The sequence below is a fragment of the Pteronotus mesoamericanus genome, unplaced genomic scaffold, assembly GCF_021234165.1.
Source record: "Pteronotus mesoamericanus isolate MK-2021 breed Mesoamerican mustached bat unplaced genomic scaffold, CSHL_Meso_final contig_20, whole genome shotgun sequence".
NCBI classification, from domain to species: domain Eukaryota; kingdom Metazoa; phylum Chordata; class Mammalia; order Chiroptera; family Mormoopidae; genus Pteronotus; species Pteronotus mesoamericanus.
This window is the reverse complement of record NW_026555085.1, coordinates 57,015,346-57,159,524: the sequence shown is the minus strand read 5'-3', so window position 1 is coordinate 57,159,524 and position 144,179 is coordinate 57,015,346.

The window sequence follows — 144,179 nt, the reverse complement described above, 5'->3', positions numbered from 1 at the left end:
TTGACCAAGAGAGTGATCAAAATTACACTGAAAAGGAGTACTAAAATGATGGTGAAAAAATAATCAGAGCTTGAGGAAACAATTGCCAAAATGTAAGGGAGTGATAATTAAGAGGTTATATAAAGTTAGATATCAAGTCTAAGACACCACTAATTGTAAGATGCAACATTATTTTCTGTATAATTATGAAAGCACTGCTAATTAAACTACAGCAATCCTAATACACCATTCATTGCGTGACATGTATCAGTTTCAGAGATCTTAACATGAACAAATATTCATGTTAGAACTGATGAAATATAATTGTTGTGATGAAAAACAAAGAAGAGATTAGAAGTTTTGACAGAATCTGATAACTGAATTACTGAAAATAGAGTGAGAAAAAAAGAATCAATCATGGAGCTGAGATTTTTTTGTTTTATTTCTTAATGTTAGTATTAAAAAATGGGAATGATTTTATTGTGGTATCAATGGAACTTTTCGGGTCTTGTCAAAACAAAGACTTGGAAATGCAAAATAAAACTTGAAAACATGGTTGTTGTGTAAGAGTGATATTTGAAAATCATCTATTTAGGAATAATTGTTGAATTCATGAGGATATGCGAGCTTGCTAAGGAACAGAGGACATAGAAGAGCATAGAATTAAGGACAGAAACTACAGTGTGGAAAAGGAAAAAAGAACAAAAAATAGACAAATAAAGAATTCAAAAATAGAAAAACAGTCATCCTAAGACAGGGAATCCAGGTTAGAGAAGAAATTTTCCAAAAGAATGGGTTGGTTATTAGTGTTAGTATTTGTGGGTGTAGCATAGAGAAGGAAGCCAACTATTGGAGGAAAAAAAAAAAAACGAAACAGGTTGTTTTAACCAAAGTTAATTAACATTTTATGTGCTAAAATTTTTTCCCAAAGAAGCATGCTGAACAGATTTTATGTTCTTTTCTTTCTTGAGAATTTTCCAGCATTTAATAGGGACACAATTTGTTTAAAAAGCTGGTATATAGGTGTTTAGAATCTGCCCCAAATTTTTAAAAGCTAATGCATGCATTTTACCAGTAATCTTAACCAAATCTGAAATATAGCTGTCATAATAACTTCTCTAGTTCTCGCTACTGCAGATGGTCGTTAGTTTTCAAAGAGAAAAAATAAATGTAGCATCCAGAAATATAAAAACAAAGAGCAAAACATTTCATCAAATAAATATATATTAATATGAATCTTTTTTCCCTTTGTATTGAATTTATTGGGGTGACATTGGTTAATAAAATTATATAGGCTTCAGGTGTACAGGTCTATAATACCTATCATCTGAATATTATATTGTGGGTTCACCATCCCAAGTCAAGTCTCCTTCCATCACCATATATCCCCTCTTTACCTTCTTCTACCTCCCCCAACACTTCTCTCCCCACCCCTTTCCCTTTGGTAATCACCATATTCTTGTCTGTGCCTATGAGGATTGATTTTTTTTTTTTGCTTAATCCCCTCACCATTTTCACCCAGCCCCTCAGCTCCCCATGCTGCAACAGCTGTCTGTTTTCTATACTTATGAGTCTGTTTCTATTTTGTTTGTTCGACTATTGTGCTCATTAGAGCTCACCTATGAGTAAAATCATATAATACTTTCTTTCACTGACTTGCTTATTTCATTTAACATAATTCCTTCCAGGTCCATCCATGTTGTTACAAGCTAAGAAGTTCTTTTTTACTGCTGTGTAGTACTCCACTGTGTAAATGTACCACAGCTTTTTTTATCCACTTATCTACTGATGGGCACTTGGGTGGCCTCCAAATCTTGGCTATTGTAAATAATGGTGCAATGAACATTGGGTACATATATTCTTTTGAATTATTGTTTTGGGTTTCTTCATATATATATATATTGACTATACTCCAAGAAACAGAATCACTGGGTCATAAGGCTGTTCCAGTTTTAATTCTTTAAGGTAACTCCATCCTGCTTTCCACAGTGCCTCACCAATCTGCATTCCCACCAACAGTGCAAAAGAGTTCCCTTTTCTCCACGTTCTTGCCAGCACTTGTTGCTTGATTTATTGATGACAGCCATTCTGACATGTATGAAGTGACACAATGAGGGGGTTTTAATTTGCATTTCTCTGATGATTAGTGAAATTGAGTATCTTTTCACATGTCTGTTGGCCATCTGAATCATATTAATATGATTAATAGGTGTTTAGAATCTGCCCCAAATTTTTACCAGTAATTTTTAACAGGATAAGGATATCTTTATATTCTCTTAAAGCTGTAATCTTCACCTATTCACACCTTCTTATAGGAAACACACTTTTGTTGGGGAAAAGCACGTGCCCACCTCTGCACTCATTCAGATAATTTTCTTATATCATGTGAGGAAGAATTAGATCCCCACGTATGCATGGAGCTAGTTCCTGCCAGTTTTTCCCTAGCTTCTATTGTGTTTTTCACTGAGAACAACCCAGTATCCCAATTCATCTTTTGCTAGACATTATGACTTCTGAGGAAATTGTAAAGCTAAACCCATACATGGGAAAAAGAAAGGAGGCAAGGTATAAACAAGGCATTTTATTCAACTACCTGCACCCCTGCCATTTCTATACTGGCAAATTCATAGTAAAAAGAACATCAGGGGAAGACTTGATGTGGAAAATATAGGCTCAAAAAGTAGAGACAGAAACTAACATTTGTCGAGCATTTAATTATGAGCCAAAATTCCCTGCTAGATGCTCTTGAGATATTTTATTCTCAAAACTACACTGTGAGAGGTGTATTATTGGTTTCATTTTATAGGTTCCAATACTGATGACACAAGTAGTTATTTGCATATAGATACTGCATGAAAAATCTGGATTCAAATTCAATTCTGACCCTTGAATTCATGACTTTTTCCCAACACCCTACTTGAATATTGGGTATAAGTGAGGCAGAGAGCCAAAGCTGTTTGGAGCATATTAATAGGCAGTTTGCATGGGCTGATTGTGTTTGTGAGGGCTCTGTCTTCTGTTCTGCTATCAACTTAAAGAGATGTCATCTTCCCATCACGTGCTTCCCTGTGCCAGCGCTTACCTGATGGCAGCACAGAGACACCAAAAGTAGCCCACCTGGAATTTAAAGCCAACCCACACCTTTATATACTATATAAAACACTTCTCCTATAAACTAAATAAATGTAGTTTATTATTAGCTGTTTCTGTCTGCATGTAAATACTACCTTAAGATCTTTTCAAATTATATTTCTAATGAGACAAATGTGCCCTACCACACAATTTTTCTTACTTAGAAAGCCTCTCCCTTCTTATTCTAATATGCTATATATTAACTTTTGACAAAGAACTGTAGAAATATAGCTACTGTATCTCAAATCCTCACCCAAAACTGTTGATTTGGGAAGGTGTCTTCCTAATCTGTGACACAGGTATAACAATATGTACCTTTTAATGTTGCTGTGCTTATTAGAAATGACTTATTCATTCAAAAATTATTTGTTGAGTACCTGTTATGTGCCAAGAACAATTCTATTTATGTAAATTACCCAGGTGCTGAATAGCTGGTGCAGAATAAATAAGGGCATGGACCTCTTCTGATAAGACTACAAGGGAACAGAGAAGCAACTACGAAAGAGACTGCTCATGACTTCTGAGAGATGTCCTTTTTCCTGTGTCCCCTGGCAGCACAGTGATCACTGAGGAGCGATCACTGAGGAACAATCACTGTCTTACCAGTAGATGCTTTGCCCTGTCCTCTTTCCCTATAGCTGCACACTGGTAACACGTTGTTACATGAATGGGCCAAAGATGGCCCCTGTATAGTGGCCTCTATATTGTTTACTTCTTCACAGAAGGCTGGGACTATTATGCCAAAGTCTGCCAAACACAAATTCTTACAATACAATAGCTTTAAGTATAGCCCAAATAAGCATATTTTTTAGTTATTTAGAGCTGCTTGCTTTACCCACCCCTTAAAACTACACCCAACATCTACTAATAAGGCAAACTAAGTATGCACAAATAAAACAAAACAAAACAAAACAAAATTTGTAAAAACTTGGGAGTGGCTCTTCAATGGCTATAAAATTTCAATTGTACAAGATGAATAAGTTCTAGAGATCTGCTATATAACATTGATCCAGCAGTTACCAATGCTGTATAGTGCACTTAAAAATTTGTTAAGAGGGTACACCTTAAGTGTTACCAGAAGAAAAGAAATAGATAACTTAAGAAACTTTGCATAATGGGAAAAAATGCACATTTCCAAAAGCTAAATTATACTGTCCCTCAAACAAACACAAAATCTCTAATAAAAGACCATAAGCAAAATTTAAGTTTAAGACTAAAACAAAATAAATTGAAAGAATTAGTACTTATGTTACAACTTTATATGCTAAATTAACTCTACCTTCTTAATAAGCTAACTGTAGGCATTTTGAGATACAGTAGCCATACTTCCATAGTTCTTTGTCAAAAGTTGATATGTAGCATATTATAATAGGAAAATTAGAGGTTTTCTAGCAAGAAAAATTATATGTTGGGGCACATTTAACCCATTAAAATATAATTTTAAAATGTGTTATGGTATTATTTACATGCAAAGAGAAAAAGCTAATCATGAACTGCATTATCTAGTTTATAGAAGCAGTGTTTTACATACTATTTAAGAGTGTGAGCTGAGTTTAAATTCCAGGTTGACCACTTATTGGCTGTGAACCTGGGCAACTTATTTGTCTTCTCTAGGCCTCAGTGTTTTTATTTAGGAAATAGAATAATGTTTAAGATGACCCATATAAAATTGCTGGTATTTGGCAGTTTTTGAACCTATAAAGAGGGCAACTTCATGTGGTTTAATCTAATAACTAACAGGCAGGCTGAGGGGATTGTAGAGATAGTATGTAAAGAGCATCTGGCACGACCCTGGAATACGTTGAAGCCACAATAATGTTCTCTCATATTCTCCTCAATTATCCATGGATGGTGTTGACCTTTACATGTTATCTGTTCTCAATTTTCTGTGTCAGTGAAAATAGCCAGGGGATCTAAAAATCCAACACTGCAAATGATAATCATATACTCTAGATCTGCATTGAAACTTAGGTATAAATAACTCCAGCCTACTAATTTTTGAGGTGAGGCAGCTGAAAAATTAGTCACTCATAGAGAATGCCTTCACCAACCTAGGTTAGGGTCAAGGACTATGAACCTGAAACTTTTCTTATAGAACCAGTCTATCTGGATGTCACAGAGTAGCTCTCAACCTAAACTTTAAATGCCAAAACATATCAGAAGGCTTTTTGGTGATTATTTTAAAGTTCAAAATATAAAACAGAGCCAATACATTAAATTAACTCCAGTTAAACAATGTAAATCTTAACGTATCTTCCATGTTACTTTCCCTAAATTCTTTCCCTTTTTCCTCTGTTTATACCCTGTCAGTGTATTATTATATTGCCTATATAATTCAAAGTGCAAAGCAAGCATTCTTTGAGAATGTTGTACTGCACCAAGTAGGCCAAAAACTCAGAAATATAAAACTACAAGTACAGCCCAATTTTAATAAAGTAGGAGATAACTGGCTAGATTTTTATTCTGAGTGGTAGTATTGCTGTCCATAGACAAGGGGATAAGTAATGTGAAACAAATTAACACAAAAAATGTAAAAGGTGGTCTCAGAGATGACTAAAGTTAACAGGTCAACCAAAGAGTCAGGATTATAGCACTCATTTTTTGTTATTTGTTTTCTCAAAGTGTTTTCCAAGGTTGTTTCTAGCTTTCGAATAAGACCCTAAGCAATCCTGGCAGTACTTATCCCTGCATCAACTACGCTGTGCTCACTCTCTAGTCCAGCTGGATATCAGTTCATATTTTTTTTTCTGTTTAAATTTATAAGAATAATGCAAAAACAATTGCACTGTGAATTTTGCCTCTGCTACCCCAAACAACGAAATATAAAAGTGACATATGGCACAAAAGCAAGCAGCAGATGGCCCAACAGCAGCCGTGCACATCTGGCACATAGCTGTTTGATTCTGTATTTGCCAACTAGCCAGATGACTCTTTCTGGAGAGAAGCCCAATAAAAGAAATTCACTCATCTTCCTTCTTCTATAGGCTAAATGCTTTAGCCATTCTTCTCAACCTCATTAGTGCAACTTGAAACAAGCATGGATTCTCAGGCATTATAAAAGAAAAAAAAATCTGTTCAGTTTGGCGATAAATGGTACCCAGGTTTCTCTAATTTTACAACCTCTGCAACCACTTCAGAGTTTTAACTTTGGGAGCTAGTTAGATAGCCTCTAAAACAGAAGCATTTGGTATAATGATTATGCCGTGGTAAGAATACATTGATAGAAATTCAGAAATATCAATCTCCCTCCAAAAGCTTTGCAGCTAGTTACTGGAATCCAGCTGTCATGATGTTTTAAATCTCACCCAATTTGACACCAGAAGTCCAATTAGAGTAGAATAGGAAGAAATCACTCTTTCATTACAGAAGTTATTTTATATGGTAGATAACTTATATGTTCTACGGAAAGATTGCATTCTTTATTTAAGTACAAACTATCTGCATAAGGTATCTGGTAGTCATTTTTGCTTATCTCATGTTTCCAACTTCACCAAACAATTGGTACTTACCTAAATATACCATAAGCTGTCATGTCTTCCTTCATCTGCACATGCTTTTCACAGTACCTCAAATATTCTTCTCCCACTTTTCCATTTAATACTGTCTCATTCATCAATCAAAATAAAAGTTACCATTTCTATAAAGATTTATCTTCTTCCTTCTTTCCCCCAACTCCTAAACATACCTCCTTTGTGTGTTATAGTGCTTTGAGTATGACTTCTAAAAAATGCACCCAGAATCCTCATACACCAGTTCAAAAGAATTTATGTACCCTTATGTTCATAGCAGCACTATTTACAATAGCCAAGAGCTGGAAACAGCCTAAGTGCCCATCAGAGATGAATGTATTAAAAAACTGTGGTACATTTACACAATGGAATACTAAGAAGTGGAAAAAAATAAGAAATTCCTACCTTTTGCAACAGCATGGATGGAACTGGAAACTATTACACGAAGTGAAATAAGCCAGGTGGTGTAAGATAAATACCACATGACCTCACTCGTAAGAGGAATTTAAAGAACAAAACAAACTAATGAGCAACATAGAACCAGAGGCATAGAATCATCAAATAGACTGACAGCATTAAGAGGAGAGGAAGGAGGCGGGAGGTGGGGACTCTTTGAAATAGGGTAAAGTGATTAGTCAAAGAACATATATGAAAAACTCATGGACAAAAAAATTGGGACAACTGTAACATAATAAACAATAATAATAATAAAATGCACTCATCCTAATTTATCTCCTTGATTTATTGTATTGGCTTGCTGAGGCTACCATAACAAAATCCCACAGACTGGGTGATTTATACAACTAAGATTCTTTTCCCATAGTTCTTGAGGCTAGAATTCAGAGATCAAAATATCAGCAGGGTTGATTTCTTCTAAGGTCTCTCCTCTTGGCTTTTTTAGGTAGTTATCTTTTCCCTATATTTTCATGTTGTTTTCTTCCAGTGCATGTCTGTGTCCTAATTTCTTTTTCTTATAAATATACCAGTCAATTGGATTAGGGTCCACCATAATGAGCTTATTTTAATTTAATTAATTCTTTAGAGACCCTATCCCCAAATAGAGTCTCATTCTAAATTAGTGAGGGTTAGGAATTTAACATCTGAATTTAAGGATGTTACGATTAGACACGTAACATCTAGATTATAAATACTTTGAGAGTAAAGCCTGTCTTAGTCACATATACTCGTATGTTTCCAGTTTCTAGCACTGCCTTCAATACATAACTTATGAGCAAGATCTCAAATCATTTCTTCTGTAAATAATCACACAGAGATGGAAGTTGAAGGTAAATCCAAATCCATACGGAGAGATGATAGAAAGGACATGTGAATAGCATTAGCACACCAGATGCAATCAATGACCCAGGGGGTCTATTCAATCATGCTGATGTTCACTCAGGTAAAGGGTAATCATAAAAGGTAAAGGTGAATAAGTTATTGTAACTGGGGTTTGGGTGGGTTCAGCCACAAATATTTGGACACCAGAACACAAACCAGCAAATGTAGTTCCTGAGAGGAAAAAAAAAGTCAGGAATTCTAACACTGAAATGTAGGACTATCCCTGGTACTAAATTTTTAATAGGTTGATGTTATGTGACAAACCACCCAAAATTCAGTGGCTTAAAACAGCAATTATTTATTCTTACACAGGTGTCTGTGGTTTGACTATGGGCTTGCTGATGTATTCCAGCTAAACTAGACACCTCTGCTTTAAGGTTTCATAGTGTCTAGGTTTACCGCCTCATTGTGGGTTGGATCAGGTCAGCTCTGTGCATGTTCATTCTGGGTTCCTGGCTAAATAGGCAGCATTTACCTAGGGGAAGTTCTTCTCATGGTGATAGCAAAAGTGCAAGAAGACAAGCTCAATCATTCAAAGACCATTCCAAGCTTTTGTTTGCCTATCTGCTAACATTCCTTTGGCCCCAGCAAGTTCCATAGTTGAGCACAAAGTCCAGGTGGAGATTTCACTCTACCTTCAGTGAGAGGGAGAGCAAAGTCACATGGCAAAAGCCATGGATAAAGGGAGTAGTGAACAATCAGGGCCAAGGATGCAATCTACCATGAGCCCCTTGAAATATTAAAGGTAACTTTACAGAAAGCAAAAAAGAAGTTGACTCTCAGTCACTTCACAGATTGTTTTCTCTTTATTCAATAACCCTCATAACACCACAACATAATTCCTTAAATCATAAACAGGGAGATTTAAGTAGTCATTAACACGGAATTATACAATTTCAATTTCAGTTCCTTCCGAGTACTATACCTTACACGTAGTTCAATCTTACTCTTCACGCAGATGTCGGTATAGCTCATAGTGCTGGCTGGATGTGGTACGCTGTACTCTCTCGGCACACTGAACTCTCCTGCTTTTGGAAAATTCCCTGCTTCCTTCATTAAAGGTGTGACCAGATCTATGAGTATATTGTGAACTGCTATAGCCTGAATTTCTAACACAGTATCTTGTGTGTATCATATAGCAAGTAAATTTTTTGTTGAATGAGAAAGAACAGCATCCTTGGCTTAGAGACAGGGTTCTTCGAGGTCAGGGATAAATCTAATCCTGGAGGCTCAATGTGAATAACCTGAAGCCGGATTCAAAAATTTTGATGAGAAAGAGTATTACTGGATTTTAGGGATTTTAGGGATCTTAGAAGGGCCCGAGACCAGGTCTTGAATCTCAGTCGACAAGATTCCTGAAAAATGGGCCCCAAGGTCTTTTGATACTAAGGGAATTCTAAGTTCATTTTTGTGTTCTTCTGGTCTGCAGAGTAGTGTGTGTGTGTGTGTGTGTGTGTGTGTGTGTGTGTGTGTGTGTGTGTGTGTGTTTATCATTATACTGCTTTACTAAAGCATGTGAATGTTCCTTTAGAATGATCTTTTGGATTTGGATCCTCAGAATTAAAATATGTAGACTAAACTCACTTTGGGGAGGTCAGTGGAATGTCTTGAACTAAATGCAAGTATCTTGTTAAAAACAGAAATCCTTCTGGCATTAGGAGTTAACTTGGGTCATGTCTGTAGCTTGACTGATAACCCCAGATGACCTGTGTGCCTAAGGCACCAACAGAGGCAGCAGTAGACAGCTTCTGTTACCCAGGAGAAAGGTGCTGATAGTGCAGGCATCATGGCTAGGCCAGGTGCAAGTGGCTCAGAGGCAAGAGGCTGAGGCATTGGGACCTTAGGCAAGATTAACAGGGGTTCTGGAAAACTTGTAATGCTTCTAAATTTACTGCCTTCTAATACAGCAGGTTATTGAAAGCACTGAAGTAATGAAGGTCGCACATGAAAACAACACTGGTTGGTATTCCTGTTTTCACACACACCCAAATACTGTCAAAGGCTCTTAAAGATAATGCTGGGTTTGAGTTGCTTTTCAGGTGACCAAGCAGCAGGGTTAAGTAGGCAGGTGAATATAAGTCAGCCTTCAGGGCCTTGGTGATCTGTCTTCCCAGCCTTCCCAGACCCCGCTCTCTTCTTGGAATCCTCTTTTTCCCCCTGTGATAATGATACACAGGCATTAATTCCAAACCTTTGAAACTCAAGTATACAAAGCTCTTTTTTATTTCTCTGTTTTCATTTCTATTATTTCTTCTACTTGGAATGTTTTTCTAAAATATCTTCCAATGATGTCTCCATCTCCTCATCCAGTTCCCTGTTCAAGTACCATCTGCTGAGGAAGGCCTTCCCTGACCACACTGTCTGGCACTGCCTCCCCACCCCAGATACCCTTGGTTCCTTCACCTGATTTCTCTTTACAGTACTTATCATTCTCCAGTTTCCTTGTTTGTTGATATATGAGTATTTCTTGTTTATCATAATATTCCCTACTAGAGCAGAAGTCCCTCAAGGGCAGAGAGTCAATAAATATCCATTGAATGAATATATGCATGAATGAACAAAATAATTCAGGCAGAACATGCAGTAAGTCTGATGCTAAATTTGAGGCTATTGATAGAGAGTCACATATCAGATTGCTGCCATACCTTGTTATAGGAGTAATCCCAAAGTTTGATGTGGGATTGAATTAGAATAATAATTATTAATAAATATTAATTCACATATATAAAACATTTACATGGACCAGATACCATTTAGGTACTTTATGTGTATTAACATTTAATCTTCAACTAACCCTATGAACTAAGGCACCAATTTTACCTTTACAGATAAAGAGACTGATGATTCCAGGGGCTCAGCCACTTGTTAAAGGATTTTGGGTAACTAGAGGGCACAGAGATAGTATACAGAGATGCATTTTACTTATAAGTGCAGTGCCAAGCTGCCTCACTGCACACATGTGACCCTTTTTGGTCCTTTGATTTTCTAGCAATTATTCCACTAAGATATGGATGTAATTACCTCATATCTTTTCATTTTGACTCCTCTCACTCCTCCTTTTCCTCATGACACAGAGGACTTGAAATCAAGAATAAATCTTATTTCAGCTTTCCCTTTCTATCTTGGGTAATTATGACCTTAGTAACCATTAGGATTCTGCAGATCTCTCCTATAGGTTCCTCAGTCCTTACAACATATGCATTTCCTTCATTGTCTATCTATTCTGGTTACTTCTTTGCAAGCATGCTTTCTTTTCCCATTACTCATCTGCAGCTCTCTGTCAGTGACTGCTGCATTTAATAGAAATTCTAACTAAATTTATAATCTCTTTAGTATATAAAATTGGATTGTCTGTATACAAATTGGAAATTCTGATTTACTAGTGGGTTTATTTTCTGTTTTTTAGGGCTTTAATATTCCCATTAAAGTTAAAGCTGGGCAAATAGAAAGAAACATCCCTTAGTTAACCTCCAAGATTCTAATGTTTTGTTTTGCTTTCTATGCCTGGTATATACCCAGGCATTTAAATTTCTAGAGTCTATGTAAGACAAACATGTTTGTGATTATAGATGTTGGTCCTATACAGTTTCTTCTTTTCAGCATGCCCACAAAAACAGAATGATGAGCAAAGAAATAACTGACACATCAATTATGCAACTAGAGATAATCTTTAGATTAGAGTGGAGAGCTCCAGAGGTAAGACCAACATTAGAAAACTAAGCTGGGGGTAGTCAAAACCAGGCTAAGTTCCCAGGAATTATGAATTCTGGCTTTGGAACAGGACATCATGGGACAGGGTTTTGTTTCAAAAGTTCACTTTCCAATACAGTATTCTTTATATTGTTAACATATCTTAATTTATACAATAAAAATGTTTGGGGTTTTTTTGGTCAGGCAATACAATTGATATTCAAGCCAATGTTAGTGGGCTGGCAATTTGGTACAAGTTCAAATAAATACTAGCTCCAATCTATTTTTCCTTTCTTCTAATTCACAGCTCTAAATGTGAGCCTGTCCATTTACTTTTGGCATATTTTCACTTACATTTTTACATATGACTGGTTAAATATAAAGTGGCAGGAAAATCAAAGTCAAGTAAATAATAATCAAAAGGGCAAAACAAAAACAGTCTACATCAATAAGGCTTTGTAAGGAGGAGGCATAGTAATAATTGAGACATGTATTTGAGAACTGCTTTTATAATCAATATTTCTGAAGAAACATCTATGTTCTAATCAGATTCAATCTTGACAGAAAATGTCATACAGGAAATACTGGTGTATAAGAAGGTCTACGGCCATGGCTCTGGAATTAGTCCTATACTAAATCCACACATCAAACTTCATGATCTTTAACTGAAGTTGGGAAAGACAATTTCAGAACCTGGCTGAAGGTGGATAATTTATGATATAGTGTGAAATAAATGACTTTCTACACCCGAGCAACACAAAAGACCAAATTTACTGTTGTCAATTACTTTTATACAACAGCAGGGTCATCTTCTGCCCCCAATCACTCATGTGAAGAAACAGGACAGGTAGCAAGAAAATCAACAGATCCTCAGAGGCTGTAAAAGAAACCTGAGAGTGAACTAAGCAGAAAACACCAGTCTGAGCACCAGGAAAGCTCTGCAACAGGAGGTGAGGGGAGTGTGGGAGGGATGGGGATTGAATGGGGGTGGGTAGGAGAGGGGAGAGCAAGGGGGAAAAATGGGGACAACTGTAATTGAATAACAATAAAAAAGAAAATCAATAAAGAAAATGAAATATGACAAGCCCCTGCCCCCCCCCAAAAAAGAAAGAAACTCACAGTCAGGTTTCTTGAAATTCTGATTCTAAAAGAATGCCTTGAGTTTGGTTCTCCTTATAACATGCAAGAGGGGAGGACCTGGAGCCTACCTGAGTATCTCACACCTCTCTTTTCCTTTCCACCAATGACTGAAGCAGGCCAGAAGTTCAGCCTAGATACCAGTGAAGCCCTTGAATGAAGAAACTCTATGCAGAAGGAAAAGGATTTACCCACCAGCACAACAGGGCTTAGCTTCTCCTTATGTATGGCACATGTCAATTCTACCAAAATGAATAAGACAAAAAATAATCATGGAGCTGCCAAAGCTCCATCTCTGTAACCCATTGTCTACCCACATGTTAGGAATATAGGCCTGGGCAAGAAAATATTGGCCACAACTCCTAACCTCCAAGTTGATTGTTCCAACAGTGTTCCAATGTCTAGAGTATTTCCTGCTCCTTGACTTAATGAGAAACCCTCTGAATTTATTACATTTATATAAATAAAATCCCAGAAAAAGTTTTAAAACAATAAAGGGTTATGTAGCTAATTATTTTGTAAATCATTGCAGAAGTGGGAACTTAAATTTTTCTTTACTTCTCATTTTCACTCCTGAACTCCTCTAAAAGAGATGGACAAAAAATAGTGCTAAGGAGACAATTAGGCCAAATTTTGTGGTAGTGCAGCTTTTGGTAAGTGCCTTTATACATTGAACTTGAATGGAACCACTGTTTTTGAGGACTTTTTTTTTTCAGACCTCTCTCTACGCACTCCCATTTAAGGTGGAGTTGAGGGGGTTAAAGAGGATGGGATAATGATACCTTCTAATGACAAAGCCTTGTGAGACCAGGGTGGGGTTAAATGTAGAAAACAGAGTAGGGCATTTTGATCTATGGGATATGAAGTTCCCCTTGTCGTCTTAATTTTTTCCCCTGATTTTAGATTGGAAACTAAGGGCAAAACCATACGCATGTCTAGGGAAAAAAGAAAGAATTGTTCTGCTTTCGGTCTGGGCCATTATATAATGGGGGTGAAAGTGTTCTTGCGGTTCACTTATGGTTTAGTCCATCTTCCCTTCAATAAAAGATCATGTGGAGGTTGGAATAAGTAGTGATAATATGTACACATTGCTTGGAGTGTCTTCTGAGGATACATCTCATGAGTGGCAGCAGCTATAAGAAGTTCAAGATTCCAACTGCAGTTTCACAGCCCTAGGGATCCTTCTTTAGAAGAAGCCTGAGTAATAGAGTGGTCTAAAGAGCAGAGATCAGGAATTTACAGAAGTGAGTTACACTATTTTGAAATGCCCGCAGTGGGCAGAGACCTATCTGAGGAGGACTAACACGAGAGAGCAGTCCCCAAGCAAACATAAATGTTCAGGGAAGATCTATATCTAAGTACTTTTTCTTGCCTTCAGCAATTACTTCTGCACCCAGTAAAAGATTTAAATTTAACTGGCTATGAAGCAAAGATAGAAAGGCCTGGAATTTTGCAGGGATTAAAGAGTACAGTCAACCTCTACCACATCCACATTTTATATTGGGCTTTAGGGATGTTGGCTCAGGACAAGTGGAACATGACAGATATCGCCTGCCTTAGTCTGCTAGGGCTGCCATAACAAAATGCCATTCTGGGTCGCTTAAACAGCAGAAATTTATTTTCTTACAGTTCTGGAGGCTAGAAGTCTGAGATCAGTGTGTCAGAAGTGTTGGGTGCTGGTGAGAGCTTTCATCCTGGCTTCAGTCACCTTCTCATTGTGTCTTCACACATCAGAGAGACAGAGAGTGAGAGAGGGAGGGAGAGAGGGAGAGAGATGCAGAGAGAGAGAGAAGGAGGGGGGATCTCTCTTGCTTTCTAATAAGGACACTAATCTCATCATGAAAACCCTACCCTCATGACCTCATTAAAACCTAATTAACTCCCAAAGGCCCCATCTTTAAATACCATCACATTTGGGGGTTATGGCTTCAACACATAAATTTTGGGGCAACACAATTGAGTCCATAGCATAGTGTTTCTAAACACTTATATTGCTTTATATTTATAAGCCAACAAAATACCACATTTATTGTGATGAAACATTAAGAAAGTGCCCACAGGAACAGGATTAAACCCTTAAGAGATGCAGCATGGTTTAGTGAAATGAACCAGACAGATTTGTCTTAAAACCTTACCCCATCATTTGCAATTTCAGTGACAGGAGATTTCTGGACAAGGATAATATTATTTCCTGTCTAATAATATTGTTGTGAAGATTAGTGAACTAAAGCACAAAACACCCAGCTCCATGGCTAGTACTTAGTAACTACTCAAAAATATTAACTTACCCTTTTGCCTTATATCAGTTAGGAATCTTGGAGCACAAATTATTGTAGCTTTGTTACTACATACATTTAATTGTCTCCCAAAATTAACTAGAAGTCTGTAAGTATAAGGAACTAAGCTTGGAATAGTAGCTCAAGGACTTTTTATATTTTTCCCCAGTCACCTTAGTATTGTTTTCATCAAATAAGAATATTTTCAATTGCCCCAAGAGAAATGTTCACATGCTTATGCCCAGGTGGCTTACTATAAATGTTTGTCACCTCATGGTTACCAGATGATCCATTAATCTCTAAACAGTATACCTACATTCTATACAGGAAGAAAAAAATATCCGAAGTACTTGTTATTTTATCAGGAAAGCAAACGTTTCTCAGTAACCTTCCTCTGCATTTCCTCTTAATGCTTCCTTGACAGCTCAGTTAGTCACCCTACCTGGAAAGGAGGCTGAAAAAGAGAGTATGCAGTTTTCCAATTTCTATACTAAGTATGATGTCAGAGAAGGGAATTAGAATTGGCTGATAAGCTAGTCATCTGTGGCAGGCAAAATTCTAAGAAGGACCCCCAAGTCTAAGTCTCTAATATACACACAACTTCTCTCAGTTATACAAACTCTAATATAAGTATTTCTGTGAAGGAATTTTTGCAGATGTAATAAGGATCCAAATCAGTTGACTTTCACGAAGGAAACTTATCTGGATGGTTTTGACCTAACCACATAGCCCTTTAAACAGAGGCCTAGATATGAGAGACAGAAAGCCCAGGAGAATTCAAGGCACCTTTGCTGGCTGGATGATGGAGGAGGTCCGTGGAAGGGACTGTGGCAACCTCCAGGAGCTTAGAGTCTCCTCAGCTTACAGCAAGCAAGGGAAGACCTTAGACTATAACCTCAAGAAACTGAATGCTGCCACAAGAATGTGCTTGGAAGAAGATTTTTTCCCCAGAACATCCAGGCAAAAAACTCATTTCATTTGATGTATTGATTCCCGCTTTGTGAGATCCTCAGTACAGATAGCCATGCTGTGCTGGAGTTCTGACCGACAGAACAGTGAGTCAGTAAATGGGTGCTGTTCTGAAGCCACTGCATTTGTGTCAATTTGTTACACAGCATTAGAAAACAAACATGCCATCCAACACTGCATACCCTATCCCCTGATTTTACTATTAAAATATTCTTATGAAAAGTATATGTCATATTTATATCATTCAAGTATAGGAAAATAGTGTGGAATGGAGAGGCACAAAATACTTTGAGGGAAAAATGTTTTATTAAATTCAACCTAATGAAAAGAGTCAGATGCAAGAACAATATTAAGTTGTGACTAAAGTCTCTAGACTGAAACAATTTGAGCTTTAAACTTGAAAATTTCAGAAATAATTAGGTATTTAGCAAGTAAATCAAATTTTCCCAATAATAAAGAAGAATGAAAAAAAAAAAACTAGCATTGTTTTATAAAGCATGACACTATCATTTGTCCCAAGAGAAACTTAGACATTAAACTGAGTTATGAAGTTGGCTGTATTCTGTATTCACTAAAATAGGCCTACCCTATGCCTGAAACTTGAAAGACACTTTTACGAATTAAATTCACTTACATTCTGAATAAAAAGGTACTTCAAAAGCCATAACATATAACCTGGAAAAAATATGCATTTAACATAATTACATGAACATCACTTCCCTTATATTTATATAAACTAAAATATTGAGAAAACAGTTGAAAATCTACCAAGATAAACAAGAAGTATATATAGCAATGTCAGAGAAGTTGATCATTATGTAAGTCTTTGACATTTATTCAAAAGTAGAGAATCACCCATTGATTCCATAGAGCCAGCAAGAACACTGACCCCATACCACCTGAGGCAGGTGAGAGTGTACCAAGATTCCCCTTTTCTGGACAAAAGATAATAAGCCAGATGTGCCCATGATCCACCCTGACATCTTGCAGAAGACATGGTCATTTGTCAGAATGACACCGGGATGCTTTGAGGAGAATGTGAAGCTTAAATATCATCTAGCACATTATGATTCTGGAAAAGTAAAAATCACCCTGTCACTTGGTGGAACTGAAAGCTGGAAAAATTAGACTTTTTCATGATTAATGTTAGTACCTTCAGCTTCCACTCTGTCACCAATGGAATCCGGGTTTCTATCATGGGCAGGAAGAAGCAGTTAAAGCACGCATCAAGGCAAAAACAGAACCAGTTTTCAGAGAAAGATGGCTTTAACTCTTCAAAGAACCTCCCCTTTCACATACATCATGTCTCTTTCTGTGGCTGGCTTGATCAGCGAGTATAATTAGACTGAATCTCTGGTGGCAGGGCAGGTGGCAGCTGAATGGCTAGAAAATTACACACTTTGCTTTTATGCTGCCAGAAGCTTCTGTTTTTCTGTTTCTGATTTTGTTCTTTGAGAAAAAGTTTTTTTTGTAAAGAACAAATTTAAGTAGAGCTACATTCAAAATTGTTACAAAATAGCTAATATTTTGGGAAGAGAGTCCACAAATATAAAGTCTTGCTGAATATAATCAGTAAGTCAATTAAATGTGATATTAACACCAACCAGACAGTCGAAGGAAGAAAGGTAATGATGTCAATTATACACAAATTGTTTCAAATTCATATAAAAATCTGTTTGTAGTTCATTCTTGCATAATTTGAATGTAAGATCTTGAGCCTTAAATGCATAAATGTGTTTATTTTCATCTTGAGGACCTTTAAGAATTAGCTAAACTTTTGAGTCCTCTCCACAAGAAAATGTGCACACATGCTATACTACTGGGACCTATAAAATTCTGGAAATATTGGTTTCATTTTTGTGAAATAGAATCTTATTCATTATAGATAAAGACTTTAAAAATCCAAAGATAAAAGAAAGATATATGAATATAAAAGAATAAACTCTTCCTTCAAGAAAGAGACAAACATCCCAAGCTGGAAAAATGCTCAAATGTGGCAGTTCCTTTCTCAGAAATACTAAGGTTGATAAGGGTGCGCTATGAGATAAATTAAGGAAAAGGTTCTTTTAAATCAAACTTTAAATTTAAAAAGGGGTTGAGAGACATCAGTAAATTATTTAAGAAAAGAGGATAGTGGAAGGGGGTTAAACAAGGCTTTACTAGATAAAACAAGCAAATAAAGAAGATGTTTATTTGGATGAAGTCAAGGGAAAGGACAAAGACTATATAAAGATATACAAAAGGACATTGAAAGAATGCTCTGAAACCAGGAAAGGAGTCTGTTGCAAAGAGCAACAGATGGGCATGTGGAAACTATAAAGGGTGCAGATCATTTTTAAAGAAGTGTCAAAAGAAAACAGCAGAGGAGTTAGAAGCAATGAAGTTGATGGAAAAGAAAGTTTATTACTAGACTAAAGAAATTAAAAAACACACAAGGCATAGAATTAAAAAATAAATGGCAAAGTTTAGAAACTAAAAAAAAATGGGAGTCAGAGCCTTGAGGTTATGATGGACTAGTAACTTGTGACAATTTTAACAACTGAAGTCATCATACCACTTGACTTATGGGTGCAAGACGCTAGTTCAGCCAAAGTATGGGGGTTAAAGGGGTTGGAGGGTCAAGAACCCTTTTACTGTTTGTTCTCACTTTCCTGGAAAGCTTACCTTTCAACAGGAGACTTCCAGAAAATCTCAGAAAATCTGCTATGCATAGATGTTCCCTAATATCTATCAGATATCCTTAGGTCTCCCAATTCATTCCCAAACAACGGTCCATACACCAGACCAAGGGAAGCATTCTTGTTTTCCCTGAACCTCTTGTCTTTTTAATCTACTTGCTATCTCCAGTTGAAGTCAATTCTCTGGAGTCTCTATGAGACTCCAAACCCATGTCTCCAGCTCTGTCTGTCTCCCAAGCTCTAGCCCTATATATACAATTGCTTCTCTCTGCCTATAGGAAGAAGTTGAGATTCCTCATTAGTGTAGAAACAATCCTTTAGAGTCACCTGTTGATATCCCCAGCTTCATCACTTCATCACTTGCTCTGAATTCCACTTACAAGCAAAACTCAACATCTCCAAACACATGAACAGTGTTCTTCTTCAACCTGACCAGGAAAAGCCTACTCACTTTTCACAAATCTCAAATATTACTCTTGTGGAAGGCCCAGTCCTCCCTATGGACAGGTACATAGCTACCTCCCTCATGATACTTTGAGTGCCTGGAGAAAAATGTAATGACATGCTCATCTCTGCTTCTAGTACAGTGTCAGCTATGTCTTCTTTAAAAAATATATATTTTATAAATTACTAAAAATACCATACAGATTGCTGCACTTTTCCTTAAGTACGTTGAGTATTTTCTCCAATATACAGAAATACCCATGCCAGCAGAAGAAAAAAAAATGTTGGACTATAATAGGAAAGGATATTTGCCAGGTGGTAGGAGAGCTAGGAAAAGAATTGGAAGCATACATATTGTTTGGCCATATTCTTTTCAGGACTAGATATTCAAATGTAAAAGTCCAGATATAGCATGACATGCATTAAAATACAAATCCATATGTAATCAAATGGATAATTATCAAAGTAATCAAAGAACATGGGGAAAATAAGGACAGTTAAATTTTTCCTAATAATTAAACTAAAAAAGTAAACATAGATATGAAGATACAGTCTTTGGTTAGCAACAATAGACCATAACTTAATCAATATTATTGATATAATTCAGCTAAGAATAAGTCATTACAAAGAAAGATTGTGTGACTATAAGAGTGCAAGAAGATTGTCACAAAACAAATATCAATAATGATAATGCGAACACTAACCAGGAGAGAGAGAGTTCCCAGGCAGGCACAGGCAGAGACATGATCTGACTGGAATATTTCTGTTTTGTAGTTGGATGTGATATGCTATTAAAAATGGTTGCTATTACACATTAAGTCTATTTAACCATGTCCCTTGTTCTAATTATATCATCATTAATCCCAAGTAGTTTGTCTCTAGTGAAAGGCAGGTCAGGCAGAGAGACATATCTGGTTTTTCTAATAGTTATATTTCTCATTTTGAATTAGTAAACCACATTCTGTTTTTATATACTGGTCTCTTGTGAGGTCTGTTTGCATGATTCAACATGCCAGCATCTTATCACGTTGGAATACAGATGAGACTGGATTCCTGACTTTATAGGGCTGAATGCTAGATTCACCAGTCATCCCTAAGACTTACCCTCTATAATTGCATGTTGTCTCCCAACACAAACTCCCCAATAAAAAGAGGGAAATATAGAGCAATCAGTACCTGCCTTAAGAAAACAATTTTCCAGAAAATGATGGCAATTGAGATAAGTAAAAGTATAAAACTTTAAACAAAGGTTGAAAGATTCATCTAAAATAAAGAACAAGAATAAGGGGGAAAAATATATCTCTGGATCCTGAAGTGTGATTTTAAGGAGGAAAAAAAGAAACAAACACAAAGACAATCATGAACTCCAAAAGAATTAGTAATGAAATCACGCAGTTAGAATTAATAATAAGGGTGTGATTTTAACAGACAAGAAACTAGACTGCTGAGAGTCAAGGAGAAAACAAGAGAAAGCAAAGCAAAGGCAATAATATAAATCTTGTAAAGCACAAGGAAAACTGACATGGTAAAATTTATACCTGCATAAATCTGAGAGCTTTCCAGTTTTGCTCTCAGATCTAGAGCAAACTATACTGTCCATGTGATTAAAGAAGTGACTGTAAGCAGATTTTAGAAAGGTAGCCACCAAAAAAAAAAAATTGTGGTCAATGGTCATTATATAAAATAAGAGTGAAAAATCTCTATGCGACCCTTGCTTATCATAGAAAAGCAGCCCCAAGAGGAAAAGATCAAAGTTTAGGTAGCAACCAGTAAGATGCTGCATCCAATGTGGATACCAAGATTTGGTTCCTGCTATTTCATCACAACAAAATTAAGACCATCATGGCCAATTTTGGTCTCAAATATTGATTTTGCTACCAATTACAGGCAACTGAAAGAAGACTCGCAAGCCCAATTTTATAAAGTTAAGATGCTTTTCTTTTACTGTAAATACATGTGGATCCTTCTTACATAGAGGGATAAACATTCACTATTTTTTTAAATAGAAACTTGAAAAGTAAGATCAGCAACACATACATGGCAAAAATAGTCTGAACCATGGCTATTTTTTCAAGAGGATGTGAAGAACTGGTATTTGTAATCAACTCAACAAAAAAGTTTTTTGGGGTGCCTGTGTGTGTTTTTTTAAATAAAAATTTTGATCACTTAAAAAAAAAATTAGTCTAGTCTTTAGTGTTTAGAATGCTTTATATTATAATTTAAATATAGCACTGGGATAAGACCAAGTGGTTATTTGTTCTCTGAATGGTCTCCTAAAACAAGTAGTTTAAGTTAAGTAATTTAAAATTTCTAAGGTTAAACTGAAAATTATACATATTGAGAAAGGAATCACTTGTTGGCACAGGACCAAGTTGCCAATGGGTCTTTTCCATCTTTTATGTCTGTATGGAGAGTAAAATTTCTAAGAGCTTTCAACTCATGGGATTACACAAACAGTAAACTTCCTAAAAGTTGATGAAAACCCCACTTAAAATAAGGCTCTATTTTCTAACACAGCAGCCAATCAAAGCTCAAGCTTTGGAACAAATTTTATGACGTTAACCAGAGGCAGTGTTTTTATTTAGTTCTGCAGGGAGAAGGAGCGAGAATGATGAGAAGGAAAAAGAATTAAATGCATAACAAATATAAATTATGTACATAAAAATTCTTGAAAATATTAATCAATAAAGTACTTATTTAATGTTAAATATATATGTAGGAAAAATTGGAAACAATATCCCCAAGCATCATTTATCTACTTAACTATTCATTCCTAAAAATGATAAATCACTTTTTGACTTTTACGACTCTCTCTAGTAAAAATCTCTCTTTCTCTCTCTCTCTCTCACACACACACACACACACACACACACACACACACAAGGGCTGACACACCTCACAATACTGCAAAAAATTTCACAGGTTTCACAGAGCCTTTGAACCAAGAAAGACTGTGTCTGTCCATTCTCACTTTCTCCAGACCCCCTCCCACAATAAAATTTTTCTCTCTGCTCTCATGATGTGTCAAACTAAGTGGTAATGGCAGCTCATCAAAGGCTTCCAAAACGTAATGCAATTGTATTAAAGCTTGTAGAGGTCAAAATTCTGCCTGAGGTTTTTGAAAATTTATTAAAACAGTTTCACTTAGTAAAAACTAATGTTATACCACAATGAGCTACCACTTCACACTTACTGTAATAAATAACATTGAAAAGACTACCAATACAAAATTTTAGTAAGCATATGGAAGAGGAATTCTTCTACATTGCTGGTAAAACACTACAGCTTTGGAAAACTCTCAGACAGTTTCTTATGAAGTTAAACATACACTAAACCCAGTAATTCCAATCCTTGGTATTAACTCAAGAGAAATAAAAATGTGTCCACACAACAGCTTGTTTTAAAAATATTCATACAAGCTTTATTTTCAATAACCATAAAGTATAAAATAACGCAAATATTCATCAATGTAATAGATAAAATAGATGTGCTATAGTCATAAAATGTAATGTTTTAATAAGAGACCAATACAAAAAAAGAACTCAAAGAAACTGGCATTTACCTAACATTAGGGAATGAAGACAAGGGATGGCTTAAAGAATATCCCCTTGATTTTTGAATTTAAGAATATAAAAATGGGAAGATTGCTAAAGGGCTTGGTTTAGTGAAAGCTGAGTTTTGTCTGTAACATGTTAATTTTGACATGGTGGCAGAATACTAACAGAAATACAGATAGGAAGTTCAAAATGTGAGACGTGATCTCAGGGTTGTAGCCAAAGCCATAGATCTGAATCCAGAAATAAGTATAGTGTGGGACGTTGGGGACACAGGAAATGCACAAGCTACCTAGCCTGTGGAGATGAAAGAAGTGTCCACAAAGACATAATCAGCTAGTTGAAGTGCCTCATACCTTTCGATTTTCTAACAAGCTTCCCATTCAAATGGAACCTCCTCAAGGGCAGAAAATACTATGTCTATTTATCCTCATATGCCAGTGTCTAATTCAAAGCCTGGTCCATCATAGATATTAAACAGGGCTTATTAAACTTAAATCAGCAGAAATGGTGGGATTCAGGGTTGTTGTATTCTGTTTCATCTCACAAAGTTTCTTTTTATGGTTCAGTCCTCATCTTAGCACACAGAATCCTCGTCTCTGGCTTCATCTGCCATTCACTGTTCCAGGGCTCATGTTTCGCTATAGGAAATGTAATGATTTAAGTTCATACAAACATATCACTATGTTTGGACACTGCACATCATCTACATGTTGTTTCTGTTAACAAATCAATTTCCGTGTCCCCCCCCCATCTCTTTATGTAGATATCTCCTTCCATCCATCAATTTCATCCCAAATGTTTATTCCTTCAGGAAGTCTTCCTTACTGCATCCCTAGTTTAACTTCAAAATAATGGTAAGCTGGAGCTGGTTCCTACAGGCTATGAAAGCCATTTGTACCTGTCTCTTCCCAGCTGTGTGCTCCGTGCCATCACATTGATAGCCTGAAGTTATCCATGGTGGCGGTATTTCCATCATGGAAGTCAGTAACGGCTACAAGTTGTATGGAGGGATGTTTTTTCCTCCTCAGAACTAACTGTTAAACATTTACCAGTACATACCACTTAAAAGTTCCCTTTCTGTATTCCTTTAACTCTCCATAAGTCATCTTATCATAAATTTACTTCACTGTCCCAAAATGATTTGTTTACTTCTCTCCCTTTATATCCATAAATCCTATTTCTCTTAAATTTTTTATCCTTAGCTTCCATCACATGTACTAAATACTCCATAACTGTTTATTAATTGAATAAATGAGAATACAGTTAGGTCCCTTTTATTGACACCTTGGAATTTTTTTAGCCCTGAGTTGTATCCTAACTCTGATTAAGCCTGCTATATAGAGAGCCTCAGGAAAAAGAGACCAAGTGACTAGGTTCATTTCTCTAAAGGTAAGAGTTACAATTCTGGGAATGAATGAGTTATCAAAAAAAAAAAAAGAACATACACTGGGAACTTCAAAATTCCTAGGAATGAGATTGTTAGGGGCCTCTTGCCCTGTGGCTTCCTGTTGGTTTAGCCAATGGGAGGTACCAGCAGGAGAGGAGAGATCAAGGTAGACCAAGGTGGCCCTCACAAGGAAAACGTAATAAGTCCGTTAACCCTCATTCCTAGTTTAAGGAGACAGACACAATGAGTATTCACATAGCTGAATATACCCAGTTTGAATGTATAAATTAGGAGAATGATACCTTACAACATCATCTTTAGGAATATATGCTAAAATACAAATAGGTAAGATGGGCTGCGAATTTGCCAAGGCAAATGCATAGTAGTTTTTATTTTTACTTAACAAGTAGAACAAAAAAATAAGAATAATCAAATATTTACAATAGGAATATTAAATGACTTACACAAGATCAACAACAGATCATGGAATTGTAGGTGAACTTGAAGCTCCTCCTTCCTACATTATTTCACTGTACAAAGTTAGTATCATCAAAAAATCACAGCGCAGTCAGTCCTGTGAAGTTTCCCAACCCCAGGTTGTAAGAGTCCCCAGGCTGAGGCCACTTCAGTGCAGCTACAGACGCAGGTTAGTGTAAGCCTGAGGCACTTTGCAGTATGTCCTTTTTCTCTCCCTGTGAAATTCAAAACCAGAAATTCAAAGAAATATTTTTTTTAAGTCTAGAAAGGGCTGATTTTTCTGATTTAAAAAAATGCTATATTATGGTAAAATTGATGTAAAATAAATTTTTGAAACTGCACATATTTAAAGTGTACAATCTGATAAGTTTTGACATATGTGTAAGACCGTGAACCCAACACCACAACCGAGATAATGAGTATATACACAAAAGCTTCTTGTACGTTTTTATAATCTCTCCCTCCTACCCACCCCAATCCCTCTGCCTGTCTACTATTTCCAGCAAACACTGATCTGCTTGTTGGAACTGTTGTTTTAAATTAATTGGCATTTTCTAGAATTTTATGTAAATAGAACTATCCAGTATGTTTTGTTTTGTTTGTTGTTTTTGTTTTGTTTTTGGTTTTTCATTCAGTACAATTTTTTATATTCACCCATGTACATTTCAATAGTGCATTTCTTTTTATTATTATTTTTCTTTTTATTGAATTGATTGGGGTGATACTGGTTAACAAAATTACATAGGTTTCAGGTGCACAATTCTATAACATATCATCTGTTCACTGCACTGTGTATTCACCACCACAAGATAATTCTCTGTCCATCACCATTTATCCCCGCTATACTCTCCTCCACCTCTCCCAGCCCCCTTCCTCAGGCAATCACCACACTGTTCTTTTTATTGGTGACTGGCACTTAGCTGTGTGGCTATATCACAATTGTTTGTCCATTGGCTCGTGATGAACATTTGTATTGTGTCCCATTTGGGGCTACGAGCATTTATGTACAAATTTTAGATGGACATGGTTGGGAAACAATGCTCCATCAATATGAAGTCTATCCAGAAGATATCCAGCCATGTAATATAAAAAATAAAGACATTTATTGAAGAAGATACAAGACAGTAGAAACATTGAACATAGGACAATGATGCCTCAGTCTCTTTCAAAGTAGCCACCCTGGGACCTCACACAATTCCTCCAATCGCCATCAACTACCCCATCATATTTTTCTGAATCTCGACAGTCTGAAGTCTCTTCCCTTGCAAAGGTGATTTTAGTTTACGGGAAGGCCAGAAGTTGCAGGGTGCCCAATCTGGGCTATAGGGAGGTTGAGTCACCTGGGTGATTTGATGTTTTGCCAAAAGACTGTGCATGAGGCATGGTATGATGTAAGAGTGAGTGCATGGTAATGATGAAGCTGCCAATCACCAGTTGCCCATAGCTGTGGTCTTCTGAATCATCAAGGTAGTTTCCATGGAGGAATATCCAAGCTTATGCTAAATTTGATGCAGATTCGTTGTCCTACTCACATAGTCATTTTGAATGCGACAACCACACAGTACACATGCTCACTCACTGGTGTCTACTGCCCCCACTGACTAGTACAGTGAAATTGTCATTGTTCAAGCATGCAGATTCCAGTCCACTATCCTTAGCTGGCAGGTACATCGATGTCGTGCAAACCATTGTCATTATATTAACAATGGCTGGACTTTTTCCAGACAAACCTCATTGTATTATCACTTTCCTGCATGGTCAGGGCTTTCTAGAAGGGAGCACTAATATTTGGATTACAATAAAATTGAATAGCAACCCTAAAAAATAGAGAGACCACCAGGGACATATAAAATCTTGTGTGCTGCATGCTCTTGAGTCCATTCTGACTCAATGCCCTATCCTCAACAGCCCTGTTCAGCTCTTGCAGACTCATGCCAATGGCTTCTTTTATGGAATCAATCCATCTCATATGTGGTCTTCCTCCTTTCCTGCTGCCTTCTGTTTTTCCCAGCATTATTGTCTTTTCAAAAGAACCCTGACTTTTCATAATGTGCCCACAGTAGGACAGCTCTGACCTCTCCCTAAAGCCATAATTTATTTTGATTTCAAAGAGTAGTAGACCTAGAGACCTCTCTTCCCCTACCATCCCCAGAAAACATTTGCTTTCATTTTATAAGCTCCAGAGCAAAACTTGCTCTCTCTTTCTCTCTTTGGAGGGAAAAGGGGATATATTTGCCAGCTGCTCTGTGTAAAATCTGAGATTCATAATTTTGGAGTTTCTCTCCTGTGGTACAAATCTGTCTCCACGCACAACAACACTGAGCACTCGCTCACCTGTCAGCCCATGGAGTACCAAGGCATGGAGAAAGGGCACTCAGATGCTCTCTGCGTGCATAATCGATTCGTTCCCTGATCCAGCAGCTTCGTAAGTCCTGCCAAGATAAGGAAATAAGTACAGATATAAAAACTAAACTGACTTGTTTTCATTTGGATAAATACCTAGGAGTGGAATAGCTAGATCAGATGGCATGGATATATTAAACTTTTTAAGAACCATTTTACAAAATGAATGTAACATTTTTACATTCTCACCAGCAGTGTATGAAGGATCTTATTTTTTCTCATCCTCTCCAACACTTAGTATTGCCACTCTCTCTCTCTGTCTCTCTCTTAATTTGAGATTTCCTTTCTCCTTTATATTAAATGTATTGGGGAAACATTGTTTAAAAAGATTATATAGGTTTCAAGAGTATAATCCTATGATGCATGGTCTTCATATTGCATTGTGTGCCCACCACCCAAAGTCAAATCATCTGTCACCATATATTTGACCCCCTTTATTCTTTACTACCTACTCATCCCTCCTCTTTCAGGTAACCGCCATACAAAATCACTATGGAAAACGGTATGGGGGTTCCTCAAAAAATTAACAATAGAGTCACCATATAACCCAGCAACCCTTCTTATGGATATCTACCCAAAACAGTTGAAAACATTTATTCACAAAGACATTTGCACCTCTATGTTCATTGCCAATCTCTTTTTACTTTAACTATTCTAGTAGATGCATATAGTCATTTTATTGTGGTTTTAAATTGCGTTTCCCTAATGATTAATGACATAAAGTATCTTTTTATGTGCTTATTTGCTATCTATAAATCTTCTTCAGTGATGTGTCTAATTAAGTTTTTAACCCTGTTCAAAAATTTTTATTATTGAGTTGGAAGATTTTTTTGTACATACTCTAGATGCAAGTGCTTTGTAAGATATGTTTCTGTAAGTATATTCTCATGAAGGGGCTTCTCTTTTCATGTTCACAATTTCTTTGGAACAGTAAAAAGTTTTAATTTTGATTCCAACTTTTAACTTTCTTTTTATACTTCATGATTTTTTTCATAAACTATAAAAAATGTTTTCCAAACCAAAGATCACTATTTTGTACTATATTTTCTTCTAGAAGTTTTATATATTTATATTTTAAGTTTATGATCAATTATGAGTTAGTTTTTAAATATAGTATAACATATTAATCCAGGGTTCTTCTGTTTTGTTTTTGGCAAATAGATATCCAAATAGTCCAGCATCATTTATTGAAACAACTATCTTTCTTTTGTTACATTTTTATTAAAAAATAAGTTGTCCATGTATGTGTGTTCTATTTCTCAACTCTCTGCTCTCTTCCAGTAATCTAGTAGTCTGTCTTTATTTCAATGCCATACCATTTTGATAATTGTAGTTTTACAAAAGTCTTGAAATTAGGTAGTGTAAGCCCTCTAATTTTCATTTTCATTATCAAACTTGTTTTGCTTATTCTAGGTCCTTTGCAATTTAATATGAATTTTAGAATCAGCTTGTCATTTTTTTTTAAAAAAAAGGCTACTGGTAATTTGGATCTGCATTCAATCTATAAACCAATTTGTGGAGAACTGACGTTTTTTTCAACTTTTCAATTTAATGTCAGTAAGACTGTCTCACAATAATATTTTTTCTAATTGTTTTTTTAAATTAAATTTATTGGGGTGCCATTGGTTAAAAAAATTATATAGGTTTCAACTGTACAATTCTATAATACATCATCTGTATATTGCATTGCATACCTACCACCCTAAATCAAATAATCTTCCATCACCATATGTTTGAACCCTTTTTTCCATTTAATACTCCCTATATCCCTTCCTCTGGTAACCATCATATTGTTGCCTGTGTCTATGAATTTTTGTTTGTTTTTCTTGTTTGTTAATTTATTGCTTTCAGTTTTACATCTTAATCTTCAGTCTTCTGACTCATTAGCACACTACATCTCTACATTTCTTAGGTATTTAATTTCTCTTCCCAGTGCCTTCAGTTTTCTGTGTATAGGCCAGCACAACTTTTATTAGATTTATCTCTAAGTATTTGGTATTTTTTGGTGTAGTATATTGTTTTTCAATTCAGTTTTGGTGGTTTGCTGCTAGTATATAGAAATACAATTGATGTTTGTATATCAATCACATATTCTGTAATCTTGATAAACACAGCAATTTGTTTAACTAGTTACTTTTTCTGTAACTTTTTTTTGTAGAATCTTTAGCTCACTGCTGTCCTTTTTATTTTTTCTTATTTTTGTCTAGGTTTCATCTTAGTTTCTATTTGTGAAGCCTTTAAGTTCATTTATCTCATCATCTTTAATGTCTAAGCTGTGTATTTTTATCTCAGTTTATTATTGTCACTTCAGACATTGTAGTTTTCATCTCTAGAATTTCAATTTGGGTCCTTTTTTAATATCTTCATATTTCTACCTAAACTTTCAAAGATGAGGTAAACAGTTATAATTATTCAGTGTCCTTGTCTGTTAATTCTAACATCTGTGTCATTTCTGAGCCAGTTTCTATTTTTCTGCTCATTATAGGTTGTGTTTTCCTGCTTCTTTGCATGCTCAGTAATTTTTAATGGTGAATTTTACGTTGTTGGGTACAGGGTGTTTTCATGCTCATATAAGTATTCTTGAGTTTTTTTCTGGGATGCAGTTAATTTGCTGGGCAACAGTTTGGTTCTTTCAGGTCCTGTTTCTTAAGATTTCTATGGCAAGGCCAATGCAATATTTAGTTTAGAGCTAACAGTTTCCCTCTACTGAGTCAAGACTCTTTTGTGTACTTTATCCACTGTTCTGTGAATTATGAGGTTTTCTAGTGTTGTTTGTATGTCTATTCCCAATCCTGTGGTGAGCATTGGGTACAATTTCCTCCAATAATTTTGGGTAGTTTTTTTCCATAGTTGTAAGGGCTTTCCTTGCATCCATGCACTCATCACTATACTGCTGAATATTCAAGGGAATGCTGACACTCTCTGGAATTATCTGTACAGATTTCCTACCTGTGGTATTCTCTCATAAAACTCAAACTTTCTTGGTTTCCCTCAAAGAGGAGCCTGCTAGCTTCCAATTTTATTCCCAGCTCCCTGAGTACTGCCTAGAATTCATTTAAGACAATACCCTAGGATGATTTTAGGACACAACTTATCTGTTTCCTGTATCACGAGGATAACTGAACTTCACTGCATGATGCCTACAATCTTGAAAATCACTATTTTCACATATGGCATCAGTTATTTTGTTACGATTATTTCTAAGAAAAGGATAAATCTTGTCTCTGTCCCTTGTCACAAAAGTCCTTTCTGTTCTGTTCTTTTCTGGGAGGTGTACATTGCCAGAAGAGTTGCTTCCTTGTAAATTTTATGAGAATTTCCGGCATTTCCAGACTATAGCTTCATAACTGCAGATCCAGGAGGAAAGCTCTCAACTCCTCTCCTAGTTAGTGAAGTAAAGGTCTCCAGGTTGATTAAACTTGAGTGGCATGGCATCAGTCAAGTGACTCCCCTGAAGCAAATATTGTGGCTTGGAGGATATTATGTTCTGCTTCGGAGAGTTTGTGTCCCTGTTGACCCAGAGACCGGGGGGCACTCAACAGTGCCAACTACATGGGCTGAGCGTCAGGCAGAAATGCTTCCCCAGAAGATAATCAGTGTGCATTGCAAGAAGGGCAGATGGACGGCTAAGGGAAGAAAAACAAAACACAACCAAAAACTGTGTATATTGTATGCTTATTATGAAAATTATGACAAGAAATTTACTTTAGTAATTCAATTAAAAAGTTGTAGGTCTTTTTGTTCTGTTTTGTCTGTTTTGCTTCTGAGTCATTTTGTTTACAGTTATAGCTTCATAATAATTCATCTGAGCTAAATTAATCCTCTGGTTCAGTATTACATATGCTCTCTGTTCAAATCACAAATGAAATACTCTTTTAGCCTCATGGAAGAAAAATAATGTTGAAAATAACAAAAGCCTTGCTTTTAACTTTAATCTATATTAAATGTTTGCATCTTTTTCTTTCCAATTATTTAACTTCTCAAGATGTTTTCTTTTAATTGCATAAGATACAGATTTTCATAATTTAGTTTATATTAAAAACCAGGAATGTGCAAACATGGTTAATAAGAATTCTGAAAATTTACCTTGTCCTAAATTAGTTTTGATAAGGTGACCTATCTCTTGGGGACCAATGAATTTCATACTGCCTCTTGTGGGTAGACCCAGTGAGGTGAAAGTGCCCATTTCCTCCCCCTTCATTCGTATTTCTAAATGACTTAATAGGTATATAGAGCACAGGGAAGATAACAACATTATCATCAAAATATATATTACTTATTTCTCAATGATCCTTTCCACATTTTCTAGAGTTTCCTTAAAAATAGGATCACCATTATACCCAAAAAGTGTTATTCCATGCATCTTTCATTTTATACCGTGAATGAGTAATAAGTAATCAAAAAACATGCTAGAATCCTTTTCATTTTCAAAATCCAGCTCTTTAAAGTGTCATGAAATTCATTTTAAAATTTTCAGAAGTATTGGATTAAGTTCAAATTTTGTAACATAAATAAAGTTATATCTGCCTAGCCTTTGGGACAATACAATGCCCACAGGGAAGTGCTAGCCAAGAGTCACCTCATCGGATGCATTTAATTTACACCTGGCTCACTTCTCCTCACAAACTATCCTTAATTGCAGGCAGATATAATTATATAAAGTTCAAATGTATTTTTTTTGCATACGTCATTGTATCATTTCAGATATGCTTAAGCTTTCCATTTGTCCTCTATTATTTCCCTAAGGTGTTAGTGCTATGAAAAACAAAAAAGATATAGCAGCTCATCAAGTTAAATTGAATAATCCTTTAATCCTGAAGACTAAATCAATGCAGTCTATATGCTTTTATTATATTTTTCTCATCCAATTGAATAGTGTTGATTTTCCTCTACTTAAAATAAAAAACAACCTAAAACTCTTTCAAAGTTAAAAAAGAGTTTATAATTCTAGGATTCTTCCTGCCTAAATTTACAAAAACAATGAATCAGAATGATAGTTGGTGAAACACCAATTCTTTCCTTGTTTTTCTTAGCTAGCTACATAATGTGATTTTATTTTTCAAAATATTTTTACAAACTTTCCATATCACTAGTGCCAATGGAGCTCAGTAGCTGTTACTCAGGAAATAACACATAAACTTAAAAAAGAGTATATAGATTTGTGATACACACTCATTATCTAGCAGGTTCTTAAGTGATCAGCTATTCAAATGTTAATAAATGATTATTTAATAAATCTATTTAGAATTAAAGAGTAAGTATTGAGTTAACATCAGAGATCCCAACACTTCTTCAATGAGTTAAACCTATATTTAGTTAAAAAGCAACCATAACTTTTATCAAGAATTTCATAAATATGGAAAAGTGTGTTTCTATATACCAGCAATAAAAAAAGTCAAAAGTTAAAATTGGAAAGGATACAAGAAACAATTTCTTCACCCAGAAAAGGTACAAGCTTTTCCCTGTAACTTGCATTTTAAACTAATAAATGTAGTTATTTTTTATAGTTTGTATTAAAAAAGAATTTTTAGAAAAATCTGAAGCTGCAAAACAATATCATAGCATCAAAAACATGAAATAATTAGGGATAAATCTAACAAAAGATGTATAAAACCTACACACAGAAAACAAAATACGGTGTTAAGAGAAATCAAACAAGACTAAAGTTACACACCATGTTGATAGAGCAGAAGACTCAATATTGATGAGATGTCAGTTCTCTACCAATTGGCAGGTATATTTGAAGTTATCCCAATCAGAATCCCAGTAGGCTTAGTTTTAGAAATTGACAAGATAATTTTAAAATCACATGGAAATACAAAGGACCTAGAATAAACCCAACTCCAATAAAGAAAACAAAGCTTGGGGACAAATAATACAAAATTTCAAGACATTTTAAAGTTATAATAATCAAGACAGTGTGATTTAGTATAAAGATAGAAACACAGGTGGATTGAACAGAATAAAGAGTACAGAAATAGGTCCAGTCATATATAGACAACTGATTTTGGACAAACTTTAAAAGGCAAGTTTTTAGAGAAATGACGGTGATTTCAACAAATGGTGTTTTTGGAAAAATTGGATATCTGTGTGCAAAAAAATGAACTTTAATCTGTTCCTTGCACTCTATACAGAAGTTAGCTTAAAATGAATCATAAACTGAAATATAATAAATTTAAACTACAAACCTCTAAAATAAAACAGAAGAGAATACTTTTGTTACCTTGGATTAGACAAACGTCTTAGAGATAACGTCAAAAACATGATCCATTAAAAAAATTGATACACTGGAGTTCCTCAAAATTAACTATTCTCTCAGAGACACTATTAGAATGCCAAAACAAACCTAAGCCAAGAGAAAACACTTAAAAATCATGTATCTGATAAAAGACTTAAAGTTATAATATATAAAGACCTCAGGCAAGGGAAAAAAAGAAAAAGAAATGGAACTAAGTGTATGTTAAACTAAAAGTCTTTTGCACAACAAAGGAAACCATCAACAAAATGAAAACACAACCCACCAAATGGGAGAATGCTCACCAATGATACAGCTGATAAAAGGTTAATATACAAAATTTATAAAGAACTTATAAAACTCAACACCAAAAAAGCCCAAACAATCCGAATAAAAAATGGTCCAAGAATCTGAATAGACACTTCTCCAAAGTGGACATACAAATGACAAATAGACATATGAAAAGATACTCAACATCACTAATCATGAGAGAAATGCAAATTAAAACCACGATGAGATATCACCTCACATCTGTCAGAATGTCCATCATTAATTAAGTCAACAAACAATAAGTGCTGGCTAGGATGTGGAGAAAAGGGAAACTTCATGCAGATCAGTGAAGCCACTGTTGAAAGAAGTACGGAGGTACCTCAAAATATTAAAAATGGTACTGCCTCTGACCCAGAGATTCCAATTTTGTAATTATATCTGAAAAAAAAAACAAAACACTAATGTGAAGGAATATATGGGCCCTTATGTTCATTGCATTGTTATTTACAATAGCCAAGATTTGGAGGCAGCCCAAGTGCTCATGAGTAGATGAGTGGATAAAAAAGCTGTGGTACATTTATACAATGGAATACCACACAGCAGTAAAAAAAAGAATTTCTTACCTTTTGTGATAGCATTAGGGAGAGCATTATGCTAAGGGAAATAAGCTAGTCAGAGAAAGATAAGTACCACGTGATTTCACTCATATGTGGGATCTAATGAATAAAATAAACTAACAAACAAAATAGAATTACAGCCATAGATAGAGAACAGACTGACAGCTGTCAGAGAGAGGAGGATTGCAGGGCTGAAGTTAAGCAACACAAACAAACAAACAAAAAACAAAAAAACAACAACCTCATAGACAAAGACAACTAACAACTGTATGGTGCTTACCAGAGAGGAAGGGAAGGGAGGAAAGTAGGGGAAAATAAAGTGGAAATAAATGGTGATGGAAGGAGACCTGACTTGGGGTGGTGAACACACAATACCATATACAGATAATGTGTTATATAATTGTACACCTGAAACCTATATAGTTTTATTGGTCAGTATCACCCCAATAAATTTAATAAGAAAGAAAAAGTACATTAAACCAAAAATTAAAGGATAATAAGAGAAAAAAAGACCTCTCAGTCATCAATGATAAGAAAGCAAACAACCAATTTGTAAAAAATAGTTTAAAATTTTGAACATCTTACCAAAGGAGATATACCAATGGCAGATAGGCATATGAAAATATGACCAATTCATTAGGGAAATAAAAACTCATGGGAAGGAAATACTAAAATTAAAATTACCATACAAAATATGGTAACTACATTGCTGATAAAAATGTAAAAGACACAAGAGCTTTGGAAAGGAGTTTGGCAGCTTATTAAGAAGTTTAAAATATACCTGTTCATGAACCAGCCATTCCACTAATAAGTATTTACCTAAGAGAAATAAAAGCGCGTGTCCATTCAAAGTCTTGTACACGCACGCGGACGTGAAAGAGTCTGACTGCACATCTAGTACTCCGGCTTTTAAGGCTGCCGCTCAGGAGATGGGCCCTAAATCACAGAGCTCGGAAAGTCAGTCTGCCTTGCGTTCATGGATCTGTAGGACTGTAGCAAACGAAGAAGCAGCTGTTAATGGCTACACAAACATACTCTCTGACTATCCCTCCAGGTCTCAGTGCAGAGGGAGTAGGCAAAAATACCTATTGCCCAGTCTTTCTTTGAAAGGGCTTTTTTCTTTTTTTAATTTAATTTATTTATTTTTTGGTTCAAATACATTTGTCTCCGCTCTCCCACCACTTTCCCCTGCCCCCTCTCCCATCTCCTTCCCTCAGTCCTTCCCTGCTTCACATGTAAAATGATAGAGTTGAATTTTATGAACTCTAAAGGTCTTTTCAGGTTTAGTATTCTATTCCATGTTAATAACTCCCATATCCAGACAGACAACTTCATATTATTTAATGAGCTTGGCTCAGCACACACATAGTATGGACCTGTGTTTTCTAAATGCTCTCTGCTTCATTCTTCAGGAAGGCCAGAAAAATGCTAGCTCATCTTTTGGTTATTCATTGTCTTGCCTTTCTAATTCACCTTTATCTTTCTACCCGTACTTAAATATTGAATAGTTTCTTTCAGTCCATTCGTTACTAAAGAGATGCCTGTGCTTTTACTAAATATATTTCAAGCTGTTGCCTGAATGTCCAGCTTCTAATTAGCATGCATCTAAGTGATGAATAAATGACTGTGATGGATCCTCTTAGGGCCTGCAAGAACAGTGGGCACTTCTCCACCCTCTTCCTTCAACAATAAAACCAAGTCACTTGTATCTCTCTGGAAGGAGCTTGTCTATAAATCTAGTTACGCAGTTACTACCACTGTCTTCCAAGAAATGGGCCCCCATATCACTTAGCTCTGATAGCCAACAGTGCTTGCACTGGAATCACATGACACTAAAGCAAACAAAGCAATATTATTTAAATGCAATCCCTGAGGTTATACACCTTAATATTGTTCAAATGTTCATACTAGCCAAAGCAATCTACAGATTCATTGCAATTCTACCTAAATTCCAATGGCATTTTTAACAGAAATTGAAAAAAAAATCCTAAAATTCATATGGAACCACAAAAACCCCAGAATAGTTAAATCAATGTTTAAAAAGAAAAGCAGAGCTAGAGGCATCACACTGCCTGATTTCATAGTACAGTACATTACAAAGCTATTGTAATCAAAACAGTATGGTATTGACATAAAACTAGGCATATAGATCAATGAAACAGAATTGAGAGCCCAGAAATAAACCTACGCATAAATGGTGAACTTTTGAAAAAAAGAACTATTAACATACACAGGGAAAGAACAGTCTCTTTAATAGGTGGTGTTGAGAAAAATAAATAGCACATGAAAAAGAATGAAACTAGACCCCTTATCTTTCATCACATAAGAAAGATCAACTCAAAATGGGTTAGACTTGAACCATTTAAGACCTAAAGCAATAAAACTCCTAGGGCAGAAAAAAACAAAAAACAAACAAACAAAAAATCACAAGGATAAGCTCCTTGGAAGAGGTCTTCTTAGTGATATGTTTTTTGGATTTGACACAAAAACAAAGGCAATGAAAGCAGAAATAAACAGGTTGGGACAACATCAAACTAAAAAGCTTCTTCTCACCAAAGGAAACCAGTAACAAAATCAAAAGCAACTTATAGGATGGAAGAAAATATCTGCAAAGATTATATTTGATAGAGACTTAATACCCAAAATAGACAAGGAACTCAGTAGTCAAAAACAACTCGGTTAAAAAATGGGCCAATGCTCTGACCAGGCCGCTCAGTTGATTGGAATGTCCTTCCATGCACCAAAAGGTTTCACATTCAATTCCCGGTCAGGGCATGTGCAAAAAGCAACCATTTGATGTTTCTCTCTCACATCAGTATTCTTCTCTCCCTCTCTCCCCCTCTTATCTCGCTAAAACCAATAAACATATCCATGGGTGAGGATTAATTTTTTTAAAAGGCCAAGGACATGAATAGATATTTTTGTCCCCCAAAACATATAAAAATCTAACATACACATGAAAATGTGTTCAACATCACCTATCATCACAAAACACATATTAAAACCACAATGATATGTCACCTCACACATGTTGGGATATCTATTATTAAAAATCAAGAGTGGTGATTTTGGGAGTAAGGGGGGTGGGTGGAGGTGCAAGAAGGTATGGCAGAATAAATTGTAATGGATAAAAATACATAAAAAATTTTAAAAAATTACTTCTGCAATTTATTTACTATATTCAGTTTCTATTTTTGTGTCAGTTTGTGTTTTAATCTTTCAATATTTTTTTTCTGTTTTAAAACATGTTGGCATAAAGTTTTTCAGGTTATTCTTTTTTAATTTTTACTTACTTTTTTATCATTGTTGAGTTACAGTTGTCCCACCCTTTTCCCCCTTGTTATCCCTTATCGCAGCCCCCCAACTCCTACAGTCAGTCCTCCCCCTTGTCCATACCAATGAGTCCTCTATTCGTTTTCCTTTGCTTGCCCCTTCCATTTCTTTCCCCCGTTATTCCCCTCTGGTCACTGTCAGTTTGTTCTTTATTTCTATGTCTCTGGTTCTTTTTTGCTCATTTGTTTGTTTTGTTGATTAGGTTCCACTTACAGGTGAGATCATATGGTATTTGTCTTTTACCTCCTGGCTTATTTCACTTAGCATAATGCTCTCCTGTTCCATCCATGCTGTTGCAAAGTGTAGAAGTTCCTCCTTTCTTTCTGCTGCATAGTATTCTATTGTGTAAATGTACCACAGTTTTTTGATACACTCATTTTTTGATTGGCACTTCTGTTGCTTCCAGCACTTGGCTATTGTAAATAATGCTGCTGTGAACACTGGGGTGCGTAGGTTCTTTTGAACTGGTGTTTTGGGATTCTTGGGGTATAATCCCAGCAGTGGAATTGAAGGATCAAAAGGCATTTCCATCTTTAGCTTTTTGAGGAAATTCCAAGCCATTTTCCTCAGTGGCTGCACCAGTCTGCATTCTCAACAACGGTGTACTAGGGTCCCCTTTTCTTCATATCCTCACCAGCACTTGCTGTTTGGTGATTTATTAATGGTGGCCATTTTGACCAGTGTCAAGTGGTATCTCATAGTGGTTTTAATTTGCATCTCTCTAATGACTAGTGATGTTGAGCATTTTTTCATGTGCCTATACACGGGCTTCTTGTTATTCTTTTAGATGTTGGTAAAGTATGTAGTGATATCCCCTGTCCTATTCCTGATACTGTTCATTTGTGTTCTACTGTTTTTTCTTCATCAAACTTCATATTTATAAATTATATTAATTTTTTGAAAGTTAAAAAACTAAGAGATAACAAATGCTGGTGAAAATGTGCATAAAAGAGAAACTTTGTGCATTGTTGGTGGGAATGTGAACTGCTAGAGACTCTGGGAAACAGTATGCAGGCTCCACAAGAAATTAAAATTAGAACCACCATATGACCCAGCAACCCCACTTCTGTATGTATGTCCAAAGGAAACAAAATCATTATTTTGAAGAGATATCTGTATGCTCATATTCATTGAAGGATTATTCACAATAGTTAAAGTACAGAAACAATCTAATTGTCCATCGACAGATAAATGGATAAAGAAAATGTGGATTATTCTTCAGCTTTAAAAAAAAGAAGAAAATCCTGCCATTTTCAATAGTATGGATGAAACATGGATGGCATTATGCAAAAAAGAAAAGTTGAACTCATGGAAACAGAGTAAAATGACTGTTGTCAGAGGCTAAGAGGTTAAGGGAAAAAGGGAGAAGTTGGTAAAAGGGCACAAAATTTCAGTTAGAAGATGAATAAGGTGTGATGATCTAATGTAAAACATGGTGACTATAGTTGAAAGTAGTGTATTTTACATTAGAAATTTGCTAATAGAATAAGATTTAAGTGATTTTACAAAAAAATAAAATAAACATGTGAGGTGATGGATGTATTCATGAACCCAATGAGGGAAGGAAGCCTTTCACAACACACACACACACACACACACACACACACACACACACACACATATATATAATAATCATGTTGTATGCTTTAGATATCTTATAATTTTATTTATCAGTTATACCTAGATAAAGCTGAAAAAAGAGTGCATACTGCATGAGTCAATTTATATTAATCAATTTAATCTAAGGTGATGGAATTCAGAAGTATGGTTATCTCTGAAGTTGGAAGGTATTGACTAACATGTGACATGAAAGAAACTTTTTGGGAACTGAAAATGTTGTGTGTATCAGGGAGCTGGTTAGATAGATAGATACATATGTAAATAGTCATCAAGATGCAAATTTAATATTAGTACACTTTATAGTACATATGCCACATTTTAATGAAAAGGTTTTCAAAAAGTCATGTTTGCTGAACCTCAAATATCTGTTTACCACTACTGAAGGAAAAGCAATATTCCTTACCTTCTAACTGAAGGAAGAGCGATATTCCTTACCTTCCTTAACACCTTCCAAATTTCACTGTGTCTCTCATCGGTGGAAACTGGAACCATACCAGCAAGAAATTTTAGGGAATTCAGTTACCAGGATTCTGGCACCCTCAAAACAGGGAGCAGTATACAGAGGAGTAGGGATAAATGCTGAGTATCGTTTACCATGTTTTTATCTTATGGAAAGTTAATGAAAAGCAAGGAATGCAAAGTGTTCTAGAATATGGTACTAGAGATGATATTTTTAAAATGCTCCTCTTGGAATATCCCAGGATCTATCACTGAAACCCAAGAGATTCTGTGTGTGTTTGTGTGTGTGTGTGTGTGTGTGTGTGTGTGTGTGTGAACCAGGATAGTCAGGATAGTAGTATAAGAGAAGCATTATAACACATGGTTAGCCAGGAACTAAAATATTAAAATTATGAATCCCCATACAATTGCATGATTAAAATTTAAATATTTTTAAAATGTAGTAGGTACAACAATTTTAATTAGGCTATTCATTAACAGAACAAAAGCATTGGTTCTCTAACAAAAGAATTTTTATTGAAATGGCAGAAAATGCAGCAAAATAAAAATAACACATTTCAATAACATCATAACATGATATAAAATATATATTATATTCATGTTTTTATTTTCCTTGTTTTATTTGCTTTGCTTAAGAACTAAATCTTTGAATGCACTATGTCTAGCTTTGAGCTTATCAATCACATTTTATGACTTTTTTAATTAGCACATTTTACTACAGAGAGTTACTACTTTATAACATGTTTGCCTGTAATAAAGTGAATTGCCATTAATGGTGTACTTTCCAGGTTTTCAGAATATATGTGCCTCAAGCCAATAGTTCAATGTTTTATCACACAGTATTACAACTACAAAATATATTCTGTTACAGAGTGTTGTAAAGCTTACAAAGTACAGTATCTTTATAAAGATTTGTCACCTACTTCTCTTCTAATTTTCATCTTTAATACTATCCCTATTACTACAATTTATCATGTGTTCTCTTTCATGTTCCTGTTACTGCCCACATGATATCATCTGACAAGCAAAGCCAATCTAACTCTTTTCCAATGGGAAGGCTCCAATTTGAGTCTTAATTTAGTATGAATTTGGCATGTCTCCTCATGAGGAGGAACACGGCTTATCCACATAATAGAGATACTTTGCTTCATTGCACCCATCATTTATTCTGTCCCACCACTACTGAGTGTGGGCACCCTCGGTTTATTTGAACGCGGTGCTCTCACATATCTCAGCATGGTCCTGAAGAGAAAAACGCAGTCTGTGTAATCTAAACTCAGACACTCTCTCTACCTTCCTCCCATAGCATATTTTGTAATTTCAAGTTCACTGGTCATTTCCTTCTGATTTATGGTATACCACTGTGCTGCATGTGTCATTCAATAAACTATTCATGAGAACATTTGCAGCAGGATTACTGGGAAAGAAAAAAGAAAACTTGAAAACCACATTCACTGAGGCCAATGTCCTCTCTCTTCCCATTTTATGCTTAAAGACATCATCAGCCCCATATTTCAATAGTGTGGTCATTGGACATTTTCCATACATCACTGAAGACTTTTACTGAATTTGATGAGAACATTTCAAACATCTAGAACTCTGCACTACGGCTCTCAGGCCCTCCGTTATCTGTAATTTTTCTACATAAGCTTTTGTTTCATCTCTTCGTAGACTACCAGGTGCTATTGGGCATTCTTTCCCTACTTCTGTTTCAATTCTTCCCCTTTTCTTTATTACACTCATCTGAATCTGAGCACAGTTCTCTTTCAACATTCAATACACTGTGCTTGAATGTTTTAGTATATGTAAGTTGTACCTACTTTGTTTTTTTCCTTTTCTCCTTGTCTTAACCATATTCCTATTTTGTTCACTTAGCTATTAATGTTTAAATTTCCACTCTCACTTCTTTCTATCTGTGTTTACAAGATGCCCCATGATACAGTGGGAAAGTATTAAAGAGACAAGAAATCTGGGGTTAACCCTGGCATGTTAATTCTCTCTTCAACTTTGGGGGAAAACATTGACCCTCTTTTGACCTCACTTTGCTCGCCTCTAAATGAGAAAGCTAGTTGGAATTCTCTATGAAGATACTGTTAATGCTAGAAATTCCGTCACTCTAAAAATCAGCAACTACCTTTATATCTACATTTCTTTATCTATTTCCCTGTTGCAATCAATCTATTTCTTGGACTTAAATATAATCAAACTTTTTTCTTTGTTGCCAGTCCTAAGCTCTTCAGTATCATATTACAATATTCATTTTGCTTAACCTTATTTTAACCTGTACTTTACTTTTTTAAAATCTATTTCCTTCTCGATTTTGGTCTGAACTCTACAGAAATCAGGCTGCAAAATGCGCCTATAGTCCTCTCGGTAAGCCTCGCACCTGGCAGCACTTGCGCAGCCGCGCAGATAATGAGCGCAAGCGCACACGCACCCGTGTGCTTGGACGTATGCACCGCGCACACACACTTTGTTGCCTGTGGAATCATACTGGTCTCAGTTGAAGCCTTAGCTATATACTTCCTTCTCTAAGTCATAGTTTATTTTTTTCAAATGTGACAAGAAGGTAATATCCCTACTTTAGGGCTCTCTTGTGAGGACTAAATAAATATATATAGTGTACAATACAGTACCAGCACATAGTAGGTCTTAAGTTGTTCTCCTTCTCATTATTTTAATAGTACTGCGAATGTAATATGTAACCGAGCTTCTTGAGGCAAGCGAACTTCCTTTGCTCTCCGCGCGGAGCACCAGAACTGTGACTCCGGTGGAAAAGCGAAGTCCCTCAAACCCCTGGATCTATTTTTAATAACACCTAGAAGGGTTCTTTATTTGAAGATTTCCTGGCAATGAAAAGAGGATTTGTTGGCAATATCTAAAACTACCCTCTGTAAAGAAAACTACATAAAGTTTATTAGATGGTGTGAATGTCAGCTTCGGTTCTCCCCGTCGTCCGTGAGGACGTGACATACCACTTAGCCCGCGTCCAGGGGGTGGTATTTGTTTGGGGCCTGCGTGGAACCTTTCCTGGACTGCTGCCTGCAGATGCCTCCTTTCTTGCCCAGATAGGAGCTCCTTTGTCCTTTCACCACAAAAGCGGTGAGGCTCGCTGTATCTTTACGCTTATTCTTTGCCTTCTCTTCTGTCATAGGGGCAGGCATGCCCCGCCACCCTCCACTTACGCTCCAGATCCGGTTCCCAGTCACCGGCTTTGAGGCTCTGATTCTGCAAGTCATCTCTCTCTCTCCTGTAGTTTGCTATCTTCTTGACCATGACATTCCCATCTGCCACTGACATGTTTATGTTCTAGGGAATAGTCTCTTTAAAATATACACCTTCATCCTCAATCCTAAATGCTATTGTAGCTAATATTCCACCTCTGATCTCCTTCACACAAAATTCCTCAACACTTTACTCTCATGATCTTCACTTTCTCACCTTCCATTCATTCTTCAATCACTCTGGCTTCCTATATTTCCAAATCTTCGCTGTTCATCCTATGGAAGTTAATAAACTGCCATCTGGTCAAAGCCATACGCACTTTGTTGGTCTTCCCTGCCTTGGTCTCTCAGTAGCATTCACAGAGCACTCAATTTTTTAAAAACGTATTTTGTTCTTCTATGATGCCACACATTCTTGGTTTTCCTTTTTTCCTATCCTCTATTTCTTTGCTAGATCATCCTCCTCTCTGACTTCTAAGTATGGGCAAACCTAAGGGCTCAGTCCTGAGAAGTTTATTCTTAATCTTTCTCTACTTAATCTCTCTGTCTCTAATCTCTTCCAGGTCCATGGATATAGATGTTGTTACAGAACTGACTTCCAAAATCTTATTTCTCCCCTGTTGTCAGGGGAAAGGTCAAGTAAAGGAACATGTATAAAAGCCCCATGGACAAGGACAATGGGGATGGGGGTGGAGGATCAAATGCAGGGGGTTGGGGGACAGGGGAGAGCAATAAGAGAAAAATGGGGACAACTGTAATTGAACAATATAAATAAATATTTAAAAACTTTAAAAAAATCTTATTTCTAGCACCAAGCTCCACTCTTAGGTTTTCTGTATCTCAAGTTACATATCCATAAGCATCTTCTACTTGACATGTCCTATATAAATTTCTTATTATAATCTCCTCAGCTCTCCCACTATTCCCCAGGTCATTAAATGACATCATTGTCTTTCCTGTTTTACAAGGCAAAAGCATAGCCTTACCCTTGACTCTCCTCCTTTCTTTTTTTTCCCACCGAAGTTAACCTAGGCAAGCCCTGCCTGTTATTTCTACCCATGAAATATATCTCAAAATAATCCATTTCTCTCTACCTCAGATACCACTAGGCTCATCTGAGCCATCATCACCCCTTCATGTTATCTGAGCAAGAATCCTGGAGGGATGGGCGATTAAACCATAATGCTGATATATTTACATGGCAAGGTGTTCCTTCTTCTTCAGGCCAAACTGTTCAAGAAGGATAAAGATTAGATAAGATGTTTTGCACTTAACTCTATTATAAGAAAGACTGGAGTGAGGATGAAATATCGTTATAAATAAAAAGAGCACATAGCCCAAATAGATATGTAGTCCTTTTTTTGGAAGGTCCCTAAAGATTTACCAGGAGAAAAGCATAATGATAATATTTTTAAAAAGAGATTATAAATGAATCATTTTTTGAATGTGTTAATCCAAAATAACTCCAAAATGCATCAGCTCAATTTTTAATTTTTTGATCTTTAAAAAATATGCAACTTTTTTAAAGATCAGCATCTTTGTGTTTTCAGCATGCTGTGGCAATAAATACCCTGTGATAAAAAATATCTTTTCATGTGTAAAGCTGAAACTTAAAATAATTCTCATTTATTCCTCTTTTATCCCCACATCTCCAACTTCTACATAGCCCAAGGAAGAGTCCTTTGGGACATTACTATGTAATCCCTTCATGCTCTAAAGTAATACATTAGTGGCATATCAACACATAATTTACTTTTATTTAGCAACACATCAGTCACTTTTATTGTGGGATCTAGCAAATACTTCTTTCTATTTGAGTTAACCTTCCAATTCTCCTGTAGTCACCTCATGTCAGGGAGCAGCCTTCTAAGTTTACTGTTTGTTTTGTTTAGATCCATAACTCTCCACCGTCTTTCTGAAGCCTAGCATATAATAGATGATGCAACATAATGATGGAAAATCTGCCACCGTCTTGGAATCCTCTGCTGTGTTTATGAACTCTGGGTACCTCTGTTTGGTTTTCCCCGTTCTCTAATGCACACCAAGTCTCTGCTGTAGTCTTCTCAAACCATCTTTACTTTCAACTTCTATCAACCAATAATTTGTCTTGTGTCTTCCACCTTCCAAGATGACTTTATTTGCCTCAGCTATTCCTTCAATATTTCTTTGCTAATCAGAATTATAACACTACCTTACTCTATATTATGTTCGCACTGCACTTTTGTTAAATCTACTTGTGTTATTTTACTCTCTCAAGACCTCCTTCGAATCCTCTCTTGCTATATTATCATTCTGACTGTATTATGCAATTGTATTCCCCTCCTAATCTGTATTTTCACTTCTGTTATAGTTTTATATGTTTACCTCTATCAAAATCACAGTGTCTTTTAGCCACACCTTTTCTGACCTTGATTTTGTTGTGATATTCTTTATTTCTAGTTTATTTTGAGGAATCACTAAAATAATTTCAGAAGTCCTGGCCTCTTTTTTCTTCACTCATTCTCCAAAAACTCCTCCATGTTTTCCCTACCTATTTAGAAGCTCATAGCAAATTTATAATTAACAAGGATACTAATTATCTTCAATATGACTCTTGTGTTCAATTTGACTGAGTTTTTAATCAGTGTTCCCTGGTTGAACAACTCTTCTCACACCTCTGTGGTGATTCTTTACTGTGTTTCTTCCCTTGAAGTCATTACCAGCGACCTTGATATCCTCTTAAAGAGTGACCAATTTCTTTCAAGCTTACTCTTAAGCTCCTCCCAACATTAGTTCTTATTTAAAAAAATAAATAACTAATCCACTAAGGTAAGTTTGCTTTCCTTTTCCTTCCCCTTCTTTTTGTTCTGTTTTCTACACTAACCCAGCTTCTCATTATCACTCCTCTCTTTCAAAGTCCACATTCGCAGGTGGCCTGCATGCTGACAGTGAGCTTGGCCCCCGTTGCTGAAGGAGCCGAGGAAGTCCTCTGAGAGCCCATCACAGGCAAACTCCACCTGCTGACCTCCTGCTGTGGTTTTCTTTCTTCACTGGGACCACAGTAGCCTGAGCATATTCTGAACTGTTGCTTTCCCCTAACTTTTCCAGGACCTTAACTACCTGACCTCTTTAGCTCTAGACTAAAAACTAGAAGTATTGAAGTAGGAGCCTCCTGATATATTTGTGAATTGTGTGCTTTGCTTTCCTCACTCTCTTCTTCCTTTACCCCTCATTTCAGGAGCAGACATGATGCCTCATCAGAAATATAAGTTTCTTACACAGGTATAAGAAGCTGTACAAACTAAAATTAGTAGGAACTCTATTTGAGTTCTCTTTGTCTTGTACATGGTAATTTTTCTGACCTGGAAGTTATAGGGGTCTGCTGCGATCTAGTCTGGAATGGTATCATGATCAAAGGAACATAGTTTAAAAAAGTAAATAAAAAATATTTCAGATCTTCATTCATCTCTTAAGAAAGCCCAAAAGCAGAGTGAAATATCTTTAAAATCTTTTCTAGTGATCACTGCCACCCTCAATATTCTCCACACAGATGGAGATCCTCAGAAAAACAACCCACATGGCTCTTCCTTCCGTATTTTCTCTCTTATGTCAATGGCTAAAAATCACTCCTTCATTAGCTCATCAGTGCAGCTCCCTTTGTCTACACACTACTTTCCAATTTCCTTTCCTGCCTGCGCATGTTATCACTTCATCAGACCATGCCTTCCCCAGAGGCCCAAGCTCCCAGTTCTTGGAACAGCCCACAGTGCAGGGGAAGGAGGTGGACTGAACCCACTTCTCTCACAGGAGGCAGCACAGGTCCCAAACTCTGTACAACAAAGAAGAGCCAATGAACTGATTTAACAGTGAATCCTCCCTCTTTTGAAGGGACACAAGAGTGAGAAAACATATGGATATAGTAAAAATGTTATTACATTTTCTTTTTACAAAATCCAAATCCACATACCACTCTCTCATACACAAAAAAAAACCTGGGAGAAATATTTTCTGACTGTACTCCTACCTCCATGACGTGGTTAATGTCACCCTTCTCCATAAAGGTCTGGAATTAATCTACTTTATCTAGGTCTAGTGTACACAGAACGCTGAAATGTGATGGTGAAAAAAGCACTAGTCTAAGAGTTACAAGACCTGGACTCAAACGCTCCACTATCACTGGCTGGATGACATTTAACAAGTCACTATCCTAGTTTAGGTCCCCCAGAAGCAGACCTTAAGATTAATATTTAGGGGGTGCAGGGTAGGGGAAAGTGGTGGCGGAAAGGTGGAGACAAATGTATTTGAACAATAAAAAATAAATGAATATAAAAAATTTTTTTAAAAATTTAAAAAAGACTAATATTTAAGTATAAGTAGTTAAGATGACTGGTAAGATGACTCCAAGAAACATGGTAGTTGTGTGGAAAAACGAGACAGAAAAAGAAAAGAATTCATTAACAGATGTATTATATTATGAATCAAGTTACCACTGTGAGCAACTGAAGCTTAATCCTGCTGGGGAAATCTGAGAGATCACACAGGAGATCCCCTCAAAGTTCTCCCACTGCAGGATGAGAAAGAGCAATTCTTATCAGACATTGCTTGAGAGCTTTATTTTGTAGGGGAGAGGAGGTCTTAATTCTAACCTGTCCTTAGAACAGACAGAGAAGGATCTATTGATCAGAGGACTCACTTAGTCAAAGAAATCCTATCAGAAGTTGGGTCAGGGGGCATAAAAATAGTAAACATCAAGGGATTGTGGTAGGACACACTGTATCTTACTTTCCTCTCCTTGTGCTATTCAGATTCTCATACCTCACATGCACATTGCTGTGTCCTCTCACTGGTTCACAATTTCTTTTGTAAAATTACATTAGGAGTGTTAGTGGAATAAGATATACTCCCCATTGCTTCAGTTGATTCCAAGACCGTAATTGATATTCGTTATCTCCTTTCTTTAATGCTCAACTACTGATTTGGCTTCTCCAAGTTGCTTGCCTGGTAGAGTGATTCAGACTCTCGTTCCTGAGAGGTCTGAGTACCTGGTTACTGTATCCCTGTCAGGTATGGATGCTGCAGTGCCCACTCAGAGTTATCAGGCAGGGAGGCACCAAGAGGCACCTCACTGAATTCCTGGGGCTCCAGGCATGCATTTTTTTCCCAAAATTTGGTAGTAGCAACTCTATCTCCTCCAAATAATCAGGGTCATTATCCTGCCAGTATGGTAACTTCTTTCTTTCCCCACTTGTCTACTATTATGAAAAGAACCAAATTACCAGGTGATAGCCTTAGAGAAAGTTGAATGAAACATTTACCAAGTCCCTTCACAGAAGACTGACTTCTCATTCCTGGGAACCAAGACCTCTAATCCAGCAGAGTTTAAAGTTGTGGGATCAGGTTCACAAATTCTCCAAGCAAACTGATATTAAGCTGGGTCAGTTCCATCCCTTGGTTCTTTTTCTATCAGGGACATAGCCCTATAATGGCAAGCAATTCAAAGTATATGATACCTCTAAAAGCAGCACCCTACCTCCTCAGAGCTTCATCTTCCAGCTGGCTTCAAACCCATGCCTTTAAGTTACAGAGCATTCCATCAGGCGAGCAGCTTCTGGGTGATGCACGTAATGGGAAGACTAAAGGATGCCAAGGTCATGTGTCCATTGTTGAACCTCCATTCTCGTAAGAGTTCTCCTTGGTCCAGGCAATGTCACGTGGAATACCGTTATGATAAATCAGTCACTTTGTGGACCCTCTGGTTGTGGTGCTGGATGGGCAAAAGGTCAGCTCCTGGCAGTCTGAAAGGCAGCTGGCACACACAGGGATGATAAATGCCAAAGGGAAATGGGCAGGGTGCTACCATTATCTGCGAATGGCCGGAATCTGTTGCTTTCTGTATAAATTACACCCAAAAATAAAAATCGTAAAGATTTTCAATGGGAACTTGCTTTTGAAGTAAATATTATAGGAATGGTAGCCATAATCAGTTTTCTGATAAAAACTACCAAAGAAATCAACACTCTAACCTCCAGAAAGTCAAAACCTATCTTGGGTTGTTTTCTTTTACCTTCTATTTCATACTTAGCCACCTGTGGTTAATATGTGACTTTAAATTGAACATATAACAATAAGTCAACTAAAAGAGAACTATCTTAACTTATAAATTAAAAACAAAAAAATAAGATTTCCATTTCCAAAAGACTGTTGCTATTAAGACCACCTAGAAAGAACTAAATAATTATTTTTAAAAAATAAAGTCTATAATTCAATATTTGGGCACTTGATAGAGGAAAAAGTAATTTACCTGTCATGTTTTATCAACATTTTTGTTTGATCTATTAAATCAAAGAATTTTATTTACTGTAGAAAATATTATCACTTAATGATAACTGTGATTTAATTACTTTTTAATAAAAGGAATGCTTAGCTTATATTGTAAAGTATTATTTCAGAACTTTCTGAGTTGTTTTGTCTCAGTGGTATTTTCTGTCTATGAGGGTCAACCAAAGCTATTTTATATTCAATAAGCATATGTCCATTTTTGTCAAAATCGAGTTTCTGTTAAGCTGTATTAATCTTTGTGGACTCTACAGGGAGAAAATGATGGCATAGCCTTAGGAACATAAGGCCACATTGTGAAATGCAAGAGCCAGTCTATTAGAAAGAAAATGTCTGCTAGGGAAGAAAAGCCACTAGGCTGAGAATATAAAGAAGAAGAAAGGAAATTTAATGGCACAGAGAGAACATTTTTGTACCAAGAAGTTATTTTTATGAGAGAAAACACAGATCTGACCCAGTTGGTGAGAATAGTAATGCTCATGAGTGAGACAGTCTTGGGGAGACAGAAAGAGTTCTTTCAGAAGAATGAGTGTCAACTGACTGTCAGATTTGGTTATCAATTACATCTTTGAAAATATGTTCAAAAAGAGACAGTTTCCATTTTCATAAACTTTCTCTGCTTGTCCTTCCTTTTTTTAGTTGATATTATAGTTAATTATAATTCCTTTAACTAAAATATTGATATATAGAGATATATCTTGTTATAAATAAATATTAATAACTTTTATAATACTACTGTAAAATCTGTTTCCACATTCCTAAGGCTGTCCAATTATTAACCTATAACTAAGAAACTTCTAGCATCTCTTCTCACATAGTCCCAGCAACATGAGAGTGAGCACAAAATCTTAGCTGCATCTAAGAAGTCTAGTAAGAACTTCCTCAGACCTCAAAGTAACAAGAAAAATAAGGGGCAAAGTCACATGTGGTAAAAAGACATAAGAACCTTCATGTCCTTTTATTGATACAAAAGAAAAACATGAAGAGGAGAAATTCATTAGTGCCAACAAATTTCTGTCTCAAGGCTTAGGGCTTGACAAACCAGGGCTCATGATTGTACCAACATTCAAAATTAATGTTCATTTTTGTTCACATGAAGAACCCTAGACATGATCAAAGATGCCACTAGACCAAATCTCCCTTTGTGCTCTTTCCACAAAGAAATGCTCTTTTCTTCATCAGCCTTGGGGATAGCTATACCATATTCTCATCCTCACACTCAGGAAAAATTTATATGATATTGTTAGGCAGAGTGACACTGTATTTTACCACATGCTACATCAAAGCTGATTTAAAAGATACATCTGTGTATATATATATATATATGTGTGTGTGTGTGTGTGTGTGTGCATGTGTGTATGTGTATATAATCCCCCCAAACAAGGAGATATTCAAAAAGAAAAAAAATTAATGTTTAAGAAGAGAAAAAGTATATATGCATATATATGCAATAAGTTTTATTCTTAATTTCTTGACTAGTTATGCTTTTCTCCTACTAGCACAGAAGTATTTTCATGTAGTATCTGAAACTGGTATTCCAGAGAAAATTGTATTTTTGGCAATACCTGGGGGAGCAGAGTTTGTTATTTCCATTACAGTGCACAAATGCAGAGAGGCTTATTTTTTTACACCTTTACACTTTGGTGATATTTAAGTACTATTTTTCATATTACCTTTTTAAAATGTGATCTCAAGGTATTTAGTGATAGGTGTAATTCACCCAAAACAAATAGATATGCAAAAAAGAACAAATGAAGTATTTAAGAAAATAAAAATGTTATAAGATTGCTAGGACAAAATTTATTTTTAATTAGAGGGTAATGATAGAATCAGGGTTCTAAATCCCTGGTCTTAACAGTTTATAGTAACATAATTTTCTGGGAAACTTAAATACATAGAAATTGGATTAAATTCTAACAAAATAGAAAACTAGATCAGACATTTTGACACAAATAGATGTGCAATTCCATTAGGAATTTTTTAACTGACCACAAATCTAACACTTTTTTTCTATTCAGAGGAACACACAAAGGAATTAAAAGGCATTGTTTTTACATTTATGGTATTTGAAGCTTTATCATTTTATGTATTGAATCTATTATGCTGTTTTGAATAACAATTTGATCTACACCTAATTTACATAACTGAAAAGATATTGAAGCAACTTGCTAACCATACTACAGTTTTTTTTTTAAGATTTTATATATTTATTTTTAGAGAAAGAGAGGGAGAGAAACATCAAAGTGTGGTCACCTCTCACACTCCCCCAACTGGGGACCTGGCCCACACCCCAGGCCTGTGGCCTGACTGGAAATCAAACTGGCAACCCCTGATTTACAGGCTGGCACTCAATCCACTGAGACACAGCAGCCAAGGCTGACTATACTACAGTTTTAAATATTAAATATAAACAGATAGAGGGCAAAGTTCATTTTCTCTATTTACTTCTACCACCTGGATTTTCAAAGACAGCACATTTAATGCAAAGACATTCTGTAAACTAAATATTCCACATTTATGTAATACTTCTATTAAACATGTTATAATCATCTTATAATTTTACAACAATCTGTCTTAAGACACTTTAATTAATTAATGCATTCTTAAGATGTCTAATAAAAATGATTCCAATCTAAGTGTAAATATATGCAACTATCCTAATGAGTAAACTTTATAAGTAAATGTATTTGAATTTAATGATATGAGTGTGCTTTGAATGTTTTATTTTTTTCCAAAATGACTACATAAAAGACATTAAAAAAATGGAGAAAAGGATAGGAAGGGAACGCGTTTATTGAATGTTTTTCTCTGTGTTTCTGTTTTCAGTACCTTACATGTACCATCTTAAATAGTAACTTTCTTCCCTTCTATATTCTCAGCCAAGGGTTGGCAATTTTCTCCAGTAAGGGGTTTAGGTAGTAAACGTCTCAGACTTTGCAGGTCTCTGTTGCAGCTACCAACTGTCTCTGCAGCATAAAAACAACCACAGATAGTGAGTGACTGAATGAAGTGCTTGTGTTGCACTAAAACCTTATTTTCTAAGATGAAAATTAGAGTTTTATAATTTTTATGTGCCAAAAATATTATTATTCTTTTGACTTACTTGAGCTATTTTAAAATGTAAAAATTATTTTTAGCTTATAAATTGTACACAAGCAGGTGTCAGACTGGCTTTGACCCACAGGCTGGAGTTTGCCAACCTTTGCTCTAAATATAATCTATATTTTAACAAATTAAAGTGTTGACATTTTACCAAATAAAATGAAGTTGCATGTTTAATAAAAGATCTCTTTTCTTTACTTTCATTCATCTCTTATGTCTCATTGGATTAAATTTGCTTATGCATTGATTTTTCAGTACAATCCCGTGAACTTGCGTAAAATTTATAAGTAAAATCAAGGTGACTTTTGTTACATTAAAAACTAAAATGTTGTTACTTTTAAAATTAAATTAAAAATATCATGCCTACTGCTTGACAATGAATGCTAAAGTACTTTCTAAAACCAACAAAAAATTTAAATAAAATTTTAAACATGTTCATTGTGTCAATCAGAAAACTATATATATTTTATAGTATATAGGAAAGTATATTCATTTAGACAGACTGTGAAAACACATATGAACACAATAAAAACTTGAACTAGTGAAAATTTCAGAAGATACTTTTGGACGAATTCTCACAGTTCCTATGATGGCACCATCTCTTGACTTTTTTTCCTTCCACATTCCTGATCACTTTTTCAGTCTCGCTGCTGTACAATCCTCCTCCGGCCACTGACATAAGTGCACCCTAGAATTCAGCCCTGGTGAGGCTTCTGTTCTCCTTTTTTCATGAAGATATGCTGGTAATAATATTTCTATCATGAGACCAGACCACCTTTTTGAGCTACACACTTCTGAACTGTTAACCTTTTACTTGATCTACCAAGTGAGATCTCTGATAGCTGACTGTACCCGTGTGGAATCCACTGAGGGTGTCCTTCCACAGTGTGCCAAGGTGCCCCTGGAAAGCGTCTTCTTTTGTAGGGAAAACACAGCATTTCCAAGGTAATTTTAATCTTGGTGAGACCATATAATTAGTTCCCCCTTCCCCAAAGGAATATAAACAGAGGCATATGCCATGCTGCTCCAAGTATAGTAAGAAGCATGGCTGCATTCTCCATACTCTTTCCTTTTCCACCTTTTGGATCCAGAGGACTTTGGGGCATTACCATATGGGAATACGCACAGTAGAAATAGCTTGTCTTTAAGTCAGTGGGTAGCCAAAAGCCACCCACTAATCAGAAAATCAACCTTTTATTTTACTATGTCACTGAAATTTGGGGGTTAGTTCTTGGAGCTAGCGTTAGTCTAAAAAAGAAAACATCTCAAATTTACCATATCCAAAGGGCAGCTCTGTTTCCCAGTACATTCCTCTCCCAATCTTTGCCATTTCAGTAAGTGTATTACTAACCATTCACTCACTCAAGGCCAAGCTGTCAGTTCATCACCCTAATATTTATTTCTTTTTTAAAAAAGATTTTATTTATTTATTTTTAGAGAGAAGGGAAATGAAGGAGAAAGAGAGGGAGAGAAACATCAATGTGTGGTTGCCTCTTGTACCGCACCCCTCACTGGGGACCTGGCCCTCAACCCAGGCATGTACCCTGACTGGGAATCAAACCAGCGACCCTTTGGTTCGCAGGCTGGTATTCAGTCCACTGAGCCACACCAGCCAGGGACTAATATTTATTTCTAAATGTAAATCAGATTATAATAATCCCATACCTAAAACCCTTCAACTATTTGTCAATGAACTGAGACAAAAATCCAAATGTTTTATAGAGGCCTTCCCTAACTCTTTAGCTTCTTTTGTTATTTTTGTGACAGATCCTCTCAGTCCTTACACAGCAGCCATACTGGCCTGGCTTCTTTCAGCTCCTCACATGAACCAAACTCTTTCCTATCACAAGAAATCTGAGCATGTGTTACCCTCATTCTAGAATAGAGTACTGTTCCCACCTTGCTTGATCTGGTTGATTCAGACTCCTGCTCAAATGTTGCTTCCTCAGAATCATCTTTTGAACCTTGCTATATAACTTGGGTTTCCCTTTTTTCTCTTCCCATAACACTATATTTTTCTTCAGAGCACTCATTACATTTATAAACATATAGACATTTTCTTTCTATTGATTAAATGCTTATCCTACATGGATAAACAGGCGACAGCTTCAGGGGTGGTATCTGAATATCCATTATTAAAATTTTTATTTATGTTTCTTTTTATCTCATCTTGTCAACATTTATTTTTTAATTAGTGTATGTACTTAGCATATTAGTAAAATGCTAGATGCATGCAAATTATAAATACATATGAATATGTTAATGATATATTATCAAATATTTTGCTAATAGAAATGCACAATCAAGTAAGTTTTAAAAACGTTAGACTAGACTAGATCATAAACTCTCAAGAGGAAAGATAGCGTCTGTCTCTGCACGCTTCACAGTGCCTTGCACATGATTATCCCTCAATAAATACTTACTTACAAGGTAAATGAATAATAAACATATCCAATTCACAATCTCTAATAATTAGCCAGAATTATTAAATGTGTGCTAGAGTAATAAAAACTGTATTTGTAAAGCAAATTATTATAGGCTTGCTGTAATAAGTAGGCAATAATCAATTCATAAATAATAGCACCATTTGCATATAAATAATGTTCTAAAGTCTTCCAAAATTATCTTGTCTCTTTCATAAAGGTTACACCACCCCCACCATCTTCTTTAAGCTTTTAATCTATTTGGTTAAAACTTTTTCAAGATAATATGGAAGGAAATGTCAGCCTTGGCAAATGATCACAAATTTCAAATTAACGTGAGTAGAATCTTAGGTTTTATTATACCTCTAAACCAACAAAAGTTACTGGGTTTAAGATCATTATTTTTATTTTTAAATGATTAATTTAGCTTTTAAGTAAATGTGTGCTCGATAGTGATTCTCTAAGCCTTATGGTGCATTCATACCTTGAGAATCATGTGTGCAAAACATTAAAATAATTATTGCTGTTAAGATTTGTTTTCACATAATTAGTGCCAGATTTTATAATTCTTTAAATCATGTAGTCTCTTTACTACAGCATTTCCAGATATACTAAAAATATAAAAACTTTTCCTGTTTTTAATGTAATCTTTGTATACAGTTGTTTTTGTATACAAAGAAAATTCCAATTTTCTGCCCCAAATTCCATTTTCTTCTTTCCCTACTTCCCTTTAAGCTGCAAGAACACACTTTCCTCCTACTAAAAAGCTATCAGAATAAAATAACAAAGTTTAGCAGGGCCCTGATCTGCAATCTCTGTAGTTTCTCTCCAGTCAAAGCAAGAAGGATAAGATGAAGAATCAAGTTCAGCAGCTGGTGAAAGACACTAATCTTCATATATAATTACTAGTAGGATTTCCTCTCATTTGTTTGTTTAGTCAATAGTGAATATTTTCTAAACACACTTATATTCCAAGAGTTATAGATGTGTGGCCAAACAAAAGAGACTTAGACCCTGCCTTCATGAGCTCACTGTTAGTAAGGAAGTTTTACACCTGGGAACAGAGACATGAGTGTATCCTTGCAAACTGTGATAAATTCTAAAAATAAAAGTTAAAAAAAATAAGCAGGTATTCCATTCACATTCTACCCACAAGCTGGTGATTTAATAAACACAAGCAGTCTCCTCTCTCTCTCTCTCACACACACACACACACACACACACACACAAGAACACTTTTTTAAAGAAAATTTCATTCTGGATATTGACAAATAGATGAGAATTAGTCGAGGCTTTCCTGGTTAGAATTCAAACACTGTTGTGCTGATTCATTCTCAGTATTGTAACCATGTCACGCCCTTGCTTTTCCCACCAGCCTTTATCTCAGTGTTCTTGAATCTTTCATGGTTACTCCGTATAAGAGAGTTATGAAGGGCAGGGTGAGGTGTGAGGGTTAGAGGAAGTCAGAATTTAATTTTTTTACCTTATGTGTGGAATAATAAAATGTTTACCATGGTAAACATTGAGGAACATTGAGATAGAGGCTGGGTAAAACAAAAGGCAGTTAAAAAGCTAACAATGTAAGAGTCCATCTTAGGCACTAGTCAGAAAATAATATATATGTATACTCTGATTTCATTGGCTATAGAATACACACACACCCACATATATGCATACATATAGATATCTATCCTGAAAAAGTCCAGCCATTATTGATATAACAAAAATGATTTGTATGGCATCGATGTAACCTGGCAGCCAAGGAGAGTGGGTTGGAATGTGCATGTGTGAACAATGATGACTTCATTGTACTAGTCAGTGGCGCGATAGAGGCTGTTGAGTAAGCAAGTGTACTGTGTGGCTGTCAGATTCAAAATGACTAAGCAAGTAGAGCAACAAATCTGCATCAAATTTTGCATTGAGCTTGAACATTCCTCTGTGAAAACTATTTAGATGATTCAGAAAGCAACAGCTATGGGCAACTGGTGATTGGCAGCTTCATCATGACAATATGCCCACCTATGCATCACATCTCATGTAGAGTGTTTTGGCAAACCATCAAATCACCCATATGACTCAACACCCCCACAGCCCAAATTTGGCACCCTGTGACTTTTGGCTTTTCCCAAAACTAAAATCACCTTGGAAAGGGAAGAGATTTCAGAATGTCAATGAGATTCAGCAAAATACGAAAGGACAGCTGATGGAGATTTGGAGAACTGTGTGAGGTCCCAAGGTGCCTACTTTGAAGGGGTCTGATACATCACTGTCTTATGTACAATGTTTCTTGTATCTTATATCTTCTTCAATAGATGTCTTTATTTTTCATAGTACATGGCTGGATACCTTCTGAACAGACTAATATATAATATATTTCTTAGTCAAATGTTATCAAGCCAGTTCCTTATATGAAATACTGGAATACTGGTACATTATTTCTACATACTAGCTTTCCCAAGGTAAAGTTTCTGGCTCATATTTAGGTACACTTATCATAATAATTATTTGTTCCTCTAATTAGCATTATAAGGTTATGCTTCTTTCCCAAATATCTAGACAGATTTTAATTTCTTTTTAGTTCAATTTTTTGATGGTTTAAACACATCATTTTTACATATATCTACAAATGTCTCAATTTTAGAGTTTTAGAACCATTGCATTTCTTTTATCATGTATTGTCTAATCTGATTTCCTGGGCTTTTTTCTCTTCTTGTTATTTCTCTTTTATTGATGATAGAGAATGATTTTAACAGCCAAAGATTTTAACATTTCATCATATGTTACATTATATTGTTATAGAATTTTCATATACTTAAGGACTAAAATACATTTATGTTTCATGGCATATTGTATTTCAGTATTGTTAGGAAGATATTTTGTACCTCTATAAGTTGAAATGGACATTTCTTTCCATTCCTTTTTTTTATCATTTTTTTCCATTGAACTCTGAGAAAGTACCCAGTCTAGCTAATAGCAACAAACTCCTGATGGACTGCTGCCATATTCAGAGTTGCTGAATATACAGCAATATTTTAAAAAATAAATAATAATAAAAAAAGAAACTGTGACCAAATACCTCACTCTTTTACCATGTCCAAGTACACTGTGGTTCTGAGTCCCAACACTTCTTTGGTTTCTTAAGAAATACTTGAGACTAAAAATGAGGCAAAGACTTGAAGTTGGACCTTCCTCTAAGAGATACCTCAGTCCATGAGGTTGCCTGGGACATTTCCCCCTCAGCCATCTTTACCTTGGACCACATCCTTAATAGTGATGCTCCAAAACTCACTGGGAACATAGCGCTTGCTGTCGGAAGCAAGCTTTAATTCCTTTCAAGAAAAATGGCATTTACCTCCATCAGAAGAGAAAGGTGGAGGACGAATAAACCTTGAGTGAGAGAGAGAGATGAAAGAACAGAAAGGTAGTAGATTCATCTTTTAATATAGAGTTAGTAATTCTGTCTAAAATTGTGAGAACAAGAAAAATAAGTAAAACTGAATTTTTTACATAGTAAATGCAAGAAACAGATGAATTGAAAATGACGATGTAATCGTTACTACATAATTGCTGTATTAGGAGGCATAAAATGGAGATGTGGTATAGATGTGTTATGTCCTTGTCTATTGACCTTCTGTTTGAAAACATTATGTCTAAAGTTGATAAATCAAGAAAGAAGAGTATAAGCATGTTATTTAGAGGACTAGATATAATGACAAGAAGAGCTAAAACTAGAAGTAGTTACATTTAGAACTGATAATAGTGCAGGAGAGAGGCAGAGGATAGGGAGGGTGTAGCCCTATAAGACTTCTTTACAATTTTATATTTTAATCACATGCATGTACTACTTTAATAAAAATTAAATATATGCATAAAAAGACAAAACAAACCCAATGACCAGTTTTAGCATATCCAACATTCTCTCCTCATAATGAAAACAATAACAAGGTATGTCAATGACTATAAATTATTTTTGCCTTAAAAAACCTAAGTGTAGTTGAACATTTACTATAACTGAACACTTTATTGGAACTACATCTTATTGGAAATTTTTTATATGGAATAAAAAAATTACTTAAAAACTAAATAAGACAAGAAGGAAGCAATCCTTCTGGACAAGCAAAACTCTGGACATTCTGAAGGACAAATAATCTAATTTTCTAACAAATTAATGGCAAATAAAAAGTGTGGGTGAGCCCTGGTTAGTGTGGCTCAGTTGGTTGGACTGTCATCCCATAAATGATAGGCTGTGAGTTTAGTTCCTGGTCAGGGCACATGCTTATGTTTTGGGTTGGGTTCCCAGTCAGGGCATTTATCAGAGGCAATGAATGGATGTTTCTCTCCCTCACTGATGTTTCTTTCACTCTCTCTCTCCCTCCCTTTCCCTTTCTCTAAAATCAATAAGCATGTCCTCAGGTGAAGAGAAAAATTAAAAAGTGTGGGGGAAGAGACTACTATAGCATCAAAGGAACTTAAGAGACAAAATACAAACACACTGTGTAAAACACAATTAATTCCTGATGTGAACAAACTAACTAAAAGTGCCTATTTGAGAAACAAGGAAATTTGAATATAGATTGGGTATCAGATGACATTGAGGAATTATGATTAGAATAGGTGTGATAATTACACAATGAATTTGTTAAAATGTTTTTGCAGTTAGAGATGAATATGAAAGTATTTATAGGTGAAATGACATGAAATCTTGGATTTGCTTCAAAATTATCCCAGCAAAACAAAATGTTGGGGTAATAATAATAAATAAAAAATGATGAAAATAAATGATGATTGTTGACTCCAGGTGATAGGTCCATCGGATTTCTCTATAAAGTACTATGTTCTCTACTTTTGTGTATATTTGGACACTTCCACAATAAAAGAGATTTTTAAATTTTAAGTGGAGGACTCATATGTACTACAATATTTTCTTTAGTAACGTATGATTTTGCAGAAAAGTAAAAAATGTAATATCAGGATGAGTTTTATTTTTATAATACTGGCTGTATGGAAATTTTATTAATTGTTTTTAGTTTTGCTCTGACATATATAAAAATAAGTAAACTTATTAATTTAGCAGCAAAACATATATATGAGTAGTAGTCTAATTTTTTGCTACTATTACTTTAAATAATATTCATAGTAAAACTAAAAAGTTTAAGCTAAGTATTTAAATAATTTTAAAATCTTTGATTTTAGTATGAGGAGGGAAAGTAAATTTTTGTGTTTGTGGTTGAATCTAACAAATTTTACATGTAACCCAGAAAAACTAACTAAACACAGCTAGTAATTCATTTGTCTATATCTCAATAATCAAGACAGTTATTTTTTTCTTAAAAATAGACAAAATGAAATTCATTATGGAAACAACAGTTTGCACAATTAATTGTAATTAAATAAAACAAAGTGCAGGGTGGCATATAGGTGTAATTATTCAGAGACCTAAACCCATGCTGCCCATCCCTGGGACACTAACAACTTGATGTACCACCACTACAGAGAATTCCAAAATAAAGAGAGAGGAAGTATAGTGATGGGGCAGAATAGAGGGAGTAAAGAGAGAATCAGTGGTATGAGACTTTAGGAGAGGAAGGCAGGGTCCATGAGAATTTTCCAGAGGAGAAAAAAAGAAAATTGAGTCAAACATATGATTTGTTCTACTGAATCAACAAACATGTGAATGCTTACGATATGCCAGAGAATGTTCGAGGCATCCTTATGCCATTGATTTCAAATAATTGAAATAATGCTTTCAAAGACACAGACCACAGTAGAGCTTGCCAAGATATGTGACGGAAGCAGTGTGCCAAGAAAGGCAGAGCAAATGGCAAAAGGTGACATGAGCAAATGAGTAGAAGCATTATCTGCCAGGTTCAGCCATCATAACTAAAATGCATCATCAATTTAAGGATACCAAAGGAGTCAGTGTTCCTTGGTTCTTATTTTTTATTTTATGGAGAAGTATGTTTTTTATCCCTCTGTGGTTTTTATTTGCTTTCTTTAATTGCTAGTGAAGATACCACCTCACACCCTTAAGAATGGTTATTATCAACAAGAAATAACAAATGTTGGAAAGATTATTTTTAAAAAAGGAACCTTCATACACTGCTGGGCAAAATGTAAATTGGCACAGCCACTATGGAAAACAGCATGGCAGTTCCTCAAACAATTTAAAAAGTGGAGTTACCATATGATTCAACAATCCTTCTTGTGGGTATCTACCCAAAATTTTGAAAACATTCATAAAGATATGCTCACCCCTATATTCATTGCAGCACTATTCATGGTGGTCAAGACATAGAAATAACCAAAGTGTCCTTTGACAAATGACTGGATAAAGAAGAGGTGGTACATGTACACAGGGGAGCACTACTCAGCCATTAGAAAAGATGAAATACTACCATTTGCAACTGCATAGATGGATTCTGAGAATATCATGCTAAGCAAAATAAGTCACACAGGAAAAGTCAAAAGCCATAAGATTTCACCCATATGTGGGATATAAAACTGAAAGCAACGAACAAACAAATAAGGCAAACAAACAAACAAAAGCTCACAGACTCAGACAACAGGATGGTGGTTACCAGAGAGAAAGAGTGGGAAAAGGGAAGTTGGAAGACAGTGAATGGGTCAACTATATGGTGACGGAAGGTGGCTTAACTTTGGGTGGTAAACACACGATACAATATACAGACATAATTTTATTAACCAATGTCACCCAAATAAATATAATAAAATATTTAAAAATGTTCTTTAGCAACTTGTATATTAGATCATGACTTACATTTAACAATTTAAAGAGTCAGTTTTAAATATAATTATTTTGTCTGGTAGCATACATGGAACATATCAGAACCCTGACGCACACTCTCCTGTTCTTCTTAATTGAACTTGTAATCGGGAGCAAGATTTGTAACAATAAAAACCCTAAATATAATGGTGACAAAAGTGTCATCTGCTTGACAAAATTAATAGTATTGCACAAGATCTAAGGAAAAACTTACTTAAGAACATACAATATATTTCAAGCCTTTAGGGCCATATACACCTGGACCATGTCAGCAACTCTCTTTTGACCCAACTCTGTTACAAAAACTGCTGCGGTGTCCTCTTTACTTATCTGAGTTAAGTATCACATTTATCCTCTGGCCATGCCCTCAGTGAGAACAGCAAAAGACCTGGTGTTCTGCTTCTGTCAGCTGCTTGCTGCTCTCTGTTCACTAAAATAACAAGACTCTGATAAAACCTTAATCTGATTCACTCTCATTCATCTGAGGGGAAACTTCTTAGGGAAATACCAGGTGCCATGGATAACATTAGAAATGGTAACCCAGTTGGAAAAAACAACTAAATGATTACTGTTACAAATATCCAAAATGTATTTTCTAACATATTAAACAAAATAGAAGTTCAATAAATATTGTTGAGTCAGTGAACAAATGGATAATAAAGCAAATCAATCTGCCTTTATACGCACTAAACTATAAAGTTGAATTACATCCATCTCATCTATTTACTTTTAGTACATAATATTTTTCAAGATTTTAATGTTACTGTTCTCTTTTCTAACTAATAAAATACTATATTCTCAATTAAAACATTTTATATTACATTTTAAATATATTTATACTTACATATATTTTATTTAACCTATAAAGTGATCATTTAAAATATATATGTATATATTTTTAATGACAAGTGGCAAATTTGTAGCCTGGGGTTTTGTCTTCTCAATAAAAGCTATTTGGACTCAGAACATAACAGATCCAAGACCACTTTAATTTATTTGGTCAATGATAACTGACCTAAAATGTCCTAAATTAGGTCATAGCACAGGAGACCATATCAGTTAAACAAGTCATTAAACTGTTTAAAGTTCTACTTTTTTGGATTTTTCTAGGTAATTATAAGAATATATTTTTTTAAAAGGAAGGAACTCTTTTTACATCTTCATGAAGACATGACATTTAGACCTTTATAGTTCATAATTCCCACAAAAGCCAAATGGCTATTACCCAGAGCTATCATAGGTTATAAAGAAAGCAATTAAGACCTTTTCAAGAGTTCACAATGACTATTTTTTCTTAAAGTTCTATGGCAATCAACAAATGACATTCAGCTGCGTAAGTCATTATAATGGTTTGATTGGATCACATTTATCATTTGGACAAAAAACTCAGAGGGCACATTCTTCATAATCTCTCTGTACAAATGATTGCTGTGCATGCATTACTTAACAGACTGTTCTCAATTCCCGGTTACAAGGGCAAAATGGTAGTCTTGAAATTTTAGCTTTTACCTCTATTACCTTGAATTGGTGCATTAAACACTATGCCATATCCTCGGTATTTTATGGGAATTCTTTCTGTTGCCTTAGGGTCTTCATGCCTACATATTTTTATGTATGAGAAGATATATACAGCTATGGCCAGAAGGAAGTATTTTTTAAAGCAATCTGTAATCATAGTTAAGACTTTTGAATGATAATAGAAGACAAGTGTAATGTGCAAATCTGTGTACTGGCTGGAGTGACAGTTGCAGATAAAGTCAAGTTCTGGTTATCAAGAAAGGACAGAATGAAGCTTAGAGTTAAAGAAAAGAGAACAGAAATGCACTGCTGAAGGCTCTGAAGCAAATGCTGAGGTCTGGAACGACAGCTTCCATTTTCACTTGCTGCTTTCAAAAGATTGATGACAAGTGGTAGACAAAGAAAAAAAAAGAATACTGATCCTATATACGCGTGGCATACTTCAGCAGTTTCCTTGGGAACAAAGTTATTGTTTTTACAAAAAGTATCCAGATTTATTTACAGAGAGTAATTAAGAATCTAACCAAAATTTCATTAACCGTGGGTATTGAAAGTATGAAATAAGGAAAGCTAAAAAATACCTTAAATACGCAGGTCTAAAGTTTAAACTAGTCTTGTTGAATATTTCATATATATTTGATATCATGCATGCAGCTAACGTCATGGGATGTGAAATAGTATGCAGTGACATTTTATTTTTATTAAACTTACGTTACCACCCTTTCTTGGGGGGATGTTATCCATGAGCCATTTATATGTTAAAATTATTCCTCTTTGGTGGCCCGAATATATAGGTCAAGAATCCAGTCAAAAATTAAGCTATCTCCTATGATTTCTGAAACACGGTAGAGACTAGGTTGATTGATAGATTGAGATTATGGTTTGCTGATATTTTTAATTTTTTTACTTCCTGGCATATCCTTTTTTTTTTCCATAATCATGTCAGTTGCCATTATCATCATAAATCTCATCCTCCTCATCATCACGCAATTCCTACCACATACCAGTGGAGCAAAACTTCTGGTTTTCCTTCCTGCAGCAATGAGTTCTCTCCTGAATTTTCTCACTTTCGGGCAGGTCTCATGCTCTATCCAGATGTCAGAGCTGTGCTTTTCGGTTTTCCTAAAGGATGTGGTTTCCATTCTTGGAGTGAATGAAATCTTTAAGCTGCCCCTCATTTCTCTCCCTGTTCTTCTACATCTCAGTGCTGAGAAGAACTTTAATGCTTTTAGTTTTAGAAATATTTCAATTTACCTCTATTTAAAGAAATCTGATTGCTACTTGAAAATTGCTTTCTTTAAATTATAAGTGTAATATAAGCTATTATAAAATATTACATGTTTGGTTTTGGAAAGTATAAAATCATGTGGAAAACCTTCCCCTGTGTCTCTCCCCAAACCTAATATTTGGGTGTGTGCCTTCAGAACTTTATCCATGTTTTAAATCAACATAACTATGTGCACACAAACACACGGATAAAGATTGATGAATTTATTATTACAAAAATAGGTGAAATTATCTCCATGGCTTTGTATTTATTTAAATATCTAATAAAACAATGCGATGTGCACATGCACACAGTCAAATAGTTTAAACCAAATACAAGGCAAATCCTCATTTGCTCCAGTAAAGGATCCAATATGTTTGGAAGTCAGCCAGCTTTAACATTCAAACCTAGAAATGTAGATAAAGTATTCAATGTCTGCTTATAATACTGAATTAATTCTGGAATCATACATGCTTAATTAAGTAAGAAGCTATAGGCGTACCTTGGAGATCTTGCGGGTTTGGTTCCAGACCATCATAATAAAATCAGTATCACAATAAAGTGAGTCATAACTTTTTTGCTAGTGGAGTGGTTTGTCTTCGATTTGTAGAAAAGAATGCATCATTTGTGAAGGACAATAAAGTGAAATACAACAATGTATGTCTGTATATAAAATGTGACTTTCTTCCCACTCTCCAATTTCATGAAAACATTTATTAAAACTCCTCAGATATACGTTGGATAGTATCTTTATGATCCCTGGAGCCAGTTTTGGAGTCCTTCTAATACACTTTTCCAAAGTCCTTCATCTTTAATCCATCTAATTGTGATGCCATTACTGCAAACTCATTTAAAGCCATAAAAGCCTATTTACAAAATAATACAATGACTTGTATTATAACTATTTTCATCCATCCAATACATCAGTGGTTATTGAAGAGTGATTCTGGGCCAGCAATATAAGTATCATGTGAAACTAATTTTAAACATGAAAAATGTCAGGCTCCATACCTGACCTATGAATCTGAAAACTTTGGGGCCAATAATCTTCATTTTAACAAGCCTTCCCACCCAGTGTTTCTGATGTGCACTGAAATTTGAGAACCACTAGGGTAAACATTTTTTTATTTTCCAAAACATACTCACTTGCATCCTTTTTTAAATTGCTATTTAAAAATTGTTTACAAACAGTTCCCAACACTTCTGTTTGTGAAGGGCCATACACAAGAATAAATAACCAAATCTTCACCAAGTTTATGTGAAAATTTTTTATTGATTACATCAAGTAATCTTCACAAGAAAGCATAAATGGCATTGATTGAAACTGTTTCAAACCCCAACAGTATTTCTCTAGTTTAAACAGGACATTTGAGAGAGTATCGTGTAATGTGAGAGATTTTAAAATGTCTCATATAAATTAATTGTGTCTTTTCAAGGGATAATTGGGGGAGGGGAGAAGTTTTTCCTTTTATTAAGCATATATACTTCTTCCATAGCCTCATCAGATTTACCTCCCATATTTATGTGCATGGATTGAAACTAAGTTCTAGTCACAGCACCTTATCAACATTTTATTAGCACTATAAGAACTGCCTGTAATCAAGGAAGAATGCCTAATTTGCATGTTTACATAATGTAAAATCAGACAAAAAGTTATAGCAGAGTCTAATGTTCACTAGTCACACCTAGAACCAACATATTAGGACTTGTGAAGCACAACACTGGGAGCTTTCACCACTCATGACACTTGTTGCCCTCTGGAGGACTGCCTACACTCTTCTAGGACCAGAAGGTCAAGTCTCTAGAAACCCGTTTGCTCTGACCAGAGATTTTGGCACTATCCACAGGGATAATCTAGGTAGCCACCAGGGGCAGACACTACAAGGAGCTAAGGTTAAGGTACTGTGGTGAAAGCTTTGGTATCCCATACAAAGTCTCCATTTAGGACTAAGTCACTTATTCCCCCAGCTACAAGGAGTGTTTACCAACAATGGTTCACAGCTACACCCTGCTACATGCATTGCCCCCAACCAAAAAGAATGGCTTCATCCAAGTTTATCCACTCCCTGAGGGCAAAATGCATCCAATGACTGGTAAGTATGAGGGTATGAAAACCCTCAAGTGGGGAAAACTCTTACCAACCCCAGGGATCTTCATGGGATTAACTACAAATTGCAACTGTACAGCATTTCAGGCTTTTCCCCTGCCAAATCCATCTTTCCTTTCTCTTTCGCAGGCATTGTCCCCAAAAGCACTCCTACAAGTAAATCTCTGTCCCAGAGTTTGAGTCCCAGGGAAATTGACATAAGACAGGAACTGTGGCCTTCTACCCATTCTGTCCCTCCCAGAAAAAGTGTTGGGAAGGAGGCCCAATTTATATAAATTAAATAATTTTATAATAAATAATCTCATTGTTGTGTGAAATAATTCTAAAATAAGTAAAGGTATATTGAAAATGCTACCTTGATTAGTGTCTACATTTTTACATTAAATCCAATTAACATAATGTTTTACACTGTTGGTTTTTGTCTGCAGTTGTTTTGTTACTTCCCACATACATTTTTTGAGCAAGTTGTTGAATACTATTCAATATATGGAAATAATACAATCTATTTAACTACTTGACTCTGCACATTTATATTTTATGCCAGCTTTTATATAATGTAAATAATTTCTACATATGCTGGAAAAATAATTACCATACAGAAGAATATAAAATAAGTAACATGTCTCTTACTCTTCTCCCTGAGTTCTAAATCCCTGACTTTTGTCTTTTGAAACTACCATTCTAATATAATTAAAGTCCTTTTTCACAGTTTATCACATTAAATAGTATCTATTGATACCTTTTATTAAAAAAGAATACTTATACTATAGTTTATCATTCTTGTCACTTTTTCATTTTATTTCATTATATTATTACATGTAGTTCTTCTAATGGTTTTCCTTTTAAGTTTAAATAGTATCCAAATGCCTAAATTCTTGATTTACCATTGGGAGTCATCTATTTATTCCCCACTATCTTTGATAATGGTAAGTGTGTAACAAAAACTTAAATAAAATTATTATAACTCTCTTCACCTCAAAGAAAACACTATGCATACAGTTCTTATAAATTATCTTTTAATTTTTTTCTGACTTTCTTTACTTTTCTTAGATATGTTCAGCTGCCTTTATTTATCGCATCCTGTTTCTTTCTTTCTCTCTTTTTTTTTCCATATATTAAGGTGTTTTTGTAATTTTCCTGGAGTACTCCTTGAGAATATTTTACACATGGAGTGTATAGATGGTAAATGTTCCAAATGTTATTGTGTCCTAATCTTTTATTTTGTTTTTATATTTTATTGATAACAGTAGGATATAAAATTCTGAGTTTAATATCTTTGAAAGTTTGAATAAATTATTCCATGGTTTTCTGATGCCCATTGATGCCAGAGTAATTCTCATGCCTTGGTAGTGACCTGCTTTTTTATGTTTTTCTTCTCTAAAAGGCTTTAGAATTTTCTTTGTCCTATGAATCTTAAATTTTAGCAGATTGTATCTGGATATGGTTTTGGGATTTGTTTCAATTATATTTTTCTTTTTATTAAAAACTCAGCATTTTTTGGATTCTTTCCATCTACAGACTCTTCAGACTTAGGTGGGTGTTTTGTTTTGTTTTGTTTTGTTTTGTTTTAATGGTTCATTAGATCATCCATGTATTTTAGTTTTTATCACATTTTTGAAAGAATCTTTCTATTGCTTAGCTTTATAGTCTCAGCTTTTTCAGATAACTAGCTGGGTAACCTCACAAGTCTATTTTATTTCTCACTAATCTACTGAATGATTTTTATTTAAGTAAATATACCTTTAATTTCTCTCTTGTCCATTTCTTTTTTCTTTGAAGCTTCTTCTTCGTTTACAGGCACAAATTCTTCTGTGATTAACAATTAGATTTTTCAATATGTATTTCTTATTTAACTGAAATGTCTCTGTTTCTGACAGGGTTTTTCAGTCTTTGTGTGAATACTGTGGGATGCTGCCCAGCTTCCCATCAAGGAAGAGCTTCCTACCCTAATTGTGAGTATAGTCAGCAGGCAGCCTGTCACCTGCAGCTCTATTAGTTCCAGAGAGCCCCTTTCCACACTCATACCCCTTCCCACAATTTCCCATGTCTCATGCATGTTTAATGTGGTTTAACCTAGAACAATTCTGAAGGGCCACTCCAGTTCCATAGCTCCCTTTATAAATGGCTGAAACTCTCATTAAGCTTATGTCACAGCTAACATCTTCTTACACCACTTACTCCCTCTCCCTTCTCCAGGAATAAATTTAAACCCTGCTCAAACACTTCCAACAATTAAAGAGTAGGAAACACTCCAACACTAATTTTATGAGACCAGCATAACACTGATATCAAAGCTAGATGAAGACACTACAAGAAAAGAGATAACTATCCCTGATGAATATAGATGCAAAATTCTCAACAAAATACTACTAAACAAAATTCAACAACACATTAAAAGGATAAAATATGTCATAACCATGTAGTTTTTATCACTGGGATGCAAGGATGGTTCAACATACACAATTCAATAAGTGTGATACACCACATTAATAGAATGAAATATATAAATAATATGATTATCTCAGTAGATGCAGAAAAGCATTTGATAAAATACAATATTATTTCATGATGAAATCCCTCAACTAATTGGGTATAGAAGGAACATACTTCAACATAATAAAAAATGTATACTCCTAATCCACAGCTAATATCAGACTTACTGGGGAAAGTTTGAAAGCCTTTCCTCTCAAATCAAGAACAAGAAAAGGGTGCCCACTATTACCAATGTATTCAGCATAGTACTGGAATTTCTAGCTGGAGGAGTTAGGCAAGGTAAAGAAATAAAAGTTATACAAATCAAAAGGAAGGAGTAAAATCGCCATTATTTACAGATGACATGATCTCATATATAGAAAATCCTAAAGACTCAACTAAAAAACTGTTTGAATTAATAAATGAATTTGATGATGTTGAAAGATATATAATCAAAATACAGAAAGCAGTGGTCTTTCTATACATTAACAATGAAACACCTGAAAAAGAAATGAAGAAAACTAAACAATTCACAATAGTATAAAAAATAACGGATTTAGGAATAAATTTTAACTAAGAAACTGAAAGATTCTGTACAATGAAAACTACAGTTCTGATAAAAAGAAATTGAAGAAGACACAAGCAAATGGAAAGATGTCCAGTGTTAATGAATCAAAAGGATTAATATTATTAATATGTCTATACTACCCAAAACCATCTATAGATTCAGTATGATCCCTATGAAAATTCCAATAACATTTTTTTTAGAAACATAACCAACAATCCTAAAATTTGTATGGAACCACAAAATACCCTGAATAGCCAGTGTAATCCTGAGAAAGAAAAACAAAGCTGGAGACATCACACATCCTGATTGCAAACTATACTACAAAGCCCGAGTAATTAAAACAGTATCTGTACTGTTATTTTAAAAATAAGCACATAAACCAATGGAATAGTTTCAAGAGTCCAGAAATAACCTCCAACATATACAGTGAACTAAAATTTACAAGGGAGCCAAGAATACCCAGTGGGGAAAGGATAGTCAATTGGTTTAGCCACTATGGCAAACAGTAAGAAGTTTCCTCAAAAAATTAAAAATAAAACTACCAGATGATCCAGCTGCCCCTTCTGAGGACCTATCCAAAGGAAATAAAAAAGGATACTGAAAAATATCTGCAATACCATGTTCATGTTACAGCATTACACACAATAGCCCAGACATGGAAAAACCCTAAGTGTTTATCAATGGATAAATGGATAAAGATGATGTGGTAAATATATACCATGGTATACACATATTCAGCAATGAGAGAGAAGGGAACAACAGATGAATCTTGAGGGCATTATGCTAAGTGAAATGTCGGAGACAGAAAGACAAACACTATAATGTCACTTATATGTGGAATCTAAAAAAGTTGAACTTGTATAAACAGAGAGTAGAATGATAATTACCAGGGGCTGAGAGGAGCGAAGACTGAGAACATCTTATTTAAGGCTGTAAACATGCAACTGGTAGATAAATAAGCTCTGGAGAGCTAAGGTACATCATCGTGACTATAACCAACAATACTGTATTAGAATCTTCAAATTGCTAAGAGACTGGTTCTTAACTGTTCTTACCACAAAAAAAAATCATAAATTCTGTGACATGATAAAATGGTTAGCTAATGATATGGTGATAATTATATTGCAATGTATAAATTAATCAAAACAACACTTTGTATACCTTAAATTTACATATTGTTAATGTCAATTATATCTCAATTTTAAAAAACGAATTTGTCACCTCTGTTTCTTAAATCGAAAAAGGGTTCAAAGAAGAGGTAAGATTTTATAGACATCATTAAAAGATATTTACTTTGTCTCTTCTACACATTCTGAAAATGATTATCCAAATAGCAGAACTCAATGCATGTTGTGTACATTGCAGTAATTAAATGAAAGTAACAGTATGCACTTTTCCCCTTCGAAACTTTCTGCCATCAAGAAATCTTTTGCATAGAGTGGTTTTGAAATAAGTGTTATTGACTGACAAAGCAAGAAATTTTTAATGTTTTCAACCATTGCCTCTTTTCTATTTTTAAAAATTAGAATTTATTGAGCTCCTCTGAAATCAAAGCAGCTTGGAAAGTATGTGAGAGTTGAGGGCAAGCCAACAACCTGATCCAAAAAAATACCATATGCCTGAAAGAAATGTAAAATACATCTCAACACTATAATGACATGGTTAATCCTACTCACATAGAAGGGAAAATGGGAGATAAAATTACTATAAACTTATTATCTTTCTTCCTTTCCTAAACTCAGGTTTTCTCAATTTTTAGTAGTGAGTAATAAAAAAGAATAGACTAAACCTTATGTTGTCTGAATCTAACCATCTGCTATTCAAAATTATTTTTAAAAAGGACACGCAGGCATGAAGCAGTCAGAATCTCTTCTACTGCAAATATTCTTTAGTTTTTTAATAAAAATATTTTCCTTAAATAATAAGAATCTTGAAAGAAAATAAATCTTGAAGATGTAGCCATTCACTTGGCCATGAAAACAAAGCATTGAGACATTTTTAATAAAAATGCCATATCAGTTTTGGATTTGAACCTAATGCTTTAGAAACATAAAGTACTTAAAACTGTTATAATAACCTGTTTTGGTCATTTGTTTGTTTTAACAAGACTAATTCCATATATACAGAGCTTTCTTTAAAAGCCAATCATAGAGTAGTGAAAATTTGGTACTTCTAGTCTTAAACACACACACACACACACACACACACACACGAGACAAATTCACAGCTATACAAATAAATTTTAACATTATTTATACAACTTATTTTTTCTAAATATAGCAGATTGGGGGGAAGATATTGCCATAATTATGTACCTATATTTCCTATGTCTAGTTTAATTAGTTCTTCTTTTTTATATTGAAGCAAACCAGAGTCATAGATAACCAAAGTAATGCAGAATCCTCACACACACACACACACACACACACACACACATACATTTTGTTGGAATATATTTGGGTCCCCCAGTATCAAGAGGTAGAATGTGAAGAGGTTCAGAATGTGTGCTCAAGGTCAGACATCCTGGGATGGGTCCGCAGCTTATGATTATCATCCTATGATTTGAAGCAGGTTTTCTAACCTAATTCCTAGTATCGTCATCCACAAAACTGGAGGTGCTGATAATACCTATCCCGTAGGCTGATTGTATAGACTGAATTATTTGATGCATATTAAAGTCCTTTGAACAGCTTCTAACACATAAGTGATTAATAAATGTTAGCTAGTAGTAGTAGACATAGTAGTACTGGCTTTCTGAAAATGAATTTCAAACAATTTATAAAATCACAAAGAGGAAGAATGACTTAAGAGGTCTTAAGGACCAATATTTACCATGAGTGCACCTCAGAGAAAATAACTTCACTACAACTCAAAAGCTGCACATCACAGGGCCCAAGAGCTGAACGTTGAAAAATTGCTGAGAGATGCGTAAGTAGGTATAAAATACCAAAAGTTAGAAAATTTCAGAAAATGATGAAAATCTGGTTTAATGCTTAAGAATGTATTTCACTAAAAACCTGAAAAACCTAGAAACCTAAGCAGTGAAAACAAAGTGAGGAAAGAATGCCTACAACAAGTGTAGGCCGGCTAATTTATCATACGGTAACCCTCTTCGCCTAGCCAAGGAGTCTGAGCAAAAGAAAGAGAGGAGGGAGTCTGCCTAATTTTCTCCATCTTTCTAGACCGACATAACTTGAATGTAGGGAACATTAAATGATAATGAGAAGCTAAAACATAATTTGAAGACTCGGCTCAACAAAAATATGTAATGAGCAATGAGCCAAACCTAGGCTGTGCCGTCAGTGTTTGCTTCATGGAACAGAACCTGAGGGTTGAAGTGACAGCTTCCCTCGTAATGAGGCAGCAGTTCAGAGAGAGAAGCTGCAGGGATTCTAGGCCAAGGCACTCAGCTGCCAAACGGTGGCAGAGGTGCCCACTACAGATGACCCCTGGCACTTCAGCTCTTAAGTACTTTTCAAATAAATGCCTTAGCACTGTTTACTGAAGAAGAGTAACAATGAGTGGTATTGAAGATACTAGTTTAAGCCTAGTTTCTTGTTTTTTTTTAAACTTTATATGTCTATATTTATCACCTTTGTGTAGCAGTGTTTATTTTAATAATCATAAGATCGATTTTAACAATGTTTTATTGAATTTATTGGGGTGACATCGGTTAATAAAATTGTATAGGTTTCAGGTGTACAGTGCTATGATACATCATCTGTGTATTGTACTGTGTGTTCACCACCCCAAGTCTCCTTCCATCCCTGCTTTACCCTCTTCTACCTTCGCCCACCCCCCTTTCCCATCACAGTGTTGCCTGTGTTTATGAGCTTTCTGTTCTTAATATGTTCCCATCTTTCTGCATGTAAGGTCCAGTCTGTTCCACTACAGAGTACCTTCTCTGCTGGGTATCAGTTCCTTCAAATTGCAGAAGGGATCCTGAAGACAGCAATAAGCCTGAAGAGGGCATGCCTTCCCAATATAATCTGGTTTTAAGGACATCTCTTAAGACTTGAAACTGAATGAGACATTAGCTACCCTCATTTTAGGTAAGGACTCTGAAGCCAGAAAAGATTTTTTAAAAAGAGGTGTTTAACCTCACCTGGCTAGCTGGTGGCAGATCTTGGACAGGGACCAGTTGTTCTAATACCTCAACTTCAGCAGTTCCCACTGCACCAGTAAACCACACCACGATGCTTGGAAAGTGAGGGTGAGGAGGACGTGGAAGAACTTGGCTCTGCAGCTAACTCTGTCAATTGCACTTAAATTGGATGCTGTTCCTGTGGACTCAAGTCTGAATCCAACAATATATATCTTCTTGACTTCTATCCGATTCACAAATTATATAGGATTATAATCAATGAAAATGTGTTTAGAATGTGTAGCAAACCCAATTTATGTTCCTCACCCTCCAGATTTGCTTAGCTCTACCTCCCTCCCAAGTCCTCTGCCATGTTTAAGTGTAGAGTTTCAGTTCCCACCACCTGTGGCTGGCCTATTAGTGCTGCCAGTGTCTCGGTCTTTTCCAAAACAAGGACCAGTCTCCGGCTAGGCCCCTTTGTGCCTCCACTGCAGGGGCCAAACTAGCCCCAGATCCCACACCCTGCCCTCTGGGACCAAAGCAGCTTGTTTGAGCAACTCCAACAACATCTGGGCGTGGTGTAAATGTCTATTTTTGGCACAAAAAAGCTGGTCCCCACCAGCACTCTTCAACAGCTGACATAATTCCTGCTACTTCAGTATGGTACCTCCATGACACTACGTTAAACCATAAGATTCATTTTTTAAAAATATGAGTTAAGGCAAAGGGCTCATGACTATGGGAGTTTCGTTAGAAGCCTGGCCTAATAAAACTAAAACAGTTTGTCAAAGTTCAACTAAAGTGCTAGCTTGGGAAAAACACATTTCAGGATTGTTGCACTATTTCCAGGATGCAGGATCTGCATTTAAACCATGGCCAACGTATGATACTGTCTGCCTCGTAGCTGGACTGTGTGGGGATGGAATTAGGAGATACCCTTTCCTCCACCACTCCCAGTGACCCCCTGGCAAAATTTGTACTTTCTGAATCTGAAAACATAAAGTTAGAAATCCTGAGCCTTGGAGAGGGGGTGTTTCCTCCTTCTGGCAGAGGATATATGAAAACTTCCACGGAATTGGAGGCTGTGACAGCACTTAGCCACTCTGAACTCCTCATGTCAGTGCCAAGGAGGGGAAAAAGAGAAGTACAGCATGTTAAGAGTTAACTCTAATTAACATAGCAAGCTAGGATGACAATACAATGGTCCAGAGGGAAGTGTACCTAAAACCTAGGGAACTCGTTGGGACTTCTCTCACACTTTCCTGTCCAGTGACCACTGTCAGTTGGCAGGAAGCAACCACATCTCAGCAAGGCAAAGCAACTGAGAATTTAGACCCCTGCTTCTTGAAAAAGGTCCTCAAGGTAAGAAGCCCTTAAGAAAGATAGCGCATATCCATTACAGAAGCAGGATAAGCACTACCAGAGATTACTATAGTTCTACTTACTAGGCCTCTTTACATCCTCTTCAGAGATTGTGGTTGGCTAACATATTTAAGGAAAATCTGTGATTGGCTGGATTTATACCTCCCCTCTTTGACACCCCCTCTTGAGATGAGGATATCTTGTTCTTACAATAATGGAAGTTCCACATGATAGTATCACAAAAGGGTAAGAGCAGATCTGAATGAGGGCAAGGGAGGGCTGACCTGGACCTGATTCGTGTGTCTTTCCCGGCTTGCACAAAATCACCTGCCCTCTAGTCACCCAGCTGATCGCAAGCCTTGTGTTGCCTCACCTTATAGCACGAGCAGCTTCCTCTGCCATTCCCCTGTATGCCGAGTGTTCGGGGTGGGCTGTGCGAACCTCTATTATACCCACTGAGGCAGGAGCTGCTACAGCTCCAGGCCTCAAGCTTCTGGTTTCTTCCATTGTTTTATACTCAGATGGAGTGTCATATCATGGGCTGCGGGATTCCCCAGTAGTTGCCTAAAAGGGCCAGGTGGCATGGCCCAGATGTGTAGGAGATGACGATGAGAGACAGCAAACAGATTCCCTCTTCCTTCCTCCCTCCCTCCCTCAGAGAGACTCTTCCAAAGTGTAGCGGTTCTTTACAACTTATCTCACCCCCATGATTTCTTGAAGTCATGCCAGTTTGGTACTGAACCACCTCATATTTGTTATTTCTCCTTCCCTGCCTCTCCTTTTTTTTTCCCTCACTATTACCACCCTTCAATTACACTTCCCAAGAAGGCATTACCCTGAAGAGTTTTGCCTCCTGCTCTGTATTCTGGAGAGACTAAATATTGGGTTGGCCAAAAAGTTCTTTTGGTTTTCTGTAAGATGGCTCGCGTAGTGCTTAGTGGTCTTTAACTTTGTTCAAAACAATTTTGCTAGATTGTATTGTGACAGCTGTCATATCAGCATGTATTTAAAAAACACCAAAATTGGTGAATTTTTGTGTAGCCATTTTAATATTGAAGATGGAAGAAAATAAGCAGCATTTTCAGCATATTATACATTATTATTTCAAGAAAGGTAAAAACACAACTGAAATACAAAAAAAGATGTGTGCAGTGTATGGAGAAAGTGCTATGACTGATCGAATATTTCAAAAGTGGTTTGCAAAGTTTTATGCTAGAGATTTCCCACTGGATGATGTTTCACTGTTGGGGTAGACCTGTCAAAGTTGATAGCAATCAAACTGAGACATCAGTTGAGAACAATCAACATTCTACCACACAGGAGATAACCAACATACTCAAAATATCCAAATCAAAGTTATTGGTGAAAATTAAAAATGTGTTTTTTATTTTATGGAAAAAACTAAAAAGACTTTTTGGCCAACCCAATATTTCCAGTACACCCGCAAGAAGCTCCTCCACAAATTACAGCACATCTGTGCGCTGCTTTCCTCGAGTTGGGCACAAAAAGGAGTACAAAACTGCTTGCAGATTATATTTCAATAGATGGTCTCAATTTATACTTGAAATAAAATAAAAAATGAATATTTCTTTATTACTGTTTGTTCTTATATAATTGTCCTATATACATCTCACTAAAATTTTGTCTACATACTTGAATGTTTTTTTATTATTTTACATTACCAAGCATCTTTTCATGAGCTTTCCTTTTAAAGTTCATTGTTTAACCTTAAAATATTTCCAGACTTTAAAAAAGCTTTGATAGCACGTTGCCATGAAAAAAATATACATTTAAAAAATGTCTCTCCATAAGTCAAGGTTTTAAAAAGGAAGGAGGGTTGTTCTTAAAATTGCAGAGTATGGGTATATAAAAGAAAAGAATGCTTAATATTTTACAATTCCTCTTTATCTAAAGTGAGCAGGTAAGACACATTTTTGGAGGATAAAATATAAAAAGAAATGACAGTTGTTAAAATACTGTTTCATCACCTCTAGATTACTGAGTAGAGGAAAGGTCACACGATCAAAGAAAAAAAATAATGCATTAGCAGGGAAGACTGAAAGGATAGCAAATTGTAAATACCTAACTTATAAGAATCAGTTAAGAGGTTTTGTTCCCATTGATTTAATTGAAGCTTTCATATATATTTACTAATACTGAGCTCATTGGGTGTGATATACTGGAGGTGAATTATATCTTCTTAATAGAATGTTCAAAGAATCCAGAGAGAGTGGCTAGGTTTAAAAGGGTTTATTATAGATATCAGTCTTCTCTTGAGGACAAGGTGTTTAAACAATGGAAGCTTGTCATAGGTCATTACAACTAAACTAAGTAAATGAAGAATTCACAACAGTACAGGTTCTCAAAGAAGGAAAATAGTAGGCTCATCTGCTTTTAAAAATAAATTCTCTATTGGACTTTTTAAAGTTGTTTTTCCTGAGACATAGCAGAAAGCTAAAGAATGCTTTCATTAAGCAGGTTTCAAGACACAAAAGGAAACACACCACTGAGAGAATGTCAATAGAAATCTCAGCACAGAGGTGGTGATGTCTTACCAACAACAAATAATAGACCTAAGACAGAGTGAACAGATGTATACCACTTAGGGAAGTAGTTATACATCCATCTTGCTTTCCTCTGTGGAAAGTTGGGTGGGTTATGGCATGTGCTCTCTTTTTCAGTTTTGACACTCTGGCATTTGGGAAAGTCACCAAATCCCCCAAAACATGAATTTCCTTTCTGCCAATGCAATCTTCATTTATATGAGGCAAGCATAGTAAATATTACAAAACTCTTCTAAATGTAATCAGTTTTAGGGAACCGTGACTCTTTTGCTTGAATCAAGTAAAATACACAAGCTCACACACTTTTTCAGAAACTGAGATGCTCCTAATCTCTATTATTAGTGAATAGGGATAATAAATAAAACATTTAGAAATGATGTTTTTTGTAGGAAATGTGTTTGTTATATTTAAAAATGTGTTCAAAAGGGTAGAAAGAAGAAAGCAACTTTGAAATCGGTGGTCCACTTGCTTCAGTAAATAAAACAATTTTATCTTTAGGAGCTAATGATTAGGAGGAAAAAGGAAGAAAAAAGGGAGGAACTGAGCAGGGCAGCTGCCTTGGCCAGAATAAAAATAGAAACAGCCTTTGATAGAAGCTTGGAAACATATAACTATTGCTGATTGGAAGTTTGGCATCACAGGGAGACAGGAGAGAAAAAGAAAGATGAGGAATAGCATATTTTCTATTTTTATCTGAAATAGGCAATATCAAGCAGTAGCCCTTCTAAGGACTGTGCTATAAACCAGCCTCTGGGCTGTGAGCTCCTGGAGAACAAGGTCTGTGTCCCCTTTGTGTCTTCAGTGCAGCCTGTCACTTAGTACGTGACATAGAGAAGATGTGCAATAGATGTTTATTGAATGAGTAAATGACCTTGCAGCTATTTAGTAAGAAAGAAGCTCAAGCTAGCACAATACAGAACCATGAGGAAGTTAGCACATGGAGGGTGTTATCTGTCAGTGATTTCCACATCCACAGGGGCACAGAAACAGATGCAGACTAAGAGAGCCCTTGTCTTTTATCTACTGCCTCCACCATTCGAGTTTTCCGAGATTCCTAACAGAAGCCTCCTTGTGCAAAGAAATTAAAGGTATCTTTGTATTTTTTTACAACTTAGTCACTGCTGAATGTAAAATTCCTTGTTGAAGTATCACATAATCTTCTGAAATGGTGCCACAGGAGACTAGGACACCCATACCTCACCCATTGTCTCACTTTTCTTTCTCCATTCACTCTATGAGTAGCTTGTTTTTCTTACCCCTGTATCAGAGACATGCCTATTCAGAATCACATTCACTTTATTTACTTGTGCAGCTCACAAATTTATTGTAACCGTTTGATTGTGGAATGGCTTGAGAATGTATTCTAGTCACATTTTATGTTTATAATTAAGAAAAATATTGGCTTAAATCCCAATCTGTAGGAATAACTCTTCCTCATCTACCACCAAAATGCATTCAGTGGCTATTTGTTTGGGATGATTTTATGTCCCCAAACACCAATTCAGAATAGCATACAGGGTAAGTCACTACTTAAAGCACAGCTACACTTTAAATTGAGTGTTTAAATGACCTTGTGAATTTCTAGTTTATCTCAGTGAGATTCACATTAAGTTTTATTGTTTAACACAACAGCAAGTGATTCTCCTTGATACTAGCATGGAAAAGCACTGCTTGTGCTAGTGGACATTTGCCATGATGTCCTCTTATAGCAACTGTGCCTGTCCCAAAAGCACACACCAGTCAGCTTATACAGGGGCATCCAGACAGAAGTCATCTTTTGCAGCTGACTCCTGAGCTGGATGACACCTTTGTCTGACACATACTCCTGCCACTACTAGTTCTGACCTTGGCTGTTCTCCTATTTTGTTATGACTCCATCTCTCCGTTTTGACAAATGCTTCTATAAACCAAGCCTTTTTATTTCTATCCACATCAGAACCCTTGGACTCATTTACCACCCCAGGAGGTGGTTTTTATTTGGTTTTTCCCCACCTTGCAGAAAGAATTTGTACAATATTTTTTATCTACAATGGACTATACCATACAAGCCATGACATGCATTAATGGATTATACTTACAATTTATCAGCATGACAAATTATCAACCAAATAGATATCTGAAGCACATCCTTTCAACTCTCACCTTTTGCCAGCTTCAGCAACTAAATACAATAGCCATAAAAATATACACAGCACCTGTGACCACACGCATCCTGATTTCCCGTTGTTTGAGGATTAGCTGACCTCAACCAAAATGATGACCTCATAGCATGGCTCCTTTGGTCAGATTAGCACTCCTGAGATTTGCCTCTCTTGAACTTTTACTTTTGGTTCATTTTGATCATCCCTGTCTCATTGTTCTGCTGATACCTACTTATCCTCTCAAGGATAGACTCTCCCACCAAAACTGATACACACTAAGTTGCTAATGCTAATAAAGTGTATTATGAAATTAGGACAGAGTAACTTCATTCTAGTAATGGTCAATTGTTTACTAATGGAGAAATCTTAGTCATCAACAACAAAATTAAAAGAAGATATTCCAGGGAAAAAAAATGCTTCTTACAGGAAACTACTTACTTCCTCTACATAAAATAGGCTTACTTTTTACTCATTTCTTAGGCTACCAAAGATTAAATGATCAATACGTTCAAACTCTATGCATCCCTGGAAGACACTGATTGAATAATAGCCTCTCCTATAACTATCAGTACTTAGATTTCTTATCAGGTCCTACTGCTCCCTGTTGACCAAATGTCAATTTCACCAATTCAATAAAATAGATATAACATTATTCCAAGATGTACCTGATAAATTCAGCAGTGTTCTGCCTTCAATAAAATATCTTCTTGAACACTAAAATCAAATATTTCATTTTAAAAAACTGATCTCATTGAACAAGATTTAGCAAATTCCATTGCTAAGGCTTTTATTTATGTGCCACTAAATGATCAGGCCATGATATTCAACAAGGTCCCTTTGTAAATTTGACCTCAATACCACAGGCCACAAAACATCTCTCTCAAGATAAAAATAGTAAATCTCCAGTAGGTCAGGAAAAAAGAAAACTTGATTGGTAAGAATGACATAAGTAGAAAAACCTATATTTAGCAAGAGTACAGAATGTTTCAGTCTCAAAAGTAATTATCCTAATAGTAATGGTGAATGAAATTGAGTTTAAAAATCAAGCTTCAAATTGAAGAGCGTTATCTATTCTAAGTCTGAGATGAACAGGAAAGCAGAACTTGTTTTCACATGCCCTGTGTGACAATTCTATGCCTCTGTTCTTGCTTCTCCCCCTCACCCCCTGCCCCGCACTGGATGCACCATTCTCCTTAACCTCCTAGCAAGGCTCTTTCAAGACCCCATTCAAATGCTACCTATCTCAAAAAAAAGCTACCTCAGTGCCGCAGGAGTGAAGTCTTTCCAAATTATGATGAGATACTGGGATAATCGGACATTATGTGCTCCTAATGTGGATGTTATACAGTAGGAAACATTCACTTCTACCTATAAAGTATTATTGTGAAAAAAGTAGAACCTCCAGTAATGAAGCTCCTCAATCTAACAATCAGTTTATAGGAAACATGAATAAAGGAACCAGTTAAATGACACCACAAAGAAGCAATTAGCCAAATCCAGAACATGGGATGTTCTCCAGGACAAATTAAAAAAATAAAAAAATAGGGCATTATTACAGAATAAATTTCTGGCAGTGATATAATAATCAAATGCAATGGGTGTGAATCTTGTTTTAAGCCTGATTCCAACAAAATAACCCCAAAAAGACATTTTTGAGACAATTAGGCAAATTTAAATATGGTCTGGGTATTAGATGCTATTAAAGAATAATAGCTATTAGGTATTATAATGAGGTAGTAGTTAAATAAACACTATTTTCTGTTAGAGATTCATGTTAAGTGGAATGATATGAGATTAGCTCTATAGTACTTTTTTGTATAGTATTTTTCTTCTAAGTAAAAAAAAAAATAAGTAGGTGATACTTGAAATAAGATTGGCAAAAAGGTGGAAATTATTGAAACTGGTGACAGGTAAAACAGGACTCATTAAACAACATCCTCTACTTTTGCATATCTTTGAATATTTACATGATAAAGGGTTGTAAAATGCTGATTGTCAAAAAGTACCCCCAGGGTCTATCTACCACATATACGAACTAGTCATACCGTCATATAACTATAAATGCTGTTTATTAGCTTTTTAATTTTTAGAATCAACAACAAAGTATACAGTATTAATAGTTATGAAATTCTTAACAGGAAAGAAGAAAATATCAAAAGGTCTGTTCTAAAGTGAGTAAATGAACAAATGGATTATTTAAAGTCATAAAGGTAACCACTGGAAAAATTAAAACTAAAACATAACTAAAAATGGAAAGTGAAGAGTTTACTGGCAGCTTAATGGAGTAGATTCTTCATCTTATTAAAGGGAATCAATATTGTCTAGTGGTAAAACTAGAAATGGAGCTAAAGTATACTGCTTGAATCTATCACAGAAACTGCTACTGCTTGCTTTGTGGCATAGAGTAGTGGTGTAGGGAGGCATGAGCTTTTTCTTTAGATCCTTGTGTACTGCTTGATTTCTTTTTACCAAGGTATTATGTTCATATCGTTTTTAACTTGTTTTAAAAATAAGACATTTTAGAAGGTGTAGAAGAATATTTGCATTAAATATAAAAGCTAGAAAGGAATGTAAAGATTATAAATACCCCTCCTTTCTCTGGCCACAGATACTAAAGCATAGAAAAATCAATTTTTTGATCTAGATTATCCAGCTGGCTCTAGGTAGAGCCATGAGTAGAACCTTGGTCTCCTGAATCTAAAACTATTCCTCATGCTTACATAACACACTGCTAAAATTCTTTTAATTGAAAGGCAGAAAATCTGGGTTCTGAGTTCCAGTCTCATACTTGCCAATAATTTGGGGGCAAGTCATTAATTTAACTTCATTTTCCTCACTTGTGTACTTCAGGACGCATGTAGATCAGTGGTTTTCAACTTTTCTTAAAGCAGCAAAATTTATTCTTCAAATGAAATATTGGAGTCTCACATTTGAAAAAGTTCAAAATGAGAGGGAAAAAATGTCAATACTTCATTTTGAGGATGATTATAAACATATATTTTGTTACTATAGTAGAGTTTTAGCAAAAAGAATGACAAAAGCTAAAGAGGTAGAATCAATATTTCACAAAATATTTAATTAGTTATAACTTAGGAAACATCTGTTCTCACTTTGCATTTTATTTATGACTTGTTCTTACAAAGACACATTCAGTGGGCAATCCTTTCTATAATACATTGGGTAACTTCTCTGAGCTTCTCTGGTTGAAGGGACAGAATGAATGCTTAAGGCTCTTTGGAGCCCTGATAGACCATCTTTCAAATGTCTAGGTTCTCTTTGGTTCAACTATGTGAAAACCATCAATCTAGATTCCCACAGGTCATGCTAATGTTGCTGGTCTTTTATCAATTCTCTAGATAACATCAATGTCTCTTCTAATGGCTTTGCAGGTTTTTGGTTTTTTACTACTTAACACCCATTTTTATGAGCCCATTGACAGCAGAGGCCAATTACAAAGAGCACTGCTGGCTCCTGAGTCACTGGTGAAGGAGCTGAGCCATCCAAATCTTCAGTGGGGCTCCAGAGCACAGTGACAGAGAATCTCTCCTAAGAGCATGACAGAACTGGACACAAGTCTCAATTTTCTCTCATACTGATTGAATGACCTTGCAATTAACTTCACCTCTGACAACAGATTTCTCATCTGTAAAATGAAGATAAAAGTAGCTGACTTCCAGGATTATAAATATTATGCTTTAAGATCCTTAGCTCAATGCCTTAAATATAATAAGCATTTAATAAATGTTAGGGATTAGAGGGTCATAAAGGATATTTTAAAGCATTATTTGTAAAACCTTAACTCTACTATCAAATTACCTATGTATAAAGAATTGGAATCTGTGGTTTGGAAACTCAAAGCAAAGAGCAGGAGAGCATGAAGGTTTAAGCAGCAGAAATAAACAATTTTCCAGGGCCCCATGACTATTTATAGCCTATCGGAACAAGTATCACCATATCATTACAGTTACCCAATGTATTATAGAAAGGATTGCTCACTGAATGTGTCTTTGTAAGAACAAGTCATAAATAAAATGCAAAGTGAGAACAGATGTTTCCTAAGTTATAACTAATTAAATATTTTGTGAAACATTGATTCTACCTCCTTAGCTTTTGTCATTCTTTTTGCTAAAACTCTACTATAGTAACAAAATATGTTTATAATCATCCTCAAAATGAAGTATTAACATCTCTCTAGCATATCAAAAACATTCCCTTTAATATCTCCCCCAGCTCAACATTCATAAATTTCTAAAATAAAATTTTCTGAAGATTCTGCACTACAGGATTCTAGATTTAAACAGAGAAGACTGTATTACTTTACTGGAAAACTTACTGAAGAATGTTCTGGTTCTTTCTGATGTCTTTTGAAGTGGTACTTCCCGTGACAATATCACTCATTGTATGGGACAGCTTATGAGTTAAGTCATGTGGGACCTAGACATGATGCTATATTTTGACAAAACATTATACAATGGTAATCTACTACAAGGTATTTTTACATTATCCTGCAATATTCTTAGTATTCCAACTGCAGCCAAGATGTACTTCCAGAAAGCTTCACTATGAATAGTCAGTTAATTTAAAATATAATTTTAAAAAAATCTTGATCTGCTGGTAGAATTACAATAGGGAATAAGTACTTATATTAAAGCTACCCATATTAATTTTAGTAAATACTAAACCTAGCTTGTTACCCTAACCTGGTTTTTCTCTCAAAGCTAGAGTTTACGTGTCAAAGTTTCTTTTCCGAGTTTACTTTACTAGAATCAAGAGGTTCAGCTCCTGTGTAAACCTAAGAAACTGTCTGACCTCAGTGTCCTGCTAATTCAAGGACACTGACCATAGAGATCCATATCGGGACCAGCAAGAACACTGCCTACATGTCCACGACACCTCCACTTGATCCCTTTGTTTGGCTTTCCCTCTCTTCCGACCTCATAAAAACCTCTGCCTGCACTAAGATGCTAAGTTGTAACCATAATTTAGTATCTCCTAGCTAGTAATCAAAGTTATGTCAACGCTGTGCTTCAGTTCTTCTTGCAGCTGTGAGATAAGCTGGCACCACGGGTGTCCAGGGAAGAGAGGAATGCTAATGCAAATAAAGAGATAAAGCCTGACCCAATGGACTGAGTTTGGGAAGAAGCTGCATGACTCCACTTTCAGTCTCCCCTCCCCTTACTCCCAGGAGAAATGGCAAGTCCATACTCCCCCTAGGAATTTTCCTCTCTGGAATTCCCATCAACTCCCTGTAAGAATCGCTGGCTTGAACAGAGGTGTTAAGATAGGCTTTGAGACACAAGTTCCCCATCTCCCAGATAGCAAGTATATCTGAATAAACTACTTTCCTTTACACCAGCACCTGTCTCTATAGTATTGGCTTTCAAATCTACAGGTAGCCAACCCCATGTTTGGTTACAGAATATGAAAGAATTAAAAAAAAAAAGAATGCCGAAGCGTCATCAAACAACTATTGACTACAGGCTGCACATATTTTCAAAAACAAAGGTTGTTTTTTAAAAGCATATGTATAGCAGAAGGGCAAGAATGAAAGGCAAGAAAGGAATTTGTTGAGCCTTAGTGAGTTTCCCAGACAATACTAAAGAAAAGAAGGTAGGACATGAAGCTTACCCACATGTTCCAATATAATGTATTTTTGGTTTCTCGTATCCAAGAAGTAACATATTGTCATTTTTATAAACCCTAGATTAAAAAGCAAGCAAATCGATTTTTATCTCAATTTTACCTCTAGTCAATCATATGACTTTGGGCAAGTCATTTAATTTTTCTAGACTTTGAGTTCTTTATTCAAAGAAAGGATTGACCATTTCATTTATTGTTTTTCTTATAAATATTATATTTATTATAATATGCACATTTTATTATTTATGTTTACTAAAATATACTTATAAACATAGAAAAAGTATAAACTTCTTTTTCTCTATTTTCCTGTGTTTATTAAAGTAACTTTTAACATACCCATCTTTCCTTGGTTCCAACTTTTCACAAACCTAGAGTAACATTTTAAAAGGTTAAAACAAATTGTACTTGAGGAGGAGGAATGTGTATGAGAGAGAGACAGAGGGTTCCCGCCTGAGAGAACACATATGTGTTTACTATATAGTGACTATGGCTGTCTAAAGGAAACCTAGGTTTTAGTTTTATTTAAATTGTGTATTTACACTGCTACCTCCTGAAGGAGAAGGAATCTAGCTTCAGAGTGATTCTGCACAGTATCTGCCATGGTCTCATAGGCATTTAGGGAGTTATGAAGCATCATGCCCCTTAGAATTGTTTCTTCCCTAAAGCATTACTCTTCCTTCTCTTCCATGACATTTCTTTTTATTTATGTCCCAAAAGGCACAGTGTCTTATAGGTGGTGGCACTCAATAAATGGTTGCGGAATGGAATTGAATGCTAGCCAAAGTGAAAATAGAGCAAAAGGAGCAGTTTCTCCTTCTGAATGTCTTTCTCCTAGTTCAGTAAGCTTCTTTCTCTTACTTTAATGTCTCAGTGTCCAACATACCCATGAAGCCTGCCCTTTCTCTAGTTCTCAGCTTGGAAACCTCCTGCAGCTCAGCCACCTGCTTCCTGATAGAGTTAACCAGCACATACCTCCCACGCCAGATGGCTCCCTTCCCCTGCCTTTGCTTGGCAAGAATTTACAAACATATTTCCGCATGTCCAGACTGGGACATGGATGGACGCATCCAAGGGTTGGGGCCCTGTGTGAGCATCAGCAGAAGAGGCCCAAATAGCCTAAATGAACTTGGAAGATCTGTGCCTCTACACCACTTTGCATACTCTCCCTATTTATAGGATGGGTTTTTTCCATAAAAATACTTTGTTCTAGCCCTGGCTGGTATGGCTAGTGGATTGAGCTTCAGCGTGCAAACGAAAAGGTCGGCAGTTCAATTCCCAGTCAGGGCACATGCCTGGGTTGCGGATCAGGTCCCCATTAGGGGGCATGCAAAAGGAAACCACACATTGATGTTTCTCTCCCTCTCTTTCTCTCTTCCTTCCCCTCTGTCTAAAAATAAATAAATAAATATCTTAAAAATAAAAAATAAAAACAAACAAAATAAGCTCATTTAAAAAAGAAAAAAAAAAAACACCTTTGTTCTAGAAGCTGTGTTTCCCTCAGCTATCTTCAGAATTCCTCACACATTTGCCAGGGTACACTCAACAAGGCCATATCAGGAAACTGAAAAAATTTCTTTAATCTAAGTATCTTAGTTGACCTCACAGTTTTGTGTAACCTTATCAATCCCAACACCACCATGACAATGAGATTAACAACAGAGCTCTTCCTTAAGGCAGGTAGAGTTACAGGTTTAGGAAGGGAAAGTGTGTGGAAGACGAAGATTTTGCCAGCTGCTTGGAAATACAACTGGCAGTTCACTTGCACAGACTATAAAGACAAACTTTCTTATCTACATTTCAGAGATGCCATCACTTTTTTTTCCCTTCTTTTGATTTAAGATGTTCAAAAGTGAACACAGTTGTCTAAGTGGGAGTATAAACACTATTGAGTTGAAATTAAAAAGACTTTATTTCCTCTTGGCTCTCTGCTTCAGAGCACAAGGAAGAAATCGAGTCTTACTGATACCTCAGTTTCTCCTATTACATTTTATGAACTAATGTACCAAAGGTGAACTGAAGATGGAACACAGCAGCCTTGGAAGGAACAGAAACAAGAATTTAATTCTGTCCCTCTTTAATAACCACCTTTCTTCACTAAAAAATCAGTAATATGTCTGAGACAGATACATAGATATTTAATTCCAAGGTTTTCAAAATTACAGGCGAGGAATAGTGAACCCTCAAGTTATACCAGGTGAACTCTAGTGTGGTCTTAAATCATGATATTTATGATATAGCAGGGCCTAAGCTAATAGCTGCAGAGTGAACTAGGAATTTGTCTATAAATCTTTGTAGAAATCTTTTATTGATAACATCTAAAAGCTGTCAACTTGCCCCTCTGTCCAGTGATCTTCCCTGGGTTGTTCTGTTGTTTGGAAGTTGAGTATAGTGTAAGTCAAAAGTTGGTTTTGATGGTTTGTGGCTGTTTCTTGACATTACCAAGGCCACTGTTTATAAATGAGAAATACAACGTATTTATTTGCATATCTTTCAACCTCACAAAATTATCCTCCACCCACTTGGAGAAGGAAATAAGAAAATCAAGAAAGATGATGTCCTTGAATAGTTTCCACTCCTACACATATTTTTCTCTCCTTGAAATAACAACCATGAAAGAAAAAAATAGCTTTACCATCAATCAGTTTCACAACTGGTGGGAGGGAGGAAATCCTGCACATCCATCATTTTCTTAAACATTCTCCTTTAATTTAAGGAGATCCTTCCATTAAAATTAGTCTACACTGAGCGACACAGAGGGTTAAAACAAAGATGCTGGGCAGACTGCTAGTATTCATAGCTGTTTCACCCCTGCGCTCCTTTGTTGTTGACTGTCTCCGCTCTTCCTCACTTGAACCAGTCTAGCATAATGCTCTTCCTGTAGACAACGGCCCTGAAACCAAAAACCAGAAGCTTGATAAAAACAAAAGGTAATAAATATAAATATCAGCTTTCAATCACTTAGCCTGCTTCCAAAAGCATCAATGCATGCATTTTTATTACATTCCTAAAGATACCTTCCTTAAATTGCTCTCAAGATAAGGCTGAAGGAAGAAGTCAGGGAAGGAGGGAGGAAGATAGGAAGAGAGGAGACTGAACTTAAAGGCTGGCGTTCTGTGTAGGTAATGTATATGGCTGCCTATCTCACGTCCTTTCAGAAAAACTCCCATGGCCCACGAATTCCCATACCCCCCAGTTTTCTCAGGTTTAAAGTGCCATCATTAGACTTACATGAGTTTGCATTAAACTGCTGCCTCCTATTAAAATACAATTGCAAACCCCAGGAAACCTTAAATAAATGATTTATGAGATCCATTCACAAGAGTAGATTTTGATAGCAGTAATAGAGGAAGAACATGAGGAACCTGGTGATGGTTTTTTTAAAAAAGAAGGAGGAAAACATACAGAAAAACTATTTTTTAGCATGCTGTGAATAAACTGCTACTGTCTGACTTTGAGGTCAGCATTAGGTTTTCAGTAACGAGAAGGAGAATTTGCAGGTTATTGTAATACATTCACATTATTTTCCTTCTCTCTTACAGAGTAGTAGTAAAATGTAGAGACTCTGGCATCAAAGTGCTGGCTGTGAAGCCTGGTTCTGCCACTTACAATCTATGTAACTTTGGGCATATCATGTAGCCCTTTGCAGCCTCAATTTCCTTATATGTAAAATGGGTATAATAACAGTGCTTATGCAAATGAAGATTAGTAACATGTTGTGTATAAAATGCTTAATTCGGTGCCTGCTACATTAAAAAGCACTAAAAAGTGTTTCCCCATTATCATCGTTGGTATATGAAACACCATGAAGAAATACGGAATTTGTATAAGAAAATTAGATAGCAAAAAAGTTACTTACAAAATTATTTTATTTACAATAATAAATATCCTCTATAATTATGCTCAATGACAAATTGTGATTTGCTTATCTTGAATAATAATAGTCATTTCTTGAGCAACTACTAAGTGCAAAGTGCTGTGTTATTTACTGTACGTATCCATTTAATCTAAGGCACAGTATCCCCTATAAATTTCAGTTATGCAAAGTAAGTTCCAGACAACATGGGCCTGTCATTAACAATAATGTATCATACAAACAAAAATTGGATAAGAAAGTAGATCTTATGTTAAGTGATCTTACCGCAAGAGAAAATAGTAGATATATATTTTAAATAAGTAAATAACAAGGACAGAAGGTAACTTCTGGAGGCGATAGAGAAGTTTATGGCCTTGGTTGTGGTGATTGTCTCACTAGAGCGATTACAGTGATGGCCTTGATAGTGGTGGATGCTCTATCTCCAAACAAACCAAGTAGTGAGCATTGGATATGTCCAACCCTTTGCATATCGACTATACTGCAAAAAAAGTAGTTTTAAAATATAAGACACAGTACTCTGGAGAAAAGCCAATTTTTCTAAATAAGAAGATATAATTATTAAGTTCCTTTTTACACAGTAATTTGCCTCCTGGGAATTTTCCTAAGGAAATAAATCAGACCTATGTACAGAAACTTTTGTATTTATATAGCATGTGCTACAGTGTCAATGAGAAGAAAACCTGGATGTCTGACAATGTTCACCCTTGTGATAAAATAAAATTAAATTATTTCAAACAGAAATACTTAATGCCAAGGAAATATCCTTCAACATATGTAAGCAAAGAAGACACTTTCTAAAACATGGTTTAGAATATTAGTTCACCTGTATACGAAGTATCTAGCAAAGTACGTACATCAAAAGATACTTGTTACATACAGGTAAATCCATAGGAGAGAGAAGGGATGCTTAATGTTAGTAATTGTTATGTAAGAGTAAAGGGATTGTAAGTAATCTTTGATTTCTTCTTTATATTTCTTTGAATTCTCCAAATTTTATATAATAAACATATTATTTTTGTAATTAAAAAAAGACATTCTAAGAAGCTTGCCAGAGGGAAAGCATTTATGGAAGACAAGAACGAAAATCCTACAAAGCTGGTGAGATAAGACTTTAAAGATTGAGTGCAGAAAGCAGAGCCTGGACAGATTGCTTTAGCAGGACAAAGGGGAGCTGAGCTGTTATTATATGCAGCAGGCCTGAACCAGGAAGTAGGTGTTAATGGCTCCAATCCACCTGGACACTCATTGATGTCAAAAAGAAAATCAATGGTAACTATAACCACTTAAAACCTATGACCATGTTCCATCATGCTGTCCAATGCCCCCAGAGGAGATCCCAAGTGGCCAATTCTTTTTAGAGTTTGGTACCAAAAGGAATATCGTCTCCTCTGAATAAGCAGTGTAAATGAAGGCTGTGCAGCATAGTCATGAAAGAACATGAGCTCAGGTCAGACTGCCTGATTCTAAACATAACTCAAACAATTACCTAAGTGATCTTAGCCGAGCTCCTTACCCTCTTTAGTTCAGGGGTCTGCATATGGAAAATACATACAGTAGATACCACTTCATGGGCTTTAATGATGACTAAACAAGATATTACATGTATAATAGAAATCACTCATTCATATAAGCTATTTTTATTATTGCTATTAGATAATGAAGCTTTTATGACCTGCAGGCTCTCCCTATTGTCATAGGCTCTCCCTTGGCCTCCAGGTGTCCTGAAAAATATTTAATCTTTTATTACACTAACTAAATTATCTCTCATGAATAGACTATTTGTTTACTTTGCTTTCACAAGAGTTTACTTTTTTATTTCTACGTTTAGGCAATCCCATACATTTATAATTTTCACAAAGTGACTCAAATTATTTTCTGAGGAAAGTAACTCCATTTTTAAAAAATGTATTCCTCTTCTTTTCCTACCTCTCACACTATCTCACCTCCTTCACACTCAAAGGCATTAGGCTCCTAAGGATTTAGACAGCCTAAATGCTTAATGCCTGCTCTCCTTTCTCCTCAAACCTCTATAAGCTGACTTTGCTCCATTGTGGTCCAATCACTACTGAAGTGCCTCTCTGTAAGGCCCCTAAAATGGCATCCAAGTAACTAAATTCTGAAGATATTTTCTATGCTCCTTTTACCCGACCATTCAGCAGTGCTTGCCACTGTGGATCACTCCTTTTTTTAGCTTGTATTTTTGAAACATTCTTTTTTCTTTGCTTTCACAACATCCCTCATTTAGTTTTCTCAAAAAATCGTTGACCCATAAAAAAAGAATGAAATCTTGCTACTGCACCTACAGGGCATTATGCTAAGTGAAATAAGTTAGAGGAAGACAAATGTATCATTTCACTTACATGTGGAATCTAAAGAACAAAATAAACAAACAAAACAGAAAGGGACTCAGACACCGAGAACAGGCTGATGGGTGCGGTGGGGGTGAGGGTGAAAATGGTGACGGGATTAAGAAGTACAAATTGGTAGTTAAAATAGTCCTGGGGATCGGACATGAAGCAAAGGGAATATAGGCAATAGCACTGTGTATAATAACTGCGTGGGGTGCCGGTGAGTACTTGAAATATCAGGGGGAAGACCTTGAAAAGTGCGTGATTGTCTAACCACTACGCTATACACCTGCAGCAAATACGAAACGGTGTCAAATGTAAACTGCAAATGAAAAATGAAATTTTAAAATATCTGGCCCTTCCCTCTCTGTCTTATTTACTGTCTCCCTCTCCCCTGATTGGCCACTAAATATAGATATTTTCAAGTGCCACACTTCAGTGCTCTTCTCTTTACAATCTATATATTATACATTTATTGATCTCCCTCATGATTTCATCTAGCCTCTATTATAATCCATCTGATGTTTCCCAAATTATCTCTGGCTCTAGGCCTGAATACCCAACTGCTTACTAGGTTTCTCCACTTAGATGTCCCAAAGGCTATTTAAGTTTACTTTTCTCACAGCCAAAAACATAGTTTTCCCCTTGATTTTTGAATGGCTTCATAAACCAAAAATAACTTTTTTAAAAATTTTAAAAAAGGGGTTCCCTCTCACTAACCCTGCATGCAGTTTGTTAATTAGTCTTACGTAACTGCCTTCTCTCTCCTCCCCTGCAACCAACTTATTTCAAGCTACTACTCCTAGTCTTCATACTTGAACTAATGTAATAGCCTCTTAATTGGTCTAGATCTATCTTGCCCTTCTCGGGATCATTGTCCATGTATCTGTCAGAGCATGAGCTTAATTCGTAACCACCTCTCCACTGTTTTAAATCCATTGCTCACAGACTAAAGTACAAAGCCTAAATCTGACCTATGAGTCCTTGAATAACCTCGCTCCTGCTACAGCCTCACTCTCATTTCACATTGCTCTCTGTTTTCTTGTCCTTCAACTTTACTGGATTCCTCCTGGTTGCTTGAACTTAAACCCAGTTCTCTCTCACCTTGAGGCTTTGGAATATGCTGGTACTTCTGCCTAGAATACTATCCCATGTCTCTTCCCCTCTTTTATAGTTCATCTTTCCCCATTTTGATTTCATATCAAATATTACTTCTTCAGGGAATCTTTCCCTGCCTCCACAAGCTTGGGTCAGATCTTCCACTATGTGCTCTTCCAACACCAAGTATATTCCCTTCAGAACCCATTCTGTGCTTGCAATTATATAATTATGAGATTATTTGAATAGTTTCTGGCCCACTACTATATTATATACTTTATGAATGCAAAGACCATTTCTATTTTGCTCACCAGTATTAGTTCAGAACCTAGCAGAGCCCAGGGTATCCCATGTGGTCCAAGCGAATGAAGGCACAGCATATTTCACTCATCCACTTTTTTCCATACCTACTGCCTCTCCAAAGTCAGACCTGCATGACCACTCTCCTAGGCTACTGCAATAACTCCTTAAATGGAATTCCCACCTCCCCGTCTCTTCTCCCTTTAGCACACCTTACAATTCACTGCCAGATCAATCTTCCAGAAGCACACCTCTGATCTTTTCATTTATAGCTCAACATCCTCAGTGGTTTCCCATTGCCTACAGACTAAAGGCAAATTCCCTTTGGCCTCCAACCATGCTTTCCCGTCTTAGTTTCTCACTATCCTTCACACAGCCCGGGCTACGGTTAAATTCAACTGCATGTGTTATGTGACACTCTATAATTTTTGTGATATGCTGGATCCTTTTATATAAAATAGTTAATTTCTTTATCGTAGTTTTCCATTACCATTCATCTCCTTTATACTCCCTTCCACCTCCACCTCCAAACCACCCCCCACAATCACCACATGGATCCTTTTTCTTCCCACACACATTCTTCTATCTAGGATATTTTAAAATGCCTCCACCATCTTCACATATTCAAGTCTTTATGAGTTTCCAAATTTAGCCAAAATATAATTTCTCCAAGGAGTTGTCCCTCTTTGATTTCTTCCAACTAGAAATAATCTCTCTTGCTTCTGAATCCCCAGATTTTCCCCTATACCTCTTGATTAAAGGTTGTCACTTTCTACTATTTATTAAGTGTAAGCTCCACTAGACAGTAGATTCTCTTGGAGACAAGTCTGGGACACCTGACAAGTACCTTGTACATTGAAAAATTTGCACAAATATTCATTGAATTTTTGACTTGTACAAATATGTGAATTATTTTAGTAAGATGTTCCTTAAAGATTATTTCACAATTAGAAATGGAGAAAACCCATCTACATCACCTCTCCTTTGAGGACAGAAGTTGACTTTCACTGACCCTAATAGGTAATTTTCTTAATTTCTCTAATCACTAAAGTGGCAAAAAATGATACAGGAGAAAATTATCCTTTTAGCCATTTTCTTCTCTTTTGATGGTAACTTCAGGAAATGTGTGCTAGAGATCCTTTGGACAGAATATAATTATAATCTATAGTTTTTATCTGTTTCTTGTTAATTCCATTTTGAGGCTCATGCTGGCAATCAAAATTCTCCAGTTTTCTTTTTGCCTGAGCTACTGCTTCCAGTTAGCTCCCGCAGCTCCCGCTGGGGACCCAGGCCACCACCTTCAGTGGGCTCCCACCTCCTTTCTTCAAGCAAGGAGATAAAGCAGGGAAAGTGTCTTTTCCCGAGAACTCTAAAACATTTAAAGGCAGAAAGAGAGAATTAACCTATCAGCATAGCAGTGTGGACTTTTGTCACAACTTGGTCCTTGAAAATTCAGAATCAAGTGAATTCCAGGGAAATTAATTATAAATACATTTCAGAAAAAATGATTTCAGAAGACAACATCTCATACAATTGGCTTTAAGCCTGTTTTGTACATTTAGTGTGGTTATACAAATATAAGGCATTTTTTAATTATATTTTATTGATTATGTTATTATAGTTGTTCTGATTTTTTCCCCCTTAGTCCCCTCCACCCAGTGCCCACTACTCCCTCAGGCAATCCCGCCACCACTGTTCTTGTCCATGGATCAAGCATATAAATTCTATCACTGCTCCATTTCCTATACTGTACTTTACATCCCTATGGCTATTCTCTCATTACCTATTTGTACTTCTTAATCCCCTCACCTCTTCACCCATTCTCCCTGTGCTCTATCCCATCTAGCAACCATCTGAACTAACTTCTTTTCTCTTGGTGCTTTTAAGAGTCCCTCTTTATCTTTAACCTCTGGCCTTTTAATTATGATGTGCCTTGGAGTGGACTTCTTTGCATCCATTATAATCGGAACTCTCTGTGCTTCCTAGACTTGCATGTCTATTTCCTTTACTGAATTAGGGAAGTTTTCTTTCACTATTTTTTTGGATAGATTTCCAATTTTTTGTTCTTTCTCTTCTTCTTCTGGCACCCCTATGATGCAAATGTTGAACCCCTTGAAGTTGTCCCAGGGGCTGTTTATGCTATTCTCATTTTTTTTGGATTCTTTTTCCTTTTTGTTGTTCTGCATGCTTGCTTTTTGCTTCCTTATGTTGCAAATCATTGATTTGATTCTTGGCTTCATCCATTCTACTGTTGTTTCCCTGTAAATTGTTCTTTATTTCAATTAGTGTATCTTTCATTTCTTTTTTTTAATTATCGTTCAGCTACAGTTGTCCTGCATTTTTCCCCATTTCTCTCCCCTACCCCATCACTCCCCACTCCCACATTCAACCCTCTCATTGTCCATGCCTATGAGTCCTCTATACAATGTTCCTTTGCTTGTCCCTTCCTCTTATTTCCCACATTATCCCCCTCTCCTATCCCCTCTGGTCACTATTAGTTTGTTCTTTATTTCCATGTCTCTGGTTATATTTTGCTCGCTTGTTCCTATAGGTTCCAATTATAGGTCAGATCATATGGTATTTGTTTTTCACCCCCTGGCTTATTTCACTTAGCATAGTGCTCTCCAGTTCCATCCATGCTATCGAGAAAGGAAGGAGTTCTTTCTTTCTGCTGCATAGTATTCCATTGTTAAATGTACCACAGTTTTTTGATCCACTCATTTACTGATGGGCACTTAGGTTGTTTCCAGCCCTTGGCTATTGTAAATAATACTGTTAAGAACATTGGGGTGCATAGGTTCTTTTGAACTGGTGATTCAGGATTCTTAGGGTATAGCTCCAGCAGTGGGATTGCTGGATCCAAAGGCAGCTCCATCTTTACTTTTTTGAGGGAATTCCATACTGCTTTCCACAGTGGCTGCACCAGTCTGCATTCCCACCAAGAGTGTACTCTTTCCCTTTTCTCCACAGCCTCGCCAGCACTTGTTGTTTGTTGATTTGTTAACGATGACCATTCTGACAGGTGTTAAGTGGTATGTCATTGTGGTTTTAATTTGCATCTCTCTAATGGTTAGTGATGGTGAGCATTTTTTCACATGTCTATAGGCCCTCTGTATGCCCAATTGGATTGTTTGTCTTCCTCATGTGGAGTCCTGTGAGTTCTTTGTGTATTTTGGAGATCAAACACTTGCCTGAAGTATCATTGGCAAATATGTTTTCCCATACAGTTAGTTCCCTTTCCATTTTGTTGATGTTTTCTTTAGCTGGACAGAAGATTTTTAGTTTGATGTAGTCCTGTTTGTTTATTATCCTTTATATCCATAGCCCTAGAGGATATATCAATGAAAATATTGCAGCATGAAATATCTGAAATTTTTCTGTCTGTTTTCCTATAAGAATCCTATGGTGTCATAATTTCTAGTTAAGCCTTTTATCCACCTTGAGTTTATTTTTGTGTATGGTGTAAGTTGGTGATCGAGTTTCATTTTTTTTTGCACGTACTTGTCCAGATCTCCCAACACCACTTATTGAAGAGAATATTTTTAATCCATTTTATGTTCCTGCCCCATTTGTCAAATATTAACTGACCAAATTAACATGGGTTTATTTCTGGGCTCTCTATTTTGTTCCATTGGTCTATATCTCTGTCCTTATACCATTACCAGGCCTTTTTGTTTACAGTGGCCTTGTAATATAGTTTGATATCAGGTATTGTGATCCCTCCTACTTCGTTCTTCTTTCTCAAAATTGCTGAGGCTCTTCAGGGTTATTTATGGTTCCATATAAATTTTCAAAATATTTAATGTATCTGTGAAATACATTATTGATATTTTGATAGGGGTTGCATTGAATCTGTAGATTGCTTTAGGTAATATAGATATTTTGTATCCTTCATTTCAGACCAGGTCTTCTTTTATGCTGCTGCGATCCTCATTAAATTCTTTGAGCATCCCTATAAACAGTGTTTTGAACTCTGCATATAATAGGTTGCTTATCTCCATTTCCTTTAGCTCTTTTTCTGGAGTTTTTAATCTGTTCTTTCACTCAGGCCATGTTCCTTTGTCTCCTTGTTTTGTCAGCATCCCTATGTTTGTTCTGTGTGTTATGTAGAGCTTCTTTGACTCCATGTCTTGGTAGTGTGGTCTAATGTAGTAGGTGTCCTAGAGGGTCCAGTGGCACAGTCTCCCCTATCACTCAAACTGGGTATTCAAGCTGTGCCCTTTGTGTGGGCTGAGTACACCCTCCTCTTGTAGTTGAGCCTTGTTTGCCGTTGGCAGATCAATGGGAGGGATTTTCCCAGGCCAGTCAGCTGCAAGGACTGGCTGTGACCACTGACCACCAAACTCCGCCATTCATGGAGGATTAGCAGTGCAGGGGCAGGGTAGTGGTGCTCTGACATGGTCTGTAGTTGTCCACTGAGTGTACTACCCTTGGGGTTTCCCAGGTAGGCCAAGTTCAGCCCCCACCTTTGTTTTTCCCTGGGCACCCTGCCTGAGCTATAAAGCAGTCTGAGATGGCTGCTACATGTGCTGGACTTGGAGATTCCCAGGTGAAGGCAAGCTGTGACTCTAATCTGGCTGCTGCTAGGGCCCACTGAAACCAGCTGTTGCTTGTTTGATAGGGTTTAGGAGCCAATACAAGCCATTCTTATGGAAAAGCAGTTTGGGTGGGCCTGAAAGTTGGGTGGGGCAGAGCCTCTGGAGATCTTCAAGGTGGGTCAAAAGTGTTAGTCAAGTTGATGGAGTCTCAGATATGGCACCAGCTTACTGGCTCTGTGGGAGGAGGGTTTACCAAAGGGACAATGACCTCTGCTGCCTTGATGCCAGACACTTCAGTTTCTCCCTGTATCCCACTGGTGCCTTTCAAGCTGCTACCCCAGTGCTGGAGCTCAGAGGAAGTGAGACTGAATAGGTGAGTTCGTGTGTGGGTTCTTTAAGGGGAACTTCTAGGGACTGCAGAAGTTGCTTGCACTGACTCAATCCCCTCTAGTTTTTGCAGCCAGAAGTTGTTGGGAATTTTCTTCCTGGCACTGGAATCCTGGACTGGGGGACCTGGTGTGGGTCTGGGACTCCTTGCTCCCAAGATATCCCTCCTAAATTTTTATCCATGTGGGTGTTGAACCATCCCATTCCACCTCTGTGCTCTCCTACGAGCCTGGATGGATGTGGTTTCTTTAATTCTGTAGTTGGCAGACTTCCATTCAACTGGATTTTGTAGTTGTTGAATGGAAGCACCCAGCTTCCACTCAGCTCAATTTCTGATGTTCCTGAGAGATGGTTGTTCTATATTTTAGTTGTATTTTTGATGTGGTGTGCAAAGAGGCGAGCCATGTCTGTCTTCACTGCCATCTTAACTGCGAGTTCTATAAGGCATTATTAATAGAAACTGGATGTGATCTGAAAGTTCAATACAGATACAACTTTTAACTGTACATAAAAGATGCATTGCATATTGTTTGAGAACCTTGAATTTTTAGACTTGGAAGTGTTTCCATTTCTAACTCTCAGGCAGGGTGGGCTACTGTAAAAAGAAGTATAGTGGAAGTTAGGAAACCTGAATTCTGGTTCCAACTGGCACTTACAGATCATGAGCCCTGGGGAAAATACTAAACCTCTCCGAACTATAGATTTATTTTCCCTGAAATGAAAATAATATCTCCTCTATCTGCTTTTTTGAATAATTTTGAGAATTAAATGAAAACCAATGAAATGTACATAAAAGCATGTTGTAAACTGAAAGCAGATGATTTTTGTGACATGTTTTCAGCCCAACCTGCATACATAATTGAGTGTAGTGTACACTTATATCAAATATTCTTCTTAGGTGAGTAAAAATACTACCTTGAGCCTTTTCTCACAAGACCTATTCCTTCAAAGTTAAAATTATTCTCCCTTTTCTTTTCACTTTTTCAAATTTCCAAAATGTGATTTAAAATGCTGATCTCAGGGGTAGATGAAATGAGCCAGTGGATACCAGTCTGTGGTTGACCTTATTACATTACCCCACAGTTCTCTTCATGCTGTATCCCAACACCTTTTCATTTATATTAGCATCATTCATTCAATAGCATTTAATGAGCATGTATGATATGTAAAGCAGTAGAGAATATTTTCAATTTAGAAAACTGTGTTTGATTGTTTCTTGACTTTCTACTCAATAGCCATATCATCTTTAACACATTAATTTGTATATCCAAAGGTGATGTTAAGATCATTTTGTTTCTGTAATGAAAGAGTACAGAGCTCTGAACAGTCTAATTTGTGAATTCTAGAATGCTGGACTTGTTATTTGGACACTGGGTCACTCTATGGCTCTGCTAAATCCACATTCATCTCAATGTTAATTAAATCAATTAACATTTCTGGGTGAGAATAATAAAATGTGTCACTTTTCTACTTTACAAGTGTAAGTAAATGTTAATTATCTACAATATGTCCCATGTAGCCTATGGACAGCAATATGTAGAACTACATAGAACTGAAGGAATTTCTAAACAGAAACAGAATGAGAGAGGAAATTTTTTGAAAAAAATGTACTGGCTAAAATGCAAGTTTACAAAATTGTCAAGATATTTATACAATAATTTCTGTAATTTTAATGCATTTGATACAAAAAATTACAAAATCATTACTAAATGTTTCATGTTGGACAGACGGTGTTCTCTTAACAATATAGCAAAAGTTCATGAATGGAAGTCTAAATGCTATTTGTGTTGGCGGGTATGCTAAAAAAATATGGACACTTCCTATTTAAGGCAAACATTTCAAGAACAGACCAGATTGCTCAGTTCTGATTTTTCAACTAAAATGAAAATGAACAGTGGGTACTTTCATTTTTCTTTGGGGAAGGACATTGGTCAGTGAACTCCCATCATTCCTTTTCTTACACAAGATTCTGCCTTATTTTCTGTCCTGAACTCTTAGGTGTCACTTATTTCACAACAACTTACTATGATCACATTTTGAGTACTTGGCAATATCCTGATTTATATACTTTAAATTGAATAATGAACATGGCACATCATAAAGCATCTAGAATTATGTCGTCCATTTCCTTGGGGCGACAGCAATAACAATGACATGATAGACATCTTACTCTAAAGATCTTACAAATACAATATTTAACTTGACTCCACAATTTGCATTATGGGAAATATTTGTGATTCACCTAATATTTATATAGTAACTTTTTAAAGAAAGTGTTTTCAAGACATAATTATTTTCAGAGCAGTGAAAAGCAAGCTTTATTAACAAAGAGGTTTCATTGTATTTAGTAACAAGTCTAGAAATAGAACCCAGGTTACCTGTCTTTTATGCAGTATTCTATGCCACGCTTCATTCCTTTTTTCTTAAATTAGCTGATGAATAACTACTCTGTGTCAAACACAATATTTGATACTGTGTAAAGTGCATAGCTTCAGAGTCTCAGCATCCTGGTTTTGAAAATAAGCTTAATCCTTACTAAACATGTGAACAGAGATCATGGGGGGGGATCCATGAACTCTCTAAAACTTTCATATAAGATAAAGGTAATATCTGTCAGACTGAGTTATTTTTTAATGGGATGCTATAAGTAGGTAAAGTGTGTGGTATACTATGATTGCTCGATAAATACAATAGAGAAAGAAGAAAGAGAAGCAGGAAGACTAACAGAGGAAAACAGAACTACATGAGAAAGTGAGTTATTTGTTCCTGGCTTAACTCCTTGACTGTAACCACAGTAATTGTCATTCCCTGTCCTATCTCCCCAAATCCAAAACACAATCATAACAGGAGTCTGTGTCCATTGATAAAACCAACCTCTCACTCTGAACTGGCAAAGAGCCAGTGGCAGTATTTGGGCACAAGCCTTCTTAAAAAAAATTTTGTGCCTAAGACTTCTTTTCTGTCTCTTTTTGCTCTCTGATACAGAATCTTTCCTTGATCCCCATCATTCTTTTTTTTTAAAGAGTTTATTTATTTCAAAGAGAGGAGAAGGGAGGGAGAAAGAGAGGGAGAGAAATATTGATGTGAGAAACATTGATCAGTTGCCTCTTGTTCATGCCCCAACCGGGGACTGAACCTGCAACCTAGTTATGTGCCCTGACTGGGAATGGAACCAGCGAACTTTCAGTTTGTGGGGCAATGCCCAACCAACTGAAACACACTGATCAGAGCAACCCCCATCATTCTTTGCTCCTAATTTTGGTTCCTTGCCTTCTTTACTGTATCCTCTTTATTCTTATGTCTTTTAAATATTGCTTTTCCTGGAAGTTCTATCCCATGAATTTATTCCTTCTTTCTTTATGTTTTCTTTTCCTATGACCTCATCCGCTCTCATAACTTCAGCATTTCAAACCTCCTCATCCTTAGCCCAATATTCCCACTGTGCTCCAAATCTGCATTTCCAAATCTCACCTAAAGTACCCTAAATTGCTCCATAAATGCACAGGATAGCTTTCATTTGCCCTTCAGATCACTCTTAACCCTGCGTGTGCTCTGGGAGGCTGATGTAAATGGATGCATTAACAGCTCACTTGACCTCTGGCTTCCAGTTATGCTTGGCCAACAGGGAGCCCTAGTGAAAAACCAGAGGAGGGAGAAGAATAAGGTCAGAATATACATATTCCCTGAGGTTGCTATAGATTGGCTGCCTCTTCCTACTAAAGGCTTTCTGCTTCACACAATTCTCTCCTGGGTTCTGCTAATGCTTCTGTCCCACACCACTTTAGATCCCGGAATGGTGATGGTTCTTGTCCTAACAAATCCCAAAGTGCTGCATTAACTATCCCTGTGGTTTCTCCCTGACTACTCTTAACTCTGAAAATAATCTAAATTACCCAAATGAGTGTCTCATTTATTTCCAATCTACAGCCTATAAATACTCCTTACACTTTACTTTCCAATCCCCTATTCATATTCCAGGGACTAGAGTATTATAATAATTGCACAACTCATCTTCTCCCCTTTTGTCTCTCTCTACCCTAATTTCTGCCAGACCATATTTCTTAGCTATACACCGTATAGCTTAACCTTAGCACCAAATCTACTCTTCTTTTCTTCCACTTCTTTCAGAGGCTCTACATTTCTAATTAAATTAAATCTGGGTATTTCACCAAATATTTAGACCCTCCTGCAGGAAAGCCACCTGTCTTTCTAACATCATTTCCCACCACTCCTCCGAGTGTATTTCAGGACCTTTAGAATCCAAATGTATTCAACTATTGATTATTTCAAAATATAGACCATGTTCCACTGTCACAACTTAACTCATGCTCTTCTTTCTCCCATCCCTTTATTTCCCACCAGACAAGATCCTATCCCTTCATGTCCATCTTAAATTCCATTCTTTTCATAAATCTCAGTTACATAAACTGATATCTGCTCTTCAAACTCCATGTAAGTTATTTGTACTTTTCTTATATACTTGTTCTTAATTACAATTATTTATGTTCTGTCTTAGCTTCACTACTGAATTATGCATTTCTGGAAACAAGGTTCATATCTTACCCTATTTTTCTATATCTGTCTTCTACCATAGAACTTGTTAAATGGTCTTGATATAACATATATCTCTTTAACATTTGCATAAGTATGTCATTATTTATTTTTTTATTGGTAGTTTTGAATCTATGTATAGTAAAAACTGGGAGCAGACTATCTTTATACATCCTATTATTGCACATTGGACTTTGTTATATTATATTTTCCCCCATATGTTTTAAGTAGGAACTTAGGGGGAAAGTACTATCACAAAGACTAAGATAAATGTCAAAAATCCAAGATGCTAAATTTTATAACTGAGGATGAAAGGGTAGTCTCTGCTGGCCTACTTGCTACCCCATGTATACTAGGTCATTGCTGCTCAGAATCAGGGTAGAGCAAGACTGGCACTTTCAACTTCCCAACAAGAAAGGAGAAAGCTGCACTCAGCTAAACTCCAGTGCAGCTCTTTCATTTTCATGTTAGCCACCTAATCCAATGTCCGATTGTTGGTGGCTGGTTTGGCATATCAAAACAAAGTATTAGAGCGTCTAAGAGATTAGTATTAGCTTGTCTGTTTATTAGCTCATTCACCAATTGATTTAATTACACATTAAATAAGAATCTGTGGAGTGCCTACAATGTGTTAGCCATGGGGAATAATGAATAAATAAAACTATAAAACCCATAAGGAAATGCTTCAGGGAACTCACAATCTAATCAGTAAGGAATAGAGCTCAACTCCTTTCATCTCAAAAAGACATCCGGAAGAAGGCTTTTTTCTCACTTCAGCTTACATTTTGTTATGATAACCAAAATATTAGAGTACATGTATAATACAAACATTTTTAGCAGCTGATATTTTTCCAAATGAATCTAACACAGAATCCCATTATATAAAATAAGTAATATATATTTATATATTATATATAATTTATCATTTAATATATTTGTTATAATACATATCACTATAAAAATGACACAATGATAAATAGGTTTCTTGGGCATTTAGATTCCATCTGTAAGGTGAAGAACACTTTGCTGTTTCATTGACCTGAAGCATCTCCATGGAGACCTTGTGATCCTAAGAACAAGATCTGAAACCTGTTCCATAATTCCGTGTGCTTCTTTGATCACTTCAGTAATATCTCCTTGACAGTGGGGGTGCTACTTCTTCATGACTAGAGGAAGCTTTTATGAACACTTTAGTGTGTTTTTGATTTTTTAAAATCAAAACACATAAGCTGGTACACATCTTGAATAAGGAACTCCACAAAAGATTTCTACTGAGTCTATGTGAATGATAAGTCTAATAATTCAGAAGAATGTGAATTCAAGAAGCAATGGCTAATTGTTTGATCTGGTCCTTACAGAATGCTCACAATACAAAGGTCTAGGTGCCACATCAAATTAAAAATTGTGTGGTTTTTATCCCTTAGGAAACTAAATGCCTATTTTCATCTTGGTTTCAAAACAAAATCCTCAAGTGTATCAGTTTTCATTTACTTTTCCTGTTTTACACAGAACTAATACAAAGCTTCCTTTTGCAGGGTGGACACCCTCAATGACCTCATTGAATGTCAGCAACAGTGACTCCCCTGAGAGGATTCTATTTCAGTTGAATGACCTTTAGTGACTTTCTGGCTGCCTGAACACCAGACCTAAAACAATGAAAGACCCTGTTTGTACCTAGTTTCTGAAAATAGCTCACCTGAAGCCTCAGTTTTGATCTAACATAGAGAATAATCATTCCTGTCTATGAAGTTACATTGTCACCAAAAGGAGAGTTCAGTTTCACCTGGAGAGTTTATAAGGTCTGAAAGGAGAAAACAAAGAAAAGATGTCTACATGGATAATCGTGATATAAGTAGTAAGAAAATAGAGGAAATGTTTTTTATAAAAACTAAGTGTTCTTAGTAAAAAAGAGAGAAATGACATTTCTAAATGATATCTAAAATGAGAATAAGAGAGAAAATAATGTCTACTAAGTATGAGAATAAATAAATCAAAGGAAAATGAAACAGACTGACAGCTGTTGCGGGGCGGGGGGCGTGGAGAGGAGGAGCAGTGTGAAGGAAGATGAAGGGATTAGCCAAAGAACGTATATGCATAACACACAGACACAGAACACAGTGGAAATGGCCAGGGGGAAAGGTGCAGTGGGGGGCTGGCGGAGGTGGGCAAAGGAGCGACAAATGAATACATCTGTAATAGCGTCAACAATAAAAATGAAGTTAAAAAAAAGAAAATGGAACAGTGAAATAACAGCACACTGCCTGAAAAATGTCAACCAAAGATGGAGGAGCAGAAGCTTGGTTGACATTTTATATCTAGCACGTGAGCTTTCCTAAATTCCCTTTTCTCTACATTTTTAAAGCAAACTCTTGTGATCAAGGACCAATGCTACAACACACTGTGAAAACAACAGAGGAAAAAAGATTTAATGACCAGAAGCTAATGAAATAAATGCATGGAAGGATAAGGAGTTTGGACAAAACAAACTATTCCACTACAGAATAGCCATCTAAAGGTATAAGTTAATCTTTTTGATTATCTTATTGGAACAAAGGAAAAGTTGAAACATAAGCATTAGCTATTGATCATTCATCATAAAGATCTGATTTACTTCTGTAATTGCTTCAAGAACAGCTTAATTCAAAGAGAAACAAATATAATATCACTGATAACAAAAATCAAAGTCTTATTTGTTAAGCAGACATAATCACAAAAGAAGTTTGAAGGTTTCCTCTAAATACTAAAATCAGTGCAGTAGTCTGCTTCTGATGTTCTTTTCTTAGATTTTACAGGGACCTGCAACCATGCTATGAAAATCATACGTTAAAAAATTTGGCTGGCTTTGGCTGAAACCTCTGCCTCTGAACCAAATGTGACTATAGGTACATAGATTGTTGGATTGTATCCCCCCACAAAATTCCTATGCTGAGGTCCTAACCCCCAGTACCTTACAATGTGCTCTTATTTGGAAATAAAGCTGTTATAGATATAACTAGTTAAGATAAAATCATGCTGGAGTAGGGTGGGCTCCGAATCCAACATGATTAGTATCCTCATAAAAGGAGGAAATTTGGACAGGGACATGCCCACAGCGAGAGCACCATGTGAAGAACAGAGTTATGCTGCCACATGGGGCTACTACCAGAAACTAGGAGACAGACCTGGTCCTGGTCCTTCCCTGAAGACTTTAGTGGGGATTAAAATGTGCCAGCACCTTTATCTTGGATTTCTAACCCCCAGAACTGGGAAATGATGCATTGCTTTTGTTTAAGCCACTCATTTCTTGTTATTAGGACTTACTACAGCAGAGTTGTAAATACTCAATTAAATTATTTACTATAGCTTGTTTACTGCCCGTGTCACTCCCATGAAAACTGGTCAGGGACCTTGTAAAGATATGGAGGAAGAATTGTTCAATGACCAAATTACTTGAGAGTAAACTAAATTATTAGATTAGAATATTACTGGTGGATCTATCTTTGTGCAATTTTTGAAATACCCTAAAATCATAAAAAAGGAGCATCCAAAGCATCTCAGTTGCTTAAGTCCTTATTTTCTATGCAAATACATGTTTTCTTGTTTTTGTTTTCTTATTTATTTGTTGTTGTTTTTGCCTAGATAAAGATCATCATTAGATCATAAATTTTAAGAGTTGGAGAATGAAATGACAAAGCCTAGCAGCTTTTATAGTACTTTTCCAGATCCCTGGGTGACAGTTGTGATTAAAAGACTCTACTTGTGAATCACTAAAATTATGCCTTATGAATAAAATAGGAGAAGCAAAATAAATGGATATGCATCACAAAGTGGCAGATAGTGGATATACAGAATGAAGCATGTCTAATTTAATGGTTAATTTGCAATTATAAACCACCTTGATCTTGGACTTTTCAGTCTCTACTACTGAGAAAAATAAATTTCTGTTGTTTATAAGCCACCCAGTCGATGGCATTTCTGTTACAGCAGCCCAAATGGGCTGAGACATTCCCTCTCCTCCCATCACCTGACAATCACTGATCTGCTTTCTGTCCCATTTGTTTTGCCTTTTTTAGAATGTCACACAAACAGAATCATTCAGACTGTGGCCATTTGGGACTGGTTTTTGGTTTTTTTTTTTTGCTCAACACCATTAATGTCTTTGAGATTCACTCATGTCATTGCATGTGTCAATAGTCCATTTCATGTTATGGATGAGTAGTGTTGCACCTTATGGATGTTTCACAGTTGGTTTATCCATTCACCAGCTGCTAGACATTGGGTTGTTACCAGTTTGGAACTATTATAAATAGCTGTTATAAATATTAGTGTAAAGTTTTTTTTCATTTCTCTTAAATAAATTACCTAAGAGTGATAATGCAAGACCTTATTGTAAACATATGTTTAACTTCATAAGCAACTGCTGAACTGTCCACAGAAGCTGTGCTCTTTATTCCCATCAGCAATATATGAGCATTTCAGTTTCTCCACATCCTTGCTAGTACTTGTTACTGGCAGTTTTGCTTTTGTATTTAAACCATTCTGGAATGTGTGTAGTGATATCTCATTGTGGATTTAATTTGCATTTTCTTAATGACATGTTATTTAATATTGTTGGATGTGCTAATATGCCATCCATATCTTTTCTTAGCAAAGTGTACCTCCAAACCTTTTACTCCTTACTTAAAAACTGATTAGTTCAGTTTTTTATGATTGTGTTTTAAGAGGTTTTTTTTTAAAAAAAAAAAAATTCTGGATCATAGTTCCTTATGATAAAAGTGAAGACTTAAAAATGCTTTTAGCCAGTTGATGACTTGTCTTTTCCTAAACTATACTTTTTAAAGAGCAGAAGTTTTTAATTTTGATGAAGTCAAATTTATCAAATTTTTCTTTTTATTGATCGTGATTTTGGTGTCATATCTAAAAAAATTTTGCTTAACATGAGGTCATAAATATTTTCTCCTATGCTTTCTTCTGAAAGTTCTGTAGTTTTAGGTTTCACATTGATGTTTATGATCCATTTTGAGTAATGTTTTTTTTAAATCCTTATTCAAGGACATTTTTTTTTTCATTGCTTTTAGAGAGAGAGGAAGGGAGAAAGAAGAACAATGATGAGAGAGAAAAGTATCAATTGGTTGCTTTTCTGTATGCACCCTGATTAGGGATTATATGCACCTGCACCGGGATTCAAATCCACAATCTAGGTATGTGCCTTAACCTGGAATCAAATCTGCACCTTTTGATTATGGGACAATGCTCCAACCAACAGAGCCACACCAACCAGGGCCATTTTGAATGAGTTTTTTAAATTGAATTAAGGTATGGATTGAAACTCTTTCTTGTTTCACACGGATGTCCAATTGTTTCCACTGCCATTGAACGAAAAACATCTTGGATTCTGGTTTCCACTCCAACATGTAAAGTGCTTAGAAGTCATCGCTCCCATCCTTATAACGAGGAAATAAAAGCTGAACAAACCAAAAATCAATGACTTTTGTTGGACCTAGCAAAGAATTGAAGTTCTGGGGCAAACCAAACACCCCTACAATCTGAAGAGACAACCGATTGCATAGAATCACAGCAGGTATCTTTTTATTGGAACAGAAGCCCCAGGACTATAAACTGGCAAGAACATTTAAAAATGGTAAGTTTGACTCGTTACTGGAAGTTGAGTGTGGACTAACATAAAGACAAGAACCTGCCCAGGGCCAAAATACGTGGAGGGGGCCCCACATGTGAATTTTGCCTCTAGAAACTCCATCAGTTCTCACCGGGAAGACCCAGGAAGGAACAAGGCATTGGGGTTAGAGGCCTTTGCTGCACCTAGTACCTTTCACCTGTACATCTTTCAAATATTTTTTAGCATTTCTCTAACTTGGGTTTTGTTATTTACTTTTGAATTTGTAGCTGTTTCTTATAATTAAAGAATTTTTTTTTAATAATTAAGAAATCACAAATTGGAATGTTAACTATCCTTATTTGGTTGATGGCTATAGGCCAAGTATCTATCATTATTTACAATTAAAATACTTATGAGGTATACAAAAAGACATGGAAGTATAAAATACCATCTCCATTAGAATTTATCAAACATCAAGCCATCTTTTAAAGAAACTTATTAAAAGTTCATTTAAAAATAACAACATAATAATAATGATAATTTATTAAACACTTATTAAATTCAATTGTTTCTGAAATATTTTGTATATAGATAAAGTAGAAATCAAAGTATATCAGTTAAAGTTAAGACTAGATTTGGGTAAATACAGGCGCATATAAAAACTGTAAAAATAACAAATGAAAAATTGAATGACTTTCACTGATGAAATCATCCCTCAGTAATATAGCTTGAAAACATGGGAGGACGTGGAAAAAGAAAGGTACCACAATGCTTCAAAGCCAGTAAGAATAACATATAAAAATGCACAAAGAAATAGTTGATTGATGGAAGAAGTGCTTGAATCTTTCCAAATGGAAAGAGGAGCTAGGCAGAAAAATAACTTAAGTGCTTCCTGATTACAGAATTCATGACTAAGGTCAAGAAACACTGCAAGGAAGAATGGATGGGGAAAAAGTGAACAGTGGGAATTAGAGAAAAATAAGCATTTAGGAACTGACAAGCCCAAATTATACAAGCAGAAATAAGAAAAATAATTTTTTAAGCAGAAATACAAGATTTGTGAAAGGTCATAAAGATAAAGGATATACCAAAAATAAAAATTAACTAAAGCAAAGTTTCAAATATTGAGGCAAAGAAAAAAAAGGAATGTCAATCACATGTCAAGAAAATGAAATAGAGAGATTTAACACTAAAATCATTGGTTGAAATGACAGGGAAGACCCCAAAAAGTTAAACAGAATACATTATTCTGAAAGTACATCATCAGAATGGATTGACCCATGATAAGTTAACCCATTGCATCTAGTTTTCAACACAATTGTTTAAAATCAGATGTGCTAATTTCCATTATGGATCTGAAAGGTGGAAAACAGTAAAGAAAGGCCAATGGTCTGGAGTGTAATTATTTTTTTTAATGACTACAATAAATAATATAAAAAGTAAAAAAAAATAACATTTTTCTAGTGCTTATTACACACCTAAGATATGTTATTTGATATTCATAGACACACTTTAAAGTCAGTTTTACAAATAAAGAAACTAAACTTGAAAGGTTAATAAATCAAACCTGCAAATGCAACTCCAAGTCAGAAAGGCTTATGTAAACATCATATTCTTTCTACTTTTTGTTTGGTTCCCATACTGCAACTAAATCTAATAGTACACATAATAATTAAAGAATTGACAGTATAGATCCTGGAAATCTACAGTAGAAATAAGGGTATTGAATGTAAAATTCATTCACATTTGCTGTATATTTGAAAATTTTCAAAATAAAATGTTACAGTCTGGGATAGAGGCAAATAACAGGCAGTTTAAAAGATGTAATGAGAAATTAAACTCTAGACATTAAGGTTGATGTATTCCTACCTGGAATAACGAAAGACACAAAGGCCTATTTTCTTAATGGGCACATTCACCCTGATACCAAAAAGACATTAACACCTCTTCTGGTTAAAACATTTGTAGCTCTATAAACCTCATGTTGAAATAAAGATATGAGGTCTGTCCAGAAAGTATCCAGCCATGTAATATTAAAAAATGGAGACATTTATTGAAGAAGATACAAGAAACATTGTATGTAGGACAATAACACCTCAGTCCCCTTCAAAGCAGGCACCTAGAGACCTCACACAGTTCTTCCAGTCACCATCAGCTGTCCCATGTATGATGTCCATCCAGAAAAATTCCAGCCATTCTTAATATAACAAGAAGAGTTTGTATGGCATTGATGTAACCTGGCAGCCAAGGAGAGTAGACTGTAATGTGCATGCATGAACAATGATGACTTCACTGTACTAGTCAGTGGGGGTGGTAGACGCCATTGAGTGAGCATGTGTGCTGTGTGGCTGTTGCACTCAAAATGACTGTGTGAGTAGAACAACGAATCTGCATCAAATTTTGCATTAAGCTTGAATATTCCTCCACAGAAACTATTTGGATGACTCAGAAGGCTTTCAGGAATGATGCAATGAATGCAGAACAAATAAAAGTGTGGCACATGTGCTTCAAGATTGGTCAATAATCTGTTGAAAGTGACCCGCAGTCTGGAAGGCCTGCTACAAACAGAACACCTAAGAGTGTTGAACATGTATAGGCTACAATCAACAAAGATCAGCGACTGACAGTGTGAGACCTAGAAGCTGATTTTGGGACTCAAAAATTACTGTGTCCGAGATTTTGATGCAGGATTTCAGCCAGAAATGTGTCATGGCAAAATTTGTCCCACTGCTTCTTCTGCTATCAGAGCAGAAGGAACATTGTACTGCAGTTGCTAATGACTTGATTCAAACCGCTACCAATGAACTAGATTTCCTCAAGAAGGTCATAATTAGACATGACTCATGGGTCTACGGCTATGAGTATGATCTGGAAATGAAGGCTCAGTCATCTCAATGGAAGTCACCTGGTTCTCCATGCCCAAAGAAGATGTGGCAAAGTCGCAGCAAGATCAAGACCACATTAACTGTGTTTTTGATTGAGAAGGTGTTGTCCATCACGAGTATGTCCTCCAGGCCAAACTATTAATAAGGTATACGATCTCAATGTTCTTCATTGGTCAAAAGATGCAGTAAGACAAAACAACCACAGCTATGGACAACTGGTGATTGGCAGCTTTATCACGACAATGTGCCCACACATGCATCACGTTTTGGGCAGAGTTGTTTGGCCAAACATAAAATCACCCAGGTGACTCAGCCACACTACAGCCCAGATCTTGTGCCCTGAGACTTCTGACTTCTCCCAAAACTCAAGTCACCTTTGACACAGAAGAGATTTCAGACCATCAGTGAAATTCAGGAACATATGATGGGGCAGCTGATGGGAATTCCAGCAAAGGATGTTGCAGAGTGTTTTGAACAGTGGAAAAGACACTGGGAGAACTGTATGAAGTCTCATGGTGCCTACTTTGAAGGGAACTGGACAGTCATTGTTCTATGTACAATGTTTCTTGTATTTTGTATCTTCTTTAATAAATGTCTCTATTTACAGTACATGGCTGGACACTTTCTGGACGTACCTTTTACATAAAATAAGCAGGAAGAAAGAGGATATAAAGCCAATAATAAAAGAAGTAAAAAAAAAAAAGGAAAAGTAAAAAGGATCCTTATGTACTTAAGAAATGAAAGTTGATCAAGAAAAGGAAAAAATGATAAATAGTAAAGAATTAATATGTATTTATTTTAAGAAAAGGAGAAATTTCCAACTCAACAGTAATAATTCAAATAGAAATCTATCTGAAGATAGAGTATGGAATGAGTCCATTAGGGCAAATGCAAGGTATGTGCAAATCATTATATAAACATTTCTATACAAATGTATTTCCTTTAAAATGTTTCCAGTTATTTCATTTTATTATTATGTTTTGCAACCCAGTATCCACATGTTTTCTTATGAAAGAAAAATCCCTCATCACATATCAGAGGAAAGTCTACCCTTCTGTTTCCCAGGAACTTCCTCATCTTGCCCTCTGATTGTCAAATGGGAGATGTAACCTAAGACTAACCAATTGGATGTTCCCAGATGGGACTGGAAATCTTGCAGGTGTGATGGACATATTTGGGGACTGGAGTCCAGGGGCCAGCCGAGACCTATATCAGCTCCAATCAGCAAGCAGAGGCTGGGCACCTCCTGCAGTACTCAGACTTGGAGGCAGGATGTCAGCTGCATTACCTGCTACAACTGGCCTTACTCATTGCCATTCCTAAACTTAATCATTCAGTGTTTCCATCAATTTTATGAACTCTCATAGAACAAATTTATTTTCAGCTTAAATTTATCAGATTTAGTTTTGTAGCTTATTACCAGAAAACCTGACAAACAAAAATGTGTCCTGAAGAGGAACTGAAGAGTTGAGGGCAAGATGCGGAAGGCAACACGACGACAAAGAAATTGTGCGAGTTGCAACCTGTTGGTGACCCCTCTTCCAGTGGTTATGAAACAGAATATAAAGAGAATGATAAGTTTGTCCCTCAATGTTTGGCTTAAGGAATAAAGTGATACCAGACTTCCTCTGAAAATACTAAAAAAATTCTTAAATCTTTGAACTTCAGGGCTAAGGTGGCCAAAAAACACACAAATTTTGGTCAAGCAGTCTATTGAACAATATCTACTGAACTTCCTAGACTCACCAGGTTCCTTCCATGTAAATGTCATGGTATTGATGAGAAAGGGTTAAGACCTTATAAATTGGGACAGGGATGCATAAAGTCTTCAGGGGACACAAAGCATCCTGAAGCGCAGCCTTCCATTCCCACTTCTGTGAGCTTCCCTTGTCAGCTACCACTACCTCATTGTCTGTGAGGCTGTTCCTCCCTTAACTAGAGAGTTACCTTATAAGAGAAAGTCAATGTTCAAACTCCACCACCCTCTCTGCCCCCTGCCTCCATCCCAGTGTGCCTGGAACGTCAAATCCGTCGTCACATGGTTCATTGTGCTGCCTTGAGCAACTGGGAAGGACTATAATTGCTTGCTCAGATGATTAGAAACTTGGAATCAATGATGGACAACACTAAAATGAAGTTGGCATGCCAAAGGCTCATTATTAATTTCCATTAGGAGATCCTGCTGGTTCTACATTCAAAATCTAGATACAACACTTCTGACCACCTCCATTGTTATCATTCTGGCCTGAGCTACCACCGCCTCCCACCAGGATTACTGCAAAGGCCTCCTAATGGGTTTCTGGGCTTCTACACTTTCCTCCACCACCTTCATCCCCGTAGGCCATTCCTGATTCAGCAGCCAGATGAATCTTTTAAAAACCTAAGTTATGCAATTTTGCTTTCTTCAAAACCTTGCAAAAGCTCTCTATTTCACACAGAGTAAATCCAGAACCTTTAAATGGCCCATAAACCTCTCAGTGAGAGAGCTCCCAGCTGGCCCTCTAAACATTCTCCTACCACAAACCCCGTCACTAACACTTGTCCAGCCACAGTAGCCTCCTTGCTGGTCCTTGAACTTGCCAAACACACTCCACCTGAGGGCATTTGCCCTTACTGCTCCATCTGCCTGAAACGCTCTGCCCCTAGATGGCTCTATGGTTAGTTTCCTCACTCCTTTCAAGTCTCTGCTCACCTTCTCATTGAAATATACCCTGAACATCCTGTTTAATTCTTCATTCAGACCCCTTCTTCCCATCTGGCACTTTCAATACCTCTTGGTTTTCTCTCTCTTTTTTTTTTTTTTTTTGTTCTTTTTCTATTGTACTCATTCTCTTCTAACATAATATACAATAATTACCTAATATGTTTACCATTGACCATTTATCTTCTTGTGGCAGAATGTGAGCCCCCATGGATCTGGCTTCTTGTGCCAGGCCTTGGCCCACCTATTGGCCCTCAGGTTCCTTCTGAGCCCTTCCTCTGCTCAGCTCTGTGTCTAGGAGGTGCTGACCTCTGCAAGCTGCATTCCCAGGACCCCAGGTCAGCCACTTTGGACCAAAAGGAAACAAGAAACCTGACTTAAATTGGTTGGTAATGTAGATAAATTCCAACCCCACTATGCCATGGGACTCCAGAATCCTGATGTTTCTAGAATGATCTTTCATGCTGTTCTATACTAGGATTCCATTGATTGCAGTGAAGATGCAATTTACTAAATACAATAGTAACCTGACACTTTAAAGAATCAAAGAGTGTCAGCCACTCTAAAGTAGGCTGAACATAATCAGGCCATGTCTTTAGGGTAGAGGAAGAAATGAGGTTTTGTTAAATTTGTGCTTAGATAGTTGTTTTGCTTTGTATAGTTTTCTTAGATATTCTAAAACTATTACATTCATTTGAGAAGGTACACAAGTTCATCTATGTACATATCTCTGAACACACCCAATCTCATCTGAAAAGGCATATAAGTTGAAAACTATTATAGAATACTTTTAAAGATAATTTATCTCCACTTGATTATTTTCCATAAATATTCCCTGAAATTTCCTTCTGTTTTTTGTTTTTTGGAGTAGTTTTGAAATGTTTCAGAAACAGCCATAATGGCCCTGGCTGGTGTGGCCCAGTGGATTGAGCACCAGCCTGTGAACCAAAGGGTCACCAGTTCAATTCCCAGTCAGGGCACATACATGGGCTATGGGCCAGGTCCCCAGTAGGGGGAGCGCAAGAGGCAACCACATGCTGATATTTCTCTTCCTTTCTCTATCCCTTCCCCTTCATCTAAAAATAATAAATAAAATCTTCTTAAAAAAAGAAGAAGAAAGAGTCAGCCATGGTGAGCTAGCTTCATACTAGCAGTTCCCAAGTCTGTTTCCATATTTCCACGCAACAGTAGGCTGTTTGTTCTCAGATATGTCCTGAGGCAGTCTTGACACTGAAATGCAAAGTAATCACAGTTATCTGAAATCTTTGATTAAAACTTTCAGTGATAGCTTTAGCAGCAGAAATATTCTTACTCACCAAGGTATCATACAGCTTGCCTTTTTGCACTCTGATTAGATAACGAATGACCCCTGCAAAAGCACATTTAAATTTATTTTAAAAGCTATCATTTATTCAGCCCATCTGTGTGCTGGGTATTTTATAAACATTATCTCTTTTAGTTTCTCACAACTCTGTTAAAGTTATAGTACTGTTCCCATTTTACAGTTGACAGACAAACTCAGTCATGTAGCTGCCAGTGCGCAGTGGTGGGATTACTTTGCAGGGTCTCCCTGACCCCAAAGTGTTGTATTTCCACTGCCTTTGCCATCATGGCCTTTATAAAAGCTAGGATGGAACGATGTAAAACTACACAAATATCTACAAAACGTTTATGATGCCCCAAATGGTATCAATTCATTTCAGGACGGAAATGGTAGGAGTGTAAGGTGTATGTAAGCCGGTGGATCCAGTTGGAAATGGAGCTGGCTGGGAATACAACTGCCTGTCGTCTTTAATGGTGGTGGCACATACGTGTAATATGTAGCAATAATTTAATGATTTTTAAATCAGTAAGGAAATGACTGAGCAGATATTTGGATGAGAAGTCATTAAAAAATCTAGGGAAAGTACACATTGAACACTTTTTCTAGTACTGTTAAATTATAATGCTAGATGTATTTTTCACAGTTTAATGTGTGCCTGTCACTAGGGAAAATATGTAAATGTTCTTCAAACTCTTATTATCAATTATTATAGCTGAGAAAATTGAGATAGAGAGTTTTAGAATTTGTCCAAGATAGCAAGTGGCAGAGTTGGCAATTAAAGCTTATTACTTTTAAGCCAAAATTACCTTAACACTATAAAGCATTTGATGCTACTGCTGTTGAACTTGTAATGTAGCTTCACTATGTGTCTCCTACCCTCTTGCAAAGTCATAACATCTTCAGAAGACAATTATAATTGTTTTAAGTTCCATAGCATATAACATTAAATACAGTAATACTTGAAATCAGCTCTGTAAAATTGTGAAACATATATTATATATACATAGTTCTGTGATTATAAGAAAAAATAGCATCAACTTTTTAATATTTTGTAGAGAGATCTTATCACCACAGTAACAGCCGCAATGAATCTCCCCTCCTGGTATCTACATCTGTGTGTAGTGTGACCCTATGCTGACTCTCAGGACAGCAATATGTCTTGCTTTGGCTAGCAGGATACAGCACTTAGGACAGGAGTGGAGGCTTATTAAATTCTAGGTGATTGGGGCATGTTCTCTTAGAATAGTACCACCACCGCCATGCCAGTAACTAGCCTACTGGAGAAACCACATGGAAAACAAAGCCAAGGGCTCCAGCTAACCCCCAAGGTAAGTATTGCTATTGTGGACCATCAGCCACAAATGAGCCCCAGGTGACCACAGACACAGTGCTGACTCCAGGCAAGAGCCATAGAAGACTCCCGAGATGAACCCAGCCCAAGTGAAAGAATCATCAGTATGCATATAAATGGTGGCTACTTTAATCCATTAGATTTAGGGAGAGTCTGTTACCAACGATAGACAACTGATTCATTGCCATTTTTCTACACATATACAAGAGTTCATGGACACACACACACACACACACACACACACACACACACACACTGTCCCCGTCAGCACATTTTCACATATTACCTTTGTTCTTAATACTGGAAAAGAGAATGCTATAAAATGTCTGGGCCACATTTCTGTATATTATGTTAATCACTGATATTACTATCTTCTCGTGGTTCTATGGCATAAAACTACTTAGCAAACATGATGTAGATACTAAAATACAAATTATTATTTCATTGAAGCATTTATATATGCAAGTACTTAGGCCCAACTTTCCTCTTTTAGTGATAAAGGAAAAAAGACTCCGGCAAGTTGGGGAAGAATTTAACAGTAAACTGAGTAATACTTTAAAATTAAGAAACATTGGCTTAAAGTCAGCTTCATGAGAAGATATAAAGTATGGTCATCTGATTCAAGAAATCTCAGAAATAGTCTCCTCATCTACATTACTCATAGATAATAGAAACAGCAACAACTTACTAACTATTGTGGCATGATGCTTTGTTTCCAGTCAAACTGCAAATCCTTGAAAAGAGTAAAATCTTACAGCTTCATCATTCACTAACTTGGTATAAAGATACTTCCCAGGATATTAAGAATAATGTGAAAAATTGAAAAACCTAAGGGCGTTTGACTAAAAAGAGAAAAAGGGGTGGGAGACACATTTGATCCATTTTATTATCACTCTCAATATCCAAGATAGGGCCCCCGGCTGGTGTGGTTCAGTGGGTCAAGTGCAGGTATGCAAACCAGAGTGTCGCCAGTTCAATTCCCAGTCAGACCACATGCCTGGGTTGTGGGCCAGTTCCCCAGTAAGAGGTGCACGAGAGGCAACCATGCATTGATGTTTCTCTCCCCCTTTCTCCCCTCTGTCTAAAAATAAATAAATAAAACCTTAAAAAATAATAATAACTTAAAAAAATATATCAGCTTAGCTATATATGCCTCCAGGAAGTAGGGAGAAATACTGTGGCGAAGGGTAGGATTTCTTTCTTTCTTTGCTTTAAGTTCTCCTACTCCATTCCTTCTGAAAAATAAGAAAAATAAATTATTTTTAATGATTAGTCTAAGGCAAGAATTAGCAAGTTCTGGCCCATTGGCTGAATTTAGTCTCTGCCCTATCTTTGTATAGGCTGTAACCTATTCCTAGTTAGACTACAAGGCACACATCATAGCCAGCAATGTAACAGCTTTTTTTCCTCTCATTATCACTAAAAACCCAACAAAATAATTCATGCCAAAATGTAATAATTATAAAAGTGTCGCTAATAAATATTGCTTTTAGTAAATTCTTGATAGCGCAGAATAGATGTTTTTGTTAAATATTATGAAGAAAATGGTGTTTACTACTTACAGGATGGTCATGGAAAACTTTTGTAGGAATGATTTCATTTAAACATACTAACAACTTAATTAGCTATCTTATTTGCTTAGATAAAGCCAGAAAAATCCCCAGAAGTGCAAAGAATATTGGGTAAATTAGACTACTATAGACAAGAAGACCAATTTGCAAGAAGGAATGATTCCGACTGGCTGCCTTCACGGCTCTAATTATCTACAATAGCTCCCTTCTTGTGTGCTTTCACTTGTTCGTGAGGGCCTTGTCTTAAATGACGAAGTAGAGGGTTTGAGCCTAAAGAAAGCAGAAGAGGGAATATTTCTAAGAGAACCAGAAGAGTCCTGGGAGCAGATGGGCAGATTAGAGAGAGAACAGCAGAGCCGTGGCAGTAGCTGCACCTGTCACAATTTGGCTTGAGAGTATGTTCCCAGTGGATCTGATTTTTAGAGTAACAGAATGGGCCCATGAAATACTTATCCTGACACTTTAAAATTGTAGATTTTACGGTTTGCTGCTGCTCCTGCTGGGCTGCCTGTTCCATTCAGCTATGCTGAATCCACATATCTGGGAATGGCATTTCTTATCAGAGAGATGAATGCTTCCAAAAAGGCCAGTCCAAAGAGACCCAAGGCTGGCAATGAGCTCACAGGGTGTTATAAAAGGGTGTTGGAATATAATGAGAGTGGAATGGTAGGGGAACTGTTGCACCATTTCATTAATCAGTGAAAATGATAAATTGTATAAAGTTTATTACTTGGCTCTGAATCCTGAAAAGTAAAACTTGGTTTCAGTGGGCTCTAAGTAGCCTTTGGTGTTTGAATCTACAATTAATTTTGATGTTTTTGAATCTGTAAACAATAAAGACTATGCTTGTACATACTGTGGCTCCCATCCTGATGGAGTTTTGAGATGTGGACTTTGTGGACACAGAAAGAACAAAGGAGGCTGGGGTGGGCCTAGATGTAGACCAGCAGCCCTGGACCCCGTCCCTTACCACCACAGAACCTCTTTCTCTACTTTTTCCTTAAACTGCTACCATCTGATTTACGCTATCGACAAATCCTCTAAAATATTCAAGAATTCCCAGAGTCATTGATACTGCAACTCACTTTCCAGAAATAATTTGGTGAACTAAGTTCCTTGATATTGCATACTAACTCCTACAAATTTGAAAAAAGGAACAAAATTTTAGATCAAATTCTTTTCAAAGTCTTAAATTTATCTGAGTTGACAAGAAAATGAGAAATACTGGATGAAGGAAAAAACTCCAAAAGATAAAGTTGGCATTTACCTTGTGACCATTTGCCAGGTCCTAATATATTTTCAGTTCAGTTTCCATGGCTTTGAAATTGGAGAGTGTAGAGGGGGGAGGAAAAAGCCCAGGGTCTCCTAACTTGGAGACTGTAAAAGACCTTCTTCCATAAAACTGGGGGAAGGGCTACAATCTCAGTGGAAAATGAAAGTGAGATGAAAGTAATTGTACTCAACCACTCGGCCTTCAAAGAGGGTCTGAAAAGAGAATTGCTTTGGTTCTAAGTGAAGGGAATACCCTTGAGAATTTTAAACTATAATCCAGGCCTCCCAAGAGTTTTACCTGAACTCATACTACTTATTTAATCTGAAAAACCTTATCCTAAGAATTTCAAGTGTTTCTGGATTACACACAACAGAAGAAAATGCAACTCTTTTCTATATGAACTAACACATATCCTAGGTCTCAAATTATTCCTATAGATTAAACTCAGAGAAATATTTACTCACAACCAAAATCACAAAACATAGAAATAAATGTTGCCAAATGCAATAGAAAAAAAATAGAGAACAGGTCAGACAAGCAACAGTTCATATATGAAATTATCAAACAGAATATGAAATATGTGCAAATATTTGAAAAAATAGTGAAAGGATCAATAATACAAATAAAGATCAAAAAACTATAAAATGGCCAAATATTTTTAAAATAACCAAGAAATTTTTATAAATAAAAATTATAATTGCAATAAGAAACTCATAAATGGATTTAATAGATGAAGAGAGTTTTATTGAAAAGTAAGACACACACATCTGAAAACTGCAGCACAGAAGGACAAAGAGATAGAAAATATTTTTAAAATGTTAAAACATGAAGGAAGAATGAGAAAGTTTAACATTTTAATCAGTTAAATTCTCTCTGTCTAAATAAAGTTGAAACAATAAATGAATAAATGAATAAAAAACACATCTCTTGCTTAGTGAAATCACTATAAAACTATAGAAAAACAAAAGAGATCTTAAAACATAGATAAAAATAGACTTACTTCAAAAAAAACTACAGTTATACAAACAGCAGACTTTTCAGTAGCACCAACGCAAACCAGAATCAAGTGACTTATTTTTCAATATGATGGGAAAAAAAAATCATCAATCTAGAATTCTATATCAAGTCAAAATATCTTATAGACAAAAGAACAGAACAAGATATTGTTATACAATGAAAACATGAGTGTTTGCTTACTAAGAGATCCTCACTGGAATGAAATCCCAATGATATATATCAGGTAGAAAAGAAGTGATCATGATGAAGCAGAAACACCAGTAAGATCTGGATAAATCTAAATATTTATTGACTAAGTTAAACAATAGCAGTGTATTATGGGATCAAAAGATAAAACTAAAATACATAACTATAATAACATAGTTATGGGAGGAGAAATTAAATTTAAGGTTTTAAGGTCTATATATTGTTTTGTAGGAAATTAGTGATTAAATTTAGACTTGAAAGGTATGCATACTGAATTTTCTGGAATAATCATTAAAAAATAATTAAATAATTCAAAAAAGACAGAAACAAAGGAAAAAAGAGGTATAGAATAAGCAAAATATTAAAATACAAAATCTCTGTATAAATAAATCCAAATACTTCAGTAATTACAATAAGTATGTTTTAAAATGTTCTGTTTAAGACAAAGGTTATGACTAATTTCTTGGATTTCTATCATAGATTTCTTTTTAAATCCTCTTTATAAAAGATGCAGAATTTTAAAATATTGAAAGTAAAATGATGGGAAAAGATACCAAACGCTAACCAAAAGAAACTGGTTTCACTCTCCTAGTATCACAGAAAATAAATCGTAAGGCAAAAGAAAAGCCATTAAAGATAAAAAGGTCACTGAGTACAATAAATATTCAGAAATATATAAAGCTCTGGAACATTTATTTATATAACATTATTGACTTTAAGTATAAAGAGCAAAATTCAAGAGAATTACAGGAAAAAAATTAACTAAGCAAACAAAATATTATTAAGGACATTGAAAATTACAATTGATACAATTAACAAGCTTTAGATACTTAAACATATATAAATAAGTGAATTCAGCAATTGCAGAATACAGACAGTCCCCAAATTATAATAGTTCAACTGTTGATTTTTCAACTTTGCAATGATGCAAAAGCGATGTGCATTCAGTGGAAACTGTACTTCAGATTTTTTCATTTTGATCTCTTCTCAGGCTAGTGATAATGCAGTATGGTACCCTCCCAGGATACTGGGCTGCAGCAGCGAGCCACACCTCCAGCTCTGCCACACAATCACAAGGGAACAACTTATACTCTGCAATGTACTGTGTTACCAGTGTTTTTTTTTGGGGGGGTGTTTATTTTGTGTTTTCACACCCCATCATGTGCTCAGAATGAATCTGTGTCTCCTGCTTATGGAGAAGAGAAAGGCAATTATCCTCGAGTTGAAACTCAAGATAACTGCCCAACTGTAGGCAAATTTAAGTGTTATAAGCATATTTAAGGCAGGTTGGGCTAAGCTATGATATTTTGTAGGTTAGATGTATTAAATGCATTTTCAACTTCTGATATTTCCAAGTTAAAATGGTTTATAGAGCCATAACCCCATCATAAGTCAAGGAGCTTCTGTTAGACATTATTTTCAAGTTCACAGAGAACAATTACAAAATTCACCATATACATGTTTATAGCACTTGTCCAAACAGATGTCAAAGGGCTAGTATTTCAACCATTACATTTTCTGATCCAAATAAATTTAGAAGAAATCAAAAGCTAAAATAATATTAAAAACTCCATATATTTAGAAATGGATGTGTACTTCTAAATAATCAAGAGTATAAAAAAGAAGCCATAAAAATAAATATTTTAAACAGAAAAATAGTGGTAATACTATATATTAAATTGGGTACAATGCATCTAAAACAATATTTTCCACCTTAAACACATATTAGTAAAAAAGAAACTATAAAAATGCATGAAGTAAGCACACTAGTTTCCATACTTACTATCTATATGACTTTGGTCAAGTAACTCAACCTCTCTACTCCTCAGAGCCTCAGTTTCCTCATCTGTAGAATAGTAAAAATAACAGCACTTACTCAGGATTGTTGTGAAGATAAAATGGGTGTGCTAGATATTTCATATTTGCTCCTCCAGATCTACTTTCCTGCTGCTTTCAATGTGATTGGTGTCTTGGGAGGCTAACTCATGCCAGACTACAACCACCAGACATTCTTTCTTTCTGTGGGTTTCAGGCACTGGCAGGAGATTGGTTGGCTAGAGGGGAAGGAATAAGGGTATTTATTCATGTGGTTTCTCCACTCCAGGCCATGATTGGGCAATGGCAGCATCCCAAAACCTGAGGCTACCAGTCCTGTTTGGTGGCTTTTCCTAACCATGTACCAGTAACCACTGCCTACTCTTGTACTTAAGGCTTAGAGGTAGTATCAGCTTCTGTTGTTAGACCCAGAGGGTTTCATCATCCATTGTTGGTTTCTTTTCATCATAATAGTAAAATCATAAGCAGTTCCTTCATTAAATTGTCTTCAATTACCCGCATTGTGTTTGTTTCCCACCAGGACTCTGACTGACACAATGAGTTAATATATAAAGCATTAACATATAATGCTTGGCACATAGTAAACTTTGCATAAGGATTAGTCACAGCTATTATTGTTGTTTTGGTTGTCATGTCAATACAGGCAGAAAAGAAGCATTAGATAACTTAATACCCTCTAATGGCTGTAAGGATAAAAGTGAACTTTCTTAAATACAATAGATGATTTTCAATTCTTACCTTACTTGGTCTTCTCAGGAATTCAATTTCTCTAATCACACTCTCATGAAACATTGTCTGCCCTCGGCCTTCATTTCACATTGACCTGATCTTTCTCCTACCTTTATGGTCACTCTTTCTATTTTTATAGGCTCTTTCCTCTGGTTATTCCCTCCGTATTGGCATTCCTAAGGTTCTGTTCTGTGCTTTCTCCTCTTATTCTCTTTGGAATATTTAATCACAGATTTGTTGCTGGTTATTCCCAAAGCTCTACTGCTAATCCAGACCTTTACCCTGAGTTTTGAACCCGTACTCTATTCTTAAATGACCCGCAGGTACCTCAAACTCCACCTTTCCAGAAGCTCTTCATATTTGCCTCCAAGTTTGCCCCTCCTCTCATGTTCCTGAATTTAATAAGGGCTTAGTGTCCACCAGCCATTCACACCTGAAACCTAAGACGCCATCTCAGATCCCCATTTTTCTTACATCCCTCTCATTTCTACTCTCCAATATCTCACAACACCATCTGCTCTCCATCTCATCTGCCATCTCTTGCCTGCACTATTATAACAACATACTAACTAGTCTTACAGTATGTCTCTTGGCTTCTTCAAAATCATTGTCAGGGCTGAAACTTTTCCTTGTAATCAGTTTACTCCTGTTTAGGATTTTTCAATGAATGGCCTTTATTGTTCTAAGGATAGAATCCAGGTCTTTATTGTGGCTTCCAAGATCCTTCATAAGCTGATACTTCCAACCTTGCTCCTTGAGGTATTCTCTCACTCTATTCGTACTGAATCATCACAATTTACTCCCTTGAAAATGGTATTCTCCCCTACCTCTAGCTGGGCATTATGCACTGTTTTCTCTGCCAGAAATATTTTTTCTCTTTACATGTATAGTTTTAAGCCTTGGGGTATGTACCATTTATCTTTTTATTCAACTTTTTATAGAAAATTTTAGACATGCACAAAAGTAGACAAAATAGTTTAATAAAGCCCTATTTCCCATCTCTCAGCTTCAAATATTATTAATTTATGTCAATCTTGTTTTAACCATACCTCATCCACTTACCCCTTCTTATATTATTTTGACATCATATCATTTCATTTGTAAGATTTTTAATATATATCTCTAAATTATAAAAATATTTTACTATAACTATATTACTTTTTTATATTTAAAAAAATTAAATAAAAACTTCAACTATCCAGTAGTGTTCAAACATCTAACTGCTTTAAAAATTCCATATTCATGAAATTATTTTTACCTATAATGTATATATGTGACTTAAGATCTATATAAATTTAATACATTGAGGTTAACTGATACTGCTCTTAAATCTCCTTTAATCTCAGATTCCTAATCCATCCTTTGCACTTTATTAATTGAAAAAACCTGGTTGGATGCCCTATAGAGTTTTCCACATCCTGGAAGATTCTGATTTCATCCTTATTGCATCATTTAACATGTTTTTCACTCCTCCATATTTACCTTAACTTGGTAATTGGATCTAGAAATTAAATCAGAATCAAGTTTTCTTTTCAAGACTACATCATAGGTTGTGTTGTATTTGTCTATATCAAAAAGTATAGAATACTTTTTGCTTACTCAGTGCTTAAATCCAGTAATTGAGGAAGAGTTGATAGATTGTCTGACTACTAAACATTGCATTTAATCTTCCTGTCTGAACTTAATACATTCTTCTGTTTTGGAAATTCCTCCCTGACTCTTCCCATGAGTGTCTACTTCCATACTTAGCCATGTTCTCCCGATATATATCCCCTATCATACTCCTTACCTGACATTGTTGTTATCTGTTAAGTTGAACATCTGCTCCACCACAATGTAGGTGGTGAGGAAGAAATCTACTTATTATTAAATCCCCAAGACCTATCACAATGTCTGACATGTAGGAAGTGTACAGGGAGTGTTGGAAGAAAGGTAGGAAGGAAAAAAAGGAAGGAAGAGAAGGGAGAGGAAAAGTGAGGGAGAAAGGGAGGAGGGGAAAAAAAAAGGAAAGAAGAGACATTTTAAAAGGCTGATAAGAAGGATGGATTTTAAACATGTGGATTATTGACAATAGACTTCAGTCATAGATGAACATAACAGAATTTGAAAAGCAAAGCACATATAAGGTTACCTGGATTTATTTTTCTTTCTAGAATTATGCTATTTAACAAGCATGTCCCAGCAAATTTCAGATAGATTTAAAGTTGTTAAGTTCTCTCGGGTGACATAAGAATAGCACAAAAATAGTGCATTAACAAGTTGAGATACTAAAGAAATACTCTGGGAAACCTACAGTAATTGACTTAAAAACAAACGAACAAACAAACAAAAAAATCTTGAACAGTAATGGGCAGAAATGTAAGAAATGTTTTGCCCAGTGTCCTACCCACAAACCCCATTCTGCTGTCCTCTCTCACATAAGGATTTTCAAAATCAGTTTCAAACTCCTCTCCTCTCTCTAACACTGTCCTACACTCTCACACATAGAAAATTTGCACTACTTCTCAGAACTCAGAATAACTAGGAGTCAGCAACAGTTTGTGTTTCTGGAAGTTAAGAGGCTAACTCAGTTTTGCCTGGGCATAATATTTTAATAGAAATGTGAACAAAGAATAAGTAAAACAAATTTAAAAAACTCATTGCTATTTATACAGAGCAAATAAGATAAAACAGCATGTAATTATAATAATCATCTCTGCTAATTGGAAATTTCCCCTTATGACCCTTCAAGACTCAGATGACCAGGGAGACTTTCTGAATCATCAGGTGAGCAAAAAGCCCCGCCTTTCTATTCTGACAGGACCCTGGGTTTATCATTAACAAACTCCCTGTTAACTGAAATTTTCTGAGTTACTCTAGGGCAGTGACAATGTTGCTTTCATCCCTGTACTATAGCATGTGCCTACATAACACATAATATTCGATAAATACTTTTTGAACAGTGGCACCAAGGGAACTCTATATAAAATCATGCTCCCCTTAATCTAATTACCACCCAACATAGTCCTCCATCACAGTAAGGGACAGCATTCAATCTGCTGTTACAGTAAAAGAATAAACACAAGAATCTTAATATAAACAAGAAAGTTTTCCTCATGCAGGCTTTATCTCCTCTAAAAGTAAAACTCCAGCTGATTCCATTGATACGTAATGGAGATACCTCATGCCAGATGAAGTCCTTGGAACAGGCAAACAATGACTATGATTGTTCACATTCAGCTTAGAATACAGATATCTTCTTTAAGTGCTGAGCTTTTATACACCTCTTTCCTTCTTGGCAAGATTATCTCATCTTCTCAATACACTCTCAAACATTTAATTTAATAATATAATATGATGTCATACAATGGCCCTCAAATACTCCCACAGTATACGAAAGACAGTATAATAATAAAGGAGTTCCTGCAAAAACTAACTTCAGGCCTGACTCCCTAATAACCTTGGTACATAATTAAATGTGTATCAAATATAATCTCATCACATATATTTGTTTCTAAAACTTCATGAGAAAGAGATTTATAACATCTCTATAAAAATACACTGTTCTCATTAAGAATGTTTGTAGTCAAGACATTAATACTGGTTTTCTGTGAACTGAATTTTTCATCTTTTTTTTTTAAGCAAACAGATTGATAGAGCTGGATGGTAGGGATGTGAAATTTTCTTTATCAATTCTAAGCATTTAAGACTCCGTGCAAAATAAAACAAACTAAGCACCATGTTCTTATATTGAAGTAGAGGTGGTGAATGTAGACTAGGAGAGAAATACTACGGCATCTAGGTCACGGGTGAACCATACTAGGAAAATACATATCACTTCTCTCATCCCATCTATTGACACTTCTCAGTGGTATGGAATTTGGTTATGTGTATTTCCCCATCAGAAACATAATTTTTTGTCTGACATTTTAGAAATCAGTATAGCACCTCTGACCAAATACCCTTCTTGTCCTGCAAGGAAAAAATGTGTGTCCTTATCAGGACTTTTTCCTGAGTCATAAATTTAAGAGCCCACCAAAACCTGTACTCTCTCCCTTTTAAGTTTGCCTATATGGATTCATTTCAAAATTGAGCCCCAAATCCCATGTTATAGATACCTGAGCTTCAACATAGAGACTCTAGTTATTATTACTGGGAGTTTATTGCAAGAATAGAAAAGTCAATAACTTTATAATTTCAGCTTTTCTGAGAGCCTCTGAGGCTGGGTATAAAAATTTGGAAGATGATTCCCACGCTCAAGTAGCATATAATTAGACTGAGCATGGCTTCAGTATCTCAGGGGCATTAAAGGAAGTGGAATACTCAAGGGCACTAGTACATGTGGGGTAAAAACCATGTAGATGTTGAAGTCAAGGTAGGGTCCACATGCTAAGTTGCTTATTTTCAAAGGAGTTTCTTAACTTCTTGAAACCTCAGTTTTCTTAACTATAAAATGGAGTTAATTATCCTTACCTCATGGAGCTATTAAAGATTAAATTAAATAAAGTATAAAAATGCTTAGCACAGTGCCTGGCATATGAGACCTACACAAAATGGGAAGGTGAGTACTATGCCAAGAACCGATAACTAACCAGTGTATGTGGAAATAGTGAAATATTTATTTTAATACTCTTTTTTACATCCTTTACAGTGAAAATATTTTTCTCTGAAATATCCACAGCTAAGAATTTCTTTGCTTGAATCTTTTACTTACTTCTTTATATACATTAATCCTGTAAACGGTTTCTTTACTTTGTACTAAACTTTGATCCTTTTTACAGAGGAGGTCAATTTGAGGTTGATTCTTCGGATTCTCTGTACAGCATACTTACAACCTGCAAAAATAAATTTCAGTTTGCTATGTATGTGTTAAGGGAAGGAGGGCTGAGGGCTTCTTGGAAAATATGAATCTATTTTATTTTTAGGATCATATAAATTTCATAAATTTTGCACTGAAGTGGGCATAAATGATTTGTGAATCAAATCTCACTGTATCTAGATTATACCAAGTGTCCCTGTTAGGTCAAGATTAACACTTGGTTGCTTTGAGTGGTTTTCTTTAAAAAAAAATATTCTGTTACAGTTCCCATAATGCCTTCTGCTGAGAATTAGTTTTCATATTATATTTAGCACTATAAATTTTATTTTGTCTGTACTTTTAATAATGCCGTTTTATTCATTTTTAATTTGACTAGCCTTCTATCACATGAGAATAAAACTGCAGCATAATGAAAGCAAACATGCTATGTTAAAGATCTCCTATAGCCTTTTGCACGTCCTCTGGTCTCTTTGCTTAAAGCTAGGGGAGTAAACACTAAAATTGCTGCGTGAATTAAAACTTTGCCCCATCAATTTTATTGTGGTACTAATAGTTTGGCAGAGTACATTTCAGATTATGATGATACAAATGTTTAATCTCTGAGCAAAACAATAAAATTCAAAAACCTAACATTCCTTTGTGGGGGAGGGGCTGCTTTTCAATGAGCTCAATTAAAAAAAAAATGCCAGCTGATTACTCCAAGAACACTGAAAATTAGAAATCGCCAGAAGGAACATGTAAAAGGCTCTCTGATAGCTTGCATTAGAGACAACTGTTCCCACAAAGCCTATCAGAGCTAAATGAAATAAATGGAAGGAAGACGCAGACTCGGTCTTTGTTCCAAAAACTGCCGAATGTCATATTGGAATTCTCAACACAAAACCAAATGGCTGGCAAGATCATCTGTATGCAAATGCAGAGAAGTGACCCCTCCCTGGCTCAATAGCTATTTTGAGATAATAGAAGTCTATATTGTAGGAAAGTAGTTTCTTTCCAGTCTATGTTGTCTTTTTAAGAAACCTGAAAAAATTATGTGAACTCTTAATGCCTAAAAATGTTACCTGTATAGTTTAATAGATATGTGCCATTCTAGTAACTGTCCAGCATCTAAAACCCCTTCCACCTGATGAGCCTTTTCCTCTCTCTCAAAATCTAAATAGGTCAGAGGCTACAACTCCCTGCTACTGACAGGTAGGACAAGGGACCCAGGTGTGGCCAATCTGAGGATCCTGCCTGCCACTTTGAACAGTGAGCAAGTGACAGAAAGAAGCAGGGACAGTTTGGAATTCTTTCCAAGAAGCGTCTCCTAGCGCTAACAGCAGAATCGGATGTCTGAGGAGGCGGCCAGACCGGGTGTGGCAGCGGCAGAGCCGGGAGCGGTGTCCTAGCCAGGCTGTTCCTGCAGTGTGACCTCGGTGGTGGTCCTTGCTGCCCACCCGGCCATGCCAGAACTCCTGCCAGTTTACAGGATCTCCAGGCTTCACAGCAAACAAGTGAGCTCCTTCATGTCCTGCCAGCAAATCTCTTTGCTGAAGTTAAAGAGATTCAGCTTCCCATGCTTGCAACAAAGAACCCTGACTGGTACACGGAGGATTTACGTACTTATTGTTAAGTGTTGTCAGCACTGCTCCAGTGTTTTGTTTTATGTATGAAAAGAATACTTGATGGCAATATACCCAGTCTTCCCCATGTCTATGTGTATAATAGAAACCCTTGTAATTCTAAGGATTCACCAGGTTTAAATGTTGTTTTAGAGGTAGATTAGGGTAGTTAGAATTATTAAAGATTAATATTGTGGTTGTGTTATATATCACGTAATAAATACAACAAAGTATTGGTTACTTAAAATAATAAAAATGTATTTCTAGCTTTTAAAAAAGCTTTCTTTATAAAGAGTACACAGGGATAATTCACAAACGACCACCTCTGTATAAGTAAAAATGACACTTTAGAAATATGTAACAAGCAAAAGACTTTGAAGAGAGTAACATAGCATAATTACTAAGACCAAAAATCTGGGTTGCAATTCTGATTTGCCACTTACTCACCACGTGATTTTAACCATTCTGCATCTCACCCTCCTCACACACGAAATGCGTAAACTTAGCAGTACCCAATGTTTTTGTCACCAAACACCGGTTTTGTGAAAGACGGATTTTCCATGAATCAGGGTCAGGGTGGGAAGAGACAGGAGGCAGCGCTCAGGCAGTAATGCAAGTGGCATCCAGGACTGGGAAGAGGGGGGTTGGGGGCCCCAGCGTGCCCTGATATCATTTAGTTCACAGGGTTAACATGAGAATAATTGAAGTACTATATCTGGATGTGAATCTGGGAGCACAAAACCTACTACGCAGGGATACATTTGTTCCCACTTCCACATGCGGGTGCACACACAGACACACCACCACCCCTACCAGTCTTTCCTGTATTTCCACACATAGACCTGATGGAATCTATGTTGGAAAGGTTGCACAGCTTAACACAGCTCAGATTAGCTCTCTCTCCCTGGCCTCTTAGGTTCACCTCCCTATGCTTGAGAACATACAGATCCCCCGGTGGGCGTTGTGCTGCTGGCATTGTTTTCTGGACTATGCTACCTTTCATCACAGGAAACCCACATACACAATCTCTACTTTATCCTCAGAATAATATCAGCAAATTCACTCTAGAATGAAGCATGCTACTGGTTTAGACAATGAAATCAGTGGTTAGGAAAACACTACTGAATTCTCTGCCCCTTTCTGATTAGCTCCTCATCCCTTTCTTCCTTCACTTTTGCCGTTGACCACGCCCCTCTCCATTCTTCACTTTAGACCAATAATTGGCTGAAATTGTGGATTTGAAAGTAGGGTGAATGGTCCAAAGCAGCTCATTGAAAGAACTGATCTCAGCTCTTCACCATTACCAACCCAGTCCAACTCACAGACATTGCTCCTGCCCTTACATCCTAACTGATCTCCCTACTCCCTACTCTGGCCCCCACCAGTTCTCTAGCCAACATGCTGAGTGACCTTTAAAAGCATAAGCCAAACCACCTCACATATACCTCACAACACTCTCAATCATTCACCTTGGCACTTAGAATCAAACCTAGACCCCACATATGTAACCCACAAACTGTCCCATAGTCTGTACTTCAATCTTCACCTCTCTATCCTCACTTCAAACTGCCCTGCCCATGACCACTGCGTGCTGGCCCATCCAGCCTTCATTCCCATCCCTGAGCAAGCTGAGGACTTCCTGACATAGGACCTCAGTGTCAGCTGTCCCTCTGTACAAACAACTTCTTCCCCTAGACCTTCTCTTTTAAAAATAAAATTATTTAATTTTCAGAGAAGGGGGAAGGGAAAGGGAAAGAGAAGGAGAGAAACATCAATTGTTGCTTCTCGCACACCCTCAACCAGGGCCCTGGTCCATTACCCAGGCGTGTGCCCTGACTGGGAATCGAACTGACTCCCAACCCACTGAGTCACAACAGTCAGGGCATCATCTCTTAAGTATCTCCCATCAGTCAGGTCTCAGCTTAGAAGTCACACCCAAGTGCTCTCCATCCCATCACTCTTTCATTTTCTGCCAAGCTGTTTTCTGGGGAGAAAAAAAAAATCTTGCCAGTTTATTTCTGTCTCTGCCATGTACCAATGGAATTAACCTGCACGCAAGCATGCAAGCAGGAACCAATTCAGCTTTGCCCAGCAGTGTGACCCCAGTACCTGAAGCCATATTTGGCACCTTGTAGTTACATAATAAATATTGGTCACCTGATTGAATGAATCTATGTTTGGTCTTCTTTAGAAACCCTGAAAGACAATGGTTCCTCCCACTTACCTCTCACTCTCCTTTCTGAAATTTCCTCTCATTCCCTAAGTAGAATTCTGTCAGGAAGAAAGAAACAAAAGTCTTCACACTTCCAGAAACTTCTGGTTCTGCTAGTAAAAGGGACTTAACAGTGTTTGTAGCCTCTGCCAGTTTCCCAAATAACAACCTGGACTTTCCTTTGCCAACAGGGTTATCCATGCTCTTCTCTGGACTAAGGAACAAACCACCCAGTGCTGTGCCCCGAGATCCGACCATTAAGTACACTACCTCATGTGGCAATACCACATTCAAGCTCAGGCCAGAAAATTTGCTCTCCACACATCAAGGTACCGGAGGCACCTAAGTGCAATTTCACATCAGGTTTCCTGCTCCCCACAACAGAGCGTGGGGAGGCAGCTCATTAACTGAATTTGAATTTAAGTGTTAAATGCCATATTTTCACAGGAGGAAGTAGATGTGTTTTCTGTGAAGAATTCCAGCCTGTGTTCTCAGTCTTTTAATTCCTAAATGCAGGGGAAAAAAACTAAATAATAAGCTTTGTAGAATACATACATAAGAAGCTCTGTTTAACCCTAAGCTATTTAACACCTCAGTGGTTTATTAAGCACCAGAGTCTCATTAAATCTTGTGTGTGTGTTTCTTTTTTGTGGGTAAGGCAAAGCGTGGCCCCAGGAGCAGTCATTGCCACACTGAACAGTCACATTGAATCAGCTACAGAAGGACTGAAATTAGGAGACAGGCAACAGTGACATCTAGTGTGGGTAACAACATCAATGTGGGCAAACTGACGATCTTCCTGTAGCAAAAGGGAGGGTGTAACAGAGAAGTGGATGACAGCGTAGGGTCAAAAAAGTGATGATGAGGGCAAACGTAAACTCAGAATGCAGACATAATAGATGACTATAGAAAAAGAGTCTACTAAATGGCACTACCAATAATTTTTCTCCCCAATTATACATTGTTGTGTGCTTTTTCATCCTCAAAGTCCCTAAACTGACTCAGTCTCCCACCTGTTTCCCCTCCGCTTCCCATCCCAAACACTCCCACTGTTTTCTCTGGAAACAGCAAACTCCCCGTACACTCAGCATCTTCCTGGAACACGTCTTCATGCCCTGTTTTAAAGAGGGCTGTTTGGCTGCCATCTGCTCTGCAATCCTCTTGAGGAAAAGCTCTTCTGTGTGTTTTTCTCACCCTGCCATTCTTACTTCTAGTCACCTGTATCTTTCTCCCACTTACAAAAATTCCTGCTAACTGGATATATTATTCTACCCCATACTGGTTTCAGTCATATGCCAAATGCTTGCTCAATCACAATCATGTGTTGAATATTTTAACTCCTGGTTCAGAAACTTCCCTAGACCACATGTCACAGGTGGGCACAGGTAACCAGGTTCTTGGTGATCGCAGACAAAAAACTGAACCGAGCACACAGAGTTTATAGCAGAAAACGAGGAAAGGCAGATTTATTAAGCCACACAGAACATGGGAGCAGGCCAACTCTGAGCAGAGTGGAACAGAGGAGAAAGAAGAGCCTAACAGCAGCAGGGGCAGCTGGAGCAGGGCAAAAAGGGAGGAACTCAGGGGCTAGATGAATTTTATTCCTTAGGATGGGTCTTCCTTTCCTTGACTGGCTACTGGGAAGAGGGTCCCACAATGCTAATTCATTATAATGAAGTAGGAGTCAGGTAGCATCTTCTGCGCAGGTGCAGTCCTGATTAACTAAGATTCAATGCTTCTCCAGGTGCAGAAACTACCAGACTTAGGACAGGGTCTCCGCCCTTCAGCCATGTTCTTTATCTCCTGGGGCACCTCTGGAGTTTCCTCCTTCCTGACTATCTCCTGCCTCACACACACTTATCATCATTTTCAGTGTCACCCTTTCCTTCACCTATCAGATTCACTGCCCTCTCATCCAGCCTATATAGTCAAGTTTCAATATTCTATTCCCTGTTTTGAAAATACCTTCAATTCCCTTCTTCCTTTCTCCCAGAATCAAGCTGATAACAAGATGGCCTCTCTATGCATACACTTAAGCAGCTAACCATTCTTAAAGAGAAATTATTCAACCCAGCTGACTGGTCTCGCTTTAAATTCATGATTACAAACTTTAAGTAGAAGCTCACTATTGCCTGGCAATTCTACTGTGTTTCTCAAGTAGTATTACTTTTAACTCACCAAGAACTATTTTATACATATTCCATCCTCACTCAAGTAGAAAGGCCTCACCTCATTATTCTTTAAAAGTGAGAAAGTCAATGAGCTGCTTTATATTAGCACCTGTACCCATTTTTCCCTTCTTGCCTCCTATTAAAGTCTAATTCCTCCTTGTATGCTCAGGTTCCTAGCTTTTCTCTCATCTTCTCATAGACGCCAACTCTTTTCCATCTGCAGCAGTTCCCTTTCTACTGAATCAGTTTTACTTTTATACAAATATGCCGCATTATCATGGATCTAGGGGAAAAAAACCTCTCTCAGCTCCAAAATATACTGCTCCTTCCTTCAGAGCCAGATTCTTCATAAGAAGTGTTACCTGTGCTGCCTCCACTTTTTCACCTCCCATTTGCTCTTTAGCCCACTCCAGCCGGCCTCTGCCTGCACGGGCCTCCTGAACGCTGCTCCGTCCCTAACCTCTCAGAAGCAGTCATCCCTCGGCTTTATTCAGGACTCTGCTCTCGGAGTTGTCTTTCTCCTTCTCTGGTCACCCTTGGTCAGACATCTTTTCTGACTCCTCCCCAAAACTAAATATGTAAATGTTGGCAATTCTCCATGCTTAGTCCAGGCCTGACTTCCTCCCTCACCTTGCAGGACCTTATGCATTCTGACTAAAAATACTATTTATATGTTTATCTCCCAGAAACTTAGATCTCCAGCATAAATCTTTTCTTTGAACACCAGACTTACATATCCAGCTACCTATTTAGCATCTGTTCTTGGATATTTCACACACATCTTAATCTTAACATGTCCAAAGCTAAACATTTGTTTCCCCTCACAACCTGTCCCACCTCCTTCATTCTTCCCAAACTCAATAAAGAGCAACACTATACTACCTTATGATGATTCTTGATTCTTCCTTTCCCTCCCTCCCCACATCCAGGTACTAGCATCCTTGATCTTATGTGTTTATCTTGAATTACACTATTTCCTCTATTTGAACTGCTATTACCCAATTTATGGCTACAATTACTTCTTACTAGTTCTCTGCAAAACCCTACAAAATTAGCTAAGATAGGTTAAACAATACTGCAGCGATAACCAATCATGAAACCTGACTGACCATGAGAGGACAAGAACTAGAAATAGTTGGAATTTGGCACTCATGACTACCACGGTCTCCCTACCAGCCATCAAATATTCCATTCACCATCTTTCCCATAGGCGCCAGAACTACCTACCACTCATGGGAGGCCACAGAACATTCATGTGGCCATGGTATGAAGTTCAATGCCCAGGACCTCTTAGTGATGTGTGATAGGCTCTAAAAAACTAGAAAATAAATAAACTATCTTCCCTACATATACACTGGATACAACAGTAGAACAGGAACATGATACCTGTAGTAAATACTTCCATTCAGAGAGCAAAAGAATGGTAAGAAAAGACATCATTAACATTCCATAATAATTATAAAATCCCAGCTGCAGCAGGAGAATGTTCTTTGATTAAGTCCAGATTCTTCTGGAGAGGATTTCCCTGGTCCATTGTTCTCCATGACCTTAGCTTTGACCTCAGGGGAGGACCTTCTTTTTCATCATCCCACTTGGCCATTTATGGTCATAGATGAATATGCTGCCCACCCCACCCCACCCCCACCTTTGGATACTGAGTCTACTTTCTAACTTTAGAGATTTGGGACCTAAGGATTATTTTGTCTTAATAGTCACAAGTATGTTTAGTTCTTTGAAATACAATTCCCTCTCAAAAAGTTTGATTGTGGTAAGCTCTGTGTGACATTTGCCACCTTCATAATTCTTCCAAAACATGCTTCCCTTTCCAGTTCTCCCTCTCTCCTCTCCTGTTCCCCTCCTTTTCCTTTTCCCCCTCTTTCCTCTCCTTCCTTCATTAAAATTTTAGTTCCATGAGATTAACAACTCTGAATTTACTATTTACTGCTATATCCATAATACCATGCTCAGTGCCAGGGGTACAGTAGATACGAGTAAGTAGTTTTTAAATGAATAATTTGAAGAACCTTACCTAAATTTTGAATATTAATTCTGTTTTCAGCTCCACATTCTACTTTCCTTACCTATTTCACCATTCAATTTTCTCTTTGTAAAAATGCTGTCACTTGCTGATCCAAGTCTAAGTGACTTCTAGTTCTAGTCTTCTATTTCTTTCTCACTTTTCTCCCTCAGCTACTTTTTGGCCCCTGACCAGGTGCTGAATTATAAATAATATTCTTCAGCAGTTTCCCTTAAAACAATATTATCCTTCTCTAATTCTAGAGCACTGGTTTTCAATCTTGACTGCATACTGAAGTCTGCTGCACATTAAAATCTGCTGAAGAGCTTTTGAAACTTCAGCACATTAGCCACATAGCAAACTCAGGGTGGGACCAAGGCATTAGTATTGGTTATACCTCTTCAGGTTTTTCCAGTGTTCCAGAGTGAACAGCACTATTCCAGAGTGAGCTTCCTCTTTATCTTCTTTCCTCCATAACTCTGATCCCTAATACTGATTGCTCAATCTATGGATCTATCTTCATTCTAAACAGGAAATAAACAAGTATTGAATTCTCTAAGTACTCACATGTATAACCAATTTTACCTCCTCCTTACTTTCCCCCCCTCCCAGCTGCACCTCTTTATTCATGGATTAAATTCTTGATTTTAACATTTGCACTTGAAATTTCTTTTAGATTTGATTCCATGGCTCTTCTCTTCAGTCTTAAAATTTTACTTAAGATTTCAACTAAATCTTCTACATTTTCTCATCCAGCTCATGTGCTCATTCTCTCCTTTCACCTGTCTTTATTTTGTTTTAATCATAAAAGAAGGGTAAGTATAGGTTTTTAGCAATTCAACTTATCTTTGTTATGTGCCCTGTCCTCCAGTCTGCCCTATTGATGTGTGTGTGCGCGCGCACGCAATTACTGATCATCACATTACCCTATAGATATCTTACTAAATATGACACTCTAGGGGAAGGACACACTGCTATTTATACTGTCTTAACATCTGAAAAAAAATCCATAAAAACATAGATCACCATTTCATGTACTTTGTTATGGGCTTAGTGATTAACAAATAGGGTGCATTTTAAAAGAGGATAAAAAATGGGTATTTGAAGATCCAAAATTTTAAGGCCCATACATAAACACAAAAACATATATGGCGAGGAATAAAAACTTCTTTCGACATCTCATCAGCTTTCCTGAACATGTTACATGGTGGAAGTAAAATGTCAGACTCTTGCAGGGAGTGAAGCTGGGGCTGGAAAGTGGTATTCTGGACATCTAGCACTTAACCTCCTGTGTAAATTCCATCTCACTCTAAATGGGACAGAGCAAGCTATTGGAAACCTACCTGAGTGTGGAAATGTTTCTAGTCCAGAGTAGAGTTGTATTAGGTCACAGGTACTTGCAGTAGTTGAGTTCAACCCAGTCCCAGCTGGAGACAAGAGGCTAGCAGTAAAAACCATGATCAGAAAGAGAAAGGAAATTCATTAACATGCTCAGCAAATGCTTGTTGATTTTCCAAACTGCCTCAAGCAAGCCACAAGAATTAGAAAGATCAAGGACAAGTCAAAGAAGTAAATGTACTAAAATAATGGTACTGCAATTCAAAAATTGGGATGTACACTGAGTAGAAACATGACATGAAAGAATGTTTGAATAGATCCCTAACTGCATGGGTAACCAGGAAATAGAAATTACAGAATTAAACTAAATATATGGGAAAATGTTGCAACAATTAACTGGTCAAAAAGTGTAGTGGACTGTTTTGAAAGTAATGAGCTTCCTTCCCATCAAAACATCTGGCTGCATCTGACAGGGATACTAGAAACTTCTTCACCTAGAGATAAAGACAACCAAGGTCTTACTGAGTTCTTTCTTTCCTCCTCTTCTCTCTGCAATCCTAAAGTTAAGGATGGAGAGTTAAAAATAGAATCAGGTAGGTAGATAAAGATACTATGCATATAAAATGAGAGCCAGAGAGGTGGGGAGGGAAGGAGATGACAAGCTCCACTTAACACATAGACATGGAAATTTTAAAAGAAAAATCACCATTAGTGAAATCGATGTAGTCAAATGGAACAATTAAACTTATAAAATCTTTCCAAATATACTATCTTAAAATAACTTTAAGACTTTCTCATTATTGAGACCGATGTCTGTCATATTAACTCATACAAATACCTTAGACATTTTCAGTCATTCTGTGATAAATTGTATTTAGAGCAACCCAATTAGCTCCATAAATTCCTTTCATCTCTGTACCTTCATCACTTTATTATTCTAATCATTTTCTAAATGTCCTTCTCAGGCTATTTCCCATTGCTCTGTTTTATACTCTGGGATTCACATTTTATAGGCCGCCCAAAAGTGTCTCATCATTTCAGATTGCATATCTAATACTGTCTTTGATTATGTTTTAAACACCTAAATCAACTCTATAGTATTGCATTGGTCGTGTTAGCAGAATGTAATCAGAAAGTATAAATCCCATAACATCCTATAACACCAATGAAGAAGGGGTTAATGATTTTTCAGCTGCATTTCCTGCTGGTGAATATGCCACAGATGAGTATTTTCAAAATGCATATGAATGGTTTTGGATGAGTGCTCCTTAAGTGTCACTGTGTATCAGTCATGCAAGGCTCATTAAGAGGTAGACTTGCATATTTCATCCAAGACATAGATTCTCACTGTAGACTGTTACTGTCAGAGATGCCAGGTTAGGCTCTGCTGGTAACAATTATTAATGTAACTGAAGTTTTAAGTGGTTCATTTTTCTCCATATACAACATTTCCAAAATACTCATAAAAAATAAACATTTTTCTGCATGAGTCCTAGGGGGTGGCATAGAATACAGGTAAATAAAATGCTACAAATTCCAAAATCAATTGATGAAATGGAAATTACCTATTATACTATTAAAACTTAACAATATCTTAGCATGCTTATTTACAGGCAGAAAATGTATTCTGGCCAATGAGCCACCTTAGTTCTGTTACCAGCCAGGGGCCTGGCCCTGCGAGGGTCTGCCAAGGGCCAGTAGGTAGTGTGTAAGTTCTTGGCTTTATGAAGGAAAGATTTCACAACACGAATCCAGTGACTATGAAGGTATGTTTATTAAAACTGAGGACAGTGAAACAAGAAAGGGCTTAGCATAGAAGATGCAACAGGAGAGCCTAGGCAGGCCTGCCTCAGCTCACTGGGAAGCGAGAAACAAAAGGGGGCTTTGGGGACAGGTTCAAGAGATTAGCCTGGGATGAGATACCAGCTTGCCCATTGCCTTAGAGTTTAGCAGATGCGTGCCTGTGGGTAAAGAAGTGGGGGAAGGGAATGGCACCAGCTCTCCCAGAAGGAGAGGGCTCACCCTCGGTCCTTTGTCTTGAGGCTTTCTCTCTCTCTTACAGGATCTTAGGGGAGGTCTCAGGGGAGAGTTTCAGCAGAATATTCATATTTTCCATGTGTCCTCTTGTAGGGTACGCTGATTGGTCAGTGCCAGGGCAGGGGGTCATTAGTCATCGCCGCCGGTCCTGGTATTGCCCACATGGTTTTGCTGCTTTTCTGGGCCTGGGGATGAAATACAACTGAGGCCTAGATGTTATCTCTGGGGAGGTGACCTTTTGTATCTGTCCATAAATTGCTCAGCCAGTTTGTTCAGGCCACTGTGTTCAGCTATTTGTCTCAGTTTCCCTATTCTACTTGCCAAGGAATTTTTCTAGCTTCTTACTATCCTGTCTAGTTCTTTAGGGAAACATCAATCTTTGAGTGTCTTGAACTCTTTTTTTTTTTTGAGTATATTGTATTGATTATACTATTACAGTTGTTTCATTTTTTCCCCTTTGTCCACCTATACCCAGCACCTCCCTCTTACCAGCATTCCCCCTTTCTCTTAGTTCATGTCCATGGGTCATACATATAAGTTTTTTGGCTTCTCCATTTCCTATACTATTCTTTACCTCCCCCTGTCTATTTTGAACCTACCAATAGTGCTTCTTATTCCCTGTACCTTTTCCCTCATTCTCTCCCCACCCTCTCCCTGCTGATAACCCTCCATGTGATCTCCATTTCTGTGATTCTGTTCCTGTTGTAGTTGTTTGCTTAGTTTGTTTTTGTTTTTGTTTTTTAGGTTCAGTTGTTGATAATTGTGAGTTTGTTGTCATTTTATTATTCATAATTTTGATCTTTTTTTTCTTAGAAAAGTCCCTTTAACATTTCATATAATAAGGGCTTGGTGATGATGAACTCCTTTAACTTTACCTTATCTAGGAAGCACCACTTTTTCTTCCCTTCCATTCCAAATGATAGCTTTGCTGGATAGAGTCATCTTGGATATAGGTCCTTGCCTTTCATGACTTTGAATACTTCTTTCCAGAGCCCCTTCTTGCCTGCAAGATTTCTTTGGAGAAATCAGCTGATAGCCTTATGGAAACTCCTTTGTAGGTAACTTTCTCCTTTTCTCTTGCTGCTTTTAAGATTCTCTCCTTTATCTTTAATCTTGGGTGATTTAATTATGATGTGTCTTGGTGTGGTCCTCTTTGGGTTCAAATTGTTTGGGATTCTCTGTGCTTCCTGGACTTGTATCTCTATTTCCTTCACTAGATTGGGGAAGTTTTATTTCATTATTTTTTCAAATAAGTTTTTAATATTTTGGTCTTCCTCTTCCCCTTCAGGCACCCGTATGATTCAGATGTTGGAACATTTAAAGTTGTCTCAGAGATTCCTAAGCCTCTCCTCATTTTTTTTTTTTTTTTTTGAATTCTCATTTCTTCATTCTGTTCCAGTTGAAAGTTTATTTCTTCCTTTTGTTCCAAACTGTTGATTTGAGTCCTGGTTTCCTTCCCTTCACTGTTGGTTCCCTGTATATTTTTCTTTATTTCACTTTGTGTAGCCTTCCACGAATTCTTAAATGTCAATAGATAGCTATAGGTTTTCTTCCCATTGATACTGATGGCAGATAGCAATCCCTGGTTTATGAGTATATAAGTAGAGTTAACCTTGAGGTGATATCTGGTGCCTCCTTGAATGTTTATATGACAAATAGGAAACACTTCACAATCTCTATCCCAAACACACTGGGTAGCTGGTCATTTAAGTTTTATTGGTATATCAACTGCTTGAAAGAGTTTTGACATTAATCACATAAAAAGAGATCTGGGCGATGTTCTGACTGCAGGAAGGTAGGGCAGGTCTGGACCAGTGATCTGAATAAAAACCCTACAGGCTTTTCTAAAAAATAATACCTTTCTCAATACCAGGTCTCCTGTAGCCATTTCCTTTGACTCTGAGCAAATCATTTAGCTTCAGTTTCTTAATACATACAGTGAGAAGCAACTACCTCATGGGATGACAAGGCTGCTAAAGGCATTTAATAAGGTTCTTTGAAGAAAGCTAATACAATTTGTTTGAATTATAATATAGCAATTTGAATTTAAAGATTTTTTTCTCCTGAGTAATTCCAATTTCTGAGTACTCTTTGCCAGTGTAGTAAATTATTCTGTAACTAGGTAAAGCTAGCTAGCACAATGTGAAAAGTTGCTATCAGCATCTTAACTCTGCAAAAAAAAAAAAAAAAAAAAAAGAAAGAAAGAAAGAAACAAAGAAAGAAAAAGAAAAAGAAAGCTATCACTGCAAAATAGCAAATTCTTTTATCTGGTTCAAATATGAGTAAGGTAGCAAATAAATGTGATATTAAGCCTTGCTCTTAAACAAGTTCTTAAACTGAGTAGAAATACCTATGTAAGAAAAAGCATTCAATAGTGTCCATTGTAATTACTATTATGTTTTCAGAATCTAAAGCTTTATATTAAAAGCTATAATTTAATTTGTAATAATTAAGTGATTATAAACAAAATGATTTATCAGCAGCATAAAAATGATTTTCATTTCCTGACCAAAACAAAAATTTCTCTGAGAGAGGTCTTTCTTGTCTGCCTAAATCTATTCATCTTTCTCTTCTGTATAATCAAGTAAAAAGTCTCCCAAGGCTATTCAGATGATTAAATAAATCAGCTCTACATATCACAGCCTATTAAATGAGCTGGAGATATAAGTGGCTTGGCCATACATACATCATAAGTGTACCCAAGCCAACCAGGAGTGGGGAACTATAGTTTCTCTATCCCATTTTTGCTTAACAATGTGCTCCATTTCAGTTAAGTCCTATACAGGAGTATAACTGTAAATATATTTATCCTGTTAATTAGGATGCTAAGTACTAAGGAAATTAAATGACATCTAGGAATCCTTAAAAAATCTAAAATACACACACATACACAGAGGCTTGGGACCAGTCCCAAGCTTAGTACTGTGAGTGTGCCAATAACAACAACCATGGCTTCCCAGCATCCTTGCCTCAGTTAATCCACCCTCCCCACTCCTAGTAGCATCAGGATGCAACCTACATACCTTAGCAGCACCCATACAGACCTTCAGGCTTTGTCTTCTTTCTGCCAGCCTATCCAAGCTCATTTCTTGTTACTCCTCCATGCACATTCATAGTCTTTCCGGTATTTCACTGACATGTTGCCCACACACAAATGTACATATATGCTCACAAGATAGGCTTTCTTAAGTCATCACTTATCCTTCATGGCTCAGAGCTCTCATTCATCCTTCAAAACTTCCTGCAAGGACTTCTGTTCCAGGAAACCTTCCCTAGCATCAAATCCTCAGTCTGTACTCCTGTAGTATCCTATTTACAGCTGTGAGGGGCCTTGAATAGTCTGCTTCTTCTCTATTTTCTTTGCAGACCTGTGTGCTGCTCAAGAGCAATGGCTCTGTCTGCTTCATTCCAGCAGCCTCGGGGGCTGGAACAGTGATTGAGACATAAGTGTTCAGATCTGAGCTCTAGTAGTGCTAATAAGCTGGTCAAGTAGCTTAGGATAGGCACATATGATGCAATTAAACAACAACACACGGCTACGTCAAACTGTAAAGTGTGGAATTCGATGCTAATTGATATAGGAAGGCTTTTTCAAGAGACAAGAATTTAAACTGAGCCCAAATGAGCAAAGAAATGAAGGCAGGCACAACAGTTTGACAGCCAGAAAGCCAAAAAATAAAGGATGGGTCCTAGCCTAGCAAGGAAAATGAAAAGAAAGAGACAAATCCAAGCCTTATAAGAATATAATACAATAATGTATTTCTCACTTCAAAACCTGTTAGCAGGATAGATTTCATAGTGTGTTCTTTAAAATCAAATAAAATATAAGACCTAATGTCACTCATATGCTACTGTTGAGCATATAAAATTATACAGTTTTTCCTAAAAGGCAGTTTTTCAGTATCAAAGCCTTAAAATATACATCTATAACTACTATCACATCACACTCAAACCTAAGCCTTTCTCTACCAATTAATACAATTCTGCTTCTCCTAATTTCTCCAAAGAAGTAATTAAGAATGTGTGAAAATACATATGTACAAAGTTGTTCATTAGACTATTATAAAAATTAGCACCAAAAAGAGCTGGTAATGTTCTATTAATAGGGAACTCCTTAAATAAAGCACTGTGTGATTAATATAATAAAGTACCCATCAGTTATCCAACTGATACTTGAATATTCATTTTCTGTTACCATCAAAAAACAATAATATAGTATAAAATTTAAAAGTAGAATGTTAAAGATATTAACTGAAAATTCTACTTTACAAAAAAGCATTTATAGTGTTTTATTTTAAAACATATTGTCATAAAAATATAAAAAAATGTGTCAGTAATGGAGGAGTTATGGGGAATTTTTTATTTTGCTTATTTGCACTTTGTTTTTTAAAATAATAATCTTTTTCATAATAAGAAAAATAATGAGATTGTCTTAATTGAAAGAAAATTCTTTTCTGACTCTAGGAAATGGAAGAGAAAGGACAAGTTAGAAAAGATGCTAAAGTAATTTTAGGATTCTATTTTAGAACAGTATTTTAGAATTGACATGGTTGGTAGAATCCAAGGAAATCAAATGTGAAAGGGCTTTGAGAACCATAAATCACAGTGACTGGATTTCTTGATGCCTCTTCTCAGTAATATTCATAGAGGCTATGTAAAAATATTGCATGATATAATCAAGGCAAAATATTCTTGGTTAAGCAAAGGTAAGTGGATTCTCACTGCAGGATGTCTCAGAGCTTTTAATATGATAGTTGTCAGTGAGATTCTTCATGAGGCAATATAATATGCATATTTATCTCTTCTCACAGAATCTCTGATAGATAGGTTTCAGAGAACACACTTCGCACAATGTTGCATTTAAAAACGCAGTATAGTATTCACTTTGAAGTGATTGCAAGCAACTATACCAACCAAAAATGTATCCAGAAACTGCCAAATGTTGCCAGGGGTGATAAAGAATACTTATTAGAGGAATTAGGCTGGAAAACTTTGGCTGAGGTCAGAATTCCCAGCCCAAGCTCTCCAGTCTTTGAAAATATAAGCTAGTTTAACTAAAATGCCTGTCTGCTCTAGCAAATCAAGAACATTATCATGTTACTTTTCTAAAATACTATGTCAAAAACAACCATCTGTTAAAATACTGCATTACATATCACAATTATTTTATTTGTATAACATTTGATGAATGCTTAATTTAAAAAGTTATGACTTTTACAAACAAATGAAAATATCTTCTTCTTTTTAATGTAAACTGCAGTGAATCCATGTGATATTGAGAGAATCACTTACATAGAGCCTTTGTTTCCTCACAAAATAAAAATGAGAACGAGGCCAATGGCTAACATAATTTCTGGAG